This window comes from Drosophila nasuta, chromosome X (genome assembly GCF_023558535.2).
Source record: "Drosophila nasuta strain 15112-1781.00 chromosome X, ASM2355853v1, whole genome shotgun sequence".
Classification (NCBI taxonomy): domain Eukaryota; kingdom Metazoa; phylum Arthropoda; class Insecta; order Diptera; family Drosophilidae; genus Drosophila; species Drosophila nasuta.
In genome coordinates this window covers 6,933,225-7,055,811 of record NC_083459.1, presented here as the reverse complement: position 1 = coordinate 7,055,811, position 122,587 = coordinate 6,933,225, and the positions used below count along the sequence as shown (strand labels likewise).

The 122,587-nt window shown below is 35.8% G+C and overlaps 8 protein-coding genes and 2 non-coding genes across 14 annotated transcripts; 5 read left to right on the top strand and 5 right to left on the bottom strand.

Annotated features, from left to right (window-relative positions):
• Positions 1 to 4,358: 4,358 nt before the first annotated feature.
• Positions 4,359 to 5,018, top strand: LOC132796477 (GTPase Obg-like). Of its 2 annotated transcripts, none has more exons than XM_060807657.1 (2): positions 4,359 to 4,468; positions 4,526 to 5,016. In XM_060807657.1, exon 2 carries the CDS (start codon positions 4,553 to 4,555, stop codon positions 4,889 to 4,891), a length of 339 nt encoding a protein of 112 aa, XP_060663640.1. In that variant the 5' UTR covers positions 4,359 to 4,468; positions 4,526 to 4,552; the 3' UTR covers positions 4,892 to 5,016. The 2 variants fall into 2 exon arrangements, with proteins under 2 accessions (XP_060663640.1, XP_060663641.1); XM_060807658.1 differs by having other exon boundaries at positions 4,456 to 4,468; positions 4,522 to 5,018.
• Positions 5,019 to 5,206: 188 nt separating this feature from the next.
• On the top strand, positions 5,207 to 5,278 carry Trnap-agg (transfer RNA proline (anticodon AGG)). Its single transcript has one exon. It is a non-coding gene; the product is annotated as a tRNA-Pro (tRNA).
• A 479-nt stretch (positions 5,279 to 5,757) lies between these two features.
• Trnap-agg (transfer RNA proline (anticodon AGG)) lies at positions 5,758 to 5,829 on the top strand. The gene has a single exon. It is a non-coding gene; the product is annotated as a tRNA-Pro (tRNA).
• A 20,698-nt stretch (positions 5,830 to 26,527) lies between these two features.
• LOC132795004 (uncharacterized) lies at positions 26,528 to 41,607 on the bottom strand. Its single transcript, XM_060805389.1, has 3 exons — positions 41,421 to 41,607; positions 40,673 to 40,908; positions 26,528 to 27,084 (listed from the first exon to the last, which is right to left on the bottom strand). The coding sequence occupies exons 1-3, from the start codon at positions 41,554 to 41,556 to the stop codon at positions 27,067 to 27,069; spliced, it is 390 nt and encodes a 129-aa protein (XP_060661372.1). The 5' UTR covers positions 41,557 to 41,607; the 3' UTR covers positions 26,528 to 27,066.
• Positions 41,608 to 53,077: 11,470 nt separating this feature from the next.
• LOC132796107 (sodium channel protein Nach) lies at positions 53,078 to 57,685 on the bottom strand. The gene is made up of 8 exons (XM_060807149.1): positions 57,238 to 57,685; positions 56,870 to 57,169; positions 55,466 to 55,547; positions 55,122 to 55,404; positions 54,920 to 55,058; positions 53,765 to 53,975; positions 53,496 to 53,693; positions 53,078 to 53,428 (listed from the first exon to the last, which is right to left on the bottom strand). Exons 1-8 carry the CDS (start codon positions 57,636 to 57,638, stop codon positions 53,315 to 53,317), a joined length of 1,728 nt encoding a protein of 575 aa, XP_060663132.1. The 5' UTR covers positions 57,639 to 57,685; the 3' UTR covers positions 53,078 to 53,314.
• Positions 57,686 to 63,487: 5,802 nt separating this feature from the next.
• Positions 63,488 to 64,720, bottom strand: LOC132795079 (uncharacterized). Its single transcript, XM_060805519.1, has 2 exons — positions 64,568 to 64,720; positions 63,488 to 64,501 (listed from the first exon to the last, which is right to left on the bottom strand). The coding sequence occupies exons 1-2, from the start codon at positions 64,607 to 64,609 to the stop codon at positions 63,554 to 63,556; spliced, it is 990 nt and encodes a 329-aa protein (XP_060661502.1). The 5' UTR covers positions 64,610 to 64,720; the 3' UTR covers positions 63,488 to 63,553.
• Positions 64,721 to 65,008: 288 nt separating this feature from the next.
• On the bottom strand, positions 65,009 to 73,559 carry LOC132795077 (ankyrin repeat and LEM domain-containing protein 2 homolog). 2 transcript variants are annotated; one of them, XM_060805516.1, is made up of 9 exons: positions 73,477 to 73,559; positions 72,988 to 73,163; positions 69,429 to 69,608; positions 68,616 to 69,361; positions 68,384 to 68,536; positions 66,153 to 67,820; positions 65,955 to 66,085; positions 65,765 to 65,896; positions 65,009 to 65,695 (listed from the first exon to the last, which is right to left on the bottom strand). In XM_060805516.1, the coding sequence occupies exons 2-9, from the start codon at positions 73,157 to 73,159 to the stop codon at positions 65,254 to 65,256; spliced, it is 3,624 nt and encodes a 1,207-aa protein (XP_060661499.1). In that variant the 5' UTR covers positions 73,160 to 73,163; positions 73,477 to 73,559; the 3' UTR covers positions 65,009 to 65,253. The 2 variants fall into 2 exon arrangements, with proteins under 2 accessions (XP_060661499.1, XP_060661498.1); XM_060805515.1 differs by having other exon boundaries at positions 73,350 to 73,516.
• A 709-nt stretch (positions 73,560 to 74,268) lies between these two features.
• Positions 74,269 to 107,844, bottom strand: LOC132795078 (location of vulva defective 1). The gene is given in 8 exon segments (XM_060805517.1): positions 74,269 to 75,622; positions 75,707 to 75,880; positions 76,460 to 76,555; positions 76,557 to 76,974; positions 77,047 to 77,629; positions 78,700 to 78,788; positions 88,635 to 88,716; positions 107,535 to 107,844. Coding segments are annotated over 6 exon segments (1,431 nt in total). The 5' UTR covers positions 78,749 to 78,788; positions 88,635 to 88,716; positions 107,535 to 107,844; the 3' UTR covers positions 74,269 to 75,511.
• On the top strand, positions 83,791 to 86,908 carry LOC132796710 (uncharacterized). Its single transcript, XM_060807967.1, has 3 exons — positions 83,791 to 83,892; positions 84,045 to 85,455; positions 86,541 to 86,908. Exons 2-3 carry the CDS (start codon positions 84,079 to 84,081, stop codon positions 86,670 to 86,672), a joined length of 1,509 nt encoding a protein of 502 aa, XP_060663950.1. The 5' UTR covers positions 83,791 to 83,892; positions 84,045 to 84,078; the 3' UTR covers positions 86,673 to 86,908.
• Positions 107,845 to 108,160: 316 nt separating the features above from the next.
• LOC132795295 (uncharacterized) lies at positions 108,161 to 118,749 on the top strand. Of its 3 annotated transcripts, none has more exons than XM_060805949.1 (10): positions 108,161 to 108,259; positions 109,495 to 110,151; positions 110,214 to 110,870; positions 110,929 to 111,048; positions 111,882 to 112,856; positions 113,439 to 113,748; positions 114,919 to 115,040; positions 115,309 to 116,175; positions 116,245 to 116,385; positions 117,408 to 118,749. In XM_060805949.1, the coding sequence occupies exons 2-10, from the start codon at positions 109,684 to 109,686 to the stop codon at positions 117,477 to 117,479; spliced, it is 3,732 nt and encodes a 1,243-aa protein (XP_060661932.1). In that variant the 5' UTR covers positions 108,161 to 108,259; positions 109,495 to 109,683; the 3' UTR covers positions 117,480 to 118,749. The 3 variants fall into 3 exon arrangements, with proteins under 3 accessions (XP_060661932.1, XP_060661930.1, XP_060661931.1); XM_060805947.1 differs by having other exon boundaries at positions 108,162 to 108,259; positions 114,901 to 115,040; XM_060805948.1 differs by having other exon boundaries at positions 108,251 to 108,356; positions 114,901 to 115,040.
• The last annotated feature ends 3,838 nt before the right edge of the window (positions 118,750 to 122,587 follow it).

Below are 122,587 nucleotides of genomic sequence, written 5' to 3'. Positions count from 1 at the left end.
TATGTACATATGTATGTGTGTTCGTATGAATGTGCGTTCGTAGGAAATTGTAGCTCTTGCGCTAAATTGGACAATTATGGCAGCAATGTCCAGAAATCTGACAGTAGAGCAAACTTTGCGAGTGTGCAAGAGAAAGCGAGTGGGCGACAGACAGTTGTCCAAGCAAACGTTTGCCGATCGTTTCTATCACAGGCACTTTTATTAGCAGTTGAAATACCAGCAGGAAATTAAAGTTACTCTTCAAAAGACATTGGAAAATTAAATAAGTGCCAAAAGTAATGCCAAGGGTAAAAACAATAACAAAAGCACAATTGTTAGCAGCTGTTTAAGAACCATTCGAAAAATGAAAGCAACAAAAATAGTGTTAGCAGAAATTGCAATTGAAATTGCAACAATTAAAGTTGCAACTACTACTAAACAAACATACATATACGCAGACGCACATACTTAGAAATACTTCTTATATGTGAGTACATGTGTACACGTGTGTGATAGACACGATCGGCGAACGTTTGCTTTGACAATCTTCTATAGCGCACTCGCTTGCACCTGCAAACTTTGCTTTAGTCCTCGTCACATTGCTTTCATCTTTCATACGCACACACCTACATACATACATACTTATGTCCCCAAAAGCTCCTTGCCGCTTTAAGCGTAAGGAAGAATATTATTGTACCACGAATATCAATCAGTACGCGTCAGAGGAGCGCAGAGTGCATTTGACCAGCGCAGCAATTGCATTTAAATTCGCGACGACGGCTTAAAAATTAATAATTAAGAGAAGATCGTTGAATTCTCATTCTATGAACATTAGCTAAATCATATTTGTTTTGTTTGCAAATTACATATTATAATTCTCTTATGTGTGTGCTATTGTTAATGTGCAAATTTTTTTTCCTTTTTTTTCTGTGAAAATGCCAAAATTTGGCGCGTCTTTTCGTCCCGCTCTTACACTCGGTTGCTGCTGTGAGTCACATAAAATTGGCGCGCATTCTTCTTCGAATTCCATTTCTGCTTTACTCGCCTCCACATACAGTAGGTCACAGCTTATTTCAACCACCACCAACCGACAACTTTGAGTTAGTGTACTGGCCAAACTAAAAGAGGTATTAACTTTATTTAAACGCAGGATTGTAGTTTAATGTTTTAACATACAAGATACTTTTTCATTTATCCTCTAATTTTTTGTTAACTATATAAAATTATTGAAAAACAAAAAAATGCCAAAAAAAAGTACCACAGCTTATTTCAACCAGCTGAAAATAACTAAATATAAATATGTTAAACTGTGTATTTAGAATTTCGTATGACCTCCTTCTTGGTTAATAGCTCCTTCCAGACAGTTTGGAATAGATTCCACCAATTTTTTTGTGATGTAGGGGCTAATTTTGTCCCATTCTTCCGCTAAAGCCGTTTTAAGGTTAGATTTGTTGGAAATTGGCCTTTTTCCGATGTTCTGGTCCAAAATGGCCCAACAATTTTTTACAACATTTATGTCAGGTTACTGAGCTGATGGTTTCCTGATATGACGACAGTTGCACATTAGCCAATCTTGCCCAATTCCTGCCTTAAGCCTAGGGTCATTGTCTTGGTAGAAGCGGAAATCATCCTTAATGCCCAGTTTATCTGCACTTTGGATCAAATTGACATTCAGTACCTCTAGGTATTGAGTCTAGTCAATGGTCGCGTCAATAAAATTGAGTTTTCCGACTACGGCTGTGGACATACAGGCCCAAACCACGACGCTACCACCGTAATGCATGACTGTAGGCTTTAAATTTATGTTTTGAAGCCCGGAATTTGGATTCTGACCGACATATGGAACTCCAACCAAGCCAAAAATGTTGATTTTGGACTCGTCCACAAATATGATTAAGTTCCAAAAGTTTTTATCCTTTCCCACATGCTCCTTGACAAATTTCAAAGGAGCCTTTTGATTCGCGCGCCTTATAAACGGTTTCTTGCGCCTTGTACTGTCATTAAAGTTACTTTCCCGAAGTACTCTCGAATTGATTCTGGGTGGCGCGCCTTACTCAATTCCTCCTCTATAACACTGGCAAATTTTGGTGGCGAAAATTTTGGATTTTCCCGATTTTCCGGACAATATAACTCGCGTCGGTCTCATTAAAAAAATGCATTGGGTACATTTTTGCCCTTCTCATGCACTATACTTTCGCGAAAAAAAACAATGAAATGATTCTTTGCACAGTCGAAACACTCAGATGCAGCATTTCATAAATTTTTGGACGGGAAAATCCATTCTTTAAAGGAGCTATGACGTCATTTTCCTTCTCAATTGTGGTTCACGGACCCATTTTGTAAAATACGCGTGTATTTCGAAATCTAAAGCTTAAAATGTCGAAAATCTAACTTCTATGTATTGAAAATACTATACACAAAGCAATAGATCCATAAAGACCAGTTATTTTCCTAGGAAACTGATCTTCGCACAGCTGCAAAGTTGCTGGTTGAAATAAGCTGTGGTACTTTTTTTTGGCATTTTTTGGTTTTTCAATAATTTTATATAGTAAAAAAAAAAAAATTAGTGGATAAATGAAAAAATATCTTGTATTTTAAAACATTAAACTAAAATCCTGCGTTTAAATAAAGTTAATACCTCTTTTAGTTTGACCAGTACACTAACTCAAAGTTGTCGGTTGGTGGTGGTTGAAATAAGCTGTGATCTACTGTATGTAAGTGAAATATAATATCAATAGAAGTGTCAGTCTTATAAAAATCTCGGTGTGGTGAATATAAGTGTAATCGTGAGTTATGTTTGTAATATAAGAGTCAGTTTTATAAAATTGCAAATCTGTGTTTTTTGTTTCATTTTTTTTCTTGTGATTATAAGTGAATATAATATAACTAGTGAAGTTATTTAATATGTGAGTAATTACAAATATATTCTCTATTATTTTTCTTTTGTAATTATATATGTATATCTGAATAGATCTATTAGTAGCATCCCCAAAAAAAATAGTAGAATCAGTTTGAATCATAAGAATTCGTATGAAGTAGTACATGCGACATATTCTAAGGGCAGTTCATGCAGCATTTTAAAGCTTCCTCCCTGTTGTCACTCACTTTCATTTCTATTCTATCTTGTTTCAACTCTCATCTTCAGTGTTTTTTTGCGCATTTTCTTTTTGTCGTGTGTTATTTTGTTGTGTTTTTTGTGTAGGGTACATTGACTTACACTGGCATTATCGCATCTGCTCGTCAAGCTGTTTAGTGCTATCATCATTTCCCTACAATGCGTGATGCATTGTCAACAAGTGCAACAGCAATGGGGCGACAACAATGAGGCAGCTACAACAACAAGCACGTTGCTCTACACTCTACACTCTGCCCCTTGCGCCTGCCACTGTTGCTGCTGCTGTTGCAACTCCTAGTTCGTGTCTCGTTGCTCGTCATTTTAGCCAGCTGCTTCCCTGCATAACATTTTCAGCAATGATTTGTTACAGCGCCAGTTGGTCGCGTTCTGACATCTAACTTGAATGCGCCAGCTACAATCAAGCTTCTGTACGATGAACTCGATGCAACAATATCTAAACAGTTTGTGCATAACAAAATATATTCTATAATATATACATAAATAATCGAGATTATATATGCATAATTTTCATTTTAAAATTTGTTTCACTTCTAAATTATTTTTAATGGTGCGCAATATTATAAAAAATCACTATTATACGTTTAAACAACTATATATCGTCTCTGCTTTTCTTCTAGCATATATCTTAAATTGTGCGGTATTTTATTATCAGCGTAGAATTTTAGGATGTTTCAACTGCTTTACCTAAAAACTCTCTCATATTTATATTTTATTAAATATATTTTTGGTGGAAATGTATATTTATTTTAGAGCAATTTCAATGTAAAGAAGCTTTACTGTAGTTGATTGTGTGCACATATTATGTATACGTCTGGTTAGATTCCTCAGCTGCGATAGACGTGCGCTATCTTCTTCTTCGGGTGCCTGATAAACTGCTTCTTTACTGCAACTTGATGGCGTTGTGTGCATAGCACCCACTCACCCACTCACCCACACACCCAACTTGTCCACTCCAATCTCCGTTTGCGATTCCCCTGCAGGCACTTTTAAACCGCCATTGAGCCACTCACTCTTTCTCTCTCTCTCTCTCTCTCTCTCTCTGTGTCTCATTGCTTTGCTGTTACTATGAGTCTGTGTACAGAAGTAAGTTCCTTTTATATTTTATTGCATACTTATGAAAGGTTCTCGAATATAGATAAAGAAAAAGCAAAGAGAGAGAGAGAGTGCAGAAGAGTTAGAGAGTGTTTGGCAGCTCCATATAAGATGCTTTCAAATGCTTTCACTTTTCTCAGTTGGCTTTGGATTACGTGTATGCGCCATGCCATTAATTTAATATCGACTATCTTGACTCTGTGTGTGTTGAAACTTTCAATCGTAATCCTTGAGCAGCTTGTTTTTGCTTTTGCTTTTGCGGTAAGTGTGTGCGTGCCAAAGTAAAAGTACTCTAAGAAATCCTTCTTTGCAAGCCAGGTAAAAGTTAAGTAAAAAGTCAAGAAAATGTCGACACTATCTGACTATTTAATACGATTGCTGCATCGCACAAAATCGGTCTTCTTGGAGTTATTCGGACAACGTAAACGTTCCGGGGCAGAAGGCATCGAAATCGAGGCCATCGAATTGGAGCAAGTGAGGGCCGCAGACGTCGAGTCGAGTTCACAGTTGAATATTGATATGGAGAAGGAGAAGGAGATGGAGCTGGAGATGCAGCAGCTGCATGAGAAGCAGCAACCACAACTGAACGAGGACGCTGATGATGATGATGATGACGATGACTCGGACGATTCATCAAACGAGGTTGAATACTATAGCTTTGATCCCATAGTACGAGAGTTGTAGTTCAATATGCTGAAGGTGCCGCGTATGCCAGTTGGCCACGATTGCAATTGATTTGCGCAACACATGTAACTCGAGTGTTTCGGTTTATTTTGCTGGCCAATACATTTTACGTTTATTGGCCAAGCCAATTTATCAACTCGAAGCGAGCGCATTTTTCAGTCTTCGGCCTTCTGTCTTCTGTCTCATCAGCAGCTTTCACTTCAACTAGTTGTTGCTATCGCTTGCTTGTGTCTATATTTAGATTGAAACGATTGAAAGAGCGGCTGGCGCCATCTGGCGTTTCATATTGCTTAACTTGGCAGCCATTGAACAACTGGCTCGTTGGTCTAGGGGTATGATTTCCGCTTAGGGTGCGGGAGGTCCCGGGTTCAAATCCCGGACGAGCCCAAGTAAAGTTACCTTTTTTTTACAGACAACATTTTTAAAGCTGAGATGGCTAAAAATGCTAAGCGTAGGTTAATACCAACAATGAAATAAATGACCTGGCATATTAAGTATTTAATTCTAATTAATTGCGCATTTTAACTAACAACCACCAAACTTCAAGTACATATTTGCAAATAATTTTGTTAGGAACCTATTTTTTCGTAGTTGGTTTTACTCATCGTTGTGCTATCGTAATAACAAGTGAAAGTCTATGATACCATATTCGAATGTCTGCAACAGAAGAAAGCATTTCCGATATATCTAGATTTATTACCAGCTCTATAAACATTGATTTTATTGATGAATGTCTGTGAGCTTGATTTTTGAAAGTGCTTAAAATTCAGACAATAAAAGCTGATATGCAAATTGAAATGGAATGGAACTTCAGCTAGCTTCATCCGTTCTCTTTTGTTGGCTTTTTTGCCGCTGATTGAACAACTGGCTCGTTGGTCTAGGGGTATGATTTCCGCTTAGGGTGCGGGAGGTCCCGGGTTCAAATCCCGGACGAGCCCAAGATGATTTCTTTTTTATTATTTGTTGTATTAAATTAGAATAATTATTCACTACAGCATCAGTCCCAGCTAATTTTATTTTTTAGGCTCTCCAGTCATAATTGTAGACATTGCGTATACGTAATATTATGTTGCCCATAAATAAGGTTGATATTTTGAAGAACCTCAAGCTCAAGTTATTGTTCTTTAAGTAACTGTTTGATAATTATAAATGTGATCATTTTATTATTTTGAAAATGTTCCATATTTAGCGATAAATTTGGAATTAATGTTATTTAATAATGTAATTCAAGGTATTAGAAATATTTAAAATAGATTAAAAGTTCTCTATCACTTTCTTAATTCGCTTGTAATGTTGTCTGTTTACATTTCCGCCACTTTGCAAACTATTAAAGTGGGTAACAACAAATCGGCTAAAGGTTTTCAACCTCAATTCATGCTGCAAATTTAAAGTACTATAAAACTCACAACAAAACGAGTGAAGAGTTCAAGTGTTGTAGTTAACAAGTGAAAAGTTTCAGCAATCGACTAAATTGTGCTTGAGCAAACTTGTGAATGCAGTTGCCAAAGAGTAAGAGAGAGAGAGCAGGAGAGTGAGAGAGTTAATATTGCAAAAGTGGCAAAAGGGACGAGATGTGGCACAGGGTCAAAGCACCTCGAACTTGAGGGTCCATGTTAATTGCAAATGCGTCATCGCCTGGCATTTTGACCAAGAAGACGAAGAAGAAGAAGAAGCAGCAGCAGTTGAGTACTCGAGTTGACTTGACGTCCCCGCCATGTTTCGTAATTATTTAAAAAGCAAACTACACACACACACACACACACATGCATAATTGCGTATGCTTTCTATTGTTTTTGAGCTTTCCCTTAAACAACAACAATAAACAGAAAAAAAAAACAAACGCAACAACAATGGCACAGCAGGCACATTTGCTTCCTTGACAGCGACAGCGGCTTTGAAGGCTCCTCTCGCGAGGACTTCTTGACTGGGGTCACCTGCAACATCATCAACATCAGCATCAGTCACTGCAACAACAACAGCAACATCTTCTTCTTCTTCATTTTATGCACTTAAGCGCCTTTTACTTTGCGCATAATTTCTTAAGCCCAAGACCAGAGAAGAGGCGTCCCCTAACTTTTCTTTTCTTTCCATTTTGACGGGTGCAATGCACTGTGACTTGCTTTTGGCGGGCGGGGGGAAGGGAAGGGAAGTATTCTCGACTTGTATTATTGATGCTGCTGTGCTGGACAATCGAATTGCATTGATCATAGTCAATAGCATAGCATAAAAGTTGCCCCGTTAGACGCGTCAAGCAATCAAGGCAGCTCCACCCATTTCTACTGCTGCTCTTTGTGGCAACTTCCCCCCTCCCTTGCCCCATGGTTATCCATTCGCAGTATACGTATTTTTTGCCGTTTGTCTGCTGCTGTGCGCTCTGTGCTCCATTAAGAGTAGCTCTTGGGCATGAATGTCATCATCAGGACAAGTGTTGCACTGTGCTCACATGGGACAACGACAACAACAACGACACCAACAACAACAACAACACGAGCAAGGAGAAACGACAAAACAGCGACAACAAACAGGAGCAAAAGCTGCTTCAGTTTTGTTGGGGTGAAAGTAAAAATTACACTTGCAGCAGGACGACGACGACGACGAAAATTTGTGCAAAACGTCAAAGGCAAAAATGTTGACGTTTGTGATCCTGGAGCTGTAAAATTGAGCTGAAGCTGAAGCTGCAACTGCAACGCTGGGGCTCGGAGTTCGTTAAACCTTCAAGCATCGAAGCTTTCATTTCTTGACAAAAAAAAAAAAAACCCTTTGCAACAACAAGCATAAACTATGTGCTGTATGCAACATGCCACTGGGGCGCGAATCTCAACGAATCTCACTGGAAACTCTTCTCCCCTCCCCCACTGAACAGAACACAGAACCCCAATCTGCAACACCCAACCCAACAGATACTTTGATGCCAAGTGTGGTGTGCACACTCTAAAAAAAGAAAAACTTAGCTGGCTGGCTGCCTCGCAAAGTCGATGACTGCGAGTCAAGTATATTGCGTTAAAATTTAATTAAACCAGCTACACGCACTTTTCTTTTTGCTACTTGCCACACATCAAATGGGTTGCATGCTGCATGTGTGGTTGCTTCTGTGTGTGTGTGTGTGTGTGTGTGCGCGAGCTCAGATTGAGTTTGCTGCTTCGTTGGCAGTCTTTCATTTGCCGCTTAAATCAAATCAAATTGTTTCACGGATTGCTTTTAATTTAACAACATTTGTTACTACTTTGTAAGCGTGAACTCTAAACCAAACAATATGTGTGTTGACTGCTGTCTTAATTGTAAAAGTCTTGCCACCAAAATTTTGCTGTTGACTTTCGAATGCACTTCGAGTGTTTCAGATTTAGCTGCTCATGCGCGTGGTAAGACATTCACTTGAATAAGAAATGAATATACATAATATTTAAATCTGAATAAATTTTCTTTAATTTATGATAATTTTATGTACCGCATCTATGTTGTTGTATTATATTACAATTTTTTGTCAGGAAATTCTGGATTATACAACTTTTTATTTAGAATTTGGCATTTGTAAATTTTACTCATATATTATATCCAAAATATAATTCTTTAATTGAATACAATAATTCTTAATACTTTTGAAAGCCAATTTCAGTTTACAAAACTTTGATAGTTCAATTTATCACAGCTATCACAAAATTAATGGCTTCTTCTTCCACATTCAATGTTTTCTACTGAAATTTAAGAATATTTTATTAATAATTCTAATTTTAAATTTTAGGAATCTTATGAACTTCAGCGTCAATGAAAGTAATAAATTTAAATATAACATAAATTTGTATCAACTTGTTCAAACTAAAACATTTTATGTGACGTTTTTTGTATTTCGAAAGAAGAATAAGAATCCAAATTAATGTTGTTAATTTTTTAAAATTCTTCTTTATGTTACTTTAAATAAATAAACAATTCTCCATACTAGAACTAGAATTTAAAAATATTTAAATACGAATTTAGTATTTCACGCCTTCTGCATTTACAAATATTAATTATATTAAATTGATTTTCAGTCAAAACAAGAAAATAAGAGCTTAACATGTTGCTTTTGTAAGATTGTTAAAATCTTAAGAAATTTTAATATTTATTTGAAGTAAATGTTGCCTTTATTAATATTTATTGCAGTTTGCATAGCTATTCCTTGAATGCAACACCAAATTGTTGTCACTCAGTTGATCATAAAATGATGATCTACTAGCATGCAATGCAATTTTTTGAGAGAGAGGAAACCAGCTTGCTTGGCAAACTTGGGTTACTTCTGGCTTCTCTGCTGGTTGCTTGATTGCCCAGTTACGCAGCCAAGTCTTACGCTAATTGATTCTGCCGCATTACTGTTTACAAGGCCTAATTTTTGTTGAAATGTGAGCGATGCCAGGCGAAGCACAGAAAAAAACAAGTAGGATAGCAAGATTGGAGTGTGCTCGACTGTGAGATACCCGCTACCCATTTAGAATAGAAGCAAAACAGTGCAGTATTACTGATTTAAATAAACCATATTAATTAACCGCAAAAATACTAAAAATATGATTATACTTGGTATCAATTTTAAAATATACCTACTATTTTGGTATATTTTAAAATACCAAGTATAGTCATATTTTAAGTATTTTTGCGGTTAATTAATACCACAATAAATACCACAAAATACTAAAAATATACCAATGGATATATTTGGTATATTGATATAATACTATGGTGTGATATAAATTTAAAAAATATACCAAATTAATATTCATAAAAATACTAGAAATATACCGAACCCTATATTTGGCATATTATTGTATTATGGTGCTGTATAAATTTTAATATATACCAAATTTATATACAACAAAAATACTAAAAATATACCAAAGGCTACATTTAGCATTTTGATTATGTACAACATATGACAGACTGCCAATCGAAGTAACTTAAATGCTTCCTTGTGCCTGTTACATACATTTCCTGCAGGCACAAAGTCATAAATACCCTTTTACCCTGTGGGTAGCGGGTATAAACAGGGAGAATCGAGTGTCAGAGTCAAGCGAAAGGCGACAGGCGACAGAAGTCAGAGGAGGAGTCGCGATCAGTGTCAGAGTCAAGCGTGGTAATTTGGACACGCTGACCTCTATGTGTCTGTCTCTGTTTCTGTCTCTGTCTGACCATCTTTGCTTCTCTCCTGCTCTCCTGCTGTCCTGCTGTCCAATGGTAATCAGCTTTATGGCAAGGCGTGTCTCCAACGAATTCAGTTTGCGGTTTGTTGTTTCGCGTTGCTTTTTTGATGTCGCTGCTGCTGGTAAATGATATGCGCCGCCTTGCCAAGTGACAGCGCTAATGGGCAGTCTCTGAATGACTGACTGACTGAATGAATGACTAACTGACTGAATGGTTGACTGACTGAGATGAGTATGAGAGGAACTGTGTGTGCTATGCATCTGTCTGTCCGCAATGCTCGCTCAATCAGCGTGGCTCAATAAACTATGAAGCTACTTGGCATTGTTTGAATGCCGCTCTCGTTGTTGCTGTGGCTTCGGCTGTGGTTGCTGCTGCACTCGATCCTCTGTCCACTAAGTGGCCCAAGTATGTCGTCGTCGTCGTCGTCGTTGCCGTCGTCGTCCACATTCACGTCCCACAAGTGGTTTGTCGGCTGATTGCTGTTATGTGCTGGTATGCAGCGCTTAACACGCCAAGTCAATTAAATGTTGCTGTGTTGTGATGTTGCTGCTTCCGCAAGGAAAGTGTAGCACACAGCAGCGGCAGCGACAGCGGCAGCCTCGCTGCTACAATGTTGCCTCGTAAACGTTGTTTGCAGCTCATGTTTGATGTATAACAAACACACACTTACGAGCCTCGAACCCGAACTCCGAGTCGAACTCGCCTCTGGGTACCGCATTGCCGCATTGTGGCCATTGTGGACGCACTTGGCCAAGTGTCGATGAAGTGTTTATGGTATAAACAGAAATAACAACAACAACAACAACAACGTTGCATCGCATCGCATCGCGTTACTCTTGCCACTTTCTAGGTGCCACCTCAAAAGAGCATTGTTGCCTGTCGTTCTGTATGTGTGTGTGTGTGTGTTGCCTGATCCACCCGCCGAACAACTGTCCATAAATTGCCAACTTCGTGTGGGTTATCGTGGCCAAGTCAGTAGCACACACTAGCTTGGTGAAAGTGACTCGCTGACTCGTGCTCCTTTATTTTTTTTTGTTATTTTTTGGTTGCTCGTCTTAACTAACTGCACGTTTTTCTTTTGCCTTCACAAAAAGCAGTCGTAACTCAGCCTGGGCTGCCAATGGGGCGCCGCCAAAGGAAAAACAATGGCACTAAAACTAGTTGACACATGCTTGCCACTGCTTAATAGCTGGCCGCAAGCATAGAGCAAACAACAAAACCCAAGTGAGTGCAACACGATTCAATCACAGTCACTTTTCAATGCGAAGCATCTTAGAAATGAGTAGCACATCAATTGATTACTAAATAATTGCTCAAATAATAACATTTAATAATAATTCATTACTCATTATGCAGCTCAATTTCTGTAATATTTAAAAAATCTCCTATAAATTGAAACACTTTATTGAAAAAATAAGTAAAGAATTTTGACGTGTGAACGTGTTTAAAAAAGATATGCAAAATCATTCAGACTAATTGTACTTTTTTTATTATAACTGTGGGATTGGTTTTATGTTAATGTTTATTTATTATTTCATAAGTTTAATCCTTAATTATTATTGTATTTAGTTTATTGATTAATTAAATTATTTTAATATATTTGTCGCGGTCGTCGTTAGCACGTCTTGCTTTTCTAGTTGTCGTCACAAAAAGGTATATTCTAAGTATATTCTATCGACTTCCGTCTCAATCGATACTCCTTTCTTCATATCATCGATAGGGGGATAGATTGGCGTTGCCAGACCCATTCCCACATAACAGATTGTATGAGTAAGCTAATAATAAAGGGAACTTTATTAGGGAAAAGCGCTATTTAGATTTAAAGCAACATAAATTGTTTATAATGAAATAAGTTAGCTTCTTTCTTTTGACAAACTGGTACATATTAAACTATCTTAAGGTACCAAATATACCCGCTGGTATATTTTTAGTATTTTTGCGGTATATTCATGTAGTAGTTAAATAAAATTTAGAAAGCAAATTGATCTTTTCTAGATAACGTGCTAAGATCAAAAATAATATCTTAAATCAAGATTCTTTGATGTCACAATTGAACCAAGAAAGTTTATTCTTAAATCAAAATCCAAATATATATATATATCAGATATTAGATTCACTAAACAATCAAAAATAGATAGAATTAGTTACATACGTATTTGCTTTTGTTAATTTGAAATGTAAACCTTTGAATTGTATTATATATGTTAGGATAAGCTTGTTATTTGATAAATAAGTTGACGTCAGAACAAATTAAAATTGAAATTAATAAAAGCTTCCTTTGAGCTTTAAATAAACTTTGAAATTATTAATTTCATACTGTTGATTTTGAATATTTATGTACAATTAATCAAAGCAACGCTGAAAATACCAAAAATTATAGTACGAATGTCGAAAGTGATCAGAAAAACATCAAGAGCTAAACAATATAAAACTATGTTTTATTTAACTGCCACATTTAGTGCTAAACAAATTGCCATAGTCATGATTTATTTTGCACAAAGACATTTTGCGCTTGTGTCCTAGATTCATGTATAAAATTAATTTCAAGTGCCACTTCAAGCATATTTATGCTGAGAGTTGCTTAAAACACAATTTGCAGCCTGTCTGCATCTAATTTAAAAACATTTTCAACATTTTTGCTTGCCACCAAAAAATAAAATACAAAATAAAAGTGGTGATAAAAATTGTAATTGCAGAGTGAGTGAAATAATTAGCAGTTTGCCACCGTTTTCGCAATGCAAAACTTGACTCCAAACGAGGAGAAGAGTAGTTGAAGTTGAAGTTGCTGTTGCTGCTGTTGTGTGGCTGCAATTGAAAATGTCAGAAAAGTGCCAAGATTCGGGGCAAAGTTGCAGCGTCATCTTTGGCCATTTGCGGCAGCCGTTAGATGTAGGCTCAAAGTCATCGCCAGCGGCGATCATTAACCATAAAGCCAGGCAGCTAGCCAAAGCTATGCGGTTAGCCAAGTCAGTTTGGCAGGCTCTGTGTGTTGTATAGTAGACTTGATCAGCTTGGAGCCTGGAGATCGCTTTTTTAGCGGACACGGCGCTGACTTTAGCTGTCGGAGAGGTTCGCAGCTTCTGGTCTGCAATTTGCAATTTGTTTGCAAAGATTTTGCGAAGCGTTCATTAAATATCGTTAAAGGCGGCTGCGAAATTATGGTAATTGTATGGAAATAGCGCATGCGCCGCGTTGCACACAAAATGACAATGACAAATTGCTGCGACATACTGCGGACAAGAGGAAGTTACTAAAAAAATAAATATATCTCGTTGCTGCCCAACTAAAACTCTCTTTCCATGTTTTAAACAATTCCATTAAAACTAAAATAACAAAAATACTAAATTTACATATATTAAAAATACTAAAAAACAATGAAAAATACTGAAATACAAATTTAGAACATAATACGGAAAAAATATATAAAAAATACTAAAGTACAAATACAGAAATATTAAAATACCAATATACTGAAAACAAATAACACAAGGGAAATAATTTGAAATAAAAATTCTGAACAAAATATGAAAATACAATATGCTGAAAACAAAAAATAAAACTGAATGCTGAGACTGATATTCAAATACTGAAAACAAAAGCATAATACTGAAATACTAAAGTACACATACTCAAAACTAAATAGATAAATAAATAAAAAATGCAATATACCAAAAATAAAAAATAAAATGAAATACTGAGATACTGAATAACAAATACTAAAAACAAAAACATAATACTATTATTGTCAAATACAAATACTGAAAAGAAATAAGGAAAATAAATAAGAAATAAAATAAAATACAAATACAATAATATCAAAATAAATGCGAACTTCAATAAACATTTTACAACTCAATTTGAGTGTTATCATAAACTTGGCAAATTGGAAATTCATTAATAAAAATACGTATTTAATTTGTATTTATGATCAACAAAAAATCAGGCAATTTTTTCGTTTCCCACATTAAAATTCAAACGAATTGCATATTTATTTGGCAATTACAATTTGCTGTTTGTTGCAATTGTTATTGCTGTAAACTCATTGTTGTTATTGTTCATGTTGTTGTTGATGTTGTTGTTGTTGGACGTGCCGGTCACATAAATTAAGCAACGCTAAGCGAGTCAATTTCACTGCACATTATGGCCCAAATTATCAATGCCTATAAAGTATTTCCTCCTTAGCCGCAAGCGCAAAGCACAAAACAACAAAAACACAAAACTAAAAAAAATAATGAAAACTGCAACGAAAAAGTAGTGGAAAAAAGAAATAAGTTTGTGCTGGGGAGCCGCAGAAAATGCGTTCATCACGTTTCTGTTTGCCGTTTAGTACGAAATAAATGTAAAGACGAGCCAGATGAAGCCCCAAAGAGGCCGAGACCAAAGTGGAGATGAAGGTACAGAGGAGAAAGAGAAGGAGGAAGAGGTGGAGGTGGAGGTGGAGAAGAAGCTGAAGAGTGAGACGAGCACAAATGCTAAAATAATAAAGTACGAGTACGAATACGAGTAAAAGACGCCCACAAAAAATGCTAACAAGTAACGAGAGTAACTTTAGCTCACACATAGATACACACACACACACACACACATTGGCGGGAAACTGGACTTGCAGTGGAGAGTGGAAGAGTTTTTTCCTGACTGTTGTTGTCATGTTGCAGCCGCATGGCTAAATAAAATCCGTTATAAATAAATGCACGTATTGCCATTACATTTCATTGTCTGCCAACCAGATTTCCCCCTCTCCCTCACCCCCTCCCGCAGCACCCCCTTCTATATCACTTCACAGCCAGCGGTCACAAGTTGGCTGCAGTTGAGAGAAGCTTGCAATGCAGTTTTCGGGGCATCCTGCCTGCCTAAATGGCGTTAAATATGGCGTTGATGATCATTATCAGTTGGTACCGACTGTAACTGCAAACGCTGATCGCTGTCCACGACTACAACACAGCAACAGCAACAACAGCAACAGCAACAACACAGCAACAACGACAACCACGATGCACGTTGCTGTAATCCAATAGCCGCATCACGTCGTCGTCGTTGCGAGGTGTTAAATTTGCCAGGCGCTAATGAAGTCGGCCCCGGCGTTCACAATTCAAATCACAAATAAAACGGACAACAACAACAACACCAGAAATTAAAAGAACGTCGTTGTTGTTTTTTTCGGTTTTTGGTTTTTGTGTGTTTCTTTAAGAGATATCACATGGTCGTCCTCTGGCTCAGCTGCAGCCTCGTCACGAATTAATATTTGCCATGCCGATCATCTCTCTCGCTCGCTCTGGCTCTGTCTCTGTCTCTGGCTCTAATGAATGCCTCCAACGCCTCCTCGTATTCACTGCGATATTGGGCAACGCCTACCCGAGAGTCATTTATAATTTTACGCGAATTGCCACAGCCTGTGTTGCAGTTGCAGTTGCACATCCTCCTCGATCTTTTTGTTCCTCCTTGCTTCTTTGAGATTGGTCTGCCCAAGTTCATGATCGTGCTGCACGTTTCGCAGGCCTTTATTTACGGGCACAGCAGTTAACTCCCCTCTCGCTCCCCTCCTCCCTCCTCCCTCTCTCTCCCTCTCGTTTGTGGCCTTTTCCTGCCTGCTTCCGTCTCGGCTAACAAGTTACCGATTGCTGCTTGGCCTCTTCTTCCGTCTACATTCTTCTCCCACTTCTTGTCGTCTTCTTCTTTGCACATTAACTCCTTTGCCAATAATCATAATAATTTACGACCACCCAATAGCGCTTCGTAGTGGGGAGAGAAAGAACAGAGCAAGAGGAAACAGTGGAAGCTGACAGCATTTTGTAATCATTTTGTATATATACTACACATATTGCACTTTACATGCTTTCCGTTCAACGTTCAACGTTCATTTGCCAAAAAAAAAAAAACGCTAAACTCAAAACTCAAAACTCAGCGAAACTTCAGCTATGAGTGCCACTGTCTAGACGAATTCCCCATCGAGAGTTGACCAAAGTCCGGCAGCTCAAAACTTTTCTCGCCTTCCAATTCATTTCATTTCATAATACTCAAATCAAATTTACTCGCCTTGCGCTTGAAATAGGTCAATAGCTTGTAATTGCGCTGAGTGCGAGGAAAATGCTAGAAATGTGCGAAAATGTGTGCAACAAATATTAAAATGTTGATTTTGTTTAATGTGCAGCGCAGTAAAATAATAATAACAATTAAAAATTATTATTAAAATAGAAGAAATCAAGTAAGAAAGCTACAGTCGAATGTGCTCGACTTTGAAATACATCCAAAAATATACCAAATTAATATACCGCAAAAATGCTTAAAAATGCTAAACAGTGCAAATTTTAAATTTTATATTATAACAAATTAGTATACTGCAAAAATTCGAAAAATATACCGTATAGTGCGGTATTGATTTTAAAATATACCAAATTAACATATTGCAAAATACTAAAATATTATGAATGTTATGTTATTAATTTTAAAATATACTGAATTGACATACCGCAAAAATACTAACAATATACCAATTGCTATATATAGTATGTTGATAAAGTACTACATCTAAAAATATACCAGAGGATGATTTTGTTTTATATAGTAAATAATATCAGTTATTGTGCTCCTTTGATAACACAAATTTAACCACATAACTCAATTCGAAAATTCCATTTTTTATTTCATATGTTTAGTTAATTTCGAACTTTCATTTGATTAACATTAATTTCAATCACACTTTGTCGTCCATCAAAATATTGTGAGAACTTGTCGTATACATAATTTATTCTATTTAATAGCCTTAAGCTTGACTTTATAATATTCTTGCTTAATATTATATATAGTCATAACATGAAAAGACATTTTTGTGTTGCACATGTGCAAAACATTCAACTTGTCGTATACGTAATTTAAAATGTAGGAAAATACTTTTCTTCTTGAGGCTAATATAATTATATTTTATTAGTTACTTAAGTAACCAATTTAATATTTTTAAAAAGACAATATGTCAAACTTAATGTTTAAGAATAAAAATATGTTTAAAAATAATAAAAAATCATTTAATTGGGTGTGAAATGTTAATATTGATCTTTTAGTAGATTCCAATATGAAGATAACTTCAAATGCCCTTTCATTGTTGTGCATTCTAAAGTCTTCCATTAATTTAATAAAAGTAATAATAACTTTTGATTGCAGCTTGTAGTATTTTTAATTAATAATACTTGTGGGTGCGTAAATTGAGTTTTGCCGCCTGTTTTGTTAACGTTCAATGACCCATTGATATAATTTGAACATGTCTGCATTGTTATTCACATTATGAACAAACATGGCTTTCCATTTTGTGCTCATTTGTTTAATTGCGCATAATAAATGAAATTATGAAATCCATCGGGAGCTGCACTCTCCGTTAGCAGTTTTATCATTGTGCATGCTTGCGGTTTGGTTTCGTTGTGGGATATGAAAAATATATGAGCGGAGAGCAGGTTAATCTCAACTGCCCAATACCCTGTAATAAGTTCTACATATTAAGCAATTTAATTATTAGTTCACCTTTCACATATAGTAAATATCTAAAATTATTCCCATTTAAGTTTCTCGATTACATAATTTGTTGGCACTGAAACTACAGGGTATGAACACGACTACAAACCGCAACGTTAATTTCAATTTGCGGACCTCGATGCGGTTAGACCTCCACAAAGGGCAATGCAACAACTGGTCAGGGTTGTCAGTGCAACTAAGCGAAGAAACAATATACGTGTGCAACAGCAACAACGGCAACAACAACGGCAGCAGTAAGGTGCTTTTCATTCTACCACAAATTGCGGTTGCTGCTAGAGCTGCAATTAATACAATTTGTAGCCATAGCTATCAGCTGTCTTAATTTGCCTGCTCTCCGTTGTTGCAGGCTGGTGACTCGTTGCCTTTGAGGCCATGACTCAATGCGATTTTATGTCTGCCTGACTGTCTGTCTACACCTAGCTGCAGAATTTTGTGTACTTAGCAGAACTACAATTGATTCCTTTTTTTATAGGTTGATTAATTACGACCACTTTCATTAGACAGACTTCTGTCAAGTCTTTTGTGGAACACATATTTAAAAAACATTTAAACTAGACCTTTTTGACTTTCGTAAGAGTGAGCTTTTATTTTTTTTTTTTAATATATCCAGACATTCACCTTCAAATATTAAAACTAAAAGTTTACATTAGGCTGTCAACATTGATTTACAGTTTTATATAATGTAAGCAGGGCATTTAAATGTTAAAGTTTGAAGTTAACATTGCTTTGTCAAGTTCGTTCCTAACATTTGTAGATTGCTGGACTTAACATTTGAAGATATAAGTTAAAAGCAACTTAAGAGTGCAGTTACACCGTTGTTGATATAAATTAAAATTCAATCAACTATTAAAGCTAGAAGCCAATAGTGTGCTGCCAACATTTATGTATAATGTTAAGTTAACATTCAAAAGAAAAGTTAACATTACATTTATAGAATACTAAACTTATATGTTACTGAATAGAATACTGAATAATATGAATATTGAACCAGAAGTTAACATCATCGTATATAAAATTAAATTCATTCAAAAGTCGCAGCTAAATCTTATAAGAGTGCTATCAACATCTTAAAAATACTTTGCACTGTTAATATTTATAGAAGACTAAACTCAACAATGTCATGTTAAAAGCTAAATGTTAACATTGTGCTGTTAAATTCTTCATTAATTTAAGCGCCTTTGAGTGATCAACTTAACAAGTATTTTATAATATTCGCCACAGAAATCATTTGAAATGCAACAGCTCAGCTAACACGTAGTGGCAACAGTTTGAAGCAGTCAGTGAACTGTCAAACGAAACAAAAAGCCGGCAGCTTGTTTTCATGCCGCAAACGAGTTGAAAGAACAACAAACCGGAAAACAAAATATGTCAGGAGCAACAAGAAGCACAATCGAAAAATGTTTAATGTCGTGTGCCCAAAAATAAAGCAAGTATTTAATGCGCGCAGAGAGCACATAATTAAAATGCACAACACACAAAATAAATGCATACAAATAAAAGCAATTTAAAGTCTGCAATTATGAAGCAATTGCAACAAATTTTACCGCAAGCGTTGACGAATTTGTTTATTTGAAAAGTTAAATATTCCAAAAAATTGGTTTATAATTTGAGGTAAAGTTTAGCAAATATTTTCTGATTGCATTAAAGTTTAAGAAAAGATAATAATAAATATTAAATACTACATCAAAGTAAATATACTATAAAAAATACATAGTAAAAATACATCATTGGATATTTGAACTAACTCCACACTTTGCAGCTCTTTGTTGGCTTGCCAAAAATGAAATTAGGTTATTTAAACATTGCTGGCTAGGTACATCAGTAAATTAAAAATCAAATTGTAACAGAAACAGATGAAAAAAGAGTTTGTCTATGCTTTTGTGTAGAGAAACAAAATGGAAAGAGCGATGCGGATTCATTTTTAGCCATCAAGGAAGCGAGCAGTGGACATGGAAGCAGGCGTCACGATAAAGTCAACAAACCGAATTGCAGAAAAAATACATAAAAAAGGAACTAAGAAAGCTACAGTCGAGTGAGCTCGACTGTGAGATACCCGCTACCCATTTTGAATAAAACCAAAACTGTGAGGTTTTATTCTTAAAATATACCGCAAAAATACCTAAATTATACCGAATGCCATATTTGGCATATATATGTAGTACTGCGTTAAAAATATACTATAGACGCAAAATATACTAGAAATATACTACAATGCGTAATTTACCACACTGAAGTATTTATTGAATAACTTTTATAATTTTTTTATGATCACAATCAAATTCTCAGGAAAATATTGTAGTTATAACTGTGTATAAAAATAAAGCTCTATCTCTTATATTCTCTGAGATCTACATAGGTGTTCATGCAGACAGACGGACAGACGGACAGAAGGATATGGCTATATCGTGTTAGCTGTTGACGAATATATATACACGTCAATAATATATATACGCTCCATGGGGTCGAAGACGACTGAAGGCTATATTTGGTATATTAATATACTACTACATTTGTAATGTAGAGTACAAAATATAGCAAACTTAAATTGAAGCAACTTAGTTACCTCCTTCTTCCTGTGACACAAAGTTATAATACCTTTTTACCCAATGGGAAGCGGGTATAAAAAAAGAGTTGCAATCTTTGAACACAAATATGAATGTATATATATAAGAGTGTGTGTGAGAGTGTTTGTGTGTGTTTGTGTGAGTGTGTGTGTGTGGACTGCGCTATGCAAATGAAAAGTGTTGACAAACAGGCTGATGAGTGCGAGGACAACGACAGCAACAACGACAACGATGCTGGCCAAAGGCGTTACGCGTAACAAACAGATGACAACAACAGCAGCAACAACAACAGCAACAACAACAACAACATCAATATGAGAGGAGAAAGCAAATAAAATACGGGCTGCAAAAAACGAAGAAGCGATTACATAAATTCATTAAAATGTTTGCAAAATGGAAGTCATGCAAACACCAGCCACAAACAGGCAAACAGGCAAAGTCACAAGGAGTTGCAACATTTGACTGGCTGCAGAAAGGGTGCAGCATACAACATAGAGATGCATAGACCAAAAGGACAGGTAAAATGTGTGGACGAGAGAGAGAGAGAGAGAGGGAGAACGTTGTTATATAGCATATGCCAGATGTCAGTTGTCAGCGATGGACAAGGATGAACGGCAGCAGCAGCAGCAGCAGCAGTAGCCATGGCAATGTCTGAATGCCGCATGCCACATGGCCATGGCCATGGCAGTGGCAAAGGCATCGGCAACGGCAATGGCAACGGCATTGACAGCAATAAGCAAAATGCAAACAACACACACATGCAATAAGAATGGCGTTTTTTTCTCTTTTACTATACTACGAAGGTTAATCAAACACACACTGAGGCACATTCTGGACATGCAACATGCACCAGTCAATGTCTCGCTCGCTCTCTCTCTCTCTTTCTCTATTTCTCTATATATGTACGTATATATTTTCTATATTGCTATCTGCGTACGTGGCGGCATTCGAGCAGAAGATTACTCTGACTCTGACTCTGGCAGTCAAACAATGGCCAGCCTGAGATTGAGCTAAAGTCTTTTGCTGCCTGCTGCCTGCTGCCTGACGATAATGTTGCATGACAATGCCTTGGGCTTTAGGCCTAGGAATACGCTGCAAATGAGTGACGCCGCTGCCAAAGTTCACAAGTGCAACAGCAAATTGCATTTGGGCAAATGCTGCGTATAAAATGCGCATAAATAAAAACTAAAGCTCTCCAACTCAAGTTCAAGTTGTGGCCAATAAAACGACGGCGGCGGCGGTCATCGGACTAAAACGTGGCAAACAAAAAAAAAACACACAGCTAAACGGTACTTTTTCAAAAAATAAATAAAAAAAAGCGGACTGGCATCCCTTTTCAGGATTGTGTGTGTGTGTGTGTGTGTCTGTTGTGCGCATGCGAGCCGGAGCTTAAATGCCTTTGGCATACGTCAAGTGCCAGCGTCAAGCGTCGCATCGCATCGCATCGCGTCGAGCTGAAGCTGAAGCTGGAGCGTCTGTGTCTGTCCCAATCCATGAGCATGAAATGACGTCTTGACGTTGCAACCAAGTGCAAAGAGCATCACAGCTTTATTGCAACGCTTGCAACATGCCACAATGTGATATCATTTTAGGCACTCCAAACTGATGACGATTTGAAAATAAACAATATAAATTATGCAAGTGAAAGTCAACATAAAAAAAAAGGAAAATTATAGCTAAAAATGTTTTTAAAAATAAACTGTTATGAGTTCAATTCAATCGTGAGCATTTAGTTTTTGACAACTTCCAATATTTCGCTAGAGAATTTGAATACTTTATTGGAAACTAAAGAAAAATACAATTTGCGAGTAAACATGTAAGAAAAGTATTACTCCAATATAATAATTTAAAAAAAATCTTTTAAGAATTTCGAGATGACTAATTATTTATTTTAGCCTTTAAAATGAAGAGAACTTTATCAAAATTCTCATAAATAATAATAAAACAGTCAAAAATAATACAACATTAAAAATGAAAAAGAAGACTAGTATTAATGCAAATAAGCTTAATAAATTTTAAATTAGATATGAAAATTAAACGAGATAATTGGTAGCACACATAGTTTTGGTTTATATTAGTTATCTTATTATTTAAAATGTATAAATCTAAATGAAAATAGTAATTAAAAGTACTATAATTATTTTTTAAATCACATTTCTTTTGAGCTATAACATTTTCACAAATTATTGTATATTACTTTAATGAACAATATTTTAAATTAATTTTTTTTTTAATATTTTTGTTATCTTATTATTTTGATAATTTCAATTTTCAATTTCAGTTAGGAATTATATTTTTTGGTACTTTTGCCTTCAGACTGAAACGTTTTAATATATTATGCGTATTCTACAAAATCGATGTTAATACGAATACCTTGAATAAAAATATTTTCCAATATTTGGCAATAAATAATTAAAGATTGTGTTTAATTAAATTGAAAAGTGTTTTCCTAATAACAAAATCGTATACGTATAGAAAACATTTATTCCCGTGGGTATCTCCAAAGTCGACTCGCCAATGGTAATGAACTTTTCGTTTATCGTTTTCCTCCCGATTTGTATGTATGTTGTCCATCTTCGTCTTCGTTTCGGGCGTCTCGCTGCAACTGTCATTCGATGCGGCCGTTGCACGCATTCCTGAAACTCTTTGCTTGCCCCCTCTCTCTCTCAAACGGTGCGGCATCCTCAGTCCTCGGTCCACAGACAACAGACCACAGTCCACAGTCCTTGGTCGGTCGCATTGAAACGTTCACGTTCGCGTTTCACGTTCAGCATTCGTCGTTTGGTATTCGGCATTCAGTGGATTCGTTATTTTTTTTTTCTTCTTAGTTCAGTTTTGCAGCAGTTTTGTGCAGTTTCAATTAGAAATTCATGAATCTTGATTCGCTTGTATTTATTTTAGCTGCATTAGATGAACTGCCAACGCACTGTGGCAGCTCTTCTTTAGCTTGTTGCTGCTTACTGCCTGTTTGATTGTGCAACAAAACAAACAAATGCGTATCCAATGATTTGGATTCATCTCCAACTCAAGTAAGTGAGCACGTGAATGTTTGTATGAACATAACTATCTCAGCTTGGAGTTGATAATGACGTGCGTCTTATATCATATTTTTATTGCAATATAAATCACTAAACTGTAAAGAAGTTCTCTATAATGTATTATTATATGTTAGTTCTATGTTTTCCTGTTTCAATTACTTAGTGAATATACACAGAAACAAAAAACGTGAATAAAATCTTGAATCAAGATCATGTGATGTCAAAATTGAACCAAGAAACTTTATTCTTAAATTAAGATCAAAAATCTAAAAATTTATTGAATGCCTAATCTTGAAATTCAAAATTATAGTTTTGTTTTAAGAATTAACAAAATCTCAAAATTGAACCAAGAAAGCAAAATCTTAAATCAACGTAAAAATATTATTTTAAGACTTTCGAAAAAATGTAAAATGTAAATGTAAAAAAAATGATTTGCAATCTACGCTTCAATCTAGATTTATTGTAACTCAATATTTAAGTGAATATGGATGAAGACGAAACAAAATGGATTTATTCCAATGTTCACGTAAATAGCAGTGCTCAAAAAAAATTGTAAAATAGCTGTTCATTACGATTTAATGTAGCTGGATGTGTTCAAAGTAAATTTCATTCAATTTATAATTTATTTGTACTATTGTTACTTACTTTATACTTTACTTTTCTTTCAAATGCAAACATTTACAGAAAACTAAAATACACATTTTTTTAAAGGGAAATCATTTATGCAACACATTTTCATTGCTTTTGTATTTTCAAAACTAAAATATAAAACTAAAATATACTTTAGGAATAAACACAGTATCTTTTAGCCTTTAGCAGGTAGTTTCCCGCTGCTTTTGCTTATTTTCGTTAATAATTTGTTGCACGCTGTGAAACTGAAAGTAGTTCTAATGAAGTTTTTGCTGCAAACTTCTCATGTTGCACAACGAGCAAGCAAATAGTTGCCGCAGTCGTTGCATGCGCAGCAATTGCGTTAATTAACACATGTCGTATACGCAACGCATTTATTAATAACAACTCCTTGCTTGACTGTGATAATGATCAAACATGATGATGATGATGATTGCAGTCAAGTCGCAGAGTGAGTTTTGCATTTCAAATGAAGTCATTGCTGGATGATAATTTTGTCAGCGATGCGACATAATCGACGCAATATGATGTTGATAATTTCATTAATTAAAACGCGCACATCAATTCACACCACTCACACACACACATCTCTGAATCTGTGTGTGTGTGTGTGTGTGTGTGTGTGCGTCAAATCGAGCGATGAATTACAAGTCTGAAGTCAGCAAGGCAGAAAACATATAAAAATCATATAGGAGCGACGATTGCAATTCGCACGGAGTCAACTTGAATTCAGTAACTGACTGACTGACTAAATGACTAACTGACTGAGTGACTGAGTGACTGCTGGGGTTGTCAATAGTATGTTGAACCAACCAGACGCGAGAGAAAGATGCAGCAAGTTGCCAGTGTGTGTCAACAATAAAGCGCCATTAAATTGCTGATGAAGTGGAAATGCAATCTACTCTCTCGTATTTTATGGCGGAAATGACGAGATGTTGATTAACGTTTGCAGCTCGGCTAAGCTCTTAAAAGTTATTAGCCTAGCTTGTTGGTGGCCAGCCAGGATTACACAGACAACAACAATGTACAAATGTTGTTAGCTTCGAGCCAAAGTATAAATTGATAAGCACAAAACATAATCAGCTGCCAGCGAAATGTGTGGAATGCAAATGGAAAATTGTGTAGAAGGGAATAAATAGTTGGAAATGGCATTTGTAAAGCGATTAAAAAACAAAACAAAACAAAAAAAATACTGCAGCGAAAAGCGCAAAGGGAGTGACAAAGAGTCAAGAGAGACCCCGCAACTTGGTAATAAAAAAAGGAATTTAAAAAACTAAAACCCATAGAAGTCAACTCTTGTGGAAAAGTCAATGAAACTACTGCGCCAAAGAGCGGTAACTTTTATTGCTCCCCCAATTCGGATGCCGCTCAGAGGGGGATAGAAAAAAACAGAAAAAAAACTACTTTCAGAGAAAGGTGACTCAGTGCTGAGTTCGCTCAAGGAAGTGCAACAAACAAAACTGTTGTTTTACCTCAAAAAAAAAGGGGGAAAAAAAGAAAACTGGGACACAAAGAAAACTAACAAGCGCTTGCTGAACAATTCCCCCAAACTTGAAGGGTGGGAAGGAAGCTGCCTCCCCCTCTTTTGGGTTATGCACTCATTACGCTTGTGCTACCAAAATCGCGTGGGGGGGGGAAAGCTCAAGTGATCACGCTTAATGCAAATTACCATAATCAGGTATACATACAACTAACACACACAATACTAGCGTAGAGCTAAGCATTCTCCCCTCTTTGCAAAATAAACGTGCTTTTTACGTGCTCAAGTATTCATTAGCTCGCTTGACGAATTTCCAATTCGTTTTTCGCATTCATTTCAGTGGAATGAATCGACTGCAAATACACTCACCATGCACCACAATTATGCACACTTTAATTGATTCAATAAAAACCACATTTCATTGATTTAATTCCAACAAATATTTATCTTGAATTTAATGCACACCAATTTTCAATTTTATGCTCAAATTAAATCTATTAATGTTTTATTTTAATTATTGTATTTATTACTCATTCGTGAACTTTCATTATTTTTTCGCATTACAGTTTTTTTTTTAATTTTTGTGAAAGGTAATAAATCAAATCTTCATTTTTATGTATTTCTAGCAAAATTCAATCTCCTGCTTTTGGTTGGCATAATTGCACTTTGTGTTTATGGTTCAGTAGGTGAGTCAGTTAATGTTAATATATAATTTTTATAGACTATCGACAAAATAATAAAAAAAAAATACAGAACTGCTACTGCGGTTGTGTGTATTTGAGATTCTTAATTTTGTTATTTACTCTTCAGTACTCATTTCATTTTCATCAAATTTGAATTGATTTCAGTTCAAATTTAAATCAATTTTAAATTAGTTAAAGTTAAATATAACACAATAAATAAATTTCGGTCAAGCACAACTGCTATTACACTTTTCTGATGAAAGCAAAGTCTTTATTTTATTATTTTCATTAATCCCTCTTTCTAGTTGTGGCCTATTTCAAATTGAAATTATTCGAGTTCATAATTATGGCAAGTTCAAATGCAAAATTTGCATTTCAACTATAAGTTTTAACTAGCTAAAGTTAACTAACTAATAAGCTTATGCTATATTAATTTCCTCAATAAATACTCATTACGTATACGTAACGTATGCACTTTGAAACTCAGCGCTGGGTTCGCTTACAGTATATAATTGTTTGAAAATAAGTGTAGACTGTGCATCAACTTACCAGAAATGTATATAGACCGGATGCAGGCAAAAGCTTTTCCCTCAGCTCAATGAAACTTTCGGCGGGTGGTTGTCGAGGAGTTTTTCTGATGCAATTGGGAATTCGCAGTCTATGGCCAAGCAATTAAATTGCGTAATTAAACTAAATGCATTCGGCGAGGCCAGTTGATCTCTCCAGGGTATTTACAACTTGCTCTGCTGCTGTTGCTGCTTAACTTTTATGCACTTTTCTCAGCGGGGGCAAATGCCAATTATTATTATTATTGTTATGGTTGTTGTTGTTGTTGTTGTTGTCGTTGTCGTGTTTTGCGATCTCTCTGTCAATGGCCAAATGCCCAGAGACCTTATTTCAATTAATTTGCGTTAATGCGATTAGTTTCCCCGAATGCACGTTTGCATTAATTAATTAACCGATTTTAATTTGACAATTATTTGGCACTTTGACAATTGTGTTTATTGATTATTTTATGGCATTTTTTATGTGACTTGTGTTTGCATTCTGCACTTTACCTAATTTCATAATATTATAAACCGATTAATGTGATTCAATTAAATGCGTTCAGCTGCAAATAGAAAAAATGCAAAATATTTAACATATATGTATATTTTTTCAACTATTATACAAAACTAGTAAGAAAGCTACAATCGAGTGTGCTCGACTGTGAGATATCCGCTAAAAATAAACTAAACTAATATTATATAACAAAGAAATACTTATATGTAAGAAAATCGAGTTTGCTTGACTTCCCAATTCAAATAAAAGCAAAGCAGTCGGGTATTCGTTTTAAAATATACCAAATTAATATACCACAAAAATACTTCAAATATCTGGTATATTACATGTATTACATATGACATTTTACTACATTTAAATAATACCATCGAGTGGACAAAATAGTAATCAATGAGAGTTTCTTTCCATACAAAAGTATTTCTTAAATAACTCCTACAAATTATTGCTGTGGCTAAAGTGAGAGCTTAAAAAAAACTTGCTTGTTGAAAAAAAATATAAATTCATTATATTTATTGTATATACTATAATATAATACTTCATATAATAATATAAAACTATCAAATTAAACAAGAGTTCTGAGAGTTCTGAGACAATTTAGTCGTAATGAAATGTTCTTCATTTCATAAGACAATAATTGCGTTTTTACTTGGTATCAATTTTATGCAAATATTGAAGTGAAGTGGCATGCGGCAGCGTCAACAACTTTTAAATAGCAAAAAAGCGAACTACAAAACAAAACAGAAAAAACGAACAGAACGAACGCAATTCGATTGCAAACGCAACGCAAAACGCAACGTGATGTGGAAGCAAGGCGGAGGTTCGATGTTGCAGGCAGCGTGCAACCGCAACTTGAGGCACTTAAGGGCCACTTAAGCGTTTGCGTTTTGCCACGCCTACCTACCGCCCAGCCGGTCCGGCTTTTAACTTATCAACATTGTAATTTTTCTTAAGGAAAAGTTCACAGCAAACGAAATTGTAAAGCGGCAGCAACAGCAACAGCGGCAACGGCAACGATTCAAGTCATCAAGTGAGCTAGAGAGCAACTTTTATTATGCGCAGCAGTGTGAGGATGAAGCTAAACATAAGGACCCAAGTGGCTCTGAGTCTGAGTCTGACTCTGCATCTCTGACTCTTGCTACGAGGGCGAAACACAATCCCACATCGATAGACAGAGCGAGAGAGAGAGAGAGAGAGAGCGGAGGCAGATGAAATAAAAAGCGGCAGAAATAACTATGTTGAAATCACTTAGCTTACAAAATGCAATAATATGTACAACTGCCAGCGCAGTCGACGTCGCAGTCGCAGTCGCCGTCGCAGTCAGCGTTCAACGTGCAACTGCAACATTAGTAACGTTTACTGCCTTGTTGTAGCTATTGTTGTTGCTGTTATTGCTGTTGTTGTTGTTGTCGCTGATGCCAAGCGAGAGCCAAAGGGCATGCTCGTATCATATGTATGCAAAAACGAGTAGAAGACAATACACCCAAGAGTTCTCAGCCACTCAAATACCCTATAATTTATTGAGCTCATTCTATAGAATACTTGAATTATGTATTTGTTGATTTCGGTTGCTTATTTCTGGCACTCGTCTATCAATAAATTTTGTAAGCTTAACAAATTTCATAATTGAGTATTTTTTTTGTCAAACTTCTGTTAACATCTATTAAATATAGCCTTTTTTTAATAAATACATTATTTATTCTACTTATTATGAATACTCGCTAGTTTTAAAAAATAATTATATGTTATGTTTTCATTATTTTCGAAAAAATTTATTACTTATTTTGTTTTATATTGTAACTTGGAATTAAATTCTAGAATACAAAATACAACAAGAGCAACTCAAACTAATTATTATTTATATTTTTTATTATTTCTTATTGACTTTAGAAAAAATCCTTATAAAATGTTTTAATTTTTCATTTATTTATTCCTGCTTTTTTCGTATTACTTGTAACTTAAATCTAAATGCTGAAAGTTATAAATTCAAGAATTGAATTCTAGACTTGAGTAACTGAGGCTTTCAATAAAATTTGAAGTCTGTTATTGAACTCGCAGTTATTATGGAGAGTCGTATTTAAATAGTATTCAATTCTCAATTTATATAGGGGGAGTACTCAACAAATCTAAAAGTCACTACATATACTTCAAATTCTTAAATTACATTCTAAAGTTTTGCTTCAGAATTATTTATAATATTTTCTTTTTTTCACTTTACTATTTAATGCTCATCTTATCTAAAAAAATATTAATATTTTAATTGAATATTCAATAGAAATTGTTTGTTGTCTAACAGAGTACAAACTCTGTCAATTATTGATGATGCAGGGTACAAAGAGATTGCCTGTGCAACAGCAGCAGCAAAAGCAACAGCAAGAGCAACATGGGAGATACAAAGCCATAGTTAAATTTAAGGCCAAAGCGGATTTCCATTACTTGAGAGCTTTTCGTGCGCATTTTCAGCGCGTTTCAAGCTTCATTGAGCGCCCCCATACAACTATACTATACTATACTAAAATATATCTAGCCAGCTGTCTTGTAGATGGGGCGCTATGTTACCTGCAACAATTGTTTATGACCAATTTCTTTTCTTTCTTTTGTTTGTGCTATGCAAAAGCCAAGAGGCGCAAAGATTTAAGAACTAGAAGAACTAGAAAAAAACAACTCCCATGTTTATACCCGCTACCCATAGAGTAGAAGGATATTATAACTTTGTGCCGGCAGGAAATGTATTTAACAGATAGAAGGAGGCATCTCCGACCCTATAAAGTATATATATTCTTGATCAGGGTCAACAGCCGAGACGATCTAGCCCTGTCCGTCTGTCCGTCTGTCCGTCCGTCCGTATGAAACACTGGATCTCAGAGACTATAAGAGATAGAACTATAATTTTTTCGACACCATTTGCTATGTTTGCACGCAGATCAAGTTTGTTTCAAATTTTTGCCACGCCCACTTCCGCCCCCCCAAAACAAAAAAATCGAATAACAAGCGTAATCTTAAAGCTAGCTAGTTGTGAATTTTGGTATATAAAATAATAACTATAGTAGTTATGATTCCTGAAAATTTGGTTGCGATCAGATAAAAATTGTCGAAGTTGTTAAAGAAATACTTTTGTATGGGCAAAAACGCCTATTTACTAGGAGTCTGTTGCTTTGGCTAACAATCTGGTATATTGTGCCGTCTATGGTATATTTTGAATGCGGAACTATATCGATATACCAATTATACCATTTGGTATATTTTTAGTATCTTTGCAGTATATTTGGTATATTTTGAGAATAATACCGCAAAATATATTGCTTTTATTCAAAATTGGTGGCGGGTATCTCACAGTCGAGCACACTCGACTGTAGTTTTCTTACTTGTTTTTTTTTTCGATTGCATATTTGCACATTCCCAGCGCAGAAAAGAAAGATGTGTTTTTATGCAATATTTAGAGTGAATTGAGAAAAAGAAATACAGAATTTGTTTAGATTAATGATTACAAACATATAAGTAGAGTAGTTTTAATTGTTCTTTTTATAGTACCAGGTTTATAATACCAAGTTTATTTAATTTAAAAATTAATGTAATTTAACTTATCTAAAAGTCATATTTATTTATTTGTATTAGCCTGTTTTTATATTTGTTTGAAAAGTATATTCAGAGAATTATTGAAGACAACAATTTATTATACTTAATAAAATATATATACTTTCACAATATTATATTATAATACAGAGTACTTCACTGACGGCTACTTTCAATATATGAGCTTTAATTGTAATATTGTCTGGAGGGAAGGGGACAACGCGCAACTCGGAAGGTGCTGAAAGTATTTTTGCCCGTGTAAAAAGTCGAATGCGCTTATAACACCGGCAACAGCAACAGCAACAGCGACAGCGACAACAACGATGACAGCAACTGGTAGAGTTGGTTGCATTCCAGCCAATGGAATTAGTAGCAAAAGCTAGCTACAATGTATTGTAGTTACTCGTATTATTTTAGTCGGCAGGCAGTCGACTAATTGGTTTACTTATTGGCCTTTATGCTGTTGGCAGCAAATGTTGCTGTTGCTGTTGCTGCTGCTGGTGCTGTTGGTGACCTGTGAACGCTTTTAGTCATAATTGTTTGCCAGCTAATTAAGAATCAGTTGGCAGCAAACTTCCCGAATCCAAAAATTGTTCAAACATTCGTGTCAACAATCAATTATGTCGTCTGACCTCACTCTTCCTGTTCTTGCCGCTTGCAACAACAATTGATTAGTTATTTAAAAACTCCATTAGAAGCTCATTTGCAAAGGGGGAGAGATTGCAACAAGACGACCAGAGAGAAGGTTGAGAAAAGGTTGTAGTGCATATGGCTTTGAAGCCTGGCTAACTCATTTCTCATTTTCCCATTAACTTGGGCAAATACTATGTCATCATCAAACAAGCCCTGACGTAGCCCCCAAAGCTAAAGCCAACGCCAAAGCTTCAAGCTGCAGATGTGATGAGCTACAAAAAACAAACGATACAAGAAAGAACACACTACTGCCAAGGCTGCTCGACTGCAATATACTCGCTACTTTGAAGCAAGTAGGGAAACACTTACAAGCAAAAACTGGTTTCATTTAAGATATATTTGAAATTAAAATAAAAATAAATAAATATAATATATGAAATTCTGGTGAAATAACAAAACAAATGTTGTAAGCTTTTTAAACAGATGCAAAAAATAAGAAATTGGAATAAATACCCCAATATTTCAACGAAATCACGATAAATAAAACCATTTTAAATTGTTAAGCATCAAATTTAATAAACATACAAAAATATTTTTAAAAAAATATTCAAAAATTTGAAAAAAATTAGTAAAAAAAATTAGGAAAAATTTTAACATTGACATATAAAAAGTAAAATTTAAAATGAAAATTCCAAAATTCCAAATATTTGAAATTTGAATTCAAATAAAATGTCCAGATATTTAAAATAAACTATGATATATCAAAACATTACATTTTATTAATTTTTTACTACAAAATTTTAAATAAAATAATGCAATATTTAATAAAATTTGAAGAAAAAGTAAATTTGGTATACTGACATACAATAAAGTAACATTGAAACAAAATGTATAAATATTGCAATCAAATTGTCATTAATGAAAAACATTTAAGCTTTTGAACACAAAATTGAAATAAAATCTGCAAATATTTAAAATAAATTAGATAAATAAAATTATTTTAAACTTTAGTTTTTTGTATTTAAAAAATAATAATAAAAATAGATCACAAAAAATTCTGACATTTGACATTTGAAATTTATGATTTAAGCCATAACAAATAAATAAAAATTGAAATAATATATCACACTAATTATTATGATAAATAAAAATATTCTAAATGAAGAGTTGGCTTCTAATTAATACGATTTTATGTAGCGAGCGCAACTTTTTATCAAATAAATTTCTAGAATATTTGTAGTTAGACTTTGAAGCAACTTTGGCTTTGGTTTGTCAACCAAACCAGCAAGCAATCAGACTCTATTTGAAGAGCGAGTGCAGCGAAAGCAAAGCGGAGGCGCCAGTAGCAGAAGCGGGAGAAACCTCAACTCAACTTAGTTAAATTTTGTAGCGCGGAAATTAATTTTCGTGCACGGAGACGACGTTATTCGATGGCTTTGGCTATGGCTTTGGCTTTAGCTTCAGCTTCAGTTTGAGCTTCGGCACTGCCTTTTGGCCCGGTTGGATGTTTGGCGCAACAACACCAACACCAACAACAACAACAACAAAAAAAGAAAAAGAAAAGGGATGCCATCTGGTTCCCAGACTGGACAGCTTGCTGTGCAGTTGATGCATGCAATTAGCGTTCCCTCTGTGCTTGTTGTTTACTCCCAGAGCGAGAGAGAACGATAGAGTGAGAGAGAGAGAGAGAGAGAGAGCCAGCCAAAAAGCAACATCAAGCAGCCGGATTTTCGGTGCTAACAAACAAACTTCAAACTTCTACTTCTACTACCACAACTACTATTACTGCTGCCACTTTTCTGCATTTATAAAGAGGATCCTCGATTTAGACCAAGGACCTCGTGTAGGCCCTGGTGAGACGTCATCACCAAATTGTGGCGCAGCTCATTAGCCCAGTGGTCTACTCGAGACGGCGTCAAGCAGACAGCAATTACAAAGCATTAGCTTAACACATTCTGCCCTGATATATCTACATATGTATGTATATAGTGTGGCAATCTTCTACTCAACCCAAATGTTGGCACTCTAACTTCAGAGCTCTCAGGTTCAAAAGTTAATGAACTTGGTTGTCCAATCAACCGAGCAGTAATTCCTCAAAATTGGGTAAATGTAAATAAAACATAATTGTCTGCCACATTATACTGTCAGTTAATACTTTGTTAGTTTAATGTTACGTTTCGAGATTTATATTTTTGGTTAACTTTTATAACGTTTATACAAGGATAAATACAAGGATTTTCCGACGGGAATATAAGCAATTGCATTTTCTATAAGTATATTATTTTTATAAGCATTATTGGATTTAATCTTCTATGTATGCATACATTGTTTTCTGTTTATCTTCAAATACGATTTCTTATTTTTCATTTTTTTTTTATTCTCTGTAGTGGAAGAATAAGAGAAGAGTAATTAAAATTCTTTATAGGTAAGCTTTAACGTTTTCTATTAGTTCTCTTCTTCTATATGTTCTCTTGAAGTTTACCAAAAATTATCAAACGAAATTAGCTAAAATTAAATGAAAAATAATCTTGTTGCATAAAAGCAGCATTTTTTTTGTGATGGGTTCTTTCAACTTAAAATAAAATAAGTTGCTATAATTTAATGCGATGTACTTTTGAATGAGAAATCTATGTAAATAAGTTAACCATGCCAATTAAATATTGCCATATAGGTTATTATGTATACCAGCATTTATAGAAATAGCTTCAATAGAGTCTTGAAATAGAATTATTTGCTACCATTTAGTGTATTATTTTGTAATACTACAAATCTACTGAAATTATTATTATTCTTTATTTTCTTATTTATTATTATTCTTTATATTGAATTAGGATGGAGTAACATTAATAATTTGACAAATACTAGAATATTTTTTAGTCGAACATCCCTAGAAACTAGAGACTTAATATAGAGTAATGTATTTCTTATTTCTTCAGAATTGAAATAGAATTATTTGATACCTGCATTATTTTGTACTATTATAACTGTATTTAAGTTATTCTTTATGTAAAATTAGAATGTAGTAATCTTAATATATAATTTAGGAAATACTAGAGTACTTTTTGGTCGACCATCGATAGAATCTAGAGACTTCATATTGAGAAATTTACTCCCATTCCTTTTGTTCTTATTTTAAATTGTGAATAATGATCGGAATATAAAATAAGATGAAATATTATGTATATTTATTATTAATATAAGTATTATTTTATTAAAATAATGAATACAGTTACCAATTGCAATGAGATAAACTAGAGCGCCTAAAGACTTCAGGATATTTTTGTTTTTTATGGTTGTTAACTACATTTTAGTTTAGTTTGCTAATATATTAAATTTAATTATATTTTGAGTATGATTGTGAACATATGTATTTGTGGATAGAAGCTAGGGTAACTTGAAATCGAGCATACTCGATGAGGATTTGGTTGTTTTTTATTTTGTGATTTGTTAGCTACTATGGCAGAAAAGTGGGGCCAAGGCAAGCGGAAACGGGCGGCGGTAGCAAACAGCTTTAGACACTTTAACACATTCCACTGGGAATCCGCACACACAGGGACACCCAGCACACACACACACACACACACACAGCAAGGCAGCAGTCAGAAGGCTGGGGATAAGCATTTAGACGACTTTCGAGACCGGTTTTCGGCGCTGTGAAGTCAACAGCAACAGCAAGAGCAAGAGTAAGAGCAAAAGGCAACCACAGCAACAGCAACAACAACAGCAACAGCAACACAGCACCATGAACACTAACTAGAACTTGTGGCCGAAAAAAAAGCCAAGCTGCAGCTGGCGCAGCTTTGGGTTCGTTGGTCAGTGGCATGAGAGCCAGTCGAGGCAGCGCCAACAAGCTCTTCAATCCTCATTGACAAGCATCAAACGAGGCGGAGGCAGAAGGAAACTCTTGATGGCAAAGGATGACGAGCAGGAGTTGAAGTCGAAGTCGGAGTTGGAGTCGGAGTTGGAGTCGGAGTTGAAGCTGCTCTCAGTTATGTTATGGCCAATTCTTTAATGAGCAGTACCAACTAAGTATATCTATTAGCTAATCATTGTTGGGCAAAGCGAACTAACTGACTAACAACAGCCGCAAGGGCAACAACCTGGTCAATATGGTCAACACGATTGCGAAAAGGCCTGAAGCCTCTACTCTTCTGTTGCCTGCAGCTGTTGTTGGCCGAAATGACAGCTTGAAAATTGCAGCCAGCCAGATTGAGGATGGCTTCGCTTCCCAACAAACGGCAACGCACAACATTCACTCAACTTTCACACACACACATACATATGTTACATATGTTATATACATATAAAATCTGGCGACAAAATAATGGTAACCAGAACCAAAGCCAAAAGGAAAAAAAACCCCAAATCAAGTCCATAGTTGGAGCCAAAATCAGTTTGTATCAGTTTTCTCTTTTCTTTCTGGTTGTAGGATATTATCATTTAGCCACGAAATTGGGCACAAATAAATTAAAAAGTCAATATATTTATAAATAAATAAAAATAAATGTTTAAATTAACAAATATCAAATTAAGAAAATACAGTTTCTATATTTATTATATGTAATATTCATTAGCTTTGATATTTGTGGAAAAAAATAATATACACTTTGATACAAACAAATTTCCCAACCAAACATTTCCTTGTTATATTTCATATCAATTAATTTGGCCACGAAATTTGGTTCACAACAAATTTAATACTGAATTTAGATACGATATTCCCAACTTTCCTTAAATTCAAAATAAAATTTTTATGGTTTTAATCTTACTACAAAATGAACAACAACAAAAAGTGAAATAAAAATCTGCTTTTAATATAAACTCAGTATGATCAATAAAACATTTGGTAATCAAATATTAAATAAATTAATTTAACTAAGTATAATATTTGCAGCTTAAACAAAATTAAATAGAAATTTGCTAAAAATGAAATGATATCTTTTTAATAATCTAGTAAGGTTGCCACACAAAAAAGTTAAATGGAAATTTGGTATAAATAAAATAATAACATAAGCAATAAAAAAATTTCCTCGACGTTATTATAATTTGTTTCAAAAGATAAAAATATAAATTTACTATATATAAAGTACAATGTCGAGCATATGTGGATGCATGTTAGTTACTTCTTCTATCAATTCGCCTTAACATATAAAACTGTATATAAAAAGGTGATTACAATTTTTTGCAACATTTTACTTAATGTTAAATGTTAAGAATTAATGCAGAGCATCAGCGAGTCGAGCTGATTGTAAGGTTTTATTTTTTGTATTTTTTATTTTTGATATGCTTTAAGCTGGATTTAGTCAGCGCTTGGAGTAGCAGCGTCGGTGTCGCACGATTACCGAGCCAAAAAGCCAAAAAGCCAAACAATGCCGATGACGTTGAGTGGCGGGTCAGTCTCAACTTCAGTCTCAGTCACAGTCTCAGTCTCAGGCGTTGGCGGACAAAAAACAAACAGTTACAATTGCTGTCACACCAGCAGCCACAGTCAGTTGCCTTGGCAAAAGGACAAACAAGCCAAAAGGCGGCTAAAGGCGGCTTGTGCTCTGATCCAGTTGCAGATCGGACAGAGAGACAAAGCTCATCAAAGCTATCCACCGCCTGATGTCAAATTGAGTGGTCGATAATCGCCACAAATTTGTTGTTTTCAATTTCGATAAATATTTGTAACCCACATGCGAATTATTACTTCTTAGCTTATCTTGTTTGTTGTGCTCTAAATAAATAAAATATTCTTAATTGGTGTGCAGTTGCTGTCCAATCAAATTGTCATTAAAGTCGATTAAAAATGAATATATATCAACAATGAAATTGTTTAAATTCTGATGACATTTTCCTGTAATAATGTTGGAAAGAGAATATTCTGCCATATTATAACAATTTTTTTAAATTTTTAATAAATTTTGTTAGCATTTATATGAATAAAATAGTAACAATAATATCGCTAAATGTTGGAAGGAGAACATTTTCCCATATTTGCATATATTATGAATTTAGTCGAAATTTTGATAATTATAATATTATGACATACAAAATAATAAAAAATAAACTTAGTTGAAGTTTTGATAAATAAATCGCCAATCAAAATAATAAACTTAAAAATAAATGCAGTTGAAATTTTTATGAATAAAATAACAACAAAAATAATAATCTTTAATGCCAAATAAAGTTATTAATATTTAGTGAGTTATATTTTGAATTCCAATTCATAAAAATAACAATGAAAATATTAAGCTAAAATGCTAAAGTAACTTGTTGAAATTTTTCAAGAAATATATATTAAACAATTTTTAATAATAAAAATAACAATTCAAATAATAAACTTTAATGATAGACTTAATGGAATATAATAAATTATATAGAAAAAACGTTACTCTGAAGTTAAAAAGACGAGATATAAAATAAATCTTGTGGTTATAAAAGTTTCACTTAATCTTTGTTAAACTATATAATTATGGAATTTAGTGAAATATATTTGGTTTTTTAATAATTCAAAATAAAAAATCTAAAAGCTTAATAAACTTGTTGAAATTTAGGAAATTATATATAAAATTAATGTTGTACAAATTAAAGTCACACTTTAGTTGAAAAGAATATTAGAATAAAATCCTTATAAATCAATGCATTTATATTAATATATGTATTTATATATATTAAATAATAATATAATATTACTGCCTTAACTTTACAGTAATACATCTAGTTTTCCGCTTGCATAATTTAGTTTTCAGCTGGCTCACAAATTGCGAATTTCCAGGAATTGTCACTCTTCAAATTAGCATTAAAAATTAAGCTAATTGCATAGGAATCTTAAAGTGCAGGCAGACCAAAAATTAGACAAAAGGAAGCTGCAACAAAAAATGGAGTCTAGAGCCATAGTCGTTGACTCTCTCTCTCTGTTTCTGTTTCTGTCTCTGACTCTGACTCTGTCTTTGACTGTGACACTGACTCCTACGCGTTGAAAACAAACAACAATGTTGAGCTGTAGAGAAGGTGAGGCATTCACTTGGTGACAGTTATTATTTTATAACGACACTTGAAGCGGACAACTCCACCCAGAGAAAGAGAGAGAGTGAGAGAGAGAGAGAGAGAGTTGCAGACGACAGGCAACGAGGAGGCAAGAACGAGGAGGTAACGAGGAGGCAGCTGTCGCCATGTCTATGGCCATGTTCATGTCGTCAGCCTCAACTCTGCGCACAGAGAAACTTCGCCCCGAAAATTGTTATTCAAGTTTTGTTTGGCTTTGTTTGCCGCCCTAATTTAACATTGCACTTCCGTTGAATGCTGCTCCTGCAACTGCAACTGAACTCAACTGAACTGAACTGAACTGAACTGCTGCCACGCGACCGCACGTCCTGCCTCCTCCTTCCACCTTTCAGCCTTGCAGCCTTCCACCTTCCAACTCCTGTCAAAGTGATAAGCGGCGGTAAACGTTGCAAACCGAAACAACATGATAAAAGCCTCAGCAGCACGTGCAACTTGGTGACATTTCAATTTCAATCCAATGAACACACACACACACAACACACATGATTTGTTTGCTACTCGAAATTAGTTCAATTTGAGCTGCAGCTGCAAGCAAATTTTGCTAACAAACCCCAAATCAACTATCAAACTCATATCACAATCACAACTGACTTGCCAAGCTGCTTGGCTAACAATGATTTGCCAATCAAATTGCAGCACATTTGCAACACCTTGCACATTGATAAACAATCAATGTGCGAATTATTTACTAATTAAAAACAAAATGCATTTTCAAATACAATTGAAGCACGTTTCCAACGCCTTGAAGATTGATTGGCAATCGGTTTTAACTACTTGACACGAAAGCGAAGGAATAAAACGAAATTCGAAGACAAATGCTTGCTTAATAAATACTATAAATAAAATAAAATTCAACTATTTCTTTTATGCAATTTAAAAAATTTGCATGCAATCAGTTTCAACAAGGATAGAAAATATGTTTGAAATGCGCAAAAGTTTATTAGAAATTGTTATAGAATATTTAAGTCTCTTGCAAAATTAAATATCATGTATGTAGATGTAAGAGATAATTTTGTGCGAAGTACAAATAAAATGAAAAAATGTTGCAAAACAACTTAAGCAACATCTAGATCTAGATCTTGATCAACAAACATTAGGTGAATGTTTTAGTAATTCAAAAGAAATGTATTCCTTCTAGAAAATTGCTGAACAAACAGTTTAAGCTACTTGAAACTATATCATAAATTCTTGTTTATTTTCCTTCAATGGAAAACATGATGAAAATTTACAATTTTATAATAAAAACAAAACTTAATTTATTATAATCACAGATAGAGTTTTCGAGTCGACAGCCTCAGCAGCCAGAATTTTCCTTACGTGTTTATTATATTCAATCTAGTATTAAATACTAATATAATATATTTATTGCTATTACCTACATATATTTTTATTATGTTTCTTTCATAAATATTTGCTTCAGTATTCAGCATATTAATCTATTTTATTATTTATTATATTAAATTCAAAATATAAATAATAGTATTGAATATATTATAGTAGTAAATAATACTATTAGTCATATTTAGTATTTAATACTAGGTACTGAATACTGAGGATAAATGTTTGCAAAAGAAAAATAAGCTTAACTATATTTCAATTAGTAATTTTATTTAGTATTTAGTATTTTTCTAATTTTTAGTATTTTTCTAGTATTTAGTATTGACTGCTTATTGAAAGATTCGTTCCTCGTTTCCAGACTTTCTATCACTATTTTAGTATTTCTTTAGTATTTCGTATTTTTACAATATTTAGTATAGATTGCTCATTGATTTAGTATTTATTTTGAAATTAGTATTTCTTTAATATTTAGTTCTGATTGCTTCTTAAAAGTCTCGTTCCTCGTTTCCAGACTTTCTATCACTATTTTAGTACTTCTTTAGTATTTAGTATTTTTACAATATTTAGTATAGATTGCTCATTGATTTAGTATTTATTTTGAAATTAGTATTTCTTTAATATTTAGTTCTGATTGCTTCTTAAAAGTCTCGTCCCTCGTTCCCAGACTTTCTTTTAGTATTTTTGTATATCTTTGATATTTTGTATATCTCTAGTATTTAATATTGATTGCTCATTAATTTAATATTTATTTGATTTATTATTAAAATACTCATCCCTCATTCTCAGACTAGTATTTGTTTGGTATTTTGTATATTTCTAGTACTCAGTGTTGATTGCTCATAGAATTTACTTATTATCTTTAGTTAGATAGATTGTAAATAAATAAAGAATATATATATAAAAAAAATAGTGTTGATTGCTTATTAAAAGACTCGATCTGCAGTCGTTAGAAGGATATTTGTGAAAAAGACTTGTGCTCAAAGGTGAATGATCTTTTGAAGATCCTTTTGAGGTTGAAGCCACCCATTGGTCATATTACGACTACTCACATGTAACGTTGCAGCAGTTCTTGATAACGATGTTGTTGTTGTTGTTGTTGTTATTGTTGTTGTCGCTGCTGCTGTTGCTGCCTCTTCGGCGTCTGCTCCTACTGCCGTTGCTGTTGCTGTTGCTTCTACTTCAGCTACTGTTGCGTTTGGCGCTTTTAAATTCTCGCGAAGCAGGCAACGACTTTGACTCGCTGCAGCGAGGCGATCAAACAGCACTTGCAAATTAGCTACAGCGGCTACAGGCGAAAAAAATTCAATTAACTCCGAAACTAGTTTGGCACATAAACAAAAATCGGTAAAAAAAAAAAAAAAGAACGAAACGAAACGAAACAACACAAAGGGGAGATAGTTCAGAATGGTAAAACACACGCGACGACGGGGGAGGCAACAAACAAAAAAAAAACACACACACACACACACAAAATGAAAATATAATATTTCACTTTTTATATTTATATATATATATATATATTTTTTTTGATAAATTTAATTTAATTTTTCGTTGCGCTATTGGCGCTCTGTTGTCGCTTGAAGATCGCGAGGATAGCGACGTAGTTGCAAACTGGCCTAAACCATCATCGGGCCAACAGGCAGCATGCAAGAGAGGCAGAGAGAGAGAGAGAGAGCGGGAGAGAGAGAACAACAAACAAACAGCAGAAACACTGACGAGACACTGGCACACGAGTTGCAACTGCGAATTGCAAATGCGAATTGCGATTGCGTTTTCCGATTTGCGATTTGCGATTACTTTTCTGTTTTTGTTCAATCGGCTGTTTTTTGCGGCACGTCCTCACGCGAGCAGCGCACAAATCCAACTGACGGTGCTGAGGACGGCAAGCAACAGTCAGAGCTGTGGCAGTGGCAGCATGCTGCATGCAACTCATTTGCAGCTGTGTGCGTGCGAACGAACAGCGTGCGAAAGAAAGAATGAAGCAGCAGGCAGCAAGCACAAACTAAGGCCAAAGATGAAGCTGGCAAACAAACGAGTAAACGAACAAACCAAACACATACAAACATAAAGCACAGAGCACTGAAGAGAGGACATCCACTCACTCGCTCACTAAGGCCAGGCTAGTCACAGCTAGTGAGCCAAGCAGCCAAGCAGCCAAGCAGCCCAAAAGCAGCCAAGTTAGCTGCTAGTCAGCTAGCGACGCGCGCGCGCTGCTCTCAACGGCAAACAAAACGTGGCAACACACACACACACACACACACACACACACACACACACACACACACACACACGCAGCAGAGCGCGAGAGACACTGACAGAGAGAGAGGCAGAGAAGTGAGAGTGAGAGGGGGATTGCATATTACGTATACGTTTAAAGCCGCCAAATGCAACACAACGTAAAAGTTAAACCGGCATTTTGTTAGGCGCACGTTTTAGCCGCTGTTAGCGAACAGGAGCGCTTCCACTAATCTAGTAAAATAAATAAATAATTCAATGGTTAATAAAATAACGACAAAATATATATAAATCAAAAATAAATAAATAATAAATTATACAACAAAAAGTTACATATATAAAAATAACGAAATTAAAAAACTTTTTTCTTTCCTTATATTTATTTGCTTAACATTTAATAATCATTTATTTTTCTGTTCCTCTAAAATAAAAAAATAAAAATCATATTTAACAAAAATACGAGTAAAGTTAAATATTAATAGCAAAATTAAGAACACTTTATAAGTATTTTTTATTATTCGTAGCTTAGAATTAAATTATATTTAAATTTAGAATCACTGTTCAGCTATATTCAAAAATAAATATAATAATACAAATTAAACAATTTGCTTATCATTGTTATTTGCAAATTATAATTAAATTAAATATAGGTTTTATTTATTTTCTAATATTTAAATGCGATTTAGAAATAAACTCAAAGCAAGTGAAGAGAGACATTAAAACTATGTATGATGATATTTTTAATAAATTAAATTAATGAAACTATTACTATATTGCTGTGAATGAAAATATAAAAAATGCTTTCGATAAATATTCAATATAATTATGATACAATTAATCAAAATGTTATACAAAGAACGAATATTATTCTGCAAACAAATAGTACAATATTTTACTAAAGCTTCATTAACCATCATAGAGTTATCAATATAAAAAATGTTATTTATAATTAAAATAATTTTTAATATTTCAATCAAAAAATCGTATTGATAAAAAGTTGAAAGAATTTGCAATCTTTAAAATATACTTTTGATAAAAATTCAAAGTAGAAACCAAAATTATGATGTTATGCAGCGAATAAATAATAGAATACATTACAAGTACTTAAAAGTATTATTATTAAAAAGAGATTGAAATTTAAATATTTGTAAAATTTTGTAGCAGTTGATCAGAAACGCAATCATACACACACACACACACATGCATATCTAAGCTGTACAATCTCTATGAAGTTCTGCTGCTTGACCACGCCCACTTAGCACTTCCGCCCACTCCGATTTCTTGGTCCGCCGCCTAATCAAATATATACCCATATAAATTTTGCTTATTCAGACAAATTTTTGGCAATGACTTTTTTCATCCTCAAATCAAGTACTAAGCAATGCAATGCCTTGCATTTCTGAACAACTGTTTAGCATTAGTAACAACCGTTGGGTAACAGTTGATCAAAAGTACCTCAAGGAAGCTGAACAACCTTTGCAAAGCTCGCCTGCCCTACCACGCCCACTTATCAACTCCGCCTTCACTAATATCTCGGTCCCGCGCCTAATCAAGCCCAACCAAATGCATTTGGCAGACATTAACTAAAATTTTTGGCAAGCCATTTTTACACTCGATCCCTTACTAAGGAATTGCACTGCGTAGAGAATTCTTCGGAACTGTTGGGGAACTGTTGATCAAAAGTAGTCTAAGCAACCTTTATGAAGCTCTCCTGCTTGACCACGCCCACCTATATGATCCGCCTTCACTAATATCTCGGTCCCAAGCCTAGTCAAACACACACACATGCAAAGTTTAGGCATATGTAAAAATTTTTGGCAGTGACTTTTTTCATGCTTCAGGTTAACTACATACCTTAAATGCCTCGCATTCTTGAACAACTGTTTAGCATTAGTAACAACTGTTGGGTAACAGTTGATCAAAAGTACCCTTAACAGGCTGCCCAATCTTTATGAAGCTCGTCTGCCTTGCCACGCCCACTTATCACCTTCGCCTTCACTAATATCTCGGTCCCGAGCCTAGTCAAACCCAACCACATGCATTTGGCAGACATTAACTAAAATTTTTGGCAAGTCATTTTTGGACACCATCGATTACCTATCGACTACCTTAAATATGTTGAGGTTCTGCACAACTATTGAAGAACAGTTGATCAAAAGTATCCTAAGAAAGGTTGGATACCTTTATGAAGTTCTGCTGCCTGACCACGCCCACCTATAAGATCCGCCTTTACTAATATCTCGGTCCCAAGCCTAGTCAAACACATACACATGAAATTTTCGAAGATATAGGAAAATTTTTGGCATCCCATTTTTGGCATTTTTAGACAACGCATTTTTATTGCCATAGATTACCTACCTATTAAATTCTTTTTCATAACTAAAAACCTATGTCTTAAATATTAATAATAATAATGCTAGCATATATACAAAGATATAGAATGTAATTGTAATTGTGAAATAAAATAATGTAAATATTTTATATGTATGTATGTACATATACATATGTATTTATTATAATTGTAAATTCGAATTAAGTTATACTGCAGTATATTTAAATTTTGGACAGAGTCACTTAAATCACAGTTTAATTAAGTTGACATGATTAATTAATTTGTAATTACCTTTGCGCTAGTTAATAGGCTTCAGCTTTAAGTACTCCAATAATTAATAAATAATAAGTTAATTGGTTGGTTAAGTTGGTTAAAAAAAAAGTGATAAATTGAATTGAAATTCAAATTTATAATATAATAATTATAACAATATGGTAACAATTTTATTTATTTGAATTTAAATTTATATAAAGGTCTTTAATTTTGTTTTCTAGTATTAAATACTAGATTTAATATAATAAAAAAGAAATAAATTTTTAAATTATTTTGTTATTTCACATTTTATATTCTCGCACTTCTGAGTGTAGTATTTGAGAATGCACTTAGTTGACGCCTTAATACCCGCAGCGTATGTGAAACGTCCCTGCGCTTTCAATATATATATATGTATATATTCTATATTCAAGGAGGACTGGGAACGATGCACGAGATGTGGCTACGTTACAGCAACAGCACAGCAGCAGCAACAGCAACAACAACAGCCACAGAGCAAGAGCAACCCCACCGAATGTAACGTGCTCCTAACTGTGACTTTGCTTTTGCTTTTGACTGTGTGTGTGTGTGCAAGAGAGCAAGGCCGGCAACCAGAGCGAGAGAGCTTATGTGGGTGTTTGTGCGTGTGTCAGTGCATGTGCATGTGTGTGTGCAGCTGGCAACGCTTCCTACTTTATTACTGGTTTCCAACTTCATAAAATATGTTAAGCGTCGCCGTCGTCCTCGTTGGGTCTCCGATTCGGATTCAACGTCGACGTCGATGTCGATGTCGCCTGCTTGATTTACTTTTAATGCAGCCGCAGCAGCAGCGGCAACAACAAACTGCAACAATGAGGTTGCTGCGTCTTCACTAGCTGCTGCTGCTGCTGCTGCTGCCAGCTGTTTGCCAGCAACACTTGCGCGTTTTGTTTTTGCCGCGCATTCGCCGGCTTCGCTTCTCTTCTCTTTTCTTCTTCTCGCTTCTCTGCTCCTCTTAGAACAGCTGTTTTCAATTCAAATAAATGAAAATTTCATTGTGATCTCATGATTAAAATACGATCACAAAAAAAAAATGGATTTCCAAAACCATAATATGTATGTATATTTAGTCTACTTAAGGTTTACTGATTATAACAGATTTAAGATAAAATATGTTTCCACAAGTTTTATTATGTTTGAGAAAACTTATTAATTTACATTATTATTAAGCATTTCATGTAATTGTTCAACTTATTAATCTTCTTATGTAAGTATTTTCAACTTTAAAAATGCAATATAAAATATTTTACTTGAGCTCGATCAATTTTATAGAAACTTATGCTTTCGTTTTTATTATTATACACGTCATACATGTCATACATGTCATACACGTCATACATGTCATACACGTCATACATGTCATACACGTCATACATGTCATACACGTCATACATGTCATAAATGTAATACACGTCATACATGTCATACACGTCATACATGTCATACACGTCATACATGTCATACACGTCATACATGTCATACACGTCATACATGTCATACACGTCATACATGTCATAAATGTAATACACGTCATACATGTCATACACGTCATACATGTCATACACGTCATACATGTCATACATGTCATACACGTCATACATGTCATACACGTCATACATGTCATACATGTCATACATGTCATACATGTCATACACGTCATACATGTCATACACGTCATAAATGTCATACATGTCATACACGTCATACATGTCATACACGTCATACATGTCATACATGTCATACACGTCATACATGTCATACACGTCATACATGTCATACATGTCATACACGTCATACATGTCATACACGTCATACATGTCATACATGTCATACACGTCATACATGTCATACACGTCATACACGTCATACACGTCATACATGTCATACACGTCATACACGTCATACATGTAATACACGTCATACACGTCATACATGTCATACACGTCATACACGTCATACATGTAAAACACGTCATACATGTCATACACATCATACATGTCATACACGTCATACACGTCATACATGTAATATAAATAAAATAAACGCAATTCGTGAATTGAAGATGTGGACCTCGCGAATCGCGTTTATATTATTTATATTACCTCAATTGCGTTGATAATGAACATTTAAATCATGCTTATAGTTCTCGAGTTTACTTAAAACTTAGGTGAACAAGCGATAGAGTTGATCCTTGCGATCTTAGTTCTGAAAAGCATTTTCGAAAAAGATTTGTTTTCTTATTCTTGTTTTCTTGTCATAGGTCAGTCAAATTCTCAGGGATCTGACAAAGACCTAAGCTTGTAATCAGTGCAACTTGTACACTAAATATAACATAATAATAATAATAATAACATACTAATAAATATAAATAATTCTGTCTATTTTGGCCATTTCCATTAACTTTTCTTTTACTTATGTTGTTTTTTTTTCTTAATAGTAAATAAATTACAAAGTCCCGAGTATTTTCTGAAAGTAAATTGAATTAAGAATTATTATATTTTACTTTGTGAAAAAATATACCCAGAATTTTTATATATAATATATTATATGTATATTCTTTATTAAGATATGAAATAAGTTATGGCTACGCACAAAGCAAATAATTAATAAACTTAAGCTCGAAATTATTTGCTGCGGAATTGGACAATATAAATAGTATAAAATGAGCGTAAAGCATAAAGTGTGCACTTACAGCAGATGCTGAAAATTGGGCTAAAATGGTGCCAAGCAGGAGCAGAGGAAGAGACAGAGGTAGAGGAAGAGGAAGAGGCTAACCAGAGGCAAAGACAAGAAGACAAGAAGAGTAGCGAGTTAGCTGCTTGTAGTTGTTGTACATAGTTTATTGCAATTTCTTATTAATAAGCGCCTTTTATGTGTAGTCGGCAGTCGACAGAAGACAGCAGACAGCAGACAGCAGTTGGGAGCCAAGAGCCAAGAGAGCCGAGAGAACGGAGAGAAGCGAGAGTCGAGCGGGTGTCAGAGCCATCCTCCCATGGGCGACATTAACGTTAATAATAATAAAATGTGTAATTGCATAGAACGAAGCTACGCAACATGAACGAGCCGAGTCTGTCCACGATGTCCTGCTCTGTGTTCTGGCTTCAGGTTTTACCAACTCCAACTCCAAGTCCAAGTCCCAAGTTCGTTGTCCATGTCCGTCTCTCTCTCTCTCTCTCTGTCTCTCTGTCTGTCTGTGGTCTCCTTCTGGCAGCCAGTTTCAGTCTTGCAAAAGGTGTAAATCATTTTCTAATCGCAGCAAGCAGATCACATCCACACACACACACACACACGGACACGCACACATTTACTTTTGTTTTTTAGCATTCACATTCGCATTCACACTCGACATTGGCACTGCACTCACATTCACACTCGCATTCATACGCTCCGCAGTTTATGCTCTTCGCAAGCGGTCAAAAAAGACAATGTGCGTTGCCATCGACGTCGACATCGACGTCTCCTTCGCCTTCGCCTTCGCCTTCGCCTTCATCGTCATGGTCGATGGACTTGCAGCCAAAAGTCAATGCAATCAATGCATGAAAAGCAATAGAGCAGCATTGGTCACGTCCTTTGCTTCACAGCATTTGGATCCATAGCTTCTTCGACTCGCATCCCCGCCCACATCCACTGTGCACCTACTCCCCCCTCCCTTCTTTCTCCTTCACTCTCTCTCTTTGCGTCTTGGAACGAGCAGCGGATGCGAAGCACTTGCCATGTTGTCAGTTCCAAATGGATTTTGTTGTGGTTGCAACTTACAGCCCACTGCGAGGGTCGCTCTAATGCATCTAATAATCGAGTAATAACTTGCAACTTAAATAATATAATCAGTAGATATTTAAGGTACGAACAAAGTTATTCATAGCAATCCAATTTGAAATCAACAATTGGTAACCAAAAACGTTGAATAAAAATGATACTACATTTTATATAATGTATATTATAAATTATCTAACAGAAAATTTATATTTTTTGGTTTTTAAAGTTCGACAATTCCCAAGGTTATCGATGCTATTCGGAAGCAATCGAATAACATTCTTCAGAGAATGGATTTTCATCCCAACACATTAGCGAGAAGGCTAAGAAATGCTCCAAAAAAAAAAGACTGAAGACGAGGTCCCTTGTATAACATAATATGGGTAATTCTCTGGTAAATGTCGCGTGCGAACAGCTTTACAGTGACAAAAAAAAACATAAACTAAAACAATATTCAAATTAAGTGAAGGTTTTTCTTAAAGCTTTGGATTAGTACTAATTTTAGAGCTATGATTGATTTTAGTAACTTATTCTGTTTTACGATAAAATATATAAAATTTGTTAATTTTTGCAATTATCAGAACAGAAAACAAAACAGAAATAAAATTCCAAAACCATTCTTAGCCCTAATTAAAGTACTAATCTAGAGCTATAAAAATAACCTTTACTTATTTTTAAAATTGTTTCAGAATATGTTTTTTTTTGTAACTGAAAAGCTGCTCGCACGCGACATCCCTCAGAGAATTACCCATATATATATATAGTATAATAATATATAATACATAGTATTGCAATAATTGTTTGTATTTTTTTGTTATAAGGTATAACTTGTCAAGCTACCAAAAAAGTAGCAGAACACCTGTTAAATAATAAAATATATAAATTTTTCCCAAAAAAAAAAAGTTCGCCAATTGAAGTTTTGAAGCTAAAACTTTTTCAGTATATATGGTACAATATTAGCTATACTCTTGGTGATTCCTGAAAATTTGATTGCGATCAGATTCAAATTGTAGAAATACTTTTTGTATGGACAAAAACGTTTACTTCCTACGGGTCTTAGTTGCTTTGCTTTGGCTGAGAATCTGGTATGTTTTGTACTCTGTGGTATATTTTCAATATAGTAATGTCGTTGGTATATTTACAGTATTTTTGTAGTATTTTAATTTGGTATATTTTAAAATTATTACCGCTGTTTTTAAATTTTTTTCAAAATAAGTAGCGAATATGTTTTGACACTTTGAACTTCGAATATTAAAACAAGTGCTAAATAAATCTAGGCAAGCAATATTAGATTTATTTAACACTTTATTCAACTTTCAAAAGTTTCTAAAATTCTAAGTAGTTTTTAAAAGTAAATTGAGTTATTCGCTGAACAACCGTCGCATTTCAATTGATACTGTTGTTGTAGAAACAGATGATACTTACTATTGTGGTTGTTGATTTTAAACAGGCCTTAGATGCAGCTAGTTGTGCTCTCTCTTTCGCTCACTCCCTCCATCTCTCTCTCTCTTTCTCTCTCTCTCTCTGTTTATCTCTCTGTCTCTGTCGTTCACTGTTGTTGCTCGCTTGTGCTGTTTTATGTGGCATTATTGGTACATTTTTACAGTGTTTGTGTGAGTCGAAATTTAATTCAATAAATTCATCGAAAATTATGTGCACTTTTTGGTTGTTCTTGTTGCTGCCCGGTTGGCTAGCTGGCTGGCTAGCTTGCTGGATAACTGGCATTTTCGCAATCGAAGTTGGTCGTAAAAACGTATAAATAATACGAATTCTATTCCATTGCCTGACAGATGCAGGCAACAGGCAGCGGGCAGCGAGCAACATTATTGGATGCACAATCGCAAGAGGCATGGCCAAAAGCCCAACTGGTCGGGCATTTAGCTTAGCTGAGGTCCTGGCCTTGTCCTGCGAGAACGCAAACATTTGGAATAAGTTTTTTGGGAAAACTTTTACATTTAAGTTTTCTTCAGCTGCTGCAGCGTCTTAATTTGCGCATTATCCTCGCAATCTTAATTAAGCTGTCTATCAGAGGCTGCATGCCTACGAGAGTATCAGCGTGTCCTTCGTCCTTCTGCCAGCTGCTCTGCTCTGCTGCTCATTTGCCTGCCCCACGCGTTGTTCTTCGCACAAGTGCAATTTTTTTTTCGCAGTCACTGCACGCTGTGTTCTACAACCGTTGCGTTCCGTTCCGTTTCCGCTTCCGTTTCCGTTTCCACTCACGCCAACGCCAACGCCATCGTTGTTGTACGTTGTACGTTGCGTATACGCCCCGTCGGCGAGCGCGAGAAAACAACCAAATAATGTGACGCCAAAAACTTCCTTGAGCTGCCACACAAGAAATGCGAAGAAAACTGCCGCTGGCATATTACGAATATTGCAATTGCCATTGTCGCTCTTCCTTCAACATTATAATTTCGGGCTCACAGAAAGTATTTCGCAATACACGCAACCAAAGTCGGATCTACACTTGCACAATTAATGAAATCTTCAAATGCATTTTACAACTTTTCATAATTGAAATCATCAAGGATAAACTTCAAAGTAAACTACATTGAAAAAGGAGAATAGAATTTCAACTACATTGAAAATGGAAAACATGTTAAAAGGGAAAATAGAAAAATAAATAAAATATATTGATAAAAAATAGAATAGTTTAAAATTAAAATTACAATTGTTGTATAAATATTTATGTTACTTTTAAATTTGAAATAAGAAAATAAAAATATTAAACAAAAAAGCTATTATTATTATTAAGAAAATCCATAAAATAAGATCTAAATATATATATTAATAGTCTACCATAAACATAGTCTATATATAAATATATATGTAAATAGTCTACATATAAATATTTATAAAATAAAAATAAATGCACAAAATCTTTTAAGTTCAATTTAATAACATTTAATTAAGATTATATATGTTATACATACATATGTACATATGATACATATATAAAAATAATTTAGTTATCCCACAATGTAATGAAAGTTAAATAGGAATATTAAATAGAATAATATTATAGAATAATATAGATAAAGTCTATTATATTATATAAAAGTATTTTTAGTTGAAAATCGTTTAGCGAAAGAATTTTCAAAAATGTTCATAACTAACCATGAGAAGCTTTAAATATGTATGTTGTTCTATGAAATCATGTTGTTCACACGTTTTATATTTTATGACAACGAAGAGAAAAACAAAATATAAATTATTAATTTGTAATCACATATTAAATTCATTTTCAATTGCATATGATTACAAAGGCCACTTGAGCCACTGTGGCAATGCACTACTAAAGTCATTGTTGTTGTTGTTGCTGTTTTACACAGTTGTATTGTTGTTGTTGTTGTTGTTGTTGTTGTGTGGAGCCACAGACACTTCACTGGGAACAACGAAGCGGAACGAGAGCGGCAATGGGAACGACATGGGAAAAGGGAAAGCAAAGGGAAGCGTGAGCAAGAATGAGAATGGAAAAGGAACGGGAACGGGAACGGGTTGGCAAAAGGGGAACAGCGGAAACACTCCCCAAACGTAATTATTTCAATTAACTTTACTAAATTTATTTATGCATGCCTTTGCCAATGTATGCGTGTCTCCCTTTGTGTGTGCGTGTGTGTGTGTGTGTGCAAGTTTGCGTGTGCCTGTTTTGTGGGCGTGTGCGCATTGTCAACATGCCCGTTAACAGCCTTTAATTGTCGTCGGTCTCTCCATCGTTGCATCTCTTCATCTCTCCCATCATCCCACACTACTCCACTGTCTTCGTCTCTCTATCGCAATGCATTGCCTGCTGTGTTTGCTTGCCATGTGGAACGCATTTAACCCTTTTGCATGATTTGAACTTTAAACTCTTTTGGTTTTGGTTTTTGTTTTGTTTGTCTCCATGTGCCCACACATACACACACACACACACACGAGCGTAGTTCGAGTAGTTCAGCCAGTACAACTGTCTCACTCGCACACCGAACTCAAAGCTTTTGCACTAGGCGATCGTTTCGGCATTCTCTTTCTCTCTCACGCGTATGTTGAGCTTTTGAAAGCTCTATGCAGGGTTGGTGCGCTGTGCATTGCATTATGCATAAGCCGACATACATGCGCACACGAAGCTTTGGCTTTCATTCATTGCCAGCAATGCGTGGCAGGAGGTTTTTGGTTAGCCAAAGGCTGCGCACCGTTGGTGCGGGAGGGGGGTCGAGGGGCTGCTATGCAATTGAATGCCTTACATACATACATACATACAACCGACTGTGAGTTGTACTACGCGGCTTACAACTGCAATTACAACTACAACCGAAAGTTTTTTGCCCGACCGACGCCACCCGCAAAACTCACAACCCTCTGGGCACTCTCTCTGTCTCGTTCTCTCTCTCTCTCTCTCTGCTTTGGTTGCCCGAAGGGGGTATTGAGGGGGGGAGGGAGGCACAACGGTTGCTGGATTAACAATGAGCCGGCAACGATGTTAACTGAAAAATGCTTTTCGCTTTGCCCGTTGACGGCACGTTGCGCAGGGGTTGCGGCGGGTCTGATGGGGTTGGCTTTGGGGTTGCTCGCTTGCCTGATGTTGGTCGTGGTTAGTTACTGTTCTTGTTGCTGTTGTTGTTGCTCCCGCTTCCCGCTTCAGCTACAGCTACAGCTCCATCTACAGCTCCAGCTCCAGCTCTAGCTGCCGCACAGTGCAGTGAACTTGCCTGAGTTAAGGCAAACCAAGCCAAGGCAAGGCAAGGCAAGGCAAGTAAGTATGCAGCATGAAAACTTGTTTAATTGCAGGGCGAGAGAAGTTCATTAGAAAACAAAACAACAAAACAACAAAAATTGCTGGATATTTATTGTTGATGTGCGCATAAGTAGTATTAAGTATATATATTCAGCTCATTTCAATCGAGCAGTGCACGTCGTATATAGCATATCAATATATTGAGTATTTAATGGACAAAAAAAAATGGTAAGCTAATTAATAGAAACCCCTGCAGAGTAAGTCCTCTCTTCAGTTTAACGATATCATGATGCAACATAAGATATCCACTTCTCTGCAAAAGTATTTCAAATGCGGCTTGCCGCAAATAGTTTTTCGCTTTTTTTCTTATGGCAAATATTGTCCGTGATCGTATTGCCATTTATCCTTGGAGTTATCGTAGCCATGATGAGGCAGCACCTTGGGTGTGCGATACAAGCCCTTCGAGTAGTTCATGTAACCCTGCATTATTTTGAACATAAAGTCACCTCAGTTAAGCTTACATTGGAAACACAATAAATTTACTTACTTTCTCGACTCGACGCTGTCGCGCCAAATGACCAAGATCCGCATCCTTGTCCCCCTCGACAGGCTTCACTTGCAGCACAGCCGATGAGGAGCTTGAAGCGCTGTTCGGCGGATTTACATGGGATTTGAGCTTCAGCTGTAGATCAATTGCCGGTGGCGGCTCATGTCGTATACGCTCCTCAATCTCATATAGTTCTTGCTAAGCAAATAAATCGAACATCACATTGAGAGTTACAAATATGCCAAGCAACCAACAAAAACAAAACATACTCGATTTTTGTAGACCATGCAGCAGGCGCGAAGCGTAAAATAGTAAATGATCTCCACGCCGGAGAGCAGCGAGAAACCGAGAAATAAGCTGGCAATACCGCCAAAGGATACAAGCAAATCCACCCAGCCGAAAAGAACCTCACGCTTGTACCGTATAATCGGCCAGGTGAGGAACTCCACCAACACTCCCGGCATCTCAGCACGATCAGTGCTAAGAAAGAAGAAATAATTGTCAATGAATGAATAGCTAGATGTACAGATAAAGAGATCGATGATAGACAGAATGCAGAACTAGCAAACGGGACTAGAGAGGAAGATGTGAAGAGACTCGGGCGATTATAATACACACAAAAATCAATGACATAAGTAAAATATACATATATAAAAATAAAAAATAAATAAATGGCTAAATTGTCAACTACGCAAAAATGTATGAATTTCAGTAACACATTCCACATTTCAATAAACTAATAAATTATAAAGTCCCTTCTCTGCGATTCTCAAGTTGTTGACCTAATATGACGAGATTTTGTTAACTTGTAACACATATAAAGTTAAATTTCATAATAAATTTAATTAAAAACATATTTCATTCTTTTAAAATATATGCAAACAACAAGCTTCCTTAGAATTCATTGTTGTTTACTTTTTTTTTAAGTACAAAAACTTATAATTATAACAATTAAGCAACATTGAGTTTTGTCAAACATCCATATATCGCTCAACATCGACAACAACTGAAACATCGAAAAACATCGCAACGATGTTTTCAACATAACTAGTCCCTTCTCTGCGATTCTCAAGTTGTTAACTTATAATGTGGCTGGTCATTTGTCAGTTGTGTTTTTAGATATAAATTGTAATTTGTTGCTATTTAATTATTGATTGAAACTGACTATTAAATTATCAATTTCCTTCTCAACTTGTTCAACTGAAATGTGTCTTGAAGTTTTGACTGTTTTATACCAAAGTTCCAAACGCACTCAATTGTTGATAAATGATAATAATAAATGAAATTTTATAGTGTTGCTCTGATTGTGGAATTCAGTATGAAAAGTTGATTTCAATATAAATTTTTAAGGTAGTTAATGTAGTAGTAACCATTCAGCAAAAGGTTTATATCAACAGAAGTAAATAGAAATCTATACTACTCACATTTTCATAAGCTTATCAATGTTGAAAACGGTCTTGGAGCAGCTGAGTTCACACTGCAGACAATCCCGGATGTTCGTTATGTTCAGCTTGTAGTCATTGAGGCATCCAAAGTCCTTGACCGCACACATGGGTACATTATCTAAGAAAAGTGTTTTTCAATTCAATTCAAATGGTACAAAGGAAAGCCAGAAGAAGCGCTTACTAATGGGCTTGTAGAAGGGCGGATTGCACTTGCAGAGCTTAATGGCCTTGGCCATGCGGCATTGCTTCATGCAGGAGGAAAACGTGTAAGCATCGGGGAAATATTGCAACTTGACCTCGTCGCTGAAGATGCACTTGCGCTGACCAATCGACAGCTGACGCGCATCGTCTGTGGTGTAGGTGTTCTTCTTGGAGATGCGCACCTCCACCAGCTGATCCTCGGACCAATCGATTTGCGCATTGAAATCGGCGCCAAAGTATTCTTCATTCGAGAATATAAATATCTGCAATAATTGCACTTAGAAACTATGAAATTGTATATAGGAAATCGCATATTCTACTAACCTGCGTTGTGCTGTTGGGCAAGAAGAATAACGCCCACTTCTTGTCCGTCTCATAGAGATCATGTGGTGAGCCAGTTTTAACGCTTTAAAAGATAAATTGATATTATAAGAGTGAACGAAATATACTTCGTTTCGATATGATATATTTATGGCATATATTACTATCGATTTTTTCAATACGAATAATTTCATTATTTGCATTTTGAATTACTATTTTGTTTATAGCAAATATTGTAATATAGTTCTCTCAATATTTTCAGTTTATCCACTTAGGTTAAATCTTTCACTTCTTACTACTATACATTAAATACATTAAAAACAATTAAACCAAATTAAGCCACACAAAAACAAGTAAGAAAGCTACAGTCGAGTGTACTCGACTGTGAGATACCCGCTACCCAATTTGATTAAAAGCAATATATTTTGCGGTATTATTCTCAAAATATACCGAATATACGGCAAATATACTAAAAAATAATAAGAATATACCCAATGGTATGTTTGGTATATCGATATAGTACACCATTCAAAATATACCATAGACGGCACAATGTGCTAGATTGTCGGCCAAAGCAACTCAGACCCCTAGTAAGTAGGCGTTTTTGTCCATACAAAAGTATTTCTTTAATAACTACCACAATTTTTCAGGAATCATAACTACTATAGTAATTATTGTGTATACCAAAATTCGTAGCTTTAGCTTTAAAATTACGCTTGTTATTCGATTTTTTTGATTTCCGGCGGAAGTGGGCGTGGCAAAAATTTGAAACAAACGTGATCTGCGTGCAAACATAACAAATGCTGTCGACAAAAATATAGCTCTATCTCTTATAGTCTCTGAAATCTAGGTGTTCATACGGACGGACGGACAGACGGACAGACAGACAGACGGACATGGCTAGATCGTCTCGGCTGTTGACGCTGATCAAGAATATATATACTTTATAGGGTCGGAGATGCCTCCTTCTACCTGTTACATACATTTCCTGCCGGCACAAAGTTATAATACCCTTCTACCCTATGGATAGCGGGTATAAAAAGGATTTTTAGAAAAGTGTTATACCTTTGTGCAGAAGTTTTTTGTTTAGTTTTTTTGTCAATATATTTTTGGTATATTTTAAGATTAATAATGGGTAGCGGATATCTCACAGTCGAGCCTTTAATGACTTTAACTAAAATGAAACAAACTAAATTAAACAAAAATCTCCTAACCAATACTCGATTTGAAAACAAGATAATTCTTTAATAAGAATTCTACGTGAAGTTGTGTTTGCATGTAAGTCAAGATAAAACTTCATTAAATGAGTCAAAAATGAATCATGTAAAAATCGTACAAAGAAATTGTGTCGCTGCTGGCTTTATTCATATCAAGAATATTTCCCGGACAAGGACTTGTGGCACTTACTCCTCTCTGGCCGTGGACTTGAAGCGACTGTTGAAGGCATAGCAGAAGCCGTGCTCCGTGTAGATGGGTTCAAAGTGATCGCAGCAGACGATGTCTTCGTCGCGATACTTGCATGAGATAAGCGTGTTCTCGCATGAGATTTGTGAACGAAACGCCCATTCGCGAATTGTGCTCTCCGCGAGGAGATCCGCTGGTATGGATTTGGCCAACAGTTCCGCATCTCGAATGTTGTCGAAATTCAGCGAAGTGAGCAGATCCAAAAATGGTGCATAAACCAAAGCTTTGTCAGCATCATAATTACTAGAAATAAATTCCATTTTAAATGTACTGCACAATTAAATGGGGGAGGAAAGAAAATTGAAACGTACGCGACTGTTTTGTAGACCTCATTGTAGGATTTGTTGGGATCGAAGGCGGCCTCGGGACACACCACGGTGGTGGGAAAAACGACATTCTGATTGTGAAAATCAGTGTCGAGACCGGTGATGGTGGGATTCGTTTGGAACTTCTCCCACAGACTCATGATGATAACGAGAGCGGTGACAGCGCCAATCGATGTGAAGCAGAACCACATGAATTTCTCGCCAATTGGTCGCCCGGTTTCGGCAATATAGCGCACACCGTGAAGCGTTGAGTTCTGAAAGAACTCCTTCGTCTGATAGACGAGACTCCGACGAAAGATGATCAAAGTGTCGAGCAAACGCTGCTGACGACTCATCGCGGCGAGCGCATCCTTTTGCTCAGGTGTTGACGATATCTTTTGCGGCATTTTCGTTTCAGGAACATACTCTATAGCCACCAACTAACTGACACCAATGACCGATTCGATTCAACGGAACTTTTGCAACTGCGCGTAATCAGTGAATGGACAAACGTTGCTCAACAATCGTCAATAGCACCAATTAAAATGTATCCAGTGTGTGTTGTATTGTGTAGGACACTAAAAGCCTTTCATTGTTAATGCATTAGTGACCCAAAAACACAATATGAACACTAGCTTATATAGTATAGATGTATGTTTATGACACGCACACATCTTATCTTGATGCCTCATTAGTGTGGCGTAACGCTTCCCCGTCTCCGTCCCTCGTCCTGGCTGCATCTGGTCACGCCATATTTGCCTGGCCCTGGTTCAAAGGGTGGTTTACTGTCTCTCTCTCTCTATTTCCCTCTCGCTCTCTCTTTCTCTCCCATTCAACATGGCGGCCAGGATCGTGGCGAATGCACGTTCAACTCTTTTTTCCTTTTGTGGCTTTTGTTTTTGTGGGCGTCGCCGATCGCCGCAGCTGCCGGGCTAATTCAGTAGTCGACAATCGGTAATCGGTAGCTCGCATAAATAGTTAGTTGGCAGTCTGCTTTGTTTCCGGCGCCGCTGCAGTTTTGCACAATACTAAAAAAACAGAAAACAAAGAAAGAGAGCAGTGTTGAGTATGCTCGACAGCGCTGCACACGGTAGATCATTTAATATATAGTACTATATAATACTATACTATATACTATACATAAAATTGCATAAAATATCAAAAATTAGGAATTTAAAAATTGTAATAATAGTAATATAAATAATATAAAATTTTATAAAAATATATAAATAATAATATAAAAATAATAAATAAATATAGCATATAAATCACAATAACTTCTTCAAATGTAAATAATATTTCTGGGACTTCATCATTTTGATAGATATGATTTTAGATCAGAACTACGAAACTTTCATCAGATTGCTTATTAATTTTTATCATTATTATTTTTCATATTTTATTTCACTTCGTTTCGTTTCGTTTCGTTTCATTTAATTTCATTTTTAATTTATTTTTCTTTTCGTTTTTTCTTTTGCTATTGTGATTTTTTAATAGTTTGAAATTTCCAGTTTACCATTTCAAATTAATTTTGTTATCGGCTTAAATTTTGGCTTGTTTACGTTTATTCCGTCAAAAATCTTAGTTTTTCAATTATCATTTTTAATTAATTGATTTAAGCATTGCAAATTTTAGCCAAACATAATTTTTGTTGTTACCTTAAGATTGCGATTTAGGAATATATGTACATACATTAACAATTTTAAAACTAAATAGAGTTACACTTTAAGTTTATAATAATTTGCAACAGCTGAGCATTGTTCTGAAGTACTGCAATAAATCGTAAATCAGTATTGCCATGCAATATTAGAACTTTCATATATGTATAAAATGTGTACCTGATCACCAACTGATCAGACATTTTGTTGGGCTCAGCGTGTGTTGCGTACACAACTGGCATACCTCAGGCCCACTCAGAGCGAACCGCCAATAGGTTCACAAGTTTTGTGTGAACTTCTGACACGGCTCACTCCCCTCTCCCCTCGCCGCTTTTCCCTTTGGTCTTCTCACTCTGTTTGGCATCGGCATCGCCACATGCAGCCAGCAAGTGGCTTCAACTGAGGTAAAGACAAAAATGAAGTGGTTTCAAGTTTCAAGTTTGCAGCGCAGCATCGCAGCAGACTGAGAGCGGACAACTGGACAAAAGATCTGGCGATCACGAGCCGACGACGACGCTGCTGACCCTGATTGCGTCCGCCAGATAAGTGCAACAGCAAACAGGCAACAGGCAACAACAAAAAAAAAAAGCTGAAAAGAAATGAAAGCACAAAGGACTTGAACAACGTTCGCCATCCTCTGTCATATAGAGTTTCAAGCTGGCGCCAGAGCTTAGTGCTCAGTGTTTAGTGGTCGGCAGACTTTGCAGACCGTTATGCAGCCCTCTCTCTCTCAATGTCTCTCTCTCTCTCTCTACCTCTGTCTGAGTGAAACAATTGAGCTCCTTTCGATGTGGCAGTATCAAGGCATACAAGCACATAAAGCTGCCTCAATTATCCAGTGCAAGTAATTTGCAATTTCACATCTCGTTCTCATCTGTTGACAGGTGCTGCTGTTGCTGCTGCAACGAGGACTCGAACTCGGTCTCGGACTCCGACTCCGACTCGGATTCGGTCTCTGTCAAGGATAATCTTTGAGGCGAGTCGTGAGATCGCGACCCACTTAAAACAAAACGAGTAATCGAACTCGTACTCACACTCACATATTGCTGTTGCTATTGTTAAACATACACAGAAAACAAATTCAAGCTTTTGGTCTCAGCACTAAGAATTTTGGTCTTAAAAGTGCTTTAAGAACATGAAAATCCTAATATTAGAAAACACATCTTGATTTCAAGAACATTGGATACAAGAGCCAAGTTCTTATTAATAAGAAGAAAAATTCTTATAAATTTAAGACAAAAATTCTAATTATAATATAAAAAAAAATTATATAATATTATTTATATTTTATTGTTTTTTATTACCACTTACCTGATTTCCGGAACATTTGATACAATAGCCAAGTTCTCATTAATAAGAAAAAAATCTTATCGAGAAAAATCTTCAAGTATAAAAATCCTAATAAAAAATATAATATATTATTTTATTGTTGTTGTTTTTTTTTGCCGCAAAATACAATTTTTACCATTTTATATAGATATTCAGTTGTATGTTGAACACTTTTACTTACGACATTTTATCATCGATTTGCTCAGCATTTCAATCCAAAGATCTCCTCTTTAGACAGCAATTTAGAATGCTTTGAGACAGCTCAACTAACTGAGCAAACAAAACACTCAAATAACAACTTTGAAAAACTTTTGATGGATTACTCAATTTGTTTATCCTAAATTTATAATTTTTGGTTTTATTTTGAAAATTTGGCATTTCTAAGACTAATGTTCTTAGTTTTCAGAATTTGTTCTTAAATACGTCTTATTTCAAGAACACAATTTTAAACACAACTGTATTTTTTCAGTGTACTTACTACATGCATATATGTATATATATGTACATACATATACATACATACATACGTGTATGCTGTATACATATATAGTTGCTTTATTTCCTCCAGCACCTTTTGCCTTATTCAATAAACTGCACTTTTTTGTTATCAGCGATCATTTGTCAAAGCGCTGCGTGAGTCTCCGCCTGTTGCACGTTGCACGTTGCACGTTGCCCCACAAAAGCAACAAGTGTGCGTGAAGATCAGCGTGCTCAACTGATGGATACGTCGTCTTTAACAAAAAATTAAGAATATTCGTAAATCGAAATTGAATCAATTGAATTCAATAATCAAAATTATATGTATAAAATGAATTTAAAAATTAAGAAAATTCAAAAATCGAAATGAAATATATAAAATGCATTGAAAAAAATATATACATATATTTAAAAAAAAATACTTATTAAACTTGAATTGGCACTAAAATAAAGGCTGTATTTTTTGCAAAATAAATAAAAATGATAAAAATGTTGCTTTAGATTTTGAAATTTCATTTTAGATGCATACAAAATATTATTTTCATGTTATGTTAATTATGATTTTAACTACCAAAATATTGATGCTCAAAAGTGTCAATAAAAGTATATTTATTTAGCTAAATAAATATGAAATATTAAATATTTTACATAAATTTAAGATACAACTATAGATTTAAAGTATGTATTCATATACATTTTATAAACCTGAAATGTCTAAAATGAAATTACCATCAAATAAGCACACTCTTATTCGCTTTGAGGACAGCATAAGAAAACCAATGAAATAAATTGAACAGCAACAGAAGACGAATAAGAGCGCATTTCCAATTGCAACAATTTGTTGGATCCACCGCGCTGGTTGACAAAAATCAACGCTTATAAATGCTGCATAAGAAATGCAGAGTGAACTGAGCAACTGAAACCGAATCCAAAGAGCCCTAAGCCAGAAGGAACCGGCCAGGAAACCCGTTGGACCCTCGCAGCACTTCAACGACGAGAACCTTATGAAAACGCTACAAAAACAAGTAAGAAAGCTAGTGTCGAGTGTGCTCAACTGTGAGATACCCGCTACCCATTTTGAGTAAAAGCAAAATATTGCGGTATTATTTCGCAGCGGCAGCGGCGCGAATAAATCGCGGCTCGAAAAAATCGCTGGGCGAATAAATCGCGGGGCGAAAAAATCGCGAGCGGCGCGAATAAATCGCAGCGGAACCGCAGCGGCTCTATCTCTTATAGTCTCTGAGATGCAGTGTTTTATACGGACTGACGGACAGACAGACAGACGGACATGGCTAGATCGTCTCGGCTGTTGACGCTGATTAAGAATATATATACTTTATAGGATCGCAGATGCCTCCTTCTACCTGTTACATACATGTCCTGCACAAAGTTATAATACCCTTCTACCCTTTGGGTAGCGGGTATGAAAAGGCCGCTATGTGTCCAAACGTGCGTGTTCATGTGTGTGTGTGTGTGTGTGTGTGTGTGTATGTGTGTGTGATTAATGGTAATTGCTTTTATGGCTTTTCGCTTTGCTCGCAATTTGTTTTTGTAATTTTACATGTAATCACAACATTTGTCGCTCTCTGACCAACATTTTGATTATTTCATATTGTACTCGTATTTTGCTTTTTGTAAAAGCTGATTTTCAAAAATATATAAAAATATCCAAGACAACTTGTTTAAAAAATATATATGTATTATTTAAGTCAATCAGAAGGAACCTCCTTGTATATTAGAATCTTATTATTAATTTGTATTGGAAGTAAACTATAAATAAAAACAACACATTAAAAGATTCAAAGATTCAATGTAAACACACTTCTTTGAAAAGCATCTGTCAGATATATTTCATTTATTGATTCACGTATTTAAAAGTATCTATGTACATGTTGCTGAATATGAACGAATTTACACTGAATTAAACTTCTTACAATATTAAACGTTCGTCTTTTTATTGGGTATCTTGCAGATACTTCTCTTTTTGTATTTAATTTGTTTTGAAAAGAAAATATTGTTTTATAAATGTGTATTTTAAATCAGTATGATTCTTATTCCTATACAAATTGATAGCAACAGTGTTTTTATACCCGCTACCCAAGGGTATTATAACTTTATGCAACAAGCAGAAGAAAGCATCTAAGTTGCTTTGACAGTCTGGTTTTTTTTTTACTATATGATATATTTTAAATGTCGTAGGACATCAATATACCACGTATAGCCTTCAGTCATCTCCGACTCTATAAAATATATATATACTTGATTAGCTTTACGGCCAAGACGCTATAGCCATGTCTGTCTGTCTCAGAGACTATATGAGATATAATTTCTTTTCGACACCACTTTTATGTGTGCACGCAGATCAAGTTTGTTTCACATCTTTTTCACGCCCGCAAATCGACAAAAACCAAATAACAAGCGTAATTTTGAAGCTAGAGTGTTGAATTTAGGAACAGACCATAATAACTATAGTATTTATGATTCCTACGAATTTGGTTGAGATCAGATAAATTTAGAACCTATTTAAGATATTTTCGTATGGGGTAAAACGCCCACTTGCAACGGGTCTTAGTACCGTTGGCTAACAAACTGGTATATTTCGTGTTCTATGGTATATTTAAATGATATTTTGATATATCAATAGTATTATTACTATTTATTAATATTTTTAAAATGCGGCACTATTTTACTTTTATTCGAAATGGGTAGCGGGTATCTCACAATCGATTCGCCTAAAGCTTTCTTACTGGTTATTCATTTAATATTATATTTAATTTTTAAATTCAAATAATTAAACTGCTTGTAATTCATTTTATTAAAAACCATTGTAAAAGTGGAAATTTATTATGCAAATCGCATTAATGGCATTGGGCAAAGTTAATGCCGTTCTCGATCGACTGCTGCAAGCCCTTCAACGCCTTCTCAAGGCCAGCCTGCTCGTAATCATCGAGTGGCGGCAAACCGTGATTCTTCTCGATGCCGCGCGGACCGAAACTCAAGGGGGTGGCGAAATAGCTGACCTCCGTCACATCCGAATAGACGTAGGCGCATTCGATGGGCGCCTTCCTGCCCTTGAGACCGAGGAGCAGGGCGTTGGCAAAGCGAGCGCTGGCAAATGCCATCGATAGGGTCGCCGAGCCTTTGCCCTCCTTGGCCTTAACCACTTCATCGCCGCCCATTTGTATGCGCTTAACAAGCGCCTCCCGGCACTCCTGGTCGTCATTAAATTTGGGCTTGCATTGCGATATGATGGGCAAAATGGTGTCGCCAGCATGTCCGCCAATTACCGGGACACTCACTTTGCGCGGATCGACGTTCATGAAATCACCAAGGAATGTCTCGGCGCGCACCAAGTCGAGTGTGGTGACGCCAAACAACCGCCGCGGATCGAATAGATCCTCCTTCTTCAGAAATTCAGCGGCCATCGGGACAATGGCATTCACCGGATTGGTGACAATCGCAATCAAGGCATACGATGCATGCTCGGCAATCGCTTTGATTGCACCGCTCACAACGTTCGCATTCACCTCGAACAGCTGTTCACGGGTCATGCCCGGTTTGCGGGCAACGCCGGCGGTGATAATCACAAGATCGGCACACTTGACGGCGTCGTTCATCTGGGATGCACCCGTGTAGGATTTCACATGAACTTTTGTGGCCACGTGCGACAAATCGGCGGCGACGCCAGCCACATTGGCCACATCGTGCAGGACCAATTCCGTGACCAATTTATTGTTCTTCATCAGTAGCGAAAGTGGTTGTCCAATGCCACCGGCAGCTCCAATCACGGTAACCCTAAAGTGTCGCTGTTGTTTGTATACAATTTGATTAACATTATTAATATATATATAATATATATGAATGGTGCTTACCAATTGCTGTTGCATTGTTGACCATAGTTTACCGCAAATCATTTTCAAATATTTACAAATAAAAAATCTAAGCCAAAATTTGAAATAAAAGTGTTTTGTGTGGCAAACTCGAAGCGACAGTTTCGACCTCTGATAAAACCAACCAAATAAATCGATCGACAGTTAACTCGAGACTTGCTTAAATAATTCTGGCAATATTAAATATCAGTTTACGCACATTTCCGACTCTTCTCTTCACATTCCACAAATAGTATGTGTAAATCCATATTAGCAAAAATGTATGTTTTTTATTTCATTATTTACATCAACTTTGTAATCCTAAATAACTTTCACGCGTTCGAATTCATTTTGTTTTTCAACACAACTTTATAATTTAACACAATAAACAATAAAAAATAAAACCTAATGAATACCCTTGCATTTTACTCAATTTAGCAAAAATTCATGTTTTGTCATCTTTTTATTTCGTAATTTCAATATAACTTTCAGGCATTCGACAGTTGTGTTGCAATACAATTTCAAAAAATTAATAATTAAAAAAAATATATGTATATAAATAATAAAAAAAAAAACAAAAACTAAAACAAGAACTGCTGTTGTTGTTGCTGTTTCAATTTTAGTTGCTTTTTCTGTTTCAGCTTGTGTTTTTTGTGTTTCTGCTTCGGTGCTGCTTTGGATCCCAATCATCAGTCCTTATCATCAAAGAGTGAGTTATTGAAACGGGAATTGATATTGACATATTCGGGCGAATTCATCATTGGCGAATCCTCCTGACGTGTCTCACGGAATTTGCTGAAGAGGCCGCGCACTTTGTTGAGCGGCGTTTGGAATGACTGCGATACCGTTGCCGCAGCCACAGTTGCCAGCGTCGGCATTGGTGAGGGCATCGGCGACGATACAACAACCATTCGCTCCGATTGCGGCGGTGGCGGTGGCGACTGCGATTGCGACACAACAGTCTTTTGCTCCGCCAAGCGAGCGACAACCGCGTTCAACTTTGGCGAGCAAAGCAATCGATTTCGATGCACATTCGAGGTGGAAGTGCCATCGGCGGAAATACTGTAGTTAGGAGGAGTGCCAATAAAAGATGGCTTGTGTGTGCGCTGCACACTTTTCGGTGAGGGGAAGCTGCAAAATAAAAAGAAGCAAAAAAAGTTAAGCAAGAAACATTTTTTATAAACCTCTTCAACTACTTACAGATCCATTTCAGCGGTGGAGAAGCTCTCCATAGCTGTGCGCCAGGCGTATACTAATGGCAGTGCTTCCTTTTCAATCTTCACATGGAAAACGGCGTTCAATACATCTAGATCACGCTTTGTGGGCTCATTGCTGCAAATGCATTGCATTAGTTTCAAACTCACATCGTCACACAATTGATTTGGCTTACCCGAAAATGAAGAGTTCATAACGTGGCTCCAAGTCGCAGGACAATCGAGGCGAACGGCTCTCTGGTGGCGTATAGAATACCTCCTCATCCTCGCTGCTGTCCGCGGCGCCAGCATTGTTGCAACACTCGTACTATTAAGAATAAATGAAAGAGATACTCAGGTAAAAAATTGATATCGAGCAAACACTGTAAACTTACGTAGATCGCAACATCATCAGCGAAAATATCATCGTCATCGCTATGGGATTCGCTGTAGCGATAACTAGTGAAGTTTCTGTTGCTGTTGCTGCTACTGGTGCTGTTGTTGCTTGTTTTGGCCACTGGATGCACAACTCCGATATTGTTACTCAAACTGACGGCAGCTGCTGTGAGTGTTGCTGCTGTTGTTGTTGTTGCCGACGTCGTCGTTGCATTGGATATTTCATGGGCCTGAGCACGCAATGATTCGGTGCGTTTGCGTCGACTCGTTTTGCGACTGAGATTCGCGTCCCACAAACAGGCGCAACACTGCTCCAACTGCCAGGCGGCCGAGCACAATTCCTCGGTCTTTAATACGTCGGGCAGCTGCATCGTTGGCGTCGCCTGTTTCAACGTTTGCAACATGCTGGCGCACACACAATGCAAATGCTCGCGCCGATCACCGTTCAGTTGCAGCAATTTGCGCAGCATTTGCAACAGCTGATAATGAAGTGTGGCAGTATCCTCCATAGAGTGGGCAATGTAGCTGGCAACGAGATGTGCGATGCGTGAATGCACCTTGGTAAAGTCAACGCTAATGAAACGTGCATCATCCTTGAAGCTCACAATTAGCGATTTCAGTCTTTTCAGCTCGGAGAGCAGAGTATCATTGATTGACACCATGTTGCTGATGTTGTTGATCAGCGTTTTTGTGATGCGTTTGGCAAACACTTGCAGTGATTTCTCCACACACGTGTACGGTGTCATTACTTGGGTAATTACACCAGTCCCACTGCCAGTGTCGTTGCTGCGACTGGCGACGCTGCTGTAGCCAGCTTTATTGCGATCCGTAATGAAGTCTAAGCAATTCTGCATCTGTGACATATTCCATAACTGATCCGATTTCTCCAATTGTCCCGCCAAATAACTCTCCAGACGTGTCAGACCAGCGGGCGACGCAATGTCAATGAAGGTGTCCAGAAAATCCCAATATTCACGCCACTCCATCTGCTCTTGTCGCGCCAATTGACGACCGACTACCTCGAGGCCCTTCTCAATGTCCGAGTTCTTAATGTGACGCTCACGGAAACTATCATTCAGATTCGAGACATTAAGACTGAAATTAGAGCCGCCGCAGCCGCCATCCATTGATTCATCTGCCCGCAACGATGAATTATTTCCGCAGCGATATTCCAATAGCAAATCGCTTCGCACTTGCCGCATTGGCGTTGACATGTTATAGAGTTGCTTCGGTTTCATCGCTGCCGTTTTGCCACTTGGCGTCCCCTTGTACGCACAATCATTGTTATTGTTGTTCTCAATGTTGTCCTCTGTCTCATCCTGTGTTTGTGTCTGCGATGATGTATCCACTTCCAACTGCTGTTGCTTACGATTGCCATTTGTTTCGCAGTTTAATGATTTATTTGGCGTCGTTGGGCTAAATAGAACGCGACGACCTATCGAGAGTTGGTCGGAGCTCCGGTTGAACAGCGATTTGTTTGGCGTCTTCATTGGCGAGATATATGGCGATCCGGCCAACGGTGATATCACATTGCTGCCAAGACGTGGCGGCGTCTTCCAGCGACGATAGAAATTAAATGCTTGATCACGTGACATTGGGCCAGCCATAGCGCAGATTTGAAGATCCACATTGAGGCGATCGCTCTCCTCCGTCTTATACTGCAGTGGCTGTGTTCAAAAAGTAACCAAATGGATTAGACTTAATGTGTGATTATTCCACGTTATAAAGCAAAGTTTAACCAAATATATGTTGCAATATTTCTCTTGACGAATAAGCTAGTAATCTTTAGGAATCTATAATATATTGTCTTTCGAATGTGTATACAAAACATGTTCGAAAGCTACAGATAGATCTTTCAACTTAAAATGCTCTTAACTTGCATACAAATTTTGCTTCGTAATAGACTTATTGTTTAAAGGTTAAAGGGTGAATATTAAATAGCATATTTAAGCCGTTTGTTATCTTGAATGTGCAGTAGTTCCCTATCTTTTATAATTGCTAATCATTTGCTGTGCTGTTCAATCCGACGGACATAGTTAAATAGCGTCGACTAAATATACCATTTGGACTCGCGAGATACGCACATTACGCTTTCGACAAACATCGACACTTCATTCAAAAGTGAAACACTAATAAACACTAAAATCATATGCCATATCTACGTAACTACCCCACTATGTATATTCGCCATTTCTAATTCGATAATTTGGTGAAGTAAATGCTCATTTACCGGCGGGTCGTGCGGTGTAAAGGGCTGTCCAATAAACGGTGGCACAGTGTTGAGCATTGTGCGCAACACTGGCACAAAATGCGGATCGGACAGCAGCAAATCCAGTTTTTTATACGTCAACGTCGTGGCATTCTGTGCACGTTGACAAATTATCTAAAGAGAAGAGAGCATATAAAATATTTATAAAATAAACAACGCTCAAAAATCTCTCTCTCTCTCTCTCAGTACTTACTTCTTTGGGATACTTGCCCTCGGTGTTCTTTAGCGACTTGCACTGTCGATACATAATAAGTACTTCGGCAACACTGGCGTGACCATTTTTCGAAGCAAAATGCAACGGTGTCTCACCGCGTCCCTTGTCCGGCATATTAAGATAATAATCGAGCAGATTTTCATTGAGAGCAGCGCACATGTCGCCGCTGCTCTTTTTCCCCGCATACAATTGGGTAAACTCTCGATCCGAGATGGTTTTCAAAATGAATTCAGCGATGCTGGCCTGATTGCATTGGGCGCAAATGTGCATGGCATTGTAGCGAAAGCCCTCCTTCAGACTGGTTGGCGTATCGCCGCTGCTAATTAGATAGCGTGGATTATCCCAAACGATACGTTTCACGCGCTCCAAGTTGCCGGCCTCAATCTGTTTGCGAAATTCGACAAGCTCCTGTTTCGTAGGCGCTCGAAACGGTTGTCGCTCTGCATTCAATGAGCTAATGCTGCTACTGCTGCTGCTGTTATTGCTGCTGCTGATGACGTTGTTGCTGCTGATGCTGCTGCCACCGCTGGTGCTTGTGATGATGTTGTTGCTGTTGCTGCTAGAGCTGCTGCTGCTAATGATGTTGTTGCTGCCGTTGTTGCTCATTGGACTGCTACTGCTGCAATTTGTAGGTGACGACGAGAAGAGCGGACTATCGCTGCCGCTGTATGATGTCTTATAGCTGTTACTGCTACCCGTCGATGTTGTTGGCATTTGCACAGGCTCTATAACATGTTTGGATACAACTGATTAATGCACATATACTTGACAAAATGATGGCACACTACTCACTGCTGGTTGGTTTGGCTTTGCCGTAACGCTTAAGCGACTCGATGCTCTCAAAGCCAAATTGTACGTAGCTCTCGGCCTGTTCACGGTTGGGAAATTCGCGCAGACGTGCCTCCTTGTAGTGGCGGAGCATATCCAGTGCCTTGGACTTTTCCGTGAATATCAACCAGAGCGGTGAGTCGGCTACAATTGATGAAAAGGATATATTATTTCGATATTATTTCAACTTGCAAGTCAAAGTGAAATAAAATGAATGAGACAAGGCAAACTGTGTGTCTGGTTGGTTTTGCTTTGCTTTGCTGTGTTGTTTTTTTTTTTTTGCAGTCACAGTCACGCCATCTGTGCGAATGAGGCAAACGAAAGAGATAGAAAGACAGGGACAGAAGCAGATAGAAAGAGTGAAAGAGAGAGCGTAAGAAAAGTGTTAAGCAAAACAAACGACGAACACACAACGAACTTCTATGAACTATATAGAGACAATACAGCAGCCAACAATTTGAACTGAAAGATATATACATGTTATAACACATATACAGTGGCGAGCAAAATTGAGTGCATGTTCAGAACTCAGACTCTCGTCACCCACAAAATCATAACCACACAAGATAATCCAAAATTTTTTTTTTTTGTTTTATTTTGATTATTTAATTCTTAATAAATTTTAAGCAAAAACAATCATGAAAGAGATAAATTCGAGGAGATTTACAGTAAAAACGAAAAAAAACCCGCATAAACTCAATTTTGCACGTTTCTAGAAGTTTTAATTATTAATATAATATTAATATTTTGTCCAAAGACCTTTATTTGTGATAACTTCCTGTACACGGTCAGGCATGCTCTCTACCAAATTTTCAATAATATCTTTGGGAATACGTCTCCATTCAGCTTCAACACGCTCCCAGAGGTTGCCCATATTTGATGGAGCTGCTTCGTATTGCCCGAGCCGTCTTTTCACGATTGACCAAAGATTTTCAATCGGATTGAGGTCGGGACTTTGTGCTGGCCATTCCATTAATTTAAAAGGTTGCTTTTCAATCCATCCCTTAACAATTTTGGCCGTGTGCTTCGGATCCCCATCTTGTTGAAAAACAATTTCCTTTTCGGGATAAGCACATTTCTCAATAAAATTGGGAAGATTGGTCTGTAAGACTTGTAGGTAGTCCTCCTTCCGCATAATACCTTCTATTAACTGTAGAGGGCCAACATGCCACCACGTGAAGCATCCCCAAACCATAATACTTCCACCACCATGTTTTACAGTTTGTTTTACATGGTGTCTTTGGATACGATCTCCGGGTCTACGCCAGCAATATTGCTTTCCGTCGGACTGAAAACGGTTAAATTTGGACTCGTCAGACCAGATAACACGTTTCCAATCATCCACAGTCCAATTTTTGTGTGCCCTTGCAAATTTCAATCGCGCTTTAACATTTTTAACGGATAATGCAGGTTTGTTTTTTTTCACACTTGCAATATACCCAATGTCTCGCAGCGCTCTTCTAGCTGTCCATTCGCTAACACTCTTGTTGATAGCCAAGGAAGCACCCTTTGGTGTTAGAAGCTTGTTCTTCCTCATTTCCGACATCATCAGTCGAGCATCTGACTCCTTCAATAATTTTTTGCGACCTGCGACTTGCGCTTTGGGAGTCACATTCCGCCTCTTTTGAACAGCGATTACCGCCGATTGGCTTATACCGAGCCTCTTCGAAATTACACGCGATGTACAACCATTCTCGGTCAGGCTAACTACATTATTTTCGATATCTTCAGATAATTTTCGCATTTTTATGCTAGCAAATTTTCAACAATTTATTTATAATTGCAAGCTAGTCTGAAGCACATTTAATCTGTGCTACGAACATCAAGAATAATAGAAAATCAAAAATAACGGTGAATCTTTCCGATTTGTGCTGATAAGAAGAGTAAGAAGCGAAAATAGGCGAAAAAGTGCCTACGTGCAAAATTGAGTTTATGCGGGTTTTTTTCGTTTTTACTGTAATTCTCCTCGAATTTATCTCTTTCATGATTGTTTTGCTTAAAATTTATTAAGAATTAAATAATCAAAATAAAACAAAAAAATTTTTTGGATTATCTTGTGTGGTTATGATTTTGTGGGTGACGAAAGTCTGAGTTCTGAACATACACTCAATTTTGCTCGCCACTGTAAATACTATACGCGTCCCATACTAAATACTAAATATATATTTACGGCATCAATAATGCTGCGTATGACGCAGTTATTGGCACATCGCCGGACATCGGCGAACAACGCGGTGACCACAACAACAAGAGAAACGAAGAGAAGAGTAATGTATCTTTTTAATACATAAGTAGCTGCAGCTATTATTGCGCCCTCTCTTGGATTTCCTTGGGCTGTGTGATTGTGCCATAAAACCAACTGTGGACTCTGTGCAGAGTCGACGGATTGCTCAGTTTTCTGTCTGCTCAGTGGCCGCAATAGACGTTGTCTAGGCTGGCTAAAAGTTATTCTTTGCCGCTTGTGATTTAAATATGGAATCGGCGCGTTTCTCTATTTTTTTTTTTTTTATATTTTTTGCCCTTCCTTGATTTAGGGAAATTGTGAAACTTCGTCACGCTCGCTACAATTATTTTCTATGTATATCTCTACAGTGGGCGGCATAATGAATTTGTCGTTTTAATTTCGTCTCCAAGTGCACAAAAAATATTACTTAAACACTTTTATGATGGCATTGTGAGTCACAAAACGTCTTCGCAATAATTATACGCATTGTTTTCATGCAAAAACTGGAAATAACAAAAGTTTGTTTATGCCCAAGTTATACACAAAGTATTTGTTCTAATCCAACAGTAGTGCATAATGGGGTAGTACATAAAATACCCTGTAAGTCTTGAGATAATTTAACATACATACACACATGCAACTAAGAGAACAGCCTACACTTCTGTGCTGGACTATTTGTTTGCATTTTTAACGATGTGATTCCCACTGTATATTTATGGAATGACGCTCCACGAAAATATACTTTTTATATGTTGTACACTCGTTATAATAAGACACTCAATATTTAAGCACATCACAGATAGATCACCCTGTATGTTTACATTCCCATGGTAAACAAAAATGGTTTTTTGTTCGCCAGCTTTCGCCGGTTTAACCAGCAACGATGACAGGTCAAGGATCTGATTATGATTGCGATTGCATACATACAAATATTTACATACACATAAATGTTTATATATACATGTGTATGTATATTCTCAATCACGTTGCAATGCCAGCTTGCTTCTTCCATCACCTTGATCCACACCTCAATTCAGCTTCCAAAAAAGGTCAACAAAAATAATGAGCGGATGACAAATGGACAATTTTAACAAAGTCGGAATTGCATTTAATGCAAGTTGATCAAAAAAAAAGAGAAGGAAGAGGAATGCAAACAAAAATGGCGACTCCGAAGCGCAACAAATGAAGCGAAACAGCGGATAAAACACAACAAAAAATCGCGCGCGTTTTATTATTAATTACATGGGTTCATGAAATTAATAGGTTATGTGAGGAAGTTGGGGGGAAGAGAATACTCACGGGGATAGTCGGGATCCTCGTACATGCTTTCGTTTAGCTGGTTTGTGCCATTTGGTGTTGTTGTTGTGGGCAAAATCTTAATGTTTTCCGCTGCAATGGATCCCGCACATTGTGCTGTGGTACCTTCGAAGCCCGCATTGGATGGCGGTATATAGACGCCAAAGAACGACATTGCTCTGCACAATAAAACATAAATGTTTGTATATTAACTTTAATTCTTTAACAATAAAGAAAAACAATCAAGAATGTTTTGAACATTGTAAAACAAAATGTCGCACTGCATGTCGACGCAAAGTAGTTGGCGGCGACGGCGACGACGCCATTTGCTGGTTTACATGTTTTCAACGCTCGCTGTTGCTTACCTGTTTATGGCAGAAAACACAAACTACTTTTCTATTGTTTCGATACAATTTGACATTCAAACTGATTTTTTTTGACAAGTTATACACACGATATTTACGATTTATGCAAGTGCACTAAAATTCGTACCTGCCTCCTTATTTGCTTTATTTGCTGTTCGAATACAATGCATACGATGCAGCAAAACACTGCATGACCGTACTAACAATGCCAAAATATACCGAATCGCCAAGCAAAATATACCAGAAATAGTCGCACCTCCCGAATGAATCGATAACCAGCATCAAGAAATATAATTTTGAACAATTTGAATTTGAAAATATTGAATACCAGAGGTATCTATCATTTAATCGTTTAAAATGTATATTAATATATTTTAAAATGCAAATGGGAGAATTTTGCGCTGCTAAATATACTAGAATGCCTAAGTGGATGTAAAGCCGCTGTTATCCACAGAAGTTGCTCAATTGGTTATGTAAAAATTCAAAAATGTTCACTGTTAAAAAATGTCCGTTAATATGCAAATTTTAGCATTCTACGCAGTACGCAGTTGGCAGCATTTGAAACGTTTTTGGTGTTAGCCACCTCAAATACTTACTAACGGAATATTTATGCTTCAAGTTTCAGATAAAACTAATTTTACTTTATATTTGCCAAGTGCCCAATATAAGCACAAATATGCAATGTGCTTGTTCATTAGAAAATCCGCAGAATTATATTCATATGAATTTTGGGATAATTTAAAAGCAAACAGTCTTGGGTATGATTTGTTTAAAACGTTCGTTTATATTTACCACTATAAACGCTGAATAGTATTTGGAGATCATGCAATGTTAGGCAAAACAGTTTAGTTGTGTCTTAACAATTTCGATGGTCATAATTGACAAAGACTTTGTGTGGCAGTTAAACAGTTAATATATCTTGTGTGAATTTTTTGTAATTTGTAGTATGTTTGATTTATTTGTAATACAATAATTTCATATAAAGTTGCACTATATGCTAAACTGGAAGGAATGATTGCGTTTAATTGTTGGACAGACACAAATCTAAACTGTATACATAAATATTACATATATTATGGTAGTCATTGATCGATCATCGTGTGGGGAAACAATATACATACATACGTATAGTATTCTTGAACGAAACTAATTTCGAAAATACTTAACATTTCAAATAAAAAAACTGCATAAATAGTAAGAATATATAAATAAGAGTAAGTGTAAGTAAATTAGGCTAAAGATAATTAAGTGTAGAATTATATTGTAGTATTTATCGATAGTATAACAGAATTTGCAATAAGGAATGCTACGTATACACACATGCACACATACATACAGAACATATGCATGCATATGTATGTATATCAAAATTAAAATCTGGTTTGACCTTCGATGAATCGGTGTATCGCTATCGGTAATCGTAATCCCAGTTGCCTTCCACTACTGTTCTTTTATTGTTGTTGTTGTTGTGTGATGGTAGTGTTGGTAATGGACAGCAGGCAATATGAGTGTCAACAGTGTTTAAAAACTAGCAAATAACATTGCGCACTTACAAATTATACACATACTAAACATAATTTTGGTAGTTTGGCTTAAGTCTAGGTTTTGCTCCTCTGTTGTTGAGCTGCACGAATGCCTATTAATTAGTAAATACATACACTACAGGACCTTCAAATCCTGCTACTCATCATCCCTCTTCATCATCTTCTTGTCACTTAAATGATTATTAGCTACGCGCATTGTGGCGCCTACTTAATGATTATGATGTGTTTGTTTGTGTGCTCCACGTCTGTTGGTTTTCCAGTTAGAATATGAGGATTGGGAAGGGGCGAACAAGCGATAGTAGGGAAGCAAATGTATGGGATGAAGAAAATAGAAAACAATCCAATTACAGTCGCCAGTATGCTCGACTGTTTAGATATTCGGTACTCAATACACAGCAATATTTCCAAAACTACAAATCAAATTTGGCAACTCTAGTGCTTATAGACACTGCAAGATCAGCTGTATTTCTTGTTTTTGTTTTTTTAAGAGTTGTCATACTCTCTTTTGTTGATTGTCACAAAAAAAAATGTCACCTAACTATGAGTACCGGATATTTGGATAAAATAAAATAACAAAGTAATATTAATCGAAACCTTGCACAACAGACGCTAGAAAAATTAAAGCTTTGTATGTTTGACAGTGTCTGTCCAGTAGTTTTGTATTGTCATTGCCTCCAGTGAGTTGAGAAACGAATCGTTGTCCAGGCTATACATCTCATCCGAGTTATCCTGCAATTGCAAAAGAGACTTTTTAGCCTTAAAAGATCAACCAAAAAGTTGCAAAATGTGCCGAGGCGAGAAACTTACACTTACACGCATCGTACTATCATCGATGTAGACGCTCGAATCTGGTTCGCTGAGCGCCTGCGGTTTGTTTAGGTAACGTCGCCGATACAGCACAATGCCAATGGTGCCCACTGTGCAGCAGATGCCAAAGACCGTAAAGCAAATGGCCGAAATAGCGCCGGCATCCAGAAAATATGTACGCTAAAATTGAGAAAAAAAAAATTTGAAATCGATAAATAAAATTTACATTTAATGCACTTAAATATAATTGCACAATTCGGATTATTGCATAATTTTTGCATCAATTTTCAGTTATACATAGCTGTATTTTTTGTATTGTATTATACATAGGAATTATTTTTAATGAAAAGTTGCAGTTAAATGCACAACATCCCTAAAGTATAACCATTTATCATATTGTGTATCGAAAGTTGCAGTTAAATGCAAAACATCCCTAAAGTATAACCATTTATCTTATTATTTCTCAAAAGTTACAGTTAAATGCACAACATCCCTAATATATAATAATTTATATTGTTTGTCAAAAGTTGCAGTTAAACGCACAACAGCTTTTAAATGGAAACATTTATCATATTATTTGTGAAAAGATGCAGATAAACGCACAACTGATATTAAGTTTTACGATAGATTTAAAGGCAGAACAGATCTAGAATATAAGCCATTAATCAGAACATTATTTAATATAAAAAATGATACAAAAAATCAATATTTTGATTGCACATTACAGATAATTGTGTAAGATGTTTTTATGTAACTCACTTGAATGGCCAGCGCTTCGGATGAAATGTTGCCCTCGTCGGGATTGTAGCCATTTATGCTGGGCGTGGACGAGGCGGAGCGTGTGAGCAGACTTTTTTGTGTCGCTGGAGAAATTAATGTAGCGATTGATGTGCTTATATTCGGCCGACAACACCTTCGATTTGCGTGATCGGTGCTCGCTCTCAGCGCGACGTAATTCATCCTCCTTGTTGGCATTCTCCAGCGTAAACGGCGCCTTCTGCAGCTCATCCGACAGCCATTCGGTATTGATTTTGGGCGTCGATGGCGTGGCAGCCAACTGACTCTGTGCCGTGCTATTTGCTGGCGCACTTTCTGTCGATGATGATGTGGACAACAATGATGTTGTCGTTGACGGCATTGTTGTAGTTCTTCTGGTTGTTGATCTCGTCAATGTTGAGGCCAATGTTGTTGTGGTTGCTGTTAGGATGGTGCTGAGTTGCAGTTTCGCTGGTCTCGTGTAATTGCATGAACTGCAGCTGCTGTTTGTGTTTGTACTGCGGAAAAAAGACAAAGCAATTGAAATGACTTTCCGACTGCTGATCGTTGATTTTGAGTTGCCTGCTCACCTTGTGCTACGACTGAAATTCGTATAGTTGTTCAGCTGCTCTGCTTGTAAAATTGCAGCGACTTCTGCTCCTCCTCCTCCTCCTTCACCTTCTGCTGGCAGCTCTGCAAAGTCTGCCGAACGTTTGAACTCAAACTGATTGTGTTGCAGCATCAGTGGCTCCTCCTTTTCCACGTCTCCTTCGTCGGCCACCTCCACATCAATCTCCTCGACTTCGTCACCATTGATGTCATCGATCGCCAACGCATCATCATCATCATTGTCAACATTTAAGGGCGCTTCCTGCTCCTCCTCCTTCTCCGGCTCCTTCTCCTCCGTCTCCTCGATTGGTGTGTAGCTTGTTGTCGTTGTGGACGTCTTTGGCGTCGCTGTTGTCTTGATCGTCAAGTCCATGATGTTGCGCTGCGTAGCCGCTGTCCAGCTTTGGCTCGCCGTCGTCTGATACAGCTTCGTTGTTGTTGTCGCTGGCTGTCGACGACCGTTTGTCAATTCCATGCGTTGCTCCTGCGGCGTTGTTGATTCTAGGCTAATGTCCTGACTGGGATATGTATGCACATGAGGAATGCCATTGGGCAGCAGTTGCACTGTTCAATTAAAAAAGAAGACGACAAGGGTTAAGGATAACAGTGATAATGTCAGTCAAGTCAAGAAATAAATTAGGAATTTTTTTAGTCAGAAAGTCAGACAGTCAGTCAATCAATTAATTAATCTGAAAGTCAGTTAGAGAGTTCAACAGTCAGAAAGAAAGATAATCAGTCAGGTAGTTTAAAAGTGAATCAAGAAAGGGAGTTAGTCCGTTAGGCAGACTCTAAAGCAAACAGTTAGGAATTCCAATAGTAAGATGTCTGCAACTCAGCCAAAATGTCAGTGAATCAATAAATTAGTCAGCAAGTCAATTAAGGAATTGAGCAGTCCGTCAGAAAGGGAATTAATCAGTTAGTAAAACGGGCAAGCAGTTGGGAGAATATCTGCAGTTAGTGAGAATATCTGCAGCTCAATGAGAAAGTCTATCATACTGGAATGAAGTCAGAATATCAAAAGGGAAGTTAGATAGGATTAAGTCAGTTAAGTTAACAGGTATATGGTTGGGAATTCCTTTGGTCAGAACTAAGTTAATTCCGACAGAAAGTTAATCACACAGAAGTAAAGTCAGGTAGTCAGTCAATCGAATACTTAGTTAATAAGTCAGTCAGAAAGAAAGTTTGTCAGTCAGGCAGTCAATACACCAGTCAAGCAGCTGGGAACTCCTTTCGTCAGACTCACAGGAGTGCAGTCAGGAAGTCAATAGGGAAGTTGGACAATCAGGCAGTCAGTCAGAAGAGGATTTATTCAGTTTAGCTAACGGGTAAATGGTTAGGGATTCCTTTAGTCAGGAAAGTCAGTCACACAGGAGTACAGTCAGGAAGACTTAGAAGCTTAGTAAATAAGTCAGTCAGATAGGAAGTTAGTCAGTTAGTAAGTCAGACAATCAACACACCAGTCAAGCAGTTAAGAATTCCTTTCAGCTCGACTCACAAGAGTGGAGTTAGGAAGTCAGTAAGTTAGTAAGTCTCTCAATTAATTAGCTATTCAAGCAGATAATGCATCAAATCAGTTAGTCAGGCAGGAAGTTAGTCCGTCAATCGCACACAGTAAAGAATGTAAACTCGCTTACCACTCAGACAGGTTATCCAGAACCAATGGGACCACCAGTAGAAAGTCATGATGCTGCACGTCCTGTGATTTTGGTCCGACTAAACGGCGCTGCAACGACAAGATGCAAGGAAAGGAATTGTCAGTACTTAATTGTGTGTAGCGTAACAAAAGGCGATCGCAACAAAATTACCAGAAAATAAAGAAATATAAAAAAAAAAATATATACAAAAATATTGCTCATCCGACGTGTGACTCAGCGGCATGGCAAACGCGTCAAGAGCAGAGCAGATCGCGAGCGTCGCTTGCCGCTTGATGCTTGCGATGAAGTCATTTCAAGTCAAGTCATTGAACAGCGCTTTACATTTCTGTGCGCTGTCGAAACCAAACAAAACAAAACACGTTTCGTGGCCCATCCACAAAGTGCAGCCCAGTGACCAGGCTCAAAACATAAAAAAAACAAACAGGCACTGCCAATTTTGGGCAGCCGAATTAAGTTCGCATTGAAGGTCGTCGACTTGCCAACAATAATAAAAAGTTTCCTTTTAGCTGCTCAGCTTATTTATAGCATCCGTTCTTCGAGAGAAATATAAAAACCACAAAAAAAAGAAACCAGTATATAACATTCACAATACTATCAGCATTCCACCCACGCTTAGACGCCCACGATGCCAGCCAGCAGCCGACCACGCCCACTTCGAACAGACGCCTCTTTATCTTAATAGTCGCTATAGTATATAGTTGTAGTTGCTGTGCCCAAAATTAGCATGCCATCTTTTTTCCATTCCAGAACTCGCAATCATTTCGCGTTCTTTCGTTCGTTCGTTACGCTTTTGCATTTGCGTCTTCGGGTATAGACTGATAATACCCTGTACTTTACTTAAAATTCATTCTACAAGATTCTTATTACTCCCATTCTACATTCGTCTGCATCATTTGTAATTTTAATGCCTCATTCCTCATCAACCAAAACAATCAGTCAAAATTTCATTATAAACACAAAAAACCCATTTTGCTTTGCTGATTATCATACAAATAGAGCTGCACTAACTATTCCAAAAATTTCATTTCATTAGCATGAATATTTTAGTAACAATTAATACATTTTTTACATATGTTTTATTTAAACATATTTCGGTAAAGTTTAAAGACATATAGTTTTGTTTTAAAAGTCATCACTTTGATTTTCTGCACGTTTAAAGTCTGTCTAGGGTAGCGTCTCGTCGATCACTCGCCGCTAACACGTTCCTGCCGGCTTGTGCTCTAATTTGTCGCGAGTAGTTTGTGTGCTTGTGCCAAAAACTGTGTACTCTCATTTATTTGGGTTAATGTCTATACAAGTAGCGACCAGGCCCTAAATTTCTGCCTGATAAGATACGAATCGAATCGAACGTATGTGTGTGTGTGTGTGTATGTGTTATTTATGTGCACACTTCATTGTCTGTGTGAGTTTGAGTTTGTATTGATATGACACTCTGACCCAGATCGACCTCAATTGAGCTGGGGACAACACTCGATTACATACTACACTACATATATATACAATATTATTAAGCGTTTGAGGCCTTTGACGTCATTAGCAGCACAGAGGTTGGCAGCAGGGCTTGAACGTGTTACGTATACGCCACGCGGAACATTAAGCATTAAGCATTATATGAATGACACTTTATGCATAGCACGAGGCGTTAAAGGTCAGCTTAGTTATTGTTGCTGTCATCAACATTAAATTCTACAACGCACAAATTGAAACAATGCCGTCAAGAATAATAAAACAATTGTTGCCCAAATTGTGAAGTATAAACAAACAAGCAAACCATAACAGCAACAGCAACAGCAACAACAACAACAAAGGCAACTCAGCGTAACGAATGACACCAAACGAAGCATTGCTTATTTTCGACTCCGGTAACAACTGTGTTATGTTAGGCTAAAAAGCGACGAATCCGACGCAAAGGTGAAGCGCGAAAACCGGAACGGCGCATGAGCAACGCCCTCTAGAAGAAGCGACTCCACACCCACAGCTATGCTAGATATAGTCATATATAGCCACACTATATGTAGTTGCGACTTATGTAAATTTAATGCGTTTCTTTGTTATCCATTATCATTGCTGGCATCTACATCTGTGAACATCTACATATGTAACAAGACAGACATCATATATTGCCGCAATCCTGCATCAAAGAGTTCTCATCAAAATCAAAAAAAAAAAAAAAAAAAAAGAATATCTTAAGACATTGAATAATTACAAGAACTTCCAAACTAAGCTATTATAATACTACAAAAACGAGTAAGAAAGCTACAGTCGAGTATGCTCGACTATGAGATACCCGCTATTTATTGTTAATAAAAGCAAAAGCAAATTAATGAATAGTAAAAATACTAAAACATACCAAAGGTTATAATTGGTATATTAATATGCTACTGCAATCAAATATATACCTAAAATATACCGAATTTATTTACCGCAAAATACTAGATATATAACAAAGGCTATAATTGGTATACTGATATAGTACTACATTCAAAATATACCATAAAGTACAAAATATACCAGATTGTCAGCAAAGAATGTAGATTGTAGTAGACGAAGAATGTCTTAAATAACTTTAGGCATATGCTATAATTAGTATAATAGTTATTGGCATATATATCAAATATATATTGGTATATATATCAAATATATATACCAAAATATACCAAATTTTTATACCACAAAACAATAAACATATACCAAAGGCTATAATTAATATATTGATATAGTACTACATTCAGATATATGCCTAAAATATACCGAATGTTTGTACCACAAAATAATATAAATATATCAAAGGTTATATTATAATCAAAATATACCATAGAGTACAAAATATATCAGATTGTCAGCAAAGACAACTTCAGGTAGATGCTGATCAAGAATATATAATATATACTTAATGAGGTTCAGAGATATCTCCTTCTGCTTGTTACATACATTTCCTGAGTGGACACAGCTTAAATACCCTTCTACTCTATGTATAGTGGATATCAAATTGTAAACTGATTAACAATTTTATCAGTTAGAAAACATTTTTTTCTCTTCAATTATAACTAAAGTATAAATCGCTTATTTCAAGAAAAAAATCAAAACAAATTTTGAGTACACTACAAATTTAGAAAAGTTATTACATAATTAGCTCAATAATTATTTTGTATAATATGTAAAACAATTTCGCATTAGTTAGTGAAATATTTCCTGGTTTAATGTAGGGTTTTTTTTTTAATATTGTTTGTTTGCATATTCGTTCACATTCCAATGACATTTTAATTCACAGTTAAGTGTAAAGTACTTGAGTTTAAATGCTGTTTGCGTAAATTGTGATAAAAAAACGCGTAATTAATTGAACACAACACAAATTTAAGCAGGGCAGCGACATTTGTTGGCGGCAAATGAATTGAGCAATTCATCATTATTTTATGTGTTAATAGTATTAATAATCAATCAATTAAGTAATCAAAATAAACGCGTATAACAAATAAAATTGTATATGCTAAATTTTGTGCTAAATTTCACGAACTGATTTGCTTTAAAAGAGAATGCAAATAAATAATAATATCTAGATAGCCAATGGCATTTGCGGTTGCCACAAAAGTGGACCTCACAATGTGGCAGCGAAAAATGGACTCAAGGCTGGCTGGCCACACGGGTCACTTGACAAAGTCCAGTCCAGAAGCCATTTCATAATCGCATTTTCGAGGGGGTCAAGCCAAAACACAAAACACAAACAACAACAAAAAAAAAAAAAACAAAAAATGAAATGCCACAGAAACACACAAAAACAGATGCACTTTCATATGCGAAAGTAAAGTGCACACACACACACAACTTGAATCTGGCACAAGTGCAGTTCACTCTATATAAATGTTGTGTGTGTGTTGGTGCAATTAAAGCACAAACAAAACACAACAACAAAAAATTAAAATAAAAGAAGAAAAAATAAAACACAAGTGCAACCTTCAAGAAACAACAAAGGCAGCAAACAAATTGAAAAGACGACTGGCCAAATGGCAACAATTAAATGCAGGGCGGCATACTTATTATGCAAATGCCAAGACAACAAGTTGCACGATGGGCGTGCCACACACACACACACACACACACACTAGATTTATGTGTGTTTGTGTGGCAAGCAATGTCGTGTGTGGAAACAACAAATAATGGGAAAGTTCACGCTCACTTTCTAATGTCAGCAGTGCGGCACGCGATGTCACTGAGCGATGGAATTATGCACTCGCAGCGTACTTGCGAGGGTTGCCACCAAACTTTGCTTGCAACTCTAAAGCGAAACTCGGTAATAAGCAATATGAGTTACGGATTAATGTTGTAGGTTTTAAATTGTATAAATTGAAAAGCAAGTTCTGTTCATTTCATAAAGAAAAAAAAAAATTTAATAACAAGTTTTAAAAAGAATTCTGAAATAAATATTATATTTTTTAAGCATCAATAACAACTGAATATATTAACAAGTAAGAAAGCCATTGTCGAGTGTGCTCGACAAAAAAAAAAAAACTAGTATTTGGTATATTGATATAATACTAAATTCACAATATACCATAGAGTGCAAAATATACCAATATTGCTTATTTTTAAGCAGAAATATCGATCTCTGAAATGTATATAATTTCAATTATTTTATTATGTTTATTCTTTAAGTAAAATCCATAATCAAAAAAGGAAATTCTTTCTAACTCTAGTATTATTTAGCACTGACATTAACGTCAAAGTTAAGATAAAAAATTCCATTGTTACTATATATGTAACTATAGAGACATGCACTACAACCCATCGACAGAGAATGGTGAAAAATGTAAGAAGAAGGAAAAACAAAATTGTTTATAATTGAATTTAGAAGTCGAATGCAGTTATAGAATTATTTATTCAAATGTGAAAATAATCTAACTCAATCTTAGTTTAAATTGTGCAAAAATAATAAAAATGAACATTAGAAACATAAAAATGATTTTAAAAAAAATCAAAAGTATGAATACCGCTTTTGAAGTCACTAATCAAACTGCCCTCGTGTTCACAAGCTGGCAAGCTGGCAAGCTTGGCGGCACAACTCAATCTCGATCCGAATTTGAAGTGATGGAAAAAGTGAGAACGGCGTCACAACATCGTCAGTTAGATTAGGATAACCCAGAACTCGGAACTCAAAACTCGAACAACACACAAATTGTAAGTGTTTTGATAAGAAGGCAAATGTGAAGTTCCGACAAGCGGACAAAAGTTCCAGCCGCATTGACAGAAGTCGGGACAGACAGCATCGAATTTGTATTTTGTTCATATCATCTTGAGCATTTTTCTATTTTCTATTATAATACATATAGTCTTCGCGCAGTAAGATTCGACGTAAATTCCTCGATGGAATTTAATCGACATTCACAAAAGTCTTCAACGGCTGTCAGCAGCAACCGCAGCAACAGTAGCAACAATAGCAACAACAACAGCACCAAGACCAACAACAACAGCAGCAGCAACAGCAGCATCAACCAAAGCAGCAAGCAAGAAAATGATGCTGACAAGTCGAAGAATAAGGAGGAAAATACAAAACTGCGTGGACTGATCATGAAGCTATCGATGAGCGATCAACTGCAGCTCTATCACAATCATCAGGATGTCGCCCAATTGTGCGATGGCATTTGGCGCAGCAACTACAAACGCCTCGATTTTCGGCAGCTGCAACACGAGCTGAGCGGCGACAATTTGAACTATTTTCTCAGCTGTATGCAGGAACATTTTCGCTACGTTTATTTCACAGCCGATCGCCTGCAGGACAATCTGAATATCCTCGAGCGTGCTGCCATCAAGGCCCTCGACTCGGTTCAGCACTGTGAGCTGCTGATGTCGTCTCCGCCCTCGGATTCACAGCAATCGCTGCCATGTGAAAGCGGCGCTGGCGATGCCGGACTGGGGCGTGTTGGGGTCATTGCTGCGGTGCTGGGGGGGACATTGATGCCACAGTGGCCGCTGCATGCGTTGCCCAAAATGTTGCGCAATCTGCGTCGCCTGAAAGTGCACTGCGAGGTGCAGGTGCATTTCATTGAGCAATTCCCACAGCTCGAATTGTTGGTGCTCTATGGCGACATCTCGCAATCGGCGTTGACCGGCATCTTGGAGCGTTGCAAGCAGCTGAAGCGTTTGTTCATCAAGTGCAAAAAGTCACCCAGCCATCTGAAGGGCATTGACAACTGTTCGCGCCTCGAGGATGTTTCGCTGCCCATCGCTCTGTTGCAGCCGGCCCAAGATGCCATCTTGGCACTGCCCATGCTTCACATGCTCGAACTGACTGGCAGCCAACAGCTGCCCGAACTGATTGTTGAGTGCATGCGTTTGGTCATCAAGGCCCAGGCGGCGAACATTGAGATCATTCAGCTGAATTGTGGCTGCTTTGAGGGACCGTTGTGGATGCGAGAGACGAGTCTGTCGCGTTGTAAACGTCTGCAGGGACTCGTGTTGAACAATTGCAAATTCGATGATCGCGAGATTGCCGACCTCAAGATGCCGCGTGTCCACAACTATTTGGTCTTGAGTGGTTGTCCCGATCTCAAGGAGTATCAGCTGTTGGACATTGTCAAGAAGTGTCCGCATTTGTCGGAGCTCTACCTGGTCGATTGTCCGCTGCTCACGGGCAAGGTGCTGCACGATATCTTTCGCGTTCGGAGCAGCGAGAAGCTCGACTATCCCATCAGTATTGTGCTCAGTCGCTGTGATGCCATCAGCAACGATTACCAGGAAGAGGTAAAGTCGAAAATTTCATTGTAATAATCGGTAATATTTGTACTATTATTCGCATTAGCTATATCATTAGCATTACTTTTAACATCATCTTTACCACTAAGATTAAAATTGGCATTGGTAGTAGGATTCACATTGTTATGACGATAAATACGTTTATTATTATTGTAGTTTGCATTCGTATTAGTATTCGTATTAGCATTATCATTAGTATTAGCATTAGCATTAGCATTAGCATTTGCTTTGGTTGTAGATTTAGTTTTAGCATTAACATTGACACTAGCATTAGCATTATCATTAGCATTATTATTGCATGAGGATTGCCATAAACATTAGCATTAGCTTTAGTTTTCGCATTAACATTGGCCCTAGCATTAGCATTAGGATTGTCATAAGCATTAGCATTAGTTTTAGATTTAGTTTTCGCATTAACATTGGCTCTAGCATTAGCATCACCATCAGCATTAGCATTATCATTGCATTAGCGTTTGCTTTAGTTTTAGAATTAGTTATAGCACTAACATGTGCACTAGCATAAGCATTATCATTGCATTAGGATTGCCATAAGCATTAGCATTAGCTTTAGTTTTAGCATTAACATTAGCATTAATATTAGAATTTGCATTTGAACTAGCATTAGCATTAAAATTAGCATTAGCATTATCATTGCCATAAGCATTAGCATTTGCTTTAGTTTTAGATTTAGTTTTAGTCCTAACATTTGCACTAGCATTAGCATTAACATTAGCATTATCATTACATTAGGATTGTTATAAGCATTATCATTAGCTTTAGTTTTAGATTTAGATTTAGCGTTAACATTAATATTAGAATCGGCATTTGCACTAGCATTAGCATTAAAATTAGCAGTAATATGAGCATTAACATTAGAATTATCGTTAAGATTGTGATAAGCATTAACACTGTCATTACCAATTCCACTGCGATAATATTTATATTGCAATTTTACAATTATTGTCTCAATTTCACGATTTGGTTATTTGTATTATTTTCATTATCATTCGCTCTACAATATTTATTTATAAGTCTTGTGATTCTCATTGTAATTATTCATATCTTTGCAACAGTTCTTTGAGCACTGGGAATCCAAGTTGGATGTGCTTAAGCTCGATTGCTTGCTAGAGGAGAATCGCCCCATTGAGGATTTACAATTGTTTTTCTACAAGAATCCCAAGACGCCACCTATTCTGGAAAACTAGTCCATCGTTGTCCACTCGAAAACATAACGAACATGAACACGAACTCGAACACGAACACGAAACCAAAGGCGCCGAGTCATCCATCTCCTGGGGAAATGGGAAGTGCGGGAGGAGGAGCGTTATCATCTGACATATTCGCTTGTTATTTTGTTAATCGTAACGTTTTTCGTACTTCACTGAAGTGTAATGTAAGATTGCAGATTCAAGTAAAAACAACCCGTATACTTCCATAGTGTGCATAGTGTATATATATTTCTTTTAGCTCGAGTACCTTGTCTGTTCTTTTTCTGGCCACAAAAACGGCACCACAATTAGCAACTTTCCGAGCGAAGACAACAACAGAGCAAAAAGAGACACAACAACAACAACAACAACAACAACAACTCAAACCAAGAGCCAACAGACAATGGCATGTAATTGTTTTATTTTCTTTTCGTGTCGCTTTTTTTTTGTTGCCAGCGAAGATGAACAATAACAATTAACTTATTTTACATTTTCCAACAAGATTTCTACATTTGCGGTATGTGTGAGTGTGTGTGTGTGAATATGTGGGCGTGTTTTTGTATCTACATCTGTGTCTTTTGCGACTTTTCACTTATCTAACAAATAACTTGATTTTTGTTTCGTTTCGTTTGCCGCATGCAAATCGAAAGTGTTGTGGAGAACAATGCGAAATGAATGTCGCTAGATTTCACTAGAGAAGTCAGAGGTCAAAGTTAGCCAGAGAGAGAGAGAGAGAGAGAGAGGGAGAGAAAAGTCGATGACAATGATAACAATTCAAATACTTGACGCTCTTCAAGTGCTTTCCAATTACATGCTCGTCATTCGCAATATATTTGGTAATATTAGAAAACGAATTTCAGTGCCAAGCAAAACGACAAACGACAAATGACAATCGACTGACACTGACAATTGATTTATCAGCTTTTTCACTTTCTACAATTTGTCTCTTTTTTTACCTTCTATACTTCATATTGCTCGTAAAAAAAGGCTTGACAAATGCTACGAGCAAAACTGAAGCTAATTAGCTAATTAATGAAATGAATAGTTGCAAATTTAGTTAACAGCCAAATTACAAATTTCTTAGTTAAAAATGAATAATGTAAAATTTAAGTTTATTTTACATTCTAAATGATGTAAAGTCAATTATTGAAATGAATTTAGCAATGTTCACTTTAAATGTTCTTTTCACTAATTTCGCAATTTCCCATTGGCTGCAAGAGCAAAAAATTTCCAAATAAAATTCATAAATTTCCTAAACTAGCTTTGGCTAACAATCTGGTATATATTGATCTCTATGGTATATTTGGAATGTAGTAATTCATCGATATACCAAATATGGCCTTTGTAATATTTTTAATATTTTAATGGTATGGTATATTATTACGTATATTTAATAATACTGCATTGTTTTGTTTTTTTTTTTTTTGATCGCAGTTGAGCAGACTCGTCTTTAGCTTTCTTACTTTTTTATTTTATGTAAATTAATTTGAAAATTCGATGCTTGATTTGATTGATTTTTAACAACATAATGTTTATCAATGAATAGACCCGAAGCTCTGTAGTTTCTTTAGCTGTAGCTCGTTCACCATATTTGTATCTCATAGTTTTATGCAATTGCAGCCGCAAACGCAGCCTCGAGACTGGCGGCAACACAATGGCCAGAGATTTGCATAGGCGTCGACTCATTTCGCAATTGAACCAAACAAGTGTATTCGCATCTTCTACAACAACAACAACTGCTACTACTATTATTATCATTGTTTGTTATTGTTGCTCTTGCTGTTGCTGTTACTGTTAATGTTATTACTATTGCTATGGCCATTGTTATTGTTAGTGTTATTGTCATTGTTATGATTATGACGGCTGGCCACTATTGTCTTGAGTCTGCGGATGTGCCGTATTTTTTTTATTTCAGTTTGCAGATTTGCATGTTTGATTTGCTTCACTTTGTGTACTTACAGATTTGCTCCTGCCGCAGCGTCCGGAAGGCTTTTCCTATTGAATGTGTAACTACTTCAATTTTGGAGCGCAACTTTGTTAACTGCAAGGACAGAAGAAGAAAAAAAAACAAAGTTAATTAATACACATACACATATAACATACATACAATGTAGTTGATTGTTTGCGCTTTGCTTGGCCAAGCACTTTTCTGAATTGGTGCGTGCCACACTTTAGGCGCTTAACTTTTGAGGCATTGCCTAATTAAAAGACCATGACTGGTATACTTAATTATGCATACGCCGCGTTGGCCGACAGCCTTAACTCTTGTCTCTATGATCTTGGGCTTCATTCCTCTCGTTGCCTCTCGTTACGGCCAACTGTGCACCCTTCTCATGGTATGAATATACTATCTATTATGATACCATAAAATGTTCATATACTATATCTCAATGCGCACAGCAACAAAACGGCGGCAGATCAATGGGCAATGAGCAATGAGCAATGAGCAAACTCAGCTCAGATTTAGTCAGGTGCATATTCGTGCAATTGAAATACGTTCAACTGGTTTTGGCTTTTTATGGGCTTTCAGCTGATTTGCATACCAAACGGCATTTACTCTTTATTGGTTGCGGCATTTAAAACGCAGTCTTAATTAGACGAATGCAATGCGCCTTCCAAATATAAAACGCAATTTCAATATGAAAATGCCAAATGGAAACGGGAATGGGAATGGGAATGAGAATAAGCATGAGAATGGACATGGGATGGGCACCTCGATGAGAACACAGTTTTTTGGGCCGCTCCCCACAATCTCACACGCACACACACACACACAACTGACTCATACTATACACAAACATACACACACACACACTAACAACAATACTTCTTATTAGCTTTTGGCACTTATATGGCAAAAACGCAGAGAACAAGTCTGATTTTGAAGAACCAAAAATAAGTCTTAGTTGCTGTTCGAATGTTTACCATGACTTTGCGATACTTATTAACAAATATATTTATTACTTACAGCGGAGCAAAGATCTCGAAACATTTGTAGTCAACCATTTAATTAGTACACTTAAAAAGACTGACTTTAAGAGCGATGTGTAGAATGTTCAATGCTGAACAACAAATTAACAAAGCATTTAAGGCATTTTGTTTTTTTGCTTATTTATTATAATTTATATTTTTCTTTCTTCTTTGCCTGTTAAGATCATTTTGTAAGAACAATTTATGATGTAAGATTGCGCTATAGTCGCTCACTCTATTTGAGGCAAAATAACATATGTATTTAAAAATATATATATATATAAAATAATATTATATATATTTAGTAGTTCGTATGGAATTTACAATTTTAAGCAAAACTAAAAACAATAAAGAATTATCTCTGGAAATGTCTAATTTGACACTTTCGGAAAATGCGTTGATTTTTAAACATTCTAATTAAATGAAATCTTTAATTCTAAAAAAGATTTAAACTTATTTTAATTTACTGATATCTTTACTTAAAAAAGTTGAAAATTATTTAAATAAATATATATCAATATATGTTAAAAAAAAGATTATTGAATACAAACATGGTTTATTTGGATTAAGATCTTTTGAATTTAACTTTGTGCAAAAGTTAAGTAAACAAAAGTTATTTGTACTCATTCTAATTGAAATCTTTAATTCCAAAAGTTGAAAATGATTAAAGTTAAAAATATAAATAAATACTAGGAAAAGATAATTAAGTACAAAAATTATTTACTTCGATTTAGATCTTTTTAATTTAAAAAGTTAATGAATGAAACTGTAATAAAAAGGTATTTAAAAGTGATAAATAATTATTTTTTAAGTTTTAAATAAAACAGTACGCTGTTTTGTTAGGAAAAACACTGATGAATTCATTGATAGTATTTTAGAATTGGTTGTGAAATCCATGTGATTGAAATTGTTACGGAAATGTGACTTTCCGTTTCGTTTCTTTTGTCTTCTTCGATTTGCTATCAAATAAAAAAATCCACACAAATTGGGAATACTAATCCCAAGCCTTTTGTAGACTGGAAATGTATCGATTTTGATAGAATTGAAATGTGCGAGACATCCAGCTAACGACGTTAAGCTGACCAATTTTGGCGCTTCGCTTCTCGGCTAACAGCGACACAACATGCAAATCTAATTGACGTAGCTTCTGGCTACACAGACAGAGAGAGATACATCGTTGAGTACCTGTGTGTATGTGTGTGTGTGTTTTTAGTGCGTGCTAAGAATTTAAAGGTGAGTCCGACATGCAATGAGGTCGCCAATTGATTGTACCGACTAGTTGACACACTTTGCTGCGCTTCACTCTTTGATAAGCTTTGTTTTTATTTTTGTTTTTATTTTGGAGAGAAGGCGCCTAGATAGAATGCATATTGAGAGGAAGAAGTAAAAAGTGAAATGCTCTGCGGACAGCATTGAGCATGGCGAGCACGTTCAATGGCCAGATAACAAAGCGTGTCTTGTGGCAACAAAGTGGCACACAGATACGCAGATACGCAGATACTTTTGTATCTAAAACAAACGCCCCAACATCATTCGCAGCGTCGGAGTCGGTGAATGACAACAAATGGAGTCATTAGGCTCCTCAAATGTCATTACCACTTAATTGTTTTTTCTTCTCCAACTGCAAAATGATTTGCAGACTTTTGCGTTCATTCAACTTTCCGTCTGTCTCGGTCTCGATCTCTGTGCACCTTAGCTCAGCTCAATTGCCAATATCCGATCGATGCTGAATAGCTCAACAACTTCCCCAAAAAAATAAACAAATATATTATTATCATATGCGACTGCTAATGATCATGTTAATGATGCGACGGCAACGACGGCGACGACGACTTCCACATTTTGCTAATCACATTTGCCAAATATTTTTTAATCACGCTTATTAAATGCTTAATGCTTAAGCATGGGCAACAAAACAACCTCAGCAACAACAACACAAACAACAACAACAGCAACACAATCAAGCGCAAGCAATGTAAAGACGACAGCAAATTATGCAATTTGCTGATTGCCACATTTGAAAAGCCACCGACAACACGCCCCTTGCTTAACCTCGCCAGCCAGCAAAATGCAACTACTTCAAACACCTCAAACTACACAACGATCGCAACGACTTTGCAATACCCTAACAGTCTCTATTTTGTAATTATTTTTGTTATTCGATTTGGGATACTATGCACATTTCTCTTCTTATTCTAGTTATTTGTGAATTTATTGCTTTGATTTTTATTATTGCAAATTTTTTCTAATTTGATTTTTATTACTATTCATTTATGTGCTGTAAAAGAACTTTCAAATTCTTTACAACTAATTTTAAGACTAGTCATCGCTACTCTGTCCAAAAGTAATTTTATAGTATTACTTAACTATGTATAAAGAATTTAATTATATTTTCAGAATTTAAAATAAATAAATCATATTTAGAACTATGGAAAAAAAAACTTATCAAATGATAAACAATAAGAAATTACTTTCTAATTCTGTGAAAAATTATTTTCAAACTTAAAACAAATAAATAAAATTTTAAATCATAGTAAAGAGCTTTCATCAGATTTCAAACTATATTAAAATAACTTCAAAATTCTCTTAAATTTATGTATTACATAATTTGCACTTTATAGAATTCATTTCTAAAATGGAAGCTAAAAAAGATGATGTTATGTTAGGAAACAAAAATATTATGCAAGAACTTCTAAATTCTTAACATTTTCAATATTTCTCAACATTTCAAAGAAAAACTTTTAATCATTACAAATTAGTTTTATTTTTTTATTACCTTTTTTAAAGAAAAGTTTTCAATCGCATATTTTAGTTTGAAGCGTTGTCAATTTACATAAAAAGTGGTTAAGTTTCAGCGATTTTTCAATCGCATATTTTTGAAAATGAAATGTTAATTTTGTAAGCTCAAAACCAATAAAAAACAGAAGTTAATTATTTATGAAAATGCCTTTATGAAGTCATCAGCAAATGATGAATTAAAAAATATTTCAACGCGTTTCACAAACAACGTCAATAAAATGCCGCTTCAGGGGGGTTGAAATATGAGAAAGAGTAGTTGAAAAAATGGAAAAAAAAAACAGAAAAAATGTTAACTACGTTTTGCAAATATGGACACACTTGATATACCTTAGTGTAGAGTGTAGAGTCTCTTTTGTGTACAGTGTTTAGTGGCGATTACATGAGCAGAGCATGGAGTGTTCGCTCAGATTGCGAATACATCACGTAGAGAGCGAGTCAGAACAAAGCCATTGACGTCATTCGTTGTCGTTGGTCGCAAACATGAGATTGAAGGTTAGCCATGGCTAAAATGAAACTGACTCAGACACTGAGACTGAAACTGAGACGGAGTTGAAGTCGAAGTTGCTGTTGCTGAAGTTGGAAGCTGAGGGCAAACTCAGGGCTGGCGCCAACAGAATCATCGATACGGTTCTCTCAAGGTTTGAACTTTGCTGAACTGCAAAATGCAGTCACAACAACAACAACAATAACAACGTGAGCGAGTGGCCAGCAAAACTTTCATTGGCGAATGGTTTATGAGACCATTGACTTGGGGCAAGGCGTATTTAATATGTTATTGATGTTGCACGCAAGCCAAATGCCAACTGAATATCGGCTCAAGCTAAACTTAGTCACGTTATGCAAACGTTGAAAACAGAGTAAGAGAGAGAGAGAGAGAGCCAATGAAAGAGAGCAGCTCTTAACCCTTTTGGTATTTCCATTTCAATTTCCCTCTCTCTCTCCCTCTCTCGATTGCACATGTTTTGCACACTTTTACTTTCGGCATTTCGTTAATTGCACTACTTAAGCAGCGGGCGGGCCTGGGCTACTTTCCAAAAAAAACACCAAAAAATTTATAAATGTATATATAACCAAATCTATATCTTGGCATTGTTGAGATTGCTAACAAAAGAAAATTATGTTGAACACAACATGCTGGCAATCTGATTGCTTGAGTGACATAATGATGAGAGGAGACAGACACAAAGCACAAAATGGAAAAATGTAAAATGAAAAACGTTTGCCTTGCCCGCTTTTACATTTGTAATAATAGTGCATCATAATTTATTATAATTAATTGTAATTAACTAATTTACCGCCTCGTTCAAGAGCGAGATAGCGACGAGGGAGAGCTAAGATATTGCCACATGCAACACATCACATAATGCAACTACTAAATATAATCGCAACACACAACAGCAACATCATCATCTCTATCTTTATCTACATTCATCTTTCCTGCTGCTGTTGCTTCCTTTCCCCCCATCTTCGTATACGGATATTTATACCCCAAAAAACTATTCGCAAACGCATCGGGGAAGTTGCTCATGGCTTAATAATTGCATCCGTGAGCTAAACAAACTGATTCACTCACTCACTCTCTCACACTCACACTCACATATATGAATAAGCGCTATTTCCCTTAGGAAATCGATCAGCTTGAGATTCATTCACTGCATTGCTTCAATTGTTATTCTAAGAATGCAGTTTTGCAGCGCTTTTCGCAACAGGTTTCACTGCAAAAATACCCTTTGAAACAAGTCGACTTGAGTACGCTTCAGAAATGCTTCAAGCCAACATACGCTAGATGGCGCCAGCATAACATTTCGCTCTTGTTTCATTCAGACTGTTGAAACCTTTGTAATATTGTCATTTTAATTACATTACGTTTTAAATAAATACTTAATAATATACACAATTCTACCGATTTCAGATAATTTAAAAATGAACACTTTTAATCAAATTTCCATAGATTTCTGCAAATCTTTTATATATATGAGAAATAGAACAAAAATGATTAAGCCCTTTGCATTTATTGTAATATATAAAGCATTGCATTTTAAATCTGAAATTTGCAAACAAAATATGTTCAAATTTATCTTTGCAATCTTTACAAATTTTTAACTTTTTTAAAGCAAAAAAAAAAAATACTTTTTGTAGATGAGAAATAGAGTAAAAATAATTGAAACCTTAGCATTATTTATAATATTTAAAGCTCTACATTTTTATTGTAAAGTTTGCTAACAAATCACTTTTAATGTATTTCAAAAATATATATTAAATTGGCAAATATGTAGAGCAAAAAAAATACTTTTAAACAAATGTCTAACAATTTTTGCGTAACATTTGAACATGAGAAATAGAGCAAAAATAATTGTAGCATTTATATATATTGTATTGTTTATAGTGTTGGTCAACAAAAGTACTTTAAAACATATTTCTAACAAATTTTTAAATTTTACAACTTTATTTTCAACATATTTCTACCAATCTCTGCAAATCTTTTAAATGTTAGAAATATTGTAAAAATAATTGAAACTTTTCTTTTTAATGTAATATTTATATTACATATTTATAGCGCTGCAATTTAAATGTTTTTTTTTTTATAAATGTTTAAAAAATACTTTTTGATGAAAGAAATGTTGTAAAATGGTAAAAAAAAAAACAAAGTTGCAGTTGCCATTTAATTGCTATTAACATTTGCAGTTTGTGTAATTTGAACAAATATTTACAGCAGTCTTCCTCTCAGCAAATATGGAAATCGAGAACAACAATTGTAATAAAAGAAAATTGCACAATTTGCTGTTGGGTAAATTTCGATTCGACAGACATCATCAATGTTTATTTTGCAATAGTTACAGGGTAAACTATGAACATACATACATATCTATCTAGTAATATAATTGCACTCTGGAGGATACACAAAGCGAACATGTTTGCACTGAGTCAGACTCACATATATCGGAGTTGACAATCATTGATTGTTTTCACAACGTGCATTGAATAACAATTATTTTAATTACTGAAGCCAAAGAAAACACATACTCCAAACACCTTTTGCTGACTGAATCGTAGTAAAAGTAAATTAAATTCTCTGCCGTAATTCGTTTTTCGTTTTTTTTTCCAGAGCTCAGCAGTCGCCGTTGTGCATAATTGAAATATTCGTTTTCGTTTCGTTTTTGTTGTTATTAAAGTTTTTCGTTGGAGTCTGTAAGTCGGCTTCAAAGACCAAGGTCGAAGTCATGGCGTCGTCGTTGCCTGGGCTGGAAATGCCCAACAAGAAACGCTCCTTTGTCAGTTTTTTTCTCATTTTTTTTTTTTTTTTTTTTGCCATCCAGAATCGAGTTCAATAACTTTGTGCCGCCCCGTCTTTTTGTTTACACACGTGCCGCGAGAGACTTTGCCGTGACTGCGTTCCCATTTCAAATACTTGGTGACTTTATTTACTTCGGGTTGAGTTGGGGAGCTGGAAGCACAAATTGTTTGGCCCATGCATACACATACCAGATGTATGTATGTATATATTATACATGCTTTTCTGTGTGGAATTTACTGGCTGGAAAAGCGGCTGTCAAGAAGGAAATCTTTGCCAAAAAAAAAGATGCACAGTGGGAAGTATAAAACAAGTAAAAAATCTGCAGTCGAGTGTGTTTGACATTTTAGTAAAAAAAAAGAAAATAATGCGGTATTATTTTTTAAATATACCAAATAAGTATACCGAAAATATGGTAAATTATACCAAAGGCCATACTTGGTATATCGATGAAATATAGTAAATAATAAAATACTAAAATATAACGAAGGGTATATTTGGTATATCGATGAAGTGCTACATTCGAAATATACTAAATAATAAAATACTAAAATATAACGAAGGGTATATTTGGTATATCGATGAAGTACTACATTCGAAATACACTAAATAATAAAATACTAAAATATACCGAAGGCGATATTTGGTATATTGATATAGTTCAACATTCTAAACAACCATAAAGGTCAACAAAAGCAAAATCAGCTAAAACCCGATTTTGGTAGGCGAAGAATACCAAAAGCATTTCTTAAATAATTGTTGACAGACTCCAATCAAGCATATGTATATTCTTTAAACGATCAAAGAAGCTCTTTCTGCCTGTTACATACATTTTCTTCAAGCACAACGTTAAAATAAAATATATAAAATATTTAAAGTTTGTCAAGAAACTTAAAATTGTTCTTCTTTTAATTATATTGATGACATTTCTAATTGCCACAAAACGTGAAAATATGCAAACAATAATAATAAATTTAAATTCAAAGTAGACTACACTTGTTTCACTTTCAAGAATTTGAAAATGTGAGTGCAATAAAATGTGATAAAATCACACAATGAAAGCGCAATAAAAATTTGGTTGCTTCAACACATTTCATAGAAATTTCAATTTGTAGAATTTCGTTTTGTCTCTAATTCGAATTCGGGCAATTTTTAGAATCTCTTTATCTAAAAAAGGGGGAAAAAAACCGATTCTCAGAAAGTTCCATTTGAACGCATCAGCATTAAATTCACAACTTGTGAGTTTCCACTGTATTACGTATACGTATTCCAATTATTTATTACATTGTAGTATGTTTGTTTGGCGACCACTTGGCACTCTGGCAGAGCTCCAAGCTAAGCGAAGAGTATATAATATAAATGTATTCAAAGGACTGCACATTAGTCAATGTCAGTGGAGATTTGCAAAAAGAAATTCGATGCCAACCAAATATTGGAAAATGATTAAACACTTTTCATCGGTCATCGGAGATTTATTCAATTAACAGAGACATGTGAAAGTACAGACAGTACAATCAACAATGGCAACTGAATAACGTCAATAGAAAAACAAAACTGAAAACTGAAAACAATGCTATGAAAACAATAATTAGAGCGCCGGACGACGACGACGACGACGACAAACGAAACCTTTTTCCGCATTATGCGAATACTGCGACGATTATTCGCATGTCACCGAATATACAGCAAACGGGTACTCGTATTCGTATTCGTATTCGCATTTGTTAAACTAAAAACATTTGGCGCGTCTTTGGCAGGGCAAGAAATTAACGTCAATTTCGCTATTGTTGTAAAAATGCGCCGTCAACAACAGCAACAACATCAACAACAATGAAAATGGAATGAAAATCAAATAAAGAGTATTCACGAAAATTGTCACAGAGACGTGATTATGAGGCCGCTTTGATGCCCTAACAATAAATTGATTATTTTTTTTTTTGCATTTTAATTGACAATTTATTTCACATAAATTACGTCATAATTTTTACATTTTAACTTTGCTTTAAAAGTTTGGGATGAATGGTAAATGATGCAGCACAAGTTATAGCAGTGAATTTATGATTTATTCATTTAAATTAATTACCAATATTACACGGTTTTGATGAATATGTTTAAATAAAAACTAGAGTGTAACAAATTGTTATATTTTTTAATATTTTGATATAAAAACTATATTATGCAATAATATTTTAGTTGTAATAAAAGATATTCAACTAATTTATGATAAATATCGACACTATTTCAAAATAAGTGATAACATATTTAAATGAAAAAAAGTTGTGTAACCTTATTATTTTGTCAATTAAATTGTGATAAATATCGATAAGTGATTTGAATGAATACTTAATAAATATACTCTTTATATGTAGGTTATCCTCAGACAAAAATGTGTGAAATGGTATTTTAATTTGTATAAAATACATTAACATTTTAACATTAAGTCAATATTTATATAAGACAAGAAAGCTGTGTTTTTAAAAATCACATTTTGAAAAATTTAAAAACAATGCGCAAATTTGTAGTAAACAAAAAGAATTCTAATTCGATTCTTTTCACAGAAGAAAAAACGTGCTAAAATCAAGAATAATATCTTGAGTCAAAATTGAACCAAGAAGATATATTCTTATTATTATGAAATCATGATCGAAATTCTAGCTACAGCTAAAGTGTGCGTTAGTTTTCGGTGTTGGGTTATTTGTGAAAAGCTCAGCATTCGATGTGCACTCATTTACACACTCGCACACACACACACACATATACATGCGAACGCATTCGTATAGAAAGAGAGCGAGAGACAAACACATGCACATAACATCCGCACAACGGTACGTATGAGTAACGACAATTGAATTGACGGCTCAACAACAATTACGCAACATAACGACAGGGCGACTGTCTATGCCCAGACTTTGTGGGGTTCAATCCGGAGGGGAGAGAAGGGGAAGGGGAAGGGGAAGAGTGGGGAGCGGGACAGCCTCATTAAATGTTTAGAGTGAAATGTAAGCTAAGCTAATTTTGTTTTGCACTGGCCGCTCTCACGTTTGTTGCATTCGCTAAAGCTGGCGCGTTGTATAAGCGATATATATAATATATAGAGGATAATTTGTTGTATTGTTTTCGTTATTCAGCACAGTTAACTGACATCACTGCGACTGTGTGTTGCGATTCTTGAGCAACGGCAAAACGGAAATGCAAATGACACTGCATGAGCCAATGATGAGGTTCAAGTGTTGTATCCTAAGCAGCAAATGCACAATTGTTTCTTATATCTTTAGATTCTTGAGTAACTGTCCAAGTCATAGCGGCTAAAATTCCCCCGGAAGCAAGAAAACGCTATATGACAGATTTTAAAGCTATGACCAAGTCATAGCTGGGTTCTTTCCAAACCCGATGAATCAGCAGATATATTTAAAAAATACGTGCGAGAAAATATAAATAAAAACACAGACTTAAACTTAGCTTGAAAAAAATATTTTGTAAAAAAGCTGTGAGATACCCGCAACCCAATTTTAAATAAAAGCAAAACACTGCGGTATTCTTAAAATATACCGAAATAATATACCGTAAAAATACTACATATTTTCAAATGACTATTTTTTTTGGTATATTTGTGGGGTTATTCGTAAAATATACAGTAGGTCTATATTTGGCATTTTATGATATTGTTCTAAAATATATAAAATATACCGCAAAATATCAAAATATACAAATGTCTATATTTGGCATATTTGCGGTATTATTTATAAAATATGCCAAATAAATATATAAATACATTTGGTATATAATAATATACCATAAAAATACTAAATATTAACAAATGATTTTTTTTTGGTATATTTGTGTGAGTGTTTGTAAAATATACCATATCTCTGTATTTGGTATTTTATGGTACTGTTCTTAAATATGCCAAATATACCGCAAAATATCAAAATATACAAATGTCTATATTTGGCATATTTGCGGTATTATGTATAAAATATGCCAAATAAATATATAAATACATTTGGTATATTTATATACTACTACATTCAAAATATACCATAAAGTACAAAGTATACCATATTGCCAGCGTTTTTTTTACAATTTTTCTTTTCCCAACTTTATCCTTTTGTTCACATTAAGCATAAATCTTGCGCTGTAATCACAATTTACACAAAACCATATTTCTTGCATAATTTGTTTTTGAATTTGACCCTGAGTGTCAAGCGAAATAATAGAGAAGAGACAATTTAAATGGATTCACATGTGATTAACATACATTTCTATGATTGTGTTGCTTGGCAATCGCATTCAAATCGTATTTTTCGGAGGTGTCCGTGCGACAAATTTATACAACAAAAAAATAAAAAACAAAAAAAAAACTATGCATCACAGGGCTTTTGTCTTTGAGGCGACAAACAATAAAATCTGCATTACGCTGCATTTGTCTGCATCTGGCTGCTGTCGCAATTGATAAGCTGACAACGAAAAGCATTTTTCAAGGCAAGTTTCCCATAATGAAATCCATAAATTTTGGCATCAGCTTCCCCCCCAACTAAGATTGCTCAGTCATTCACAGTATCATAATGAAGAGAGCAAGCCACAACTTATAAAAATGAAAATAAATGAAAATATCATCATCAACGTAGCCACAAAGATGTGACTATCTAGCTGACTTTGCCTGGCAGTGACATTGTCTTTAAATTGAGCATCTGCGAGATGTAAAGATACGGCAGAGGCTACACGTTGAGCTAGAGATACTTTGCTGTTACACACGCAATGTTATGGAATCAACAACAACAACAAAACTAACAATACTGACAACAACAGCAACAACAACAACTGCTCACACTCGTAACAATAACAATAACAATAACAATAAACAACGACACGCACACGCTCGAACGCATCTGAGCTCGAGCTCAAAAGCAACTTTATCTTGCCTTTATTATGCAAAGCATTCGCTCACTTCCCTATCAAATGTTTTTTGGCCCGATTATTGATACTATATAGCATTGTATCTAGTAGGTTAGTTATCAATAATCACACACATTATCAGCGGCATGCCAAAAACTTATCTAAAAAAAACTGTTGTTAAACCCTCATAAATTAATGTCTTTCGAAAAAGATAAAAAAAAGAGAATAACGAGCGAAAATTGATGGAAAATTTTATTTGCGAATTTTCTTTTTACCAGCTGCATTTATTTATTAAAGTTACAACAACAAAAGGAAACTATTATTCAGTTTTCATTCAATACTCATTTCACACTGCTGCTATTTCAACGTGCTGACAATAGTCGCAAATTTGCATAAAAAATAGAATAATTTTGTTTATCAAACTCGTTTATTGACAACATTATTCAAATATGTAGATTGATGAACGTGATCAAACAAATCACATAAATAAATAGCAAAATAACAATTTAAATGAGTTCAATAAGTATAAAAATATTTGCAAATATTTTGTTTAACAATTTTATTATAATGCTTTTGTTTAACTTCATGTTAAATTATTATCCAAGTTATTTTCTGCATTCCTTTCAGATGAAAAATCAAAAATATTAAATGTGAAGCATAAAAATATATTATATTATGAAATATTCATAATTCGATTTAATTTAATTAAATATTAAAATAAATTCATAAATCGATTTGATGCTTACTTTTAACTTGAAGTCGTCTTTCTTCTAATTAGTTTAAATTTCAAATAATAGCAAATATTTAGTATGCAGCCAATTTTCAAATATTACCAAATATTCAGAATTCGATTATAATCTTTCCTTTAACTTGTAATTAAATTGATTTCTAATAAAGTTCAGTTCAAATACAACAAATATTAAGTACACCCTCAATATTTGTATATAAACATAATTCGATTTAAGTTGTCGCTCTAATTTTGACTTAAATCTTTTTTAAATATTAATATTATTATTGAAAATTCAATTATTTTCTTCCCTTAACCCTCAATATTTGTATATAAACATAATTCGATTTAAGTTGTCGCTCTAATTTTGACTTAAATCTTTTTTAAATATTAATATTATTATTGAAAATTCAATTATTTTCTTCCCTTTAACTTTTAGTTAAACTGTTAGTAAATTTCTGCCTAATTAAGTGATATTTCAATTAAAATAAATCAAATATATAGTATACCACTAATATGGAAAATATACTGAATATTCATAATTCAATATTACTTTTCCCTTTAACACGAAGTCAATATGCAAAAAATATTAATAAGCATACATAATTCGATTTTATTCGGAATTTAAATTGTAGTTTTAATTGTATTCTAATTAACTGACCTTTTAAAATTTAAGAATATACTACCAATATAAATATATTTAGAAATTCAATGTTATTCTTCGCTTTGTTTCAGATAAAATTTTAAATAAATATATGAAAAATATTCATACATATTCTGAATTCGATTTTATTGAAATTGTTTGCTGTAAGAAATATTAAGTTCACAAAGAATTCGCTATATAGATTGGATACTCAAATGAAATCTTCGATTTTTGAAAGGGTATTTAACAGTCTGATACATGCTTGGGAACGTGACTCAATCTTTTGCTTCAACTAGTGCAATCAATGCGGCGCAGTAACTAAACATTAATGCGTTTTGTTTTTTCTCGCATATCATTTCATCGACTTGACTTATCAATTGGCCATAATTGTGTTGGTAAAACAAAAGCGAACAAAGTTGTTAATTTTTTTTTTCTTTTTTGTGCCTTAAATAACACGTCGAACAATACAAAAAAAAATATGTTTTGTATATGGACACGTGCTTTGTTTGCCGTCTTCTGCCTGACTTTTTGTCTGTCTCGTCTGTCTCTCTGACACAATTTACAATGTGGCTAAACAATTTTCATGCTTTTGGTTTTTTTGAATATTTTTGAAATAATGATTGCTATTATATTGCAGTTGTTGCACTTCAATTGTGTGTGTGTGAGTGTGTGTGTGTTCCGGCATTTTGGGTCAGCAGGTGAACAATAATCGGTGGAAAAAATGAAGTGAGTACTCGAGTGAAGCAACAACCTTCAAAGCTCAAGCTGAAGATGAAGCCAAGCCTTAGATAGAGACAAGGTCAAAAGGCCTCAGCCTCTGTCTCTGTCTCTGGCACGTTTTATCATCGATTCCAATTTCAATTCCGATTCGGAAACTGAAACCAAGTTCAAAGTCAAGTCGAAAACAAGGAAGTGAAATACACACAATACAGCAAAACGGTAAACGGACGAGTAATAAACAAATATAAAAAGTTAAATACGCGTAATTGTTGTTGCTGTCAGTCTGTCTGTTTGTCAATAATTATGAATACAAGTATGTTTGTGTATTTTTCACGCACTCTTTGGCACATTTACGAGTGTATCTATCGATGTTTGTTCACACGACACGAAGTTCCATGAAACAACCTCCAACTGGAGATCAAGCAATTGGCTAAAGGCCGCCACAGATAAGTTAACTGCTTATTTGCTTGCTGTCAGCTGTTGAATATCAAAAATTATAAACGCAATTCTGCAATTAATTTACAATTGACCCACAAAACAAAAAACTGAATGAAGAAAGTATTAAACAAAACATTGAAAAAAGCAATTGCATTTTGGGTTTATTCAATCGCATTTTGAATGCAACAATCATTGAGTATTTCTCAGTTTGACTTTCAAAATGAAATTGCGCAGCGTGAAAAATGCTGAGTGGAAACGCGGTTAAGGAAGTTAACATCTCCCCCTCTCTCTCTCTCTCTCCCCACAGCAAACAGTTCCCTTTGAACTGTTTTGATTCCACTTCAAGTCATCCAAGTCAAGTCACAAACTGGTTTATCGACTTTTCGTTTGTTCTCTGAGAACAACAACAACAACAACAATAACGACAACAAGATACAAATGAAAATAAAACAAGCAACAGCTGCAGGTACTAGCTTCATTGAGACTATGGAACTATGCTGGGAAAAAACGAAAAAAAAAACGAAAAAAAAAAAACTAAAACTAAAACAAAAGCGAGTTCGAGTTCGAGTTCTCGACGTGTGCAAGTCAAATCGAGTTTAGTCAAATCAATTTTTCAGTTCGGTTCAATTTAATGGATCGCCGAATGACTCATTGCGATAAGATATGCGACGCAGTCAGCTGATAGTCATGCGTTAACTCTGATAACTCATAAGACTAACATTAACACTATTCGCTCCCTCTCCCTCTCTCTTCTCTCTTAACTCGCATTCTGAATCGCAATCAGAGCATGGCAGTCAAGTGTAAATTATTTCATATTGTTCACCTGTAAAATTGCCAGTGCAGTTAAGAACTTAACTGTTAACTGAATTCTGTATATTGCATTTTTTTAATTACAGTAAACAGTAAAAAACAGAAACAGAAAAACAACAACCCATAAAGCCCATATAATAATAACTTTTTTTTTCAATTGTCGCTGGCAAAACGCAGAGAACATTAGCCAGTCTTTTGGGCCAAAACAAAAGCCAATTAAATAAAAAATAACAACAAAAAAGTGCTGAAGGTATCGATAAGCAAACCGCACTTCAAATACTCTTGCTGTAACAATAAGTTTTTGTTAACTTCTTTTACTACACAATAAACTGCTTAAGACTTCCATAGATTGAAAAATATAATATAGAAAATACTAATATACTATAAAAATACCATCTTTAGTTTATAAAACAAATTCGTTTGTCATTTCAGTTGCAGTCAAAACAATTAATCACTTAATAATTTCATAAAATATAACGTATACTATAAAAAATACTAAAATACTATAAAAGTAACATCTTTAATTTATGTGATAAATTCGTGGGACTTTTTCAGCTGCAATTAATCAGTAAACTACTTAAGAATTTCATAAATTATAAAGTATACTATAAAAAATACTAAAATACTATAAAAGTACCATCTTTTATTTATGTGATAAATTCGTGTGACTTTTTCAACTGCAATTAATCAGTAAACTACTTAAGAATTCCATTAATTTTAAAATATACTATACAAAAATACTAAAATACTATAAAAGTATCATCTTTAATTTATGTGACAAATTCGTGGGACTTTATCAGCTGCAATTAACCAGTAAACTACTTAAGAATTTTATAAATTATAAAATATACTATTAAAAATACTAAAATACTATAAAAGTAACATCTTTAATTTATGTGATAAATTCGTGGGACTTTTTCAGCTGCAATTAATCAGTAAACTACTTAAGAATTTCATAAATTTTAAACTAACATATACTATTAAAAATACTAAAATACCACAAAAGTATCATATTTTATTTATGTGATAAATTCTTATGACTTTTTCGTGTAACTTTTAATCAGTAAACTACTTAAGAATTTAATTAATTTTAAAATATACTATACAAAAATACTAAAATACTATAAAAATACTATCTACAATTTAAATGACAAATTCGTGTGACTTTTTCAGCTGCAATTAAAAGAATCAACGAGTCAGTAAGACGCGCTGGCAATTTTTTGTTATTTTTATATCTTTAATTACTTTGCTACCTGCATGCTATGAGTGTGTTTTATTGTATCTAGAGAATATAGTATATATGCCGTATATAGTGACTAACTAGAAACTTGTCGTTGACAAAACAAAACAAAAAAATGAGAAAGACTAAGTAATTGAATGCCATGGCAATAAATATGAAACCTAACAGCGCATTTGACACACTCAAAATTCCATAATTAAAAAATACTCAAACCTCTCACACTTAGAAATCTTAAGAGAAGATGATATTAAAAATACACATGAAATTACAGCCAGGTAAAGAAACAGGGAATGAATCACATGAATGTCAATTAGTGAAAATTAAGATAGAATACATTTTAAATCTGTTCGTAAATAAAATCTTTATTAATTAACATGCAATTCACTTTTGTGACAACTTCAAATTGAAAGACATTGTGTAATCACTTAGATAAATTAAATGAGAAATTGTTGTCGCAAATAAATCACTTAGAATGTGAAATCAGTTGCAATTTTAACATTTATATCTTCAAGTGACGGCAATGAAAATTGAGTTGGAAAATATAATTACATTAGTTTCTGTATCGAATTGATTCAATTGAAAAGCTTAATTCAATTGGGAAATCTCGTTGAGGTCACAAGGGATCCAATTAGCATTTATTTTTCATGGCCAACAAATAATTGGCATATTGATTTGCATGGCAATAACTCTTGAAAGAGATTTGATTTCAAAATGTGCGCAATTTTGGTTTCAATTGCATTGCTTCTTAGTTTATAAAAACAAATTAGGTAAAAATGAGGATTTTTTACATTTAAGCTAATTTATATAATGGATGTAAATTGATGTATTTGTAAGAATTTTGAAGTTTGAAATATTATAACAATGCGGAAATTCTTTAGACGGATTTCCATCAAATATAGTTAAACAATGATATTTAAATAGATTCAAGTTGTATTTTAGATTAAACATACTATCTAAGAAGCAGTTGGTAATTCTAGAGATAATAAAGAGTCAATGACCACATATAATAAAAATATATAGGTTGTAGATTCGTTTTGACTAAGCAAAGAAGTATTAAAGTTAAAAAAATGTATAATCTGTAGATTCTTTGGGAGCAGAAATAAGAATTCTCGTCAGCTTATTGTTTTTTAATTAAAATAAATAATCTATATACTCTGCGAATTAAGTTTAAATAAAAGAGAACAGCAAATAATTGCTTTTTAGCTGCTTTGAAGTGACATTTGCTTGAAGAGAGTTTGCAATAATCTTTCAGCCAGCCAAGTTTGTTGACCAGATACAAACTGCGTAACCAAGAGCATCAGAGACTGGCTCGATGCGAAAGGGGGTAGAGAGGGGCGGAGTAGCGTTAATTATATTCCTGGAAACAACAACAACAGTTGCCTGGTTGCTGGTTAGAGCAATTTAACTGATTGCCAAGAAGGCTGCAAGTACGAACATGTCGATGTCCAGGTTCAATTTGGAGCAGCTGCATCGTTCCCTGACAATGTTTGTTGTGCGTTGTCGCTTGTCGTTGCCAAGTGGCAAGTGGCAAGTGCGTTGCCAATTTGCAGCTGCCACAACAATAACGAGAGCTGCTTAACAACAACAACTTTAGACGCTTTGGTTACGCTCGACTAACTAAGCGCGCGCATTTAACGGTGTTTTATTATTTTTAACGCTTTTAGTTGTTGCCGTCAGTTTGCGTTGCAATAACTTTTTTTTTTCTTCAACAATTACGAGCAAGTGTGAAATTGCCTGCAATTGCACACAGCAACAACAACAACAACGAAACAACAACAACAACAACAGCAGCGAAGCTTTTGTGCTTGTTGCTGCTGTTCGTCGTTCTAGTTAGCGTCCTTCTCAGTCAATGCAATAGAGATCGCATACAGGCAGTAAGACAGCGAGGTAGCAAGCGAGCGAGCGAGCGAGAGAGAGCACGCGTGTGAGAAATCACACCTACTACGCACTTGTATTTGTAAATATGCAGATGGCTGCTGGCTGGCTGTGTGAAAGAGAAACAGGACTCACTGGCTCCCTCTGTTGTTTGACTTTTGCACGCGCGTGCTTTATTGATTTTTAGCACAGGTTCCTTTACAGCCCATACACACACACACACGTACACTTGTATACGCACACACACGCAGGAGGAACACACCCTGCTGCTACTGCTTTGGTTGCGGCTGCAGCGATGGCATGTGTACGCTACGCTTAACTGTTGTGTCTCCCTTAGATACAAAGTCAAAACAACACACAACAGACGTTGGCTAATTAAGTTAAGGCACCATTTCGATGTTGGCCAAATTTAAGCATAATAATAATAATAACACAAACACTGGGCCTACCTATTATCTGGTTTGTGCGCTTGTGCGCTTAACAGGACCAAAATGAGAGGCAGAGAGCGAGTGGGAGAGAATGCAGCATCAAGGTAACAACTCACTTTTTGTTATTGTTGTTCTTAACTATGTTTGTTTGCATTTTATTAGTAATTCACAATTGATACACGCGCGACAAGTTGCTTGCACATCAAGCAATAACACACACGAAAAAAACAATAAAAAATAACAATTAGCAAATAGCCACACACTTTAAACGCGCGCAACGGTCGCGGTCGTCATTAACATACACGTCCGATTCGCTTGGTGTTGTTTTTTCTTCTGTAACTGACTGCGGCAACATCGTTATCGCCCCAGTGTGTGCAACTTATCGATATACGTTGCAAACACCTCTCTCGATAGATAAACAAACCAACCTGTCGCGTTATCGAGCGTTAACAGAGTAACAGCCGTGTGGACACATATGTTAAATGTTATGTTAAAAAGAAGGGATAAAACAAATGGTTTTATTTGAATACTATGCAGTTAATATAAATGTTTTGTGGCTGTTAGTGTGCATAGAAAATAGAATAATACTAATGAAATTTAAAAAGTAGCGCGGTGTAATTTAAACAAATTTACTGTATTTTCAGCTATCTTTCTTTATAGGTATATTTTTGGGAAATTTTGCAAACTAAAGTACGGTCACGCTGCGTGTACGAGCTGCAAGAAAGTGAATAAAATGTATTAAATCGGTAATGTGTCATTAAAAAGCCCGTGCAAAAAGATTGCTAATTACAATTGTGTTTCGCCAACTTCAATGTTGTAAAATATATCAATGATGGTGGTGCAGTGCGTAGAAATCAATTTTAAATAACTATCGTATAGACAAATGTCTGCAAATTAAAGACAGCCGAAAATTACACATTGTTATGCTGCTGATTTGTTGTTGTTGCTGCCGTTCTTGTTGTAGTTTGTTACTTCTGCTGCTGCGGGCGGGCGGCGTTTATTCTACGGTTGCAGGACGGTGGTCGGGTCGTCCACCCAAAAAAAAACCAGCAAATATATTGATTTTTAACAATACTCTATGCCAATATCCACGTACACAGACACATATATACATGTGTACTCTTCAGTGAAGCAAATACACGCACACACAGTTAGCATATGCAGACAATTACATGGCTCGGGACATGTCCATGTGTCACATGTCTTTGTGTGTGTTTGTGTGTATACAAATATGTACATGCATATGCCAGCAATACCTTTTTTGTGCTTGTAGTGGAGTGTTCTTTTAATACAAAATCAAACACCAACGATTGCCGGTTACAATTTGCTCTTTGTTGTCTCGCAATATATTTATTGTTTTTTTTTTTATACTTTGTGTATGAGAAAATACATACAAATATACCTGGCTTCCTTTTGGCCTGGTGTGTATGTGTGCGTGTGTTGTTTTGTTGCATGAACATTTTAGAGGCCAAGTTTAAGTGCGCATATCTAAAAAGCTTGCACACTCACACATGTGTATATATACAAGGAGATACGTGAAATCACACGTGTGCAATTATTTTCTCTTATTGGAATACCAGCTCTGTTATTAGGTTAATTGCAGCTAAACGCTGTCATTGATTTTTAAGTTCACCTGCAATAAGAGTAGCAACAACTACAGCAGCTATAAGAAAAAGCAGCAGCAACAGTAAACAAGAACAGCAATAACAGCAGCAACAACAACAGCTGCATTAACAGCAAACAGCAATAACAGACAAGAACAACAGCAGCGATAGCAACAACAGTATTAACAGCCAACAACAACATCAGTAGCAATAACAGAAGACAGCATTAACGGCAGACAACAACAACAGTCTGCTATCAACGAAGAATTGCATTGGAGCTGTTGCTGATTCATTGATTCGTGCCCATTCATAACATTAGATCATCAATTGAATGCGCGGTTACTAATTACGGTGATCTTCGTCTTCTCTTCTTCTAGGCTAACCGCACTGAGAGCGTAGCATGTCAGCAGCGGCAGTTGAATTAAACACTGGCTGCTGAAAAGTAGCCAACAACAACAAAGTCGTCAACACGCATCCCAACGCCAAATCCAGTCCAGTCCAGTCCAGCTGTCCAAATTTTTGATAGTCCAGTGTACAACACAACACAACACAACAAAAACAGCACAATGAATTCGTGTAGCGACAGCAGCAACGACTCAATGGAGGCAGCTGCAACGGCTGCAACTGCAAATGCTGCTACTGCTGCTGCTGCTGTTGGTGCACGACACACGGAGTTGCACATGAACTTCGGTGGCAAGTCATCGCAGTCGACACAACAGGAACGTTATGTCTGGGAGATGCGAACTCGCAGTCCGAATGTGACGCCAGCTAGCACAGTGTTGAATTCACCCGATCTAAATGCTGAACTACAATATGCGCCCATGCATCACCATCACCATCATCATCAGCAGCAGCAACAGCAGCAGTCGCTGCAGCAGCAACATCACAATCATCATCCAACATTTGAGCAGCTGTCACCGCCGCCACATCAATTGCTGCCCGGTTGTCCAACGTCTGCTTATTACTATCAACGACCGCATCCACATCAAATACGCGTGGGACGCAGTCCAGGCAGCAGTCAGTTTGATCCCGAGGTAAGTCACATACTTTACTTGCTCACATATCGATTATACTAATTGTATTATCCTTTCCACAGGGCTTGGCGAGTCCTGGCTCGCCAACGGATGTGGGCAAAGCGGATGGTCAGTGTTTGCGTGATGGCGAAATTGTTGTGTTCGACGACATCGACACGAATTGGATGAACAAGCCCTCAGCATTGCCTGCCAATGCTTCTGCTGCTGCTGGAGCTGCGGTGTCTCCTGCTTCTGCTGCTGCCAGCAATGCTGCGGATCGTGGCACCAACGAGGATGTGCTCAAGGTGACGAAAATGATTGGGCAACTGCCCATTGCCGAATACGAGGGTTCGCCGCGTCGCTTTGGCAATCAGCAGACGGGCAAAGCGTCGGCTGGATTTCCCAAACGTGCGCCTGGTTTTCCGCAACGCGTCTCGCCGAGCAGCAACAACAATGTGATGATGATGGGGAGTATGGACGTAGGTAAGGCATCTGTGGGCAATCTGATTGATCTAATCGATCACGAGGGCACTACACCAAATGCCACAACAACAACAACAACAGGGGCAAGTGCAACTGGAACAACTGGCGCCTCGTCAAAGACACCGACCTTTGATTATCTGTACGAGTTCTCGGAGACACGCAAAGTGCTCGAGGAGTTCTTCAAGGCGAATCCCGATGAGGATGAGAAACGTTTCACGGACTACACAACCGAAAGTGGCGATGATGTGGCCAGTGCGGTGAGTTTGTTGGAATTTGATACGAGAAACTGTATAATAATACTTAATTCATTTGTAGGACATGCAACCGCGCGTCTGCGAGGTGGATAAACATATCGAGCAGGCTTACATCGGTCAGCGTCTGGCTAGAATACCCAAAGACGAGCTCTATATGGTGCATCGCTCGCCCAGGATACAGGTGAGTGAAGATTTCGATGAGTATTCGATAAGTTAGTCGTTATTCGACTGTCTGTCAGATGAGTGAGGACTTCGTTCAGTATCTAAACAGCAAGTCTCTTTTAAAAGACCTTATTAGACTGTCTGTTCGTTGTTGTGTTTGCTCAATGCTTGCTAAGTTTTGCATTCATCTGAGTGCTGCCACAATTTCTCTATTTGATGCAGGCAGATAGCTGAGATTGTTTTATAAACGTTTCATCTATGTGATTTTATACTAAAGTGCAAATTCATAAAAATAAAAAATATTTTTGAAACAATTTGATTAGGTTTCTTCATGATGTTTTATGTAACAGAGTGTAAAGTAATTCTAGCTTGAGAAAAATTCCGTTTTTTTGTATGTGGCTTATTCTTCAGACACTTTATTTGACTTCACTTTGCAACCCATAAAGTCAATAAATTGATAGAGAATTCACTTAGAAAGTTACTTAGTCTTTAGATACATATTCTCAAGAGTTTGATTAACTTTCTTCATTAAATTTTATTTTGTAAACTATGAAGTAATCCGAAAATGTACTCATCAAGCCTTTATTATTCTTCAGCAGTTTGAGGTTTCAAAAGTGATTTAATGTGCCTCAGAATCGATCAAGGTTTTTAATTAAATATGAACATGAATTAAGCATATTCAAAAGTTGAATCACAGCCATGATAAGTTACTCATTGAAACGTCACTTACATATCGATGTTTACTAATGCCTAGAAACAGCATTCCATTTGAATATATCACCCAGTTAATTATTGGAACAGTCATAAGCCAAATTACTCATATTTCCTCTCTTTTACTCTCATTTTTTGTAGGCCAGCGAACACACTGGCTATCAGGAGCACAACGACATCGAGCTGTACATCGATTCGAATAGTCGCAGCAGCGGCGATTTGGCTGACACCGAACTGGAGGCGAATCTCCGACGGCATTCGCGCAATTTCACACTGTCGCCGGAGACAACGGATTACGATTCGAATTGCGGCGATTTGGACAGTCTGTCGAATGATATTAATTGCGCCACAACCGACTATGGCAAACTGTACACCAGCATGCCGGTGCTCGAGGATGGACTGAGCAGTGGCCATGCCTCTGACACGGAGAACAATGTTTCTGTTGTATGCGACAAGCAGCCAGCTCAAGCTCAACAACAACAGCAGCAGCAACAGCAGCTGGAGATCAACGAGCATGAGCACAATGGCAATGGCAACAGCAATAATAGCGATTGCGAGCGTTTGGCTGCGAATGATTTCAATGGTGTCAGCCTGATTACAGATGCCACACAGTCGAGCACACTGCCAACGCCACCGCCGTTGCCCGAGTCGCCCACAGCCACGCCCCCGCCAGCACTCGAGGTGTGCGAAGAGCCACAGACAACTGTGAATGCCGCTGCTGCTGCTGTTGATAGCGATTGTCCCGCGGAAACACACTATGGTCCAGTGTATGCCGCGGGGGCAGCTGCAGCAGCAGCGGCGGCGGCAGCAGCAGCAGTCGCTGCCAGCAGCAAAGCGACAGCTGTGGCTGGCGCTGGATCTGGATCTACAGCAGCAGCAGCTGCGCCAGTTGAGATACAAGAGGCGATGAAAGAGATACGCTCGGCGCTGCAGCGCGCTAAAGCGCAGCCAGACAAGCTGAAGTTCTGCGATGAAGTGCTCCCCGCGGATCCCGATTCGCCGGTTTGGGTGCCGCGCAAGAGCGCAACTACAACGCGTGGCCTGGATGACGATGAGGCGGACACGGATCTCGAAACGGATCGTTTGCTGGGACAGCAGGACTTTTTCAACGAGCAGGTGAATAGTTGACAAAGCAACTGCAATGAATATCGGTTATTGAGTTTGTTTAAAAGATTTATGCAAATTGATACACAAATGATTCCTTAAATTTGGAGCTTGATGTTGTAAACCCTTAAACTCAATAGTTTATGATTAACAAGCTGTGTTGCAATTGATAAAAACAATATTGTAAAGTTCAAAAATATGCAGTTCACTTTTTAACTAAAATTACTAAAATGAAATGAAGCTTTAGAAGCACACAATATTACTTAATTAAGAGTTGCATACATAGAATATTCTTTAATTTTGAAAGTGTTTTTAATAAGCTAAAAAAAGGCAATACTTTTTTTATTTTAAAATGTTAACGATTGCTTCAAAAGCATCAGCTTCATAAGAATTCATCTAGCTTTTTTTTATTTATTTATTTTAAATAATGGTTAGATATAATTAACGTAATTTCTAAAGCACTGGCCTTCGGCAAACTTCTTTATTTTTTGACTGCAATATGTTTGAACTTATTTCCTTGCTAATTCTCGTATATAACCGATATCAGTTGTATTTCGAATCGTGCTATTTACTAACTTTGATTTATCTTGGCAGTCGACAACCAGCGCAACGGCGGACAGCAATGCCAATGGCTTGGCCAACAACATTGGGGGCAGCAATGCGAATGGCAGCGACACCAACAGCAATCCCAAGCCGCAGAGCTACTCGACGGCCACCATCAGGCAGGGAATTGGCACCTCGCTGACACCCAACTCACCGGACATTTGCCAAATTGTGGGCAATGCGGATGTTTCGCTAAGTTCGCCGGAGAAGCTGCAATACTCAAAGAGCCCAACGGGCTCTATTAAATCCCTCAAGGATTCGGCCAACAGCGACAAAAAGGCCAAGTCGCGTAATAAGGAGGGTAAGTAGTGTATGTACTAAGACCTTTCCCTCCCCCTTTCTCCACCCCACCGTGACATGTCTCATCTTCTGTGTCTATATTATATTTATTCAGCTTTTGTTGGAGTGTGTTTACGCCCCCTCTAAAAAATGTTTATAGTATATATTGTAGCACATGGAAACGAGATCGATGATCGATTTTATATTGTGTATTGTGTCTCTCTCTTTCTCTCTCTTGATCTTCTCAATCAATTTTGACGTTTTCACGTTTTTCCTACTTGTTTTCTCTTAACGTACGCTGCATTGACATTTTCATTTATGTATTTGGGTGTGGTGCCTGCCATGTAAGTGGATGTGCTCTCTTTCTCTCTATCTGTCTACTTAACTATATCCCTCTCACTCTATAAACACATTTTCAAAACTAAAGTTTAACTTGCTTAATCGAAAGTGATTAAATAAAAACATGATATAATCGTGATAATAATGTTTATATTCCCGAAAATATCTAATATTAAATACTTTTTGGTCACTATAATAATAAAACAAGAAAGCTACAGTCGTGTGTGCTCGACTGTAAGATACCCGCGGGTATTTGATTCCTAAAATATTCCAAATTAATAAACAGAAAAAAATACTGAAACTTACCAAAGGATATGTTTTTGGTATTATAATATAGTACCGTTCAGAATATACCAAGAATTATATTGGATATCTTAAAGCCTCTGAGAACTGGAACCCTTTGAATATAATATATTTTTAATGTAGTACTGTATCAATATACCTGAAGTAGCTTTTGGTATATTTTAAGTATTTTTGCGGTATATTAATGAATATATTTAATCGAAATGGGTAGTGGGTGTCTCACCGTCGAGCACACTCGACTGTAGCTTTCTTGCTTGTCTGATTTGTTATTATGTTTTAAATGTGTTGGTAACAAGTTTGCGTCTATCTCGTGATAAAGGTTTGAATTAAATCTTAAACTAAGTTTAAATTCAACCGAATAGTTTTCCATTTAAAATTGCAAAGATCTTTAAGATCAAGATTATATTTGATGTGTCATCTAAGTAAATTAAACTTTAGCTTTATTGATTTAAGCACCTTTTGTAGACAATACATTCGTTTAAATACTTAAAACTAATCGTTGTCTTTCCCCACCCATGCGTTGTGTGTCTAGGCTTATTGGAACCCAAAGTATTAATCGAGGGCGTGTTGTTTCGAGCTCGCTATCTGGGCTCCACGCAGCTGGTGTGCGAAGGTCAGCCCACAAAATCGACGCGCATGATGCAGGCCGAGGAGGCGGTGTCGCGTATCAAGGTGCGTAGAAGAAGTTGCAATCTTTAGTTTTTGGTGTCATCATTTCTAAACAACCTTTAGAATGTGCTCGTTATAATGCGTCTCGCTTTTCTCGCCCCATATTTTACCCCTTAACAAAAACTAAAACAATAACCCATGCTGCTCCTTGACATATTTAGGCTTTGGTAAGCAGAAGAATTTCAATTAGAATTACACTGCTCTTTTTTTTATATACTTCTTGTATCATATTTTTGCATTATTATTCAATTATTGTGTTTGCTTTTGACAGGCGCCGGAGGGCGAGAGTCAGCCCAGCACTGAAGTGGATCTGTTCATATCAACCGAGAAGATAATGGTGCTCAACACAGACCTCAAGGAGATCATGATGGATCACGCATTGCGCACCATCTCCTACATCGCTGACATCGGTGATCTTGTGGTGCTGATGGCGCGTCGTCGCTTTGTCCCCAACGGCGCCGGCGGTGGCGTTGTCCTCGATACGCTTTCATCGTCGTGTCCGGGCGCAGCGGATGTCGCTGACTCGGGCGAAACGCTGAAGGAGAACAACAAGGAGTGCGGTTCGGCCAACAAGCATAATCGGACGCCCAAGATGATATGCCATGTGTTTGAGAGTGACGAGGCGCAGTTTATAGCGCAATCGATTGGCCAAGCGTTTCAGGTCGCCTACATGGAGTTCCTCAAGGCTAATGGCATTGAGAACGAGAATCTGGCCAAGGAAATGGACTACCAGGAGGTGCTCAACAGTCAGGAGATCTTTGGCGATGAACTGGAGATATTTGCCAAAAAGGAACTGCAAAAAGAGGTCGTGGTGCCGAAGTCAAAGGGCGAAATCCTCGGTGTTGTCATCGTGGAGAGCGGCTGGGGTTCGATGCTGCCAACGGTGGTCATTGCCAATCTGATGTCGGGCGGTGCGGCCGCTCGTTGTGGCCAATTGAACATTGGTGATCAGCTGATTGCCATCAATGGCATGAGTCTGGTCGGTTTGCCGCTATCCACCTGCCAAAGCTACATACGCAATGCCAAAAATCAAACTGCCGTCAAGTTCACCGTTGTGCCCTGCCCCCCCGTTGTCGAGGTTAAAATACTGCGTCCCAAGGCGCTCTTTCAGCTCGGCTTTAGCGTGCAGAATGGCGTGGTAAGTTCTTCTCTTGTTCATGTAAGATTCCAATTTCGAATTGAAATTTGATTGCTTTGCTTGTTGCAGATTTGCAGCCTCTTGCGTGGCGGCATCGCAGAACGCGGCGGCGTTCGAGTCGGTCATCGCATCATTGAGATCAACAACCAGAGCGTTGTGGCTGTGCCGCATGACACCATTGTCAAGCTGCTCTCCTCATCCGTGGGCGAGGTGAGTGAATGAAAGGAATAGGAATAGAATAAGCTAAGCTTATGGTCTAGGCTGAACAAATCGGAATATATTGTTAGACTATTAATATAAGCAACACAGGCATTATTGTGCATATTTCAATTGCAAACATTTTATTAACTTTATATGGTTTTTAAAGCCAACATTTAAAGATACATTTTGTATAAGCAAATGTGTTGTTTCTAAAACCATTCTCGATTTATGAATGTACTTTGTTTTAGATCATTGAGTAGCTATGATTTAATTGTAAAACCAAAACATTTCAATATTGAACTTACGTTCTTACAATATGAGATTGAGTTTGGCTGAATGAGCTTTTCCTCAAATTTGTTATGGTACTTTATTGCTGTACTATATTAATTTCGTAATAAATCCAAATCTAAAAAAAGTGTATGTTAAAGTAAAGTTAAATATAAAGATGTAAAGAACACTTTGTCTAAGGGCTTGGGCTAAAGCCATTTTTGTTAAATATTTATAATCATTTACAAATATCTTTTGATAAAATCGTTTGGATGAAAATCCTATTTTTAATCATACTTCATATAATTGAATACTTATGTTTATATTTTGTGTGCAGATTTTAATGTTATATTTAATAAAAAATAAATATATGGAATCTATACTTCACAAATCAATCCAATATACAGCAGTAAAAGAATTGTACTGATTGTATTTTTAAATATAGATTCCATATTCCGTATATAAGTTATATTTTAAAACTATATTTCATATATTTTTTTTATTAAATAGAACATTAAAATCTGATTAGAATTATAAACTAAAGTTGATTAAGTTTAGATTAAGCATAATTATAAACAAGTCTTAGATCTATTATTATATTATATATATTATTACTATTATATATTATTACTAGATTATTTCTTTAACTGATTCAGTTATAAACATGTGTTTAATGTTTTTCTAATTAAGAGGGTTCACTTTTAAATTATTTTTTATTACAAACTATAACTAACTTACACTCCCTGTATCAATTTCGTTTACAGATCTTAATGAAAACGATGCCCACGTCCATGTTTCGCTTGCTCACTGGCCAGGAGACGCCAATTTATATCTAATCTGCCCCAAAGCACCGCTACTCAACCTCTCAACAGTCGCACGCGAAAAGATGATGAAGAAGGAGCTACGATAAGTTTTTTTGTTGAGGTCCCAGTTCGACTTTCATTCTGCTCAGCCATAACTAAAAAGTGCAATCCCCTGAATGGATGGAGAATGGATGCAATTTTCGGAAATTATATAAATACAATACAATACTCACTCACTCACTCATCTTGAATTCAACTAAAGCACTTGCAGCATAGAATGTACTTACTACAACAACAAGCACGGCAAATTGATTTAGCGCTCTAATTACGTTTCGTTTAGCTTTTTATTTCCTTCTGTTATTTATGTTTTTGATGTATATGAAAAAGACTGAATTTTAGGTTTTGCGTGTGCGTGTGTGTATGTGTATGGGTGAATGTATATGTGTGTGTGCAAGGATAGCTGTAGAGAGCCGCATTACCAACCGAAAACAATATAAATCGGGCAAGAGATATGCCAACGGTCAATGAAATTAACGCCATAATGATGTGTATAAATCAAAATATTATAAAGTTACAGATTGAAAAGTGACGCAGCATAGATAATGTCTGAAAACATGTTTAAATTCCCGACTTTACATTTTTTATAATGTTTCCCAAACAATAACAAAAATGATAAGCTAAAGTGTATTTAAAATCAAACATTATATAGAGCTAAAACGTATCGAAGCAGGCCATAGGAATACGTGAGTGCATAAGAGTGAAAGAGAGAGAGTTAGAGCAAGAGTGCGAAAGAGATAGCTGGGGGCAAAATAATGTTTAAGAATTGAATCGGAATTTATTTGCCAACACAATACAGACGGAGACAGCAATAATTTATGATATGCTAATTTTTTATTTATGTACATTTATATTTGAATTATTAACTACATTTATAATTTGCAATTATGCCAAAAAACGGAGAAAAACGGAAATCAAAAATGATAAAAAATATTATTCGTTGTACGATGATTTCGTTAAATTAATGAATTTGTGTATTATTATTATTTCCTTTGTACTATATATATAGTTAATATGAATGCATAAAATTACCTTAAATGAATGTCAAATACTTATAGCATAGTTCTTAAAATATTGCCTGTTATAAGCGACAAAAAAAAAACAGCTAACAGTAAACGGTAAACAAAACGAAATGCATTTAAGTAACGTCGTCAAAAACAAAACAAAAAAGAAATCAATGTGTATAATTAACAATAAATGTGAAAACTGCAATTTGCGCTGTTCTCTTGATTACGAAAAAAAACAATGCCATTTAAATAAATTATAACAATAAACAACAATAAGCAACATTTAATACAGCAACAGCAAAAACAACCACAGCAACAAAAGTAATAATGAAGAACAATAACAATTATGCTCAATAATTTTTTTTGTTAAGCAACAACAAAAAAAAAAACAAAACAAATATAAAGTACATACATATATGATGTAACTTAAGTATATTAAAGAGAGCTTATTTTTGCTATAATTGAGACGAGCCACAAATGCAAAAGATGAACGAATAAAGTGACGCGCCAGTATATAAGTTACAAAGAAAATAAAAACAAATAAATATTGCAAAATATTACTTATTTACGAGCGCTTAATGTGCAGGTAACCAAAACAAACAAAAAGTTCATATTGTATAATGTAATTACGAAAAGGAAAAACAAAAACTTTGGGCGTTCGCAAAGGCATTATTTTTGCAACAAAACACACACACAGCCGGAGCCGAGCAAGCAAATTGATAAATATAAATTTATATAGATACAATTACAAAAAAAAACGAATATCTCGTTTACACAACAGGAAAAAAAGAATAAAAAAAAAATAAAAATAAAAAACGAAAAGAAAAAGAAAAATGAAACGTGAATATAACTTTATTGTTATGCGCCTAAACTAAAATAACTATCACACTAATTGTATACTATCTAATACTATTTATTTATTTACACCAGATCGATACTATATATAAACAACATTCAAGTCCATCTGCATAACAAAAAGTCGACAAATTTCTCGATACGGTCCCGAAGGCCATTTTCAGGTGAAGCGCAGCTTATTTTTTTTGCTCAATTATAAATGCAAATTCCAATCCAAACTGTAATTCCACAACAACAAGAACAACAACAAAAAACGTAAACTTTAAATACATACAAAAATACATACATTACATATTTATTAATTAAAATGCGTTTGTCGTTTTTTTTCTCACCTAAAGTGCAAAAGAAAAACATTTTGATAAGCTTCTACTCTACGTTTTTCAGTGGTCAGGCATAATCGACTTGGTTAACCTTTTTCTATTAATTAGCGGAAATTAAGATTAATTGCAATTTTTTTTATGTTCTATAGTTTTTGGGATTATTAATTTCGAATTACGATTTCATTGCCTTGAACATCTACTGCTTATGGTTAATAAAGCAGTACTTAAGTACAAGCAGTGCACATCTAATCGTATCAGCAAGCAGTACATGCGAATTACGCGTCAAGCAGTGCAAGGATTTGCTTAGTTTAAAATTAAAACAATTTTACGCTTAATATCGCACTGTCTAGGGAAGCTTTTAGTCGAGCATGCTGAATTATCAACAATTGCTAATCAAGTTTTTATTTTGTTTAGATTGCACAGCAGTAGGTAGAGTATGCAAATTGAAATAAATTGAAAAAATGCAGCTGCCTGTGGTATTATCTTTAAGCAATATGCGTAATGTTGTTTTATCTTCATTTTGTTTTTTTTTTAATCTGTAGCTTAGTAAATGTTTTGAACTCGCTAAAATAAACAGATCGTATGACAATGTTTATTTTGTATGCATTGACTGCCGTGTCCTGCAATATAAATTAGCAGTTGTTGACTAAATGAAGAGTCACTTTATTATTTTTTCAATGATTTCGTCACCTTAAATTGATAACTGGCAATACAAATAGTTAGATAGATACAACTGTGAGTTCATTCTCTACAACATTTTGTGCTGTTTTGTTTTTTCGGATACACGAAACTAGTTTCTGTGTGCAAACTATAAAACTTGTTCGTCTGCTGGCAGCAAACGTGCAAAACTGTCCGACAAAAGTTGAAAATCGCCAACATTTTTTTATGCTTGCCCCTTATGAGATTTATGTAGTTCTATGTGTGTGAGCTTTTTTTGGTTGTCTGGCTAAGGCAAAAGTGCAGGCAACAGCGTGCTTTTTTCTGCTTCCAAGTTGGCACATGTCGCTTTCGTTGGCGATTCTGTAAGTTTTGATTTACGATGAGCGCAAGAAAGTTAATAAATATTTTGGCTATACAACAACCAAACGCAATCCCAGCTAACTTGATGCTCCAATTACGCTGCACATTTTTTCATCGGCACAAAAGATCGAAAATAAATCGTGCCACAAAAAAAAAAATTCGTTTGAAACTGATGTTTGCATATTTTTCATTAAATTTATTTGTGGTCGACAAATTATGGCCTATAATTGACAGCTATTAATTTATGAAAGGGATTATTATAATGTTCTTATTATTATTATTATTAAAGCATAGATTACAAATGAAATTTACTAGCTCTCATTTTGAATTGGCATATCTCATTGGCCATTAAAACGTTTAAAAAATAATGAATTGATTAAAATATATAATGTTAATTAAATGGAAAATTTAAATAATAAAAAGTTAAAAACGGTCAAAGTAAAGGTATAAAGAAATGCCTAAATACAAAAGTGTCTCAACCATGCAGGATATAATAGGAAATAGTATTTGCCTGTCTATGGATAGCGGATATAAAAAGATAAAGGTAAAGAGTGAAAGGATTATCTAAAAACAATAGTGTCTCAGCCAAGTAGGACAACAGTCCTTGATTTTCATATAAACCAACATGACTTTTCCGCACCGAACGAATTGGTGAAACTTAAAACAGCACAACAAAAAATATTTCCAATATACATTTCACACTCCATTCACATTCATTCCAATTTGAGTAGCGAGGCGAAATATTTGCTTGATGAAATATTAATGGCATTTTAGTGGCAGTGGCAATGGCAGAATAATAAACCTGTAGCTGCTGCAATTGTTGTCGAAAAAGATAAGTATATTAATGTGACGACACGAACATGTGTTCTGATTACTGTAATACACAATGTGTGTGCGTGTGTGTGTGTGTGTGTTGAGTTTGTGTTTGTTGAAGTTGAAGCCTTTTATTTGCGTATTACTTTCCATGCAATTTTCAAGCAGTGACAACAATGAAAGTTGTTTTTGTGGCAGTGCTGCCCATCAGCAGCGGCCGGCAGCAATTTTATAGCATACTTTTCAGCGCCACACTCTGTTATTGCAGTTTTCACGATTTTATTTGGTTCACAAGTACTTTTTTTTGTCGCTTGCCACACCACAAAATGAAAATGTAATTTAACACAGCGGCGACCCATATTCTTTTTCTCCTCTCTCTCTCTCTCTCTCTCTCTCTCTCTTTCTGTCGTTCATTGTTCTCTCTGTATTCTCGTATTTCATGCCGCATAACGGGGCACTTGTCACAATTCTACAGTTTTTGTTAATTTTCGCTGGATTTTGAAATGTTTATGGCACATTCGAGTGCCTGAAAAATGAGCAAATTTCGTGTGTTATTTTCTCCAGTTGTTTCGTTTTTTTTTTTAATTTTGCGTTTTTGCTAAATTTTGCAAGTGAATGACTTTGCCAGCAAACGACAATTAAAATCAGTCATCTTTATTGCATCTACCAAATATTATTCGCAGTGCCTCCTCGAGTGCAGTTTTTCGGCAAGTGCCGTCAACAGTTTTTGGGCAGCAGCCAATTTATTCACTCGAGTTAACATGCCATGAATTCTATGGTTTTGCACCACAACCAGCAAAAAATATCTCTTCATTTATAAATGAATTAATACATTTTATTTTCGAGAGCTTTAAACTTTGTTTCTGTAAATACATTAAATTACCAGATTAGCTTTATTTAATTACTAAACTAAAGTCGTACCATTTAAATTTAATTCGAATTGATCTCTGTTATTTTCCGAAAGCTCTTAAAAATTGCAACAAATTGAGATGAATTTTAACAATTTCAACAGCAGAAATAAAAAAATATTACAGCAAAAAGCTCGCCTTGATCTTTTGAAGATTTCTTA

Coding starts and splice junctions, on each gene's coding strand:
- LOC132795077 (XM_060805516.1), bottom strand. CDS start 73,159: ATGTCGTTCTTTGGCGTCTATATACCGCCATCCAATGCGGGCTTCGAA. Junction 68,537..68,615: donor AGGGCAAGTATCCCAAAGAA/GTAAGTACTGAG, acceptor TCTTCTCTTTAG/ATAATTTGTCAACGTGCACA. Junction 65,897..65,954: donor TATGAACTCTTCATTTTCGG/GTAAGCCAAATC, acceptor ATGCATTTGCAG/CAATGAGCCCACAAAGCGTG.
- LOC132795004 (XM_060805389.1), bottom strand. CDS start 41,556: ATGAGTTGCATGCAGCATGCTGCCACTGCCACAGCTCTGACTGTTGCT. Junction 40,909..41,420: donor GATTGAACAAAAACAGAAAA/GTAATCGCAAAT, acceptor TTTCGCCTGTAG/CCGCTGTAGCTAATTTGCAA.
- LOC132796107 (XM_060807149.1), bottom strand. CDS start 57,638: ATGCCGCAAAAGATATCGTCAACACCTGAGCAAAAGGATGCGCTCGCC. Junction 57,170..57,237: donor GAGGTCTACAAAACAGTCGC/GTACGTTTCAAT, acceptor ATTTATTTCTAG/TAATTATGATGCTGACAAAG. Junction 53,976..54,919: donor ATTGATAAGCTTATGAAAAT/GTGAGTAGTATA, acceptor CTTCTTTCTTAG/CACTGATCGTGCTGAGATGC.
- LOC132795079 (XM_060805519.1), bottom strand. CDS start 64,609: ATGATTTGCGGTAAACTATGGTCAACAATGCAACAGCAATTG. Junction 64,502..64,567: donor CAACAATGCAACAGCAATTG/GTAAGCACCATT, acceptor TACAAACAACAG/CGACACTTTAGGGTTACCGT.
- LOC132796710 (XM_060807967.1), top strand. CDS start 84,079: ATGGAATTTAATCGACATTCACAAAAGTCTTCAACGGCTGTCAGCAGC. Junction 85,456..86,540: donor GCAACGATTACCAGGAAGAG/GTAAAGTCGAAA, acceptor TCTTTGCAACAG/TTCTTTGAGCACTGGGAATC.
- LOC132795295 (XM_060805947.1), top strand. CDS start 109,684: ATGAATTCGTGTAGCGACAGCAGCAACGACTCAATGGAGGCAGCTGCA. Junction 110,871..110,928: donor GCGATGATGTGGCCAGTGCG/GTGAGTTTGTTG, acceptor ATTCATTTGTAG/GACATGCAACCGCGCGTCTG. Junction 116,176..116,244: donor TTAGCGTGCAGAATGGCGTG/GTAAGTTCTTCT, acceptor TGCTTGTTGCAG/ATTTGCAGCCTCTTGCGTGG.
- LOC132796477 (XM_060807658.1), top strand. CDS start 4,553: ATGTCGACACTATCTGACTATTTAATACGATTGCTGCATCGCACAAAA.